Here is a 114,509-nt window from a genome sequence, read left to right as displayed (position 1 = left end):
GAGTAGGCAAGTTTGAAAAAATGGGCATTTAAGTGATCTTTTAAATGAGGAGAAAGTAGGAGCAAACCGAATAGGATGAGGAAGACCATTCCAGAGAGTTGGGGCAGCTCTAGAAAAGTCTTGGAGCCGTGCGTGTGATGAGGTTATGAGTAAGGAAGTCAGTAGTAGGTCATTGGAGGAGCGGAGAGAGCGGCTAGGGGAGAATTTTTTTACCTGGTCAGAAATGTAAGTGGGACAAGAACTGTGGAGGGATTTGAAGGCAAAGTACAGGAGCTTGAATTTGATTCTAAGGTGAAATGGAAGCCAATGAAGAGAACTGCAAAGAGATGCAGCAGAAGAGGAGCGGTGGGAAGGATGGATGAGTCTGGCTGCAGCATTATAATATCAGTAATATTGTTTTTGGGTAACAGGTTACAGCTAAGGAAAACAGAGTGTGTATTAAATGTGTATGTGAATTTTCTATAAAAAAGCAATTCACATTTCGTACAAAGGTTTTCTCCTGAAATGCTGTCTTTGGGTTGTTCTGAATATATCTACTGTTACTGTGGCCAGTCAATTCTACCTCTAATTCAATTTTCAATACAGTCTACATGTTGTTGAAGTTCAGATGGTCTTGACTTTGCTAAACTGTTGTCTTTTTCTTTTTGAACAGCAAAAGATTTTTTTTCCTGGCACATTTCTTTCTTATTGTAGATTTGACACCACTTTTTACCAGCAGATCTTGTAAAAAGAAATTTTATCATTAAACTGTCAGTTCTTCAACTAAATGTGTTGGACCAGCCAGTTCTGCATAAACTTGCTATGTTTTGAAATCTATATCACTATCTTTTTTCTTACAGTGTATTCCTTAATTTCAAATAATTTGTCAATCTATTTATGTCCCTTGCCAGACCTATAGCCATTCGTGATCTAGCTTGTCATGAGGTTACCGCACACATTAACAAAGAGATACTTGATCCTCAATATCTGAGGTTTATATATGACTATGAGGTTCTGGGTTTGTGATATGTACACCATAGAATTTATTGTACAGAGCTGCTTAATATGTTGGGCAACTTATAAAAAAGATAAAAAGGCGGTTCCTATTTTTGGCATTTATTTGTAAGTGATAGTAAATGTAGCGTGAACTTTTTTCACATCTGCATTTTCGTTGATGTAGATAAGGATAATGAATTCACCATGTCTATTTTATGTTTTGTGTGTTTAAGTATATCATCATTATCTGTAGGCACTATTTAGATGAATAATGATTAAGAATGATTGAGTAAAGAGTAATGTTTGCTTTTTCAAAAATACTTTATATTTATTTAGACCTATACTATCTATACTATACTATAGTATAGATACTATACTAACTATATGTTTATACCTGCCAGGAGAAAAAAAAGAAAAAAATTTGTAGGAGTGGTTTAAATAAAGGGTCTGCAAAAATTCCTCTGCTAACCAACCAATTGTTTAAACACTGCCAAAATGAAGCAATAGTGGGAATAAGCCCTGCCTAGTAGAATATATATATATATATATATATATATATATATATATATATATATAAATCCTGTTTATTAATAATAATAATAATAATAATAATAATATACATATATAGTGAGGGGTTACGCTCAGGATCGCCTTTGCTGGGGTCAAAGGACACTTGTCTGGTTCATCCAACTCAGATCACACACCAAGGTATCAGCCTTAAGGTTTATTGAAGGTTGCAGATAAAATAACAAAAACAGCAAAAGAAAACCCTGCCTGTCCAGCACTTACTATACTTCAGACGTCCCTGTCTATCAGCTGGAGGGCTTCACCCTGTCAGCTCAAAACCAAGCTTTCAGCAACCTTCTACTCACTTCTGAGCTCACTCACACAGACCAACTTGAGCTCACTCACACAGACCACCTGTCTGTGTCTCCAAGAAGAACTCCTCACACAGACCCCTGTCTGTGTCTCACCAAGCAGAACCCACACAGTCCACTTTCCTGTGTCTCCATATAGAGCTGAACTACTGACTGAGCTCCTGGCTCTATGTTATATCCCCACCCTCCCAGTGCTTCTCCATTAATTACCTCACAGGTGAGAGTCTTCCACCTGCTACTTCACACAGGAGAGGAATCTTGGGCAAATATATCTCCCTTCCACCTCCAATCCTGCCTTGGTGTCACAATATATATATATATATATATATATATATATATATATATATATAATAGAAAAACTGCATTGATTTAAAAAAAAAAAACATTGTTCAGTCAGTAGCTGCAGTTTTGGTAACCGATTATTGAATCAAAAGAAATATTTTATATCTTTAGCAGTTCTAAAGAATTTGTATTGTATATTGCTAACAGGAGCTAAATGTCTTGTCACATGTGTTTCTGAGAGCTGACTCCTGTTCTTTGCATAGTTTAAAAGAATGCAAATGAACTACAATTATAGCATGTATTCATTCAGTCATTAGCTATTGCTTTGTGCCATTGACTTTCCCTGGAGTTCTATATAAAGGTCACTTTTTATGGAGTTAATAGAGCAGAAAAATAGAAGAGAAGGAAAATATTTCTTCACACATGAGATGGTAAATTTGAGTATGAACATTCACTCAAAAAAAAAGGTTCAGACTAGTGAACTCTCCTCTGAACTTGTTCCCTTATCCTGCCAATAGTACTGGAATTCTGGCAGCTGATCCTCACATTAAAGGCCTTGATGTTGTATTTTCATGCTGGGGCACAGTTCTTTTGTTTTTTTTTTACTGGGCTCATGCTGTGCAGGTAGAGATTCCAGCTCATTAATGTAAGCACTCTTACTGCCAGCCTGATACTGCTCATTTGATTTGCTTAGAATGAGTGTGAAAACCTCAGAGTAAGAGCACTATCATAAACTGGGTAAAATATACTTCAGATACTGGCTTTGGTACGGACAGTATTACAAAAGAAATACCACTACTATGATGATCTGAACTGGAGTTGGCCTTAAAAAAATGTTTACCATAGGCTCCATTACCCACACAAATCCAGGCCTTTATGTTAAATGCATGCTAGACAAATGTGAAGGAAAATTATCTTTTCTGAAGATGCCTTCTTTGCTAAAAATTCCCTGCTAATTATTTCAAGACAGCATGCTGCTTTTCTGTATGTAGATCCTTTATTTGATTGGAACAGCCCCAATGCTTTAAAATTGTGAACAGCTGCAAAGAATAAATAGGAATTATTTATATGCAATCATAATAACTCATAGTTTTCATGTGGAACACAAATAAGAGATATTTGCAAAGAACTATACATTTCTTTAAACCCCCAAGTTTCCGCAATCTGTTAAAGTTCAAGTTTTAAGAATCCACAATTGGGCAGGTAATTATTGCAGAAAAAAGACAAGCAATATCACATCTTCAGTAATTCCTCCTTACTGCCTGATTCCCCAAGTGTCTATGCTTGGACTTGTCGGAGCGCTTACACCTTTTATTTGGGTAATTGATCATTCTTAATCTAAAAATAGCTTGTGCATAAGCGGTGTTTGTTTTTTTGTGATACTGTCAAATTTTGGACACATGCTAAGAGACTGTAACAACAGGCTAGTCATGGTGTAAATATGGCCCCAATTATATATTCAGACAGGACCACCATCAGAAAATTTTGAGCCCCATACTGGATAAAGTTCCTGGGTCCATCTCCCCATTTCTAAAAGTTTCAGCATTTCAAAAGTCAAGCTCTTTTAATCAGGACTGGTACAGAAGTACTCATTGTCCCTCCCTTGGTGGCGAGTCATGTACACAGAAATTGATATACCTATTTAATAAACCTTTTAAATTATTTGTATTATTTATTTAGAATTACTTAGAGGCAGTTGCTCACATTTATGTATATACAGCTAGGTTAAGGACATCTGACATACGGACGCCTCTTAGATACGAACGGGTCATACCTGCTAGCTATGTGCAGATTGGACTTGAAGGGGGCAGTTTGCATGACTTACAGAAGAAAACTTTTGCTAAACACAGCTGAGGTAAACTTTTTTCAGATACCGTTTTAAATTTCACATATCAAAGACAAAATTCCAAAATATGAACAGAAACACCAATAAATCAGTTCAGCGTAACAAAATTACTTTTGGCATATATGCAATACTAATTTCATTTCCAACTTATTGGCAGTTTTTTTCCTGGTAAAGTTATTCAGTCTTGACCTTCGGCAGGGGATTAAAAGAGCTGAATAGTAGCAGGATCATTTTTACCTTATAGAAAACTTGGTAATTTGTTCACATTGCACTTACCATATCATACATTCTAGGCAGTACACCATTTTAGAAGTAGTCATTGACCGATGTCTAAGTTCCATTACATACATCATTAAACATGCAATTTGCACAATATAAAAGTTAGTGCTGCAAACTGAAACAATTGTATTGACAACAACAAAGAACAAACATCATGGTAATATATTGTGATGTCTGTGTAATAAAAATGGATTTGGTATTGGGAAGATATTGAAACTATCATTGATTGTATTATATGGCAGATAACATGATTTTTGATCTTGATTAAATAATCCCAAAACGTAGTTATAGACATCGTCACAAATGTAAAATTCTTCCTGTTGCATATATGCCGATGAACCCAAGTGTATTCACTGCTCTTCTAAAATCCAAAATCACTTAGCAGCTATACAAAGTTTATTCACATCTAGACACTACTTTTTACTTTGCACCCACTTTTAGAAGAAAACCACACAAAAACCATTGTAAATAATTAGTAAGGAAAACATCAGATACATTTAACAATGCTATTGCTTTGCATGTTCTAAACAGGCACGGAAATCACTTTAAAACAATACCTTACTCTCCTCTGCACCTTTAAGCAGATGATTTTTTTTAGGTTTTCAACACAGGCAGTCATTTTTCAAGGACAGAACAGACTTTTGTCTGCCAGCTTTCTAATCAAAACAAACATTCAGTGTTTCTAATATCTTAGAAACTAACTAAAACCTGATTCTGATTTTTGTTATGATTTTTGTGAGTCTTTTAGGATAAATAACTTCAAACTGAAACTACCTAAACATTTCAAGGATGGCTTGTTTTAAAACACCTTCTCTGCATGGCACACTCCTTTTATGATTTTAAGTAACAATGAAATTGTATGCTTACTAATAGCAATAAGTGGATACTGTTATTAATGACTACTTTGTTCTTAGTTACACTTTGCACTTTGCCTAAAAAAGCTTACCGTAGTTACATTGCATATTTAGGATAAGAAAGGTTTATGTTAAGATATGTGCTATGTAATCCTAAAATGCTACTGTTATAGATATATTATGTCAGTATACCTTGATCTGCTGAGGCAGGGCATAACTAATATTTTGTCTTTATATACACAATTATTATTTCATAAGGCACAATTTTAATATAAAGGCTTGGTAGGATATCTACGTCTTTATCTAAGTCTTGATATTGTATGCTGTTGAATATCTGAATGGAATATTATTAGAGTGAGTTACACATTCTTTTCTACTAACCAGTTGAATGTGCCGAGTCAGCAGGGTAAACCAATCCGTTTCCTGTTGCTGGCACATTTCTGTACAGTAGACTATTGGCTGGGGATCAATCCACAAATAGACTTGATGTTTATCTGGGAATCATTTGAAGAAGTATCCCACTGAGTAATAGGGATCTGTGCCAAGTACCCTGGGACCTGTTAAAGGCTTGTTCACACCAATGAATTTTCCTTTATCACTCAGAAAAGTGAAGCTAAATACCCATGTTGGGAGATCAGGACATTTGTGTGTTAGCATAATTTCTGTGGTACAGCTTTTAATTTTCAAACTTCCACATGTAGCATAGGCTGCAGGTATCTTCTGTTGCTATTCTAAATCTGAATCATTTGGCCATTGCGTTTCAAGGGAAAAAGAATTCTACATTTTTATAATAAGGCTGGCAGTTTTACAAAGTTGTGTTTCATAATGTAAATTATTGTGTTTGTAAATCCTAACATAGAACTTTTCTTATTTGCTTTTAGTCTGTTAAGTAAACCATTGGACCTGTCTTTTCTGCCACAAATCAACAAAGTTTGTAACTTTCTGGACACTCATAACTTTCTGCGCATTTATAAACTAAAGAACAGCTCCTCCTTATGTACTAGATATTGGGAGGTCACATAATTTTAACAGGAGCGTACAAAACGCTTTTTCTTCAGGCATGTGACTATGCAAATTTCATTGGACTCCACTGACAAAAACTGCAATTTTATGGAGATAAAGATAGATACTTATCCATGTGTTCCTTGACTAGTTTCATTTACCCCAGCATCTTTTAGGGGGTGCAGTAAATAAATGTACATGAGCCTCCTGCTCTAAGCAGTAGTTTGTTTGGCAAGATTTTTTTTTCTACTTGGATCAGGTTTGGATATCTACTTAGGTTACCTAGGCCATTGACTAGGGAGCTAGGCCTGCCAAAGGAAGCCATGCTTAGACTGGATCACTGAAGAACCAGATGATCCTTCAAGGTGTGTTCAAGGTTGACTATGTCAGTAAGTTAATGTTCTGTTTAAATAAGGAACTATCATAGCTCTGTGCTTTGATCCACTGGGAAAATCTTGCCAGAATGTTAGTAGATGCTTATAGGGCCAGCAATTCTGTGCTGTACACCACTGCAGTATCTCTTCCTATTTGTCCTGTCCAGCTGTGACACTTGCAGCAGCAAGGAAATAGCAGCATCTTCTGCTACCCTTTAGCCGTGCAGCCTGAAATGTACTTTCCCTGCACCCCTAGCACACACTATAAGGCTGTGCACAGCCATTGGCTGCTGGGGCTTTATATTCTCTCCACCCCCAGTGATCTGTGCCTGTTAGTGATTTGTGTTATATACTGTTCCGGTCTATTACCTGTTCCTGAACTATTGATTGTACGCAGCATGTGACCCCAACTCTGCTTGTGTCTGCTCCCTCTGTACCTTCTTTGGTGAACTGATACATTTGCTAAGATCCTTTCTGTTTCTACTGAATAACCCAAACCACTGCTCAGGTAACGCTTTCTTGTGCTACTTGTTCACCCTGAAAGTACTATAATTCCTATGTCTTCTGCAACTTCCTCTTCTGTTCTGCTTTTACTTTTCTGTTGTACAAGTTAAACTCCAGGCAAGCCACTTCATATTCATGTGAAATGTATATATGGAAGCTGCATTATTCTCAAAAGATTTGCATTTCTGACCTCCCAGTCCAACAATTTACACAGCAGTGCCAGGCGACAGAATCAGATTGGTGACCGGAGATTTTTCTACTGCACATAAGCAAAATTATTAAGATACCTTCTTGCCCTTCAGCTGATGATCGGAAAATGAAGGAGCATTAGCAGACAGCTAAGGTCCACATCTTTGTTCTCTCCCCTTACCCTCATGCTCATAGTCAGCATATTTAAATGTAACACACAATGTTGGCCTCTAGTCCTTTTTCCTTTCTTAGTCTAAGTGCACAGGGGATAATAGTAGATAATACCAAATCAAATAAAGGTACAAACATCTCTACATTTACTCTATTCCATCTATTAAGCATTTATTAACTAACTAACTAATTAGAATTTTTGTTTGGCTGCTGGAGTTTATTATTACTATGTGTGTAAAAAAGTATATTTTTTCCCTACATTTTAAAATTTTCCCTTGGTCTTTATATCCTTTGTATTATTCTTTCAGCCATTTATTTACACCTGACTTAAGTCAGTGTCATTTATCTCTGTTCATCTGTTTTTTCATTTTAAATGGCTATGTAGGGATTCCTTCCCTATCAGGAAATGATGGTGCATTATTTGACCCAAGGCTAAGTAGTATTATTCTGGAGATAGGATTTCATAGCTCTGTGTGTCTGTCTTTCTATTTTTCTGTGTGACTAGCCTTTCTCATTTAGGTGTCAGGCTGGCTCTTTGTGTTCCTGTTCCAGGATCCCTGCGTCCAAATTATCTCAGCTTCATTATCTATTATTGTAGCATGTATCACTGCTAAATAGTTTTTTTCTTTTTTTTCTTTTTCACATTGCAACCAACCATCCATGTGTAAAACATCCAAAAAAGCAAATGATGAAAATGGTATTGTATTCTGTTTATCATTTGTTGCTCTAACTGGCTTACTGCTATTTAAAGAGTTCTGCACAGAGCTTGATATCAGAAGAGATGCTGGGCAGATGTTGTCAACGAAAAGTTGTTAAATGTGATTTTATTAGAAGCTAGCATAATTACTGGGTGAAGAAGTATTAAGGGTTCAATTGTTTTGGTCTTTGTGATTTCAAGTTCTTGATGTCGTATAAGTATGTGATGAAATTTTTAGTGCAGTTTTGATATTAGGTTAAAATTTGTAATCTAGTGTCTGCTATTTTAGTGGAAAGTAGGAACTTATTAGATATACAGTTTGTTGTTCTGTTTGTGCATAAATGTCAGCTAATTTACATTTAATGTACATGTTGATTGGAATTATGAATATATAATGCTTATTAATATTTTTAATGGCTTAGACTATGAACAAGACCTGTGAAAGTTAATTGGTAATTTTTGTCTCCCTCAGTGATGGGTCTATTCTGTTCATGAAACTGTTGCTTGCCAAATGTGCTTCGCCATCTGCCCATCTCTATTATAAAGAAGAAGGCAAAAACAAACAACTCAAGAAACCACAAAAATAGCATATTGTGAAATCAACTTCCTTCTGCTGTATCCCTTCCAGCACTTGTTTCCATTCTGTAGCCTAATGCATATAAATGCATCCTATTTCCTTTTATTTCTTTTTTTTAGGAGCTGAACTGTTTTATTTGTTAATATATATATATATATATATATATATATATATATATATTTTTTTATATTTATATTTTTTATGTATATATATAATGCAAATACATGCATTAAATTAAAGTAAAACATGATGAGACTGAAAGACTTTAAAAAAATAAAGCAAATAAAATATATTGGAAGTGGGTACAAGAACAACAGGTTATTCAACTCCTGAACAAACCCTTAAATTACATCAACATCTCAACTGCTCAACTACAGGTGTAATTCATTTATTCACATGCAAATGTGGAAGAGCATTTTGAAAGCATATATACTCTATTGAATCAGGTAGAATTACAACACCAATCAGCTACCGGTATCACATTGTAACAAAACACAATTTTGATAACTGTTGTATTTCATTTTTAGGCACCAAAAAGAATCCCTTCCAATTCCAGAGGAGGCGATATTGACAAAATCCTTCTCCAACAGCGAGATGGATCTTTGACCCTAACGGAACTATTCCTCCAGGTTTGATTTATGTATTTTCTTTTAAACCTTTTTTATATACATTATAATACCTCCAAATAGGCATTGTACATAATTTATTCTAGTAACGCTATATATACTTTCCTTGTCTCTAAATATCTCTTTCCCTTTTGCCCCTTTTTTGTTTGTTTTTTAGTATGTATTCTTACAATTTGATTCAATTTTCTACACTGTTGTAATTGGCTCTGTTTCCCTTTTATTACACTGAAGTTATCTATATACTGTGTGAGATATCACAGGGGGAATTGCTCGCGGTAAAAGGACGGCTTCAGGGCAGATAAGAGGCAGCTGACTTTAAATGTCCAAACCAACAGCAGGAGGGTTTATTTAACGTGGTGTTAACAAAAAAGTGTCCATAAATTCACAATAACAAACTATAGCCCGGCTGGGCATCTGGCTACCTCACTTGGTGCCCTGTCTCTCTATCACATATGCTCAATCTCAACACTGTTACCTCACAGTTTGGAGCGTGGGTTGGATGCTTGCTTTCTTGGAGCTCTGCTCCTGTCTCATGCTTGGAGCACACTGCCCTACCCCAGCCTCTGACTGAACACCTTTTTCACTGCACCTGAATCCAGGTGAACACATCAAAGCACAGGATTTGCCAAAGAACTCACCCTTTTCTCACTTGGCCACTCCAGAGCCCTAAAGAATCTGTTTTTTTTCCCAAAACCTACACCACAAATGACAACTTTCTTTTCCCTGGAGCCATTATCACAGGTAATACTTCATTAGAAGCGCAACGTACCTGCCATCAAACACTTTTCCTGCCATTTTAAGGGACACTCTGTCACAACTGGTAATTATGCTATTATGTTTAGGAACATGGTTTTCAACTTAAAGTATTCAGAAAAATTTTAAACAGTTTCTTACTAATAAACTCACTCAAACCATTAGATATGCTACAATCATCATGCATCACCTCCCCTATCTGCGCCCTACGAGGAATGGGAGGCGACCCTCTAATCTAGGAGGGTAACCTCTAAGTATGGCGGTGCACATTTTTTAAGTGCCTGCTGCTACCCACCCCTCATTTGGGCACCGGGCTATTCTGATGCTCAGGACCTGTCTTAAGGAGAGGTTTTCCTCCACCAATCAGCAGGTGAGGAGGCAGACTGGGAGGTAATAAAATCTTCATTGACGCCCACATGGAGGATCAGGACCATAGACCCGTCTCTGATAACCTCTCACCACCACACTGCACCTGCGCGGCCACACATGAGTACATCCTGGTCAGGGTGGAAGTTCTAACCCAATCCCTGACCTGTACATACTCAAAGTTCAATTTGGGCAGAAGTCCGCTTGCAGCCTGCATTCCTCTGCTGGCTGAATGTGAACGCTCTGCTTTTCATTTTTGAAAAATTGTTGCAAAGTGGGTAACTATTCCACTTGATTCAACACACCAACATTTTAATCTAATTTCTATGTCACTAAAAGGTTTAACTATCTCTGACAGCTCCCTCTCCTAAATATTCTCCTTCAACTCAAGCTCACTAAAACTAATTGGATTATATGTATGAGCATATTAACTCTTTATCTCCACCTACTAAAATATTTAATAAACACCATTATTTTGTAAATTCCACACTACAGTTCTTTTCATCTTAATTCTTAAATTGAAGTCACCCCTAACCACCATCTTTAACACTGAACTTTTTGAACACTATTGTAAATGTAATAAATAAAAAGAACTATGCTTTCCTAAGGAACATCAAGATAAAAAATAAAACACAATGATACATTCTTTTCCCTAGAATAAAACTTACCTAAACATAGAACAACCCTCAGTCTGTTCACTCCCTGGACGAGCTCTTGACTTCTTTCTTTCTTCCATGAATAATTTATTTTTTTTCTCCTTCCCCTCAATGTGAATGTAAGTAGTAATGGTATACCCTACCAACTTCATAGCCTAATTAATTGCAGTCAATATTACAACAAATTGCTAATATCAATGTCTTCATTTCATTTAGAATATAATAATTGTATTAAGTAAGGGAGTATTGTGAGTGAGAGAGAAGGAAAAAAGTAGGCTTATGTGGAGCAAGAGTATGTTTTTTTAAAGGAAATTTTAAATTTTTTTAAACATCCTAAGAAGCTAGACAATAGTCATCTATACTTAGCGCCCAAGGCTAACATTGATTCGCTAGTCTTATCATGACATCGTACTTATATGGTACTTTGAGTTTGGTTTACAGCAAAACACTTGGTTTCCTACCCGACGCGTTTCGCCCTGCAGGGCTTCTGAACCCTCTAAAAGGTCTCTTCCTTTAGTGAAACATACTCCTCACAATTGTATTAAGTACCTAACACAACACCAAAACCCCTTGGCATCCATATATTACTTTGGACCACAGGAAATTAAACTGTAAGTAGTCAATAAATTAGCTGATTCAACACATTATTCGTAAACAAAATGAAAACCATTTTCAAAAAAATCCTCTGTATTTCATTGTATTGTATTATATCCTCCCTTTTGTATTTTCTTTATTGAATCATATTACAGAAAATAATGGCACATATATACATGATACTTTAGTGATCTGTATCTTCTAGCAATCTGTAGATAAGCACAGAACACATTAATATGAATGTTTATCAAAGCACTGAGTGAAAAACTATTAATAATCTGCCTAGTTATGACAAGTATTTTACATTATAATGTCTGTCACAATGTATGACACTTTTTTATGCTTGTACATTTTGTTGACTATTTTGTTATTTTTCCTTGGTGAAATACCTATTTTCATTTTATGTTGGTATTTCTGATGGTTTGTTATCCAAGTCTCTACCTTACCCTGAGGAAGCCAATAAGGCAAAACACATCGGGAACAAGACATGTTACTTTTTTGAAACAAAGGATACCCCATATGAAAGTCTATGATGAACCTTTCATTATACTGTAATATTATAAAATCAATCAGTTTGTAATTTCTGGTATAGGTCACAATTAAACTGTATCTGATTATGCCAAAAAAGTCTTTTTTCCCTTTCCTTCTAATCATCATGTTTATAGGATTGACATAAATTGTTAAAAACATTACCCCCCTCTCTTCTCTCCTCTACAAGTAAATATCTGGAAATTTTTTTTTAAAATTTATATGGATAAAACACTTGCTGCAAGTAACACAGTAAAAATATGTAATTTTTTTTCCGTAGTTTTTCCTTTTTTTAAATTACCATGGAATATACCTGTATACAATACATCCTTCCAGTACAGAATAAAAGAACGTGAAGGTGACCAACGCCACTAACATTAAAAAGTCTATAGTAACAGTGGGAGAACAAAAGGACCCCATGGCATGGCATAAGGTCATAGTCCCTGGGACCATACGCAATTGACCGTCCTGGAAATTGGAACCATCAGCCAAGGTCCACGAAGGCCTATGAACAACCGAAACTAGTGATAAGAAGTGTGCAGCTGGCCAGGTTATTGTACAATTGAGTAGAATAAACTGCAGTCTGTGTAGATGTCCTGCACCAATCCCTGAAGAAAGTTTTGATATGTATTAATATTTATTAAAACAAAGACTGAGAATTTTCATTAATTTCTAATATTTAGATCCAAGATGTGAGTTTAAAGGCTTTGACAGCTATATTATCTGCCTTGTTGACAGTGCAGTTCTTAGCTACTGTTTGTAGCGCATGTGCAAGGCCTGCGTACAATTGCCAAAGCCAGCGGATTACACTGAGGACATGGTTGATACATTTAATAAAAAAGCAAAGGCATACTGTCTGGGAAGGACTTCCTTATCCATATAAATATAGAACTACTTTAGCAAATGTAGCAGAGTGAAGATCACAAAACTCTGCATGGGCTACCCACCCGGATGCCCACTCCTGGCCCCTATTGGTTATACCTCTCATCATTTCATCTAATACTGCCAGGCCTTGCCCAGGGACTACTGCCAGTTGTGGGACCACAGCTCAAGCACCATTTTGCCATGCTCCATGTATTTAAAAGTCTTCAAGTCTCTAAAAAATGCAGACACACTATGGTTCAATCCAGAGAGAAAATACTACATTTGAGCGCCCAGAACAGGTGTTTGCCAGGGGCAGCAGGAGTTCATCACAAATGCATGCTCACACAACCATACAATGACCACACCTCCTGTACTTTTACTTTTGGAATGAGCTGCCATATATAAACATAAGGTATACTTTTGCTGGAACCTGCCATTTTTTTCAATCCAGCAACGCCTCTCACACAGTACCTGTCTTCTGTTTCCATCCACCATGTTGTGGTGTAATCAGAGCCCACTATCTCACCTTTACTGTAACATATCTAAAGGTAAACTGTATTGTGGTTTGACTATTTAGGTAATGTTGCTTTAATAAATGTTCATTTTAGAAATTGATGTTTACACACTTCAATGTAAAATGTACACAAAGCTGAATGACTCACAGCAAGGATGCCTCTTTATCAGACCGATAAATGTGAATTTTGCATAATATGTTGGTGCTAAATAAATCCTGTTTACTAATAACAATAATATAACATTTTAAGTGTGATAAAGGGCTGCTGCTTCTATGTTGTATCTTTATATAACCATTGTGCTCTCGGAATCCTTTATCTTGTAGGAAATTATTATTATTTCTAAAATAATTGTAAACATTTGGAACATAAAATAAAAAATAAAATGAAAATGAGAATTTAAATATATACATTTAAGAAAATACCAAAACCAAAAATGAAGCGTCTATAATACCTTAGATTAGTCTATAAAACTATGTTATAGGATATGGGATCGACACATCTGCTAAATGAAAAAAGGGACAAAGGAGGGAAAAGAAGGAAAGGCATCTGCTACATAGGCAGTGAAATGTGTTTTTAATGTTTTTTAGAAAAGTTAATATGCTAGTGGGATACTATCTATTATTACTGCATGCTAGTTGAAAGAAGATAATGGTTTATTTTATTTTCAGGCAACATAAGCTGTTACCAAGAATGCATTTATATTCCTATAACCCATGTGAAGCATGTAGCATTGCTGGAATTCAGCTGGTAAACAAGTCACTCTGAACACTCAAACTCCACAGCTTGTGATTATACCTACTTAGATCCAGCAACCTTGAAAGACATTCAGCCTGAATTCTTCATGATCTGTAATTACATCCCCCAAGGTTTTCATGGGTTTTTCTATTTGTCACATATGGCAAAATGCAAATCAAACCCTGCAGATGTTGATTGCAAAAGTCAACAACATTGTTTTTCTTTGACCTTGTCAGAACTTTGTTTTTTTTGGCTATCAGAAAAAAAAATGCAGAATTTTGTCAAAGTGGAAGTTAGATTTTACATGAAAAAGTTACTGAAGCATAAACATATAAAAGCATGTCATTTAGCTGACAGTTAAGTGTCATGTATGAATTTAAAAATTGCTGAAATGTTACTTTAAACATTCTTAGAAGCGAATGTGTTGTTTAGGGCTAGCAATATACTGGTGAATAAAGCTGAAATATGGGCAGATAAAACACCCATTCTATTCCAAGTAAGTAAATTTAACTTGGTATCAGTCCATGGCAATTATTGTACAGCAGATCTCGGAATGGGATAGGGAGAATCAGTACGGGAGCTAATATGTATTACTATAGTGCCTATATAATAACAAGGAACATGGTGATAGAAGAGGAGAGCAGAGTTATGAGATTTAGGCACAGTAGACATAGTTGTAATGCTAAAAGTGGAACTATAGCATTCTGTGGAAAAAAAATGTGTTCTAGCTACATGCATCTGTGCCTGCCTCCACTACAATGAGATAGAGTGGTGGATGTAGCCAACCAATTGAAGTTGCAAAAATGTTGTGTGGGGTATGGCTGGCTTTTATGGTACAAGTCTAGACACTCATACAAGAGCCTTAAGTTGGACTTGCAGCAGAAAAAGCTGGCTGTGCTGTATAGTACTGATCATAGTAATTGCAAAATCATATTAATCCTTGAGATTCCACCCTAGTTCAGTTGGTGACTTGATCTTACAAAAATACTTAATGTATCAGTTTGCTCTTTCTTGTCATTAAATTTTATTGAATATGAATTCCATGCTAGTGCTTTACAGGATGTTTGTTTAACTAATCTTCTGCTGTAACTCAGCTTTCATTTTTTATGTCTCTAGCCTATTTTATTATCGCTTGGTATTATGTGTTTTCCTGTTGAATTTTCATTCTATTTCTCTGTGTTGTTTTGTATTTTTTTTTATAAAAATACAAAAAATGCTACTTTTTTAACAGATAAAATGATCCTCATTAATGTATTTTTTTTTTATATTTATCTATTCTCATGCTTGTTCAGCTATTTTTTATCTATTTACTAATTAGATATTTAATTACTCATTAGCAGTAATCGGATCATAATCATCACATTGATTTCAGTGTACTGTAAAACAGCTATTGAAGCTATCAGTGGCAAACAAGATCTGTAGGCTGCTGAAAGGTTTGCAAATCACTACATGCAAGTGTTAGGATATCTGGGTATTCTTATGGCAGTCACCGTACTATTGGAAACTGTACAATCCTCACACTAGAAAAATGAGAGGATTTGATGCATATGCACTGATGGGTTTATTCCATTCCTCTATTGAATATGGAAGAGTCTAACAAATATTCAAGCATGTCAAAAATGTCTGCAGATGATAATAAGAGCTCTGCTGCCAGAAACACGTGTCATTCTACAGATAAAGTCTATATGGTCTAATTGTTCCAAGAGATGCTGGAATCTGCAAAACTGCTTGCAATTATCAGGCCCAGGAACAAATATGTGATGGTGCATGCTTATGAAGAAGTAAAAGGCAAAAAAACTGCTAGAGCAATAGTTTTTGGCTTGCTAGAAAAATAAATGATGACATGATAAGTCTACATCAGGCAATTTTATATACATTTGACGTCATTATTTATTATTATTGCTAAGAATAAAGTATAAAGACAGATAAAAAAATATCATCCAATCAGTGTTGTGTTACTGAACTATTAATTATAGCTAATATAAGTACCTGAATATTTCTTTATATTAGTTATATTCATAATATTAGTTCCATACAGTATGCACAGTCATACTCAAACAAGGGTCATAGCATTCTGAGACAATGGCCCTGATTTATTAAAGTTCTCCAAGGCTGGAGAGAATACACTTTCATCAGTGAAGCTGGGTAACCCAGCAAACCTGTAATGGATTTCCTAAAAGTCAAGCTTTTGTTAGCAAATGTTTTCAATCCTGGACCAGATCCATTTCAGATTTGCTGGATCACCCAGCTTCACTGTTGAAAGTGTATTCTCTCCAGCCTTGGTGAACTTTAATAACTCAGGGCCAATAAGTGCTGTCAGTCTATCATAGTAGACATGCTCACAGGATGGGAGAAATCACATATGACCTACTTGTGTGCTACCACTCCGTACTGTTCAATCATAAAGACAGGGTGGGTCTTTAAAGAAACTATCCTTCCCAACAACACTGGAGAAAATTACTTTGCTATGTAGTCGGACAGGTTTTCCAGGATTGCAAGAGTGGCTTGAAAGAACCAAAAATGTTTGGTAGGCAATATATTACACATGGACATGTATTGACAGATATTTCTATGGGCAGGACATTGACAGTATGACAGATATTTTAAGTGTTTTCCCAGACATTTGCTTATAGTTTAGTATTGAATCTACATTTATATCTGTAAAAGCTGTTTATTGAATGTAAAGGGATTCCTAATATTTAGATCTTTTTCAAATAAAGAGCGTTTAAAGAGTTAACTCTATAAACTTTAAAATTGATCCCAAGTCAAATATAGAAGTGCCAGCTACAGGGGTCTGCTAGATCTAAATTCTGTTTCTGCAGCTATGAAGGTGCGAGGCTGATCCTGGAGTGGCCATACTCACCCATTGGAGATGGGCTTTGTTTTTTTCTCTGTTCCAGTTCCTCTGTCCCTATGGCTTGGAAGCAGTGATTTTTTTAACAGGGAGACAGATATTGCAGACGTTTAGGTAAGCACATGGCACAGCTTGCTTTTAGCCCACAGGTATGATAGACTTTTCATGAACTCCAGGAACCCTCTACACACCTCCCTTCCCATGACAGTTTGCACATGGAATCCTATATTAAAGCACTAGATGCAGGAGCTGAGCAGCAGAGCAACCTATTTGGTCATCCACCATCTCCACCCCCTTTCCTAGAGTTTATTTTTAACATACAGACATACCTTTGAGTAAAAAAGCCAATGAAAGTTTCCTTAACCCCATTTACCCAAAGTCAGACCAGATGCAGTATAGTCCACTTTGACAATGTATTGTTTTCTGCTGCATTGCACAGTGGTTACTTTTTAGGTTTAAGTTTCTTCCTAATGGCTAGTGATCAAAATGTTGTTTAGTCCTGACAACACGTACGTTCAAATAGTCCCCAAATGTGGAATTGATTTAAACAGATAAATACATTGTCAAAAGTTCTACAATATCTGAAAAAGGGGCCCTACTTTTTGTGCCCTCCCAGCCCTTTGACTCACCTTGGCCTTATATGAGCCAATGGTCCTTTTAGTCAGGAGGACAGGAGGCAGAAAATACCTAATTTATGGATCTGCTTTGTACGGCTTGGACCAGATTCACTGGGTACCAATACCAGCAATAGAGGCTGATAAAACATTTTATGTCTAATTAGGAAAAGGTTGTATTTATAAAGATATTAGTTATCCAATTTTGAGTTCTTAAAAGGAAAATACTTTATTGCCTAGGTGCCATCATCTTGCTAGGGTCACCTACTTCCTATTCCGGGTTATAGTATTTCTGACACCAAGAAGATGGATGATTCAACTTCCTGGATTAATTAACAACTGACAACCAATATCATGCAGCCATTTACAATGACTAACAATGTATTGGGAGCATGTACACTGAACTTAACAGTAACAGGGTACCACACTGACCGCCAATGAAAAATGGGGCATTTTTAATGATAACCACTTTCTGTGACAACTTCCAATGTACACATGAATTTTATTTAAGGGGCTGTCCACTGACTATTAAAGCGTACCTAAACTCAGAATTTTTACTTTACATAAAAGGGTAGACAACCATTTTATTAAAAGTAAATATTTTGTTTGTGTTTTTTAAAGTGCAACCTTTTTTTTTTTTAAAGGGTGCAGTACCGCCCCTTTAATTCTTGATCACCTAGGCAATCAAGAATGAATGGGAGCGCAGAGCCTCCTGGGATACCTACATCACACACCCCGGGAGGCTCTTGGCTGCTAATTCTGGGCAAAAAAAAAAATGCCAATCTCACACATGCACAGTGAGATCAGCAATTTTTCCCCAAAATACATCTGCTGATCTCACACCTGCGCAGTGCGAGATTGGGTGATGCAGGAAGAAAAACATGGAAGAAGAGAGATACAGGGACGACGCCTGACACGATTGAAGAAATCTCTGGGATACCAGTGCTAAAGGAGCTTGCTGTTAGGGGTGCAAAATGCAAGGAGCCACCATAGGGATCCACAAGTGGTAGAAAAGGGTCGAATAATAATTTTTTTTTATGGGGAGCCACGCAACAAAGTTGTGACCATGCTTTGTCTTACTATGTATTAGGCACCTCTCTCTGCAAATTTTTTGTGAGGTCTGGCAGATACAAGGGTAGGATGTTTGTATGATGTTTATAAAAGGATGGGCTGGCCTTGGGGCATAGAGAGTTCTCCAAAACACTAAAGCTCCAATAGACCAGTAGTGTGAAGCTGCTCGTATTGTGCACACCCAAGACATATTACTGGCAGCTGTAAACTAAGCCATATCCATTCATAATCCTAAAAAAATGTGTTTCAAAGTAGGTAACTTTATGTATATATTTTGTGTGCAAATGTGCTTATTATGTGGCAGTTAAACCTACTCCATATTTAAAGATTCCAAATCCAGCCCCTTCATATATTGGCTTTCTCTATCAGTTTGTGTGCAAAATTGCATTTCTAGTTATATATACAGGAGAGTACCAGTTCTTAGGTACAGTGGTTACATTTCATTTTGTTCTGGCTCTATTCTCATTAAAGTTTACTTTGGCAATGGTGTGAATACCAGTCATTTTGGTACATCTACAGTACAGTATACTCATTTATTCAATGCATTTGTATTAGAACCCCTGGTTATCACACAGACAGGTCTTCAAACATCTCTGTGTTTGTTACATTGGATTGGGATTGATAGGACTAAATAGTTTTCACATAAAAGATAATGTGGTTTCTGCTCAGCTCACAGAAGGCTATTAGAATACTAAAATTCAGGCATGATGAATGGGTCATTTCTGTACTTTTTTAAATAGCTCTTGACAAATAAAAATGAATGCAGCCACCACATATAAGGGCTGGTGAGCTTCAATATATTATATTTTTGTTTTTGAGTTTAGATACCTTTTACAATAAGAAATCAACAAACCAAAATTATTTTTTCCCTGGTTTACATGGAAATAAATTCCTTAAATCCGTTTTATCAGACTGTGAGGCCTGTTGTTTATTAATAAACATTATCTTTAAATTAGCTTAGATACATAGCACAGTATTTACATATTTTTGGTGATTTTATTTATCTAACATATAACTACACAATACTCCATCAAATTGGTCTACTTGGTGCAGATTTGTTAAATAATATAGGATTGTTAAATAATTTAGCCATCTGAAGCTCTTTCCACTTACAACTTGCTATATTTCTCCATCACCTGTTGTGGATTCTCCTCAATATTTAATCACTGATGTGTGATACAACATACGTGTTTCTTACAACAAGAGACCATGTCCTCTCTGTGACCCTACGTTTTACCACAGCGTGCTAAATCAAATGGATTAGCTGCCTGTAATCCAGATCCCTGATTATTTACAACTGCTTCTTTACATATTCTATTTCTGAATATTAAGGTTTGTTTTGTAACGTGAGGAAATTCTCCATGTGGCTAATGCACAAAATTACTAAAGCACAATAAAAATACATTGGTACACTCAATATAATATTAGACACATATACTAAAATAGATAAATGGTGTGTTTATACTTCACACGCAAAGTAAAATTTAAAGTAGACCTTGTAGTTCAAGGCAACTAACGCCTACATTTTAAACCACCCTACTACAGTGCTAAATAAAAAAGGAAAATACTTACCTTGAATCTGGTATTCCTGATGGTTTGATGCAACTCTCATGAGAGAATTCTCATGGAATGCTGGGAAAGTCAGGATCCCAAATATCATGAAAACTTTTTACACTGGGAAGCTGTGCCTTCTTGCTTATCGTGATATGAGATTCCCATCTTCTGGGGTACTAAAAGAATACTGGCTGATTTTGGGTTAAAGTGGAAGAAGCAAAAGGTTACTTATAAAAAATAAAACAAAGAAGTAAGAAAAAAGATACTTTTCCCTAAAGGGAACCACTTTTTCACAAGTTAATGTAAAATTATATGAAAACCACAGTCTAGTAATAGAATATAGATTTACTGTTCCATGTGGAGTTCCATAGCAAAATGACCAATGAAAACACTGGGTAACAACTTTGAACAAATTTTTTGTTGACTTTAATTTCTAAGCTTATTTACACTAAAATAGGTATGCTGATTGTGAAAGTGCAGTTAGTTTTCTTCTATCACGGCAGTTTCTTTCTCTACCGCTTATAATAATGTGATTACTATAGCGTGGATTTGTATAGGCTATTCATTTACACGCAAGACAGTGTGGTCAGAGGTTGTGCGCTGCTCTACGTAGTGAATAAGCAAAATTTTTTTTTCTACTTACACACGTATTTCCTTTTTTTACCTGATTCATTTTGTTATATCTGTGGCAGTTTCACCATTCCTAGTCAAGGGGCGAACATCAGCACATTTGTAGAGCAAGCCTATTTGGCATATTTCAAAGTTAAACTTGGTGATCAAGATAAGTCTTGGGCCCTTCATAAGGTATGCCAACAGTGTGTCGAGGGTTTACGGATGTGGACAAAGGGAACACGTTATATGCCATTTGGTATACCTATGGTTTGGCTAGAGCCAGGAGATCATTTCAGTGACTGTTACTTTTATATAGTGAAAACTTCAGGATATAACAAAAAAAAATAAATGTAACATCCTAGTCTACAAAGAATTCTGAAAAAGCTATAAGCATAAACTTTTACCTTAACTGCCTACCCAATTCATTTTCAAATGTTTTACTGTAAAAAAAACGTCATAAAGTAACAATAAATTTTTTGTACGAACAAATTAAATTTAAATAATCAGTACATTTGAGTTATCATTTCATTATTTTTTCATTGTATGTAAAATTTGTATGTTTTTTGACAAAAATGGGGGGTACCCTTTATCGTATAAACTGGATGTGATAGCAAAAAACTGTCATTTCTGAATTCACCACCAAAAAATTAGTAAAAAACAGTGAAATTTTTCAGAGTTACACTGACTTTCTTTATCAAGGTGTGGAAACAGAATACCTTGATAACCTTGTTTCTAAAACATCAAGTTGGTAGATTCTTCATGATATTCCAGTAAAACTATATTTTGATTGATACTAGCCTGCAGTGTACTGACAATTTTACATTTATATGTTACATTTGTACTGTAAGGCTCACAAGGTATCTAAATGCAGGGTGCAGTCAATGAGACTTGCTGTGGACGTCGGTTCCTAATAGTCACCAAACCTGACAGTCTATACCAAAATCATTGATATCAAATGTCATTCCTCCTATATTGGTTAGCAATATTTCCATAGGCATAAAAAACCAATATAACATTATGAAAAAAGTTTCTTCAATTTGCTATTACCAGTTATTTTGTTACATGCTGTCAATCTCTCTGTATATTACTTCGGTTTCTGTATGTGTTTTATGTATCTGACTTTGTTGTAAGATTTCAACAACATGTAATCTTAATTGTTAGTGCATAGTTTTTTAGTATTAAAAATATGATTTAATGTGTTATTTTGCCTTTTTAATACACTTCTATTTTCCTGTACTGGCATATTACAGAATTCTTTAGAAATCAACTGTGATAGCATTGTTTTTTAAATGCATTCAAAGGATTTCTAAAAATGAGACCAAATTATGTTTAATGAATTGCAAATACTCATCAATTAACTACTTCATTCCTTCAAAAATAGTAAACATACTTTCTAAACTTACACATGTGTACATGTAATAAAAATGAAAAAACATGCATGTTTATGTGAGAATCATCCAGATAGAACTATTTTATGTCCTTTGTCTTACATCCTATCAGTAAAACCACTTGGAAGTTTTTGTGACCAGCCCTAATTCGGCTATTCATTAGGGGCTATTCATATATACACAATGTTTTATTTAGCACGTATGTGCGCTTGTGTATTAACAACATGTGTTACTGTTTGGTACTTCTGGCCAGCCTATTAATCTGAATAAGCTTCCCAACACTCCATAGCAGTACAAAAATCAGTCCTGCGCTATTTTTGGGAGCATGTGTTGCCCGGAACTGCAGCACAATGTGTTCCAAAGGAGAGTTGAGAATTAGGAATAAATGACACTGCGCTGCACAATGTATGGAATGCCTTTGAGGTGACACAGATATTATCCAAGTCTCTTGGGATACATACGCCACGATCGAGGGCATGTGCGGATCCCACAGCGCATGTGTGCTGAATCTCCCAGGTTCACTGATAAAAGCGTATCTTCCCCAGCCTTTGAGAGCTTTATTAAATCAAGCCAAATGTGAAAAGAATTGGGATAAACGTTTTCTGATGACATTCACCTAAAATTTGGGCTTACACAGACAAAGCTTCCTGAAACATTTTAGCCTTGAAAAATGCCTACAATGTAATTTTTAGGTAGTATTTTACCCCAGAATGTATAACAAAAAATGAACTGTATAGGACTCCAGGGATGGGTCCTGGATAGCAGATATATTTCCCTCTGCTTTAGATAATTTTAAGTCCTTCTGAAAACAGGTTGCCTACTGCAGAAAGAGTCTGGGAAAGTTTGCTATTTGGGTAGCTTCTTACAGTGCCTGGAGGGAATGATCTGGGTGAGCCTTCTTATCCCACAGCAGTACAGGCCTGGTTTTGAGACAGACCTGACAAGTATGAGGGGGTGCTGAGAAGTTCCTGGCTTTGCCCTGAAAGAAGAGTGCCAGGGCTATGAAATAACACATTTATTCAACATATTCCCCCCTGAGACTGATGCACTTACAGCATAGTTGCAGCTTTTCTAGACTGTTCAAATAAAACTCCTTTGGTTGGGCCGCAAACCAGCTCTCTGCAGCATCTTTGATGTCAGAAATGTCCTCAAAATGTTGCCCCTTCAGGTGTTTCTTCAAATTCGGAAACAGATAATAGTCTGAAGGGGCCAGGTCAGGTGGGTAGAGGGGATGGTGGACCAATTGGAAACCCAGGGTGTTCAATTTGGCAGCCACAACATTGGACATGTGCGCAGGTGCATTGTCCTGCAAAAAAAGGATCCCTTTGGTCAACTTTCCACGGTGTTTCATCTTAATTGCCTTCTTCAGCTGGTCCAGAAGGTTAGCATAATACTGTACGGTGATACTAAAGCCCTGAGGTAGGTAGTCTACCAAAGTCTTTGGCTGAGAAAACGCCATGACTTTTTTGGCCGATTTCTGGGTTCAGAACTTCTTCGGCCGCATGGACTCACTGTGGCGCCATTCCTTTGACTATTTCTTGGTTTCAGGATCATAGATGTGGAGCCAGAGTTCATCCTCAGTCACTAATCCAGCCAAGAAGTCCTGTGCAGCATCAAAATGGGTCAAAATGGCTTTGGATGCTTGAACTCATTCCTTCTTCTGATCACTGTTCAAACGTTCCCTAAAAGCTTGCGCAAGTCTCGGATAGTGGTGATAACAAACCCAACACGCTCCCCTGAGATGTCAAGTATCTGGGCTATCTTTTTTGTGGATATTCGCCGGTCCTCATAGTCAGCTCATGAACAGCATCGCAGGTTTCCGGGTCAGTTGAGGTTGGGGGGCGCCCACTGTGGGGCTCATCTTTAATGGTGAAATGCCCAGTTTTGAAACGAGATATCCAGGTTTTGACAGTGCTGTAGGAAGGACACTTCTCCTCCAGTGTTTGTGACATCTCAGTGTTAGCACTGCAGGTCGTGCCGACGCCGCTGCTCCTAATTTGCAGGCACAGGCGCCGGGTCCTATCTTTCAGGTAACCCCACTACCTGTGTTCCATGCCTGAGTTTCCTTCATGCTGAGACTTGCTCTGGTGTTTGAGCTGGCGTGGGAGTGTTTCTCTTAATCTATGAGGTAACACATACACGCCCTCTGTTTTCTACAGCCTATGGCTGGTTTTCTGCAGGTATTTAAAGGCACCTCCTATTACAGGTAGTTGCCTGAGCAACTCTGTGTAACTCTCAGTGCTAAGGTGTTTTCTCTGTTTTGCTTTGCTGTGTACCGGACCTTGCTTACTTTTTAGGACTAAGCCTGTTTGCTGCCTAACCCTGACCTCAGATTACGTTTTTGGACTTTGCCTGATTCCCGCCTGACCCTGACCTTGGATCCTTGTTTCTGGACTTCTTGGCCACGCAAGCCCCTCGGTGCCTGCACAGGGTTTCCTGTGGTCAGCTGCCACTGGCCTGGGGATTGCTCTGGAGTGGCACCTGGCAGCTACCCTGCAGCCCAAGCCTATCCTCACCATCAGAGGCTCTAGTGAAGACCTGGTAGCGGCTTAGTTACGCCCCTCTGGAGCATACCCAGTCAGTGGCACAGTGGGTCCACACCCGCTTGCATAACACCTTTGCTGACTTTCTCTGGAGAAATAAAAACTTCATGACGTCCCGTAACTTCAACAACGTGAAACTTGCTTGTGCCTCTGCCATCACAGCTTCCCACTAAAAGAAAAAACAGTTTTAAGAATCGCAAAGACCTGATACTTGCACAGTTACACACTAAGATATTAGGCTGTCATATGCCCCCACACTCTCCTTTCTATTTCATCTGGGGGAAGAGGGGGCAAGGGGGCAAAGCCAGGAACTTCTCAGCACCCTCTCGTATGTCTTAGGCAATCAGGAGCAGGGGGTGTGAAAGTCTTTGGATGAACTATGGGACTTAAGTAGCAACACAATGCGGCTCCTGGTTTCTGGATTAAAGACTGATACCACCACTCTACCAGGTGCCCTGCTGTCATAGCCACTTTTTTGCTGAGGTAAAGCCATTTTTGAGTTGTCTGTGTCAAAATAACCTAGACTTAAGTTTTACAGTGTCCTGCATTTGGCTAGTACCCCTAAATTCAGAGTACCTAATTATTTCTTCCTGTTTTTGAGGTTGCCGAACAGAAAGGACTATGTTCTTGTAAGATCCTGGTCCAGCAACAGCACTCACCAGACACCAGTCCCCCAATTTAACTCCACACTCTCCACCTCCAGCAAGCCTCCGCTCAGCCTCAAGAGGCTAGTTGTGTTGTCCTAGCACACGGGTGCCCCCCAGGACTTCTGTGCCAAAGAGATGGTGTCTTGTGAAGGACTGACAGAGGACCAGGAGCCCACAGCTAATATTGTACCAAGATTCTAGCAGAGGCATGTTCAGAATACACAGCCAGAGGTCATTCACAGGTAATCAGTTCAGCAGACGAGGTATTCAAGAGCAAGACAAAAGAAGAGTCAGGGTCACAGGCAATAGGTCAGTCCAGGCAACATACACATGCAAAATCAGACGAAATGACACACCAGCAGCAAGTCAGCCTAGCTTAACACTAACTTAATAGGCACTGGACACTGTGAGCAGAAAGACGATAAAGCCATGGCAGCACTGGATAGCGTCAGGACCTAATCTGCTTATAAAATCCCTTTCAGATGTACACAGCCTCAGAGTGTGTGCTGAAATGCCGATAAAAAAAATCTCAGGCTTCACGGTTAAAAGGATGCCGAGGCTGCTGCTATTTCTTTGTTCTCCTTGCTGCTACAAGTGACATTGCTGGACAGAATAAATATGGTTTAATACTAATATGGCGCACAGCACATGGTCACCAGCCGGATAAGCATCTTCTAACAGTTCCATTCATGGTGGGATTGTCCACAAGTACAATGCCTTTAGACCTACATAGAAAAACAGTGGAGGCACTGTTAAAAAAACCTGTATGTGGTGTCTTTCGCAAACATACTGTATCTCCTATATCTTTGCTTCAACAAAACAGACTATTGCTAGGTTATGTTAATGGCATACTCATTATTTTATGGCTGTTTAAAGCCCTATGAACTGAACTGTGGAAAGTAAAAACCTAGCAGCTATAATCCTTTCCACAAAATCTGGACACCTTATTAGGCATACATCCAAACGAATCCATTAAGTATTCATTTGCTATATATCTCTCTAGTATAAACAAAAAAGTTGCAGTGTACTATACCTAGCTACCTTTTTTCTTCATCCTTGCTCCCCCTTCTCTCACCCCTCATATTTGTCTTGTCTTCTTACCCCCAAAGTCCCTACCTATCCACCTTGTACCCTATGAAACGGAACTTCACCATTCTCTCTCTTGGAATAAACATTTCAATCTATTCTGATGACTACAGAATCTGTGAGATCCATGCTTATGCTGAACAAGCTTTTATCAACCCTTTAACTTATTACTACTGTAGTGTTTCTATTCTGTAAACCCTACAAGGACCTTAGGTGTGAAACAATATTATTCAATTGTTTCTTGGAATGCTTGAAAGTTCTAAAAAAAATATTGAAACAGAAATTTGTGTGCAATACAAAAGGGCTTAGCAGCCATGACTGAAGCCCCCTAGGAGCTTGTCTAAGACAGTCAATGGGTCCTGTGGGAGGCTGAGTGTCTGCAGACAGAAAATCTGAATGCTGCAATGAACCTGAGTGAAAAATCAGAGACATACAGAACGGAGACAAGGGGGGGGAGGATTAAGTACCAGGGCAATTTCTCACTATCCACCAGTGGCTGAAACAAATGAGACAGAAAAGAAAGAATTTTTATTGCCATCTTTTAAATCACATTTAAAAAGAAAAAACATCTCCTGTCCAGGTGTCTTGACAGGGAAAGGTTGAAAGCTTGTTCCATCAATAAATGTATAAAGATTGATTGATTACCTGGTTATCCCCTTCTGCTGATATTATCACTGCTTCTCAACCAGTAGAAGGTGTCCACTTTACATAGATAGTGACATGGATAACCAAAAATACCCAGAGGAAGTAAACAGAGAAGGAGGGAAGACTGGGCAGTGGAGTGTCACATGGTTTAGGGAAAGTATTTTAGATAATTTTTTTTTTGTTTTACTACAGCAGTCAGTTGGAAGATAAGTGGGAGCAGTATATGTGCATAGGGGAGAGCATTATCATCCAGAGATCAGCTTAAACTTTTTTAAATGATACTTTGTTTTGAGTTTTAACTATGTATGTGGGACTGTCTTATACAGCAGAGTAATTTAACATACAGTATGTTTTTGGATATTACAACTGTGGCACATGCGTACAGTTCATAAGGTGAGGTGTAGGCTCAGGCTTTATTTCATCCTGCTCCTCGCCTATGGCTGTGGCTATGCACACTGTAAAGTATTACATATTAAGGGCACATAGCTTTTCTCTTTGTGCCAAAGGGTACCTGGGTTTGCATTTTAGTTGTCTATACTATGTGGCACACCTATATGAATTAATAAGGCTCAAGATTTGATTCAGTCTTTTGGGAAGCAATCTGTTATATATTCATTTTTAAGGAACCTTTTGATGTTTTCCAAATCATTAATTTTGTCCTTGAAAAGTAGCTAACAGTTGAAAATATTTATCATTTCTTCTAGCAAAATGAATTGGGAAAGTGTGGAAAGTTGATGATGAGGTCTCTTTGTGATATGAAACTAAAAAGAAGAGAATGCATTATGATGATTTACACATTTCCCAGGGGGGTCCTAAAACTGCTCCATTGTGCTTTACCCACCTGACAATTTTCAGTAAGGCTGTTTAGTAGTGACCCCATATCCTAAATAAAAATCCTTGACTCAGATTTACCCTTTGATGTGAACTGTTTTAAAACATTAAAATGTGTTTTTTTCTTTTCTGAAAAATAATTGGAACCTCTCTAGGATGTCACTGTCTTTTCTTGTAAAGAAATAAACTTAAGGGAAAAACTTAATTTTACATTTGTTGTATTAACACAAACCGAAATTATGACCTATCAACAAATATTCAATCATCTGCAAAAATTAATTAAAAAAAAGCTTTGTTTTGCTTTAACAGGATTTATTCACCTTATTTATTAGATTAAAATTAAGGTGAATCATCACAAAGTTTGAATTGGATTACCTGAATAAGGTGTAGCTGTGCTGACATACCATGTTTATGGCTAATTAACATAAAGTAAATATCATAAAAATTGCAGTTAGTAAAAAACTTTATATTTAGCATGTGACACATGCATACTAGGTTTAATTTGTTTTAGACCACATTGGGCTATAAAGAGAATAGAAACAGGCAATTAATTGTGATGCAATGTACCATAAATAACACCTAATAGAAATAAATTAAACTAGGAGCATGTTTATTATTTTTTTTAAATATTGACACAGCTATCTTTACAGCTATCATCTATTATGAATTTAGAGTTGGATTGAAACTGGGTACAAATGCTCAATAATTGTCTCTGAACATGCTCTTTAGTGAATGTTTCCAGCAAAAGCTATTCTATTTCATGAAGAGGAGGGAGGACAAGCAGAAAGCACACCACTGCTCCCTTCCTGATAGAAAAAAATGGGAGTCAGTAGCTGTTGGGCGTCATCGGTCAAGCACAGCGGATTACTAAATTACACCGTGGGACAGCTGTACTTATGCTAGATTTTTACCTGAGATGTTTACTCATGATCCTCTTGGGTGACTAAAATCAAATGTCTGTACAAGACATCTGCAAGTAAAAACTAAAAATGTCAAACCATTTCCATTTCTCTAAGTGTTCTTATCTTGTATTATGAACCTCCAGTGCAATAAAGCTGGAGGAATAATAAATACCACTGAGAAAACAGTGACATTGCTGTAGTTGGGGTTCGGATTAATTTGTTTTCCTTTTACATGAGATGCTCTGTAATTTAGGGTTAATGGTTTTCATGGTGTAACATGTTATTAATTCTAAGCAGATTCCTATATTGTGGATGATGAACTCTGTAACCCTGGCTTCTCCCTAGACATTAGTGATTTTTTTTTTACGCGTTCTCCTTCCATTTTTAAATGCCTTACTATTTGCAAAATTACACAGACTGTTTGTACATCAGCTGGCATTGACTCTAAAAATTGCTTAATTAAGTAGAAGAGATCTGAAGATTTTACACGCAGTGGGAGAGTCTGGATCAAATCAGGTAAAAACATAAGAAATTCCATTTTAAGGACTTTTATTACTACAGAAACTGCTGAGCAGTAATTACATTGTAATTAGATGTAGGATGTATAGCAAATGAAGCAGACATGCTATATGAGGCCGAGTATACAAACAAGTGAATATGGTAGCCAAGCTATTACAAAGCTAATTGTCAGTATAATGGGCAAAATACAAACTAAAACTGAGTAATGCTGCATCCTCATCCAGAAAAGTTCAGACTGTGACATTTCTGGAATGTATACATATTTGCAATAATGGCCAGTGATCTGTACAGATCAAACAATATTGTAGAAAGCTTGTCATTGAACCCCATTTCCCCTTTTTGTTTGTTTCTAACACTGTAAAATACACAAGGAAGGTAACAATACTGTTAGTCAATAGTCACTCCCTACTTCTCTGCTTTATCAGTTCAATGCTCCTACTTCTTGGAACATGGATGCTGCATATGTGTGATATTGGCTATGGCCAGAGGTTTAGTTACAATTTTCTTTATTTTATAGTCTTCCCTTCATAGGTGAGCTGGATATACCACCAAATTCCAGCTGTGTCTCTGGAAGGAAGTAAAATTCAATTTCTCCTTTGGTACAAAAACGGGGGGTTTAATCTTTCCTTATTCTATCGAAAAATAGAATTTTAGGGCGATATATACACCTTAATATAATGCTGCTTATTTCACTGTGCTACTTACTATGCTACTTACAATAAAGCTGACACATATTAATGCAGCTTTGCAATGATTAATACATTAATATGGGCCCATTCACACTTTTTATGCACCAAACTCATGATGAAGTCTGCTTGTGACGATTTGTATGGGAAAGGTGTATAGGAGAAGGTGTGAGAAGTGTATAGGGAAAGGTAAAAATGTATGAGCCTATTTACATGTGTGGATTTCTATGCACTTTGCAGTGCAAAAAAACACCTTAAATATTGGATGTATTTTTAATAGATACATACATTCAATCCACACCTCCTTCTCCTTGTCATATATGGTTTTCATCATGTTTTTTACATGTGGGCCTGGTGTACACTTTTAATTTACATTTCCTGTCATTTGTATGTAATTTTGTCATTTTGTAGTAACAAATTCCAAACTTTTTCTAAAAACAGTTACTCACATTGCCTTGGCAGAACATTTACAGGCTTTCTTCCACACTTATTTATTACATGATACACTGCAACCAAAGCAGTAAATAGCACCACCTGCTGTCACATATTTACAGTATATGAATGCAAAATCAACAGAGACCTTATAATAGTGTTACCAAAAATGTGTGAAAAGGATATCAGATGGTAATTAAATATATCTGATGTTAATAATATCTGATGGTAAATAATATATGATGGTCATTAGTAGTTTTTTTGTGAGTTTACTTTACCTATATTTTATCACTGTATAAACATGATTCTACCAAAGGTTGCTAGGGGTTCTCTGAACAATGAAAACAATTTCTGATCAATTTAAGTGATACCAATGCTCCTTTTGGCTATCTGTAAGGGAAACACTCTTCCCTCTGGCCACTAATAGAAGAGACATTCTTACTATTGACCTTCACATTAAAGTGCTGAGAGTTTTGAAAGTATCATAGTAAGGGTTCCTCATAGACCTTAATGGTACTTCAATGGTTCCCTCATGTAAAAAAGGTCAAGAAACTCTGTTTTAGAATATAGGAGTCCACTCCTAAAGACTTTCATCAAATAACATAAACAACCAATAACATTTTTGAATTTTATTTAAAATATTTCAGTTTTAAAACTTTAAAACAAGTGTAATATAGACAAAGTTAAGCAATAAAGGGTAGAAAAGCTAATGATGAATATTACTATGCACATATGTAAAAGATCAAGTTGGATATTTGCTTTCTAAAAATAATTTTTATATATTATCTTTATATTATACAATGTAATATTTAGAAATATATTTTATAATAATAGACATGATATTCCAATCCCATATAACTATAAAATGCTTAAACCTAGAATCCAGAACAATACCATTGATTGGAGTATAAAGTATAAGCTGTTATACAAGCCCCTTCAGGTCCAGATGAGCAGTTAACAACCACACTTAACAGCTCCATGGAAAAAAAAACATTGCTATGGGAAGTATTTGTTGGCAAAAAAGACATGCACAATTTCTTGTTCCATAAAGTGCTGCCTCCTTTCTGGTACTTTAGTAAAACTGAAAAAGTCGGTGTATCCTTTATAATATACATCAGTACTGACTAATCACTAATCAGTGACATTTGATCACTATTGATCTGCACATTATGGATATTATGCACAAAAGCTTCAGAATTTGTGCTCCAATTGGCCTAATAATGTACACTTAATTACATGTAATGTACAAACACTATTGTTTAACATCAGCTCTTAAATAACTAGTACAATTTTATGTCATCACATTTAGTCTAGCAGGCTAGCAGGGACTATTATGGCCAGTGTTTGAATTGTAAGAGCACAGCAATGTAAGAATGTGTGTATATATATACATATATATATATATATATATATATATATATATATATTTATTTATTTATTTATTTATGCCAAGCGTTATCAATTATGGATTAACATCATGTTCTCCTCTATGGTCACCATGTCATACACTCTCCCAATGGAAACCAGATGTGGCCCTGCTGATGCCCTTTCATCATCCATAGTTCTTACCCTCAGGACTCCCACCCCTACCCCACCTTTCCAGGGAAATGCCACACTACCATTATTGCAGTGGGTAGGGGAAGAGGTTAGCATTATTGCCTTACAGCACTATGATTACAGGCTGAATCCCCAACAAGTTTGTATGCACTTCCCATTTTTTTACTCCCAAATACTAGTAGGTTAGATGCATCCACCCCCTATAATAAAGAACATTTTTCTGTGGCTGTATGTTGCGCACGTACTTCATGGCCGAATAAATTGTTGTAAAGACTTTGCTGCTGAAATAGTCACAGATAACAGTATGCATTTTAATCCCAGCTAAAGAAAAGTATTTTACAAATGTTTATTAATTTATATATGATGAGAGAAAGAGGTTGAATGGGAACAGCAGCACTGAAGTGAGGAGAGGCAGATTTTTTTTGTATTGAGTTATGTCATTAAGTCACACTAATGTACTTAGTTTAAAATTCACCAGCCACAGGATCGCTATGGTGTTCAGAGGAAATACTTACTGTGTATGTGTCACTCCCTCGGGGGCTGGAATATCTGCTTCTTACCTGACAAAACCTCCAAAGAATGTGAGTTGGCAAAGAGAAGGCAATGGCTTACTTATACACATGGGGAGAGAGCAACACATACAAGCAGATAAGGATTCCTATGTCTGCTGTGTCCCCCTTAGTAATCCTGTTGCTGACAAGTTAAGATTGCTAGTGTAAAATTGGCCTTGAGTTATCATGTACTTCAATATATTAAAATAGCTCTGAAGTTTGAATATATGAAATTATGTGCGGTATAATAAGTAGCCACTAAATGTTGTGACTGGAGGATATTGTGCAGGGATGGAGCCTGAGGCTAACCTAAGCCAGACTTGTTGTCCATAGTTTAGTTCTAGCAATGCATCCCCTGTCACCATCCTGTCACTGTACATGCTGTTATTAATGTTTTCAGACTGAAATGCAATTTTATCAATTCCATCAACCACCAAATAGCCAGATATTCGAGGGCTATATGACTCAATAGTAAATTTGAACACATATACCCCAAGATAGGGCACATTAAATTTTCCTGTGTTAGGTGTATATGAGGAGCCATAATTCACATATAGATTGTTAAATCGGATTGGTCCTGGAGATGTCATCCCATATGTGTGAGAGACATAAAAGGCCACCATCGGGGCATAACGATAAGATCCTTTGGAGAAATCTGCATAAAGACAGAAGAAAAAAAGATGAGTCTTAAAAATCTTGTACTTATAGATAGCAGATATATATTTTTTTGGTTTCTGGCAAAAGAATGTATTTTGTAGTGAAGAATGGTGAAGGGGTCTACAAGGTAAGTTCATACAGATTGGGGCTAAATTACCAAGGGAATAGAGGCTGTTCACATAGCAAAGCCAATGCCCTTCCAAGAGATTTTCCAACTAGCTTAGTAAATTAGATGAAGCTCTGTTGACTTCAGTTGATTAATCATGTACAATCATGTTTTTTCATTTCCTTGGTTCTTATTTTTTTTTTTAAAGTGAATAATCTCCACCTTGATAAAGTGAACAGCCTAAATTCCTTTAATAAATCATATCCATTGTCCAAAATAAGTCTTTCCTAACCTCTTTTGAAAAGAACCGGCTTCCTAACCTTAGCAGTTCAAGTAGTAATGCTGCCACTTACTGTGTTTTAGGGGAAGTGTGTGCTTTTTTTACATGTAAGGAAGTAAAAGAATAAAAATATGCATGCATTTCGTGTCACATCTTTATATCACATCTGCACCCTGGAAAATCCCTTTTCTGGATGTTGTTGCTTCGTTATGAACAATAAATAGTCATATCAAACATAGTTACAGAAACATATTTTGAAGAAGTTCATTATTCCATTATTTTGCTCTGCTGCTGTATAACTTCTAGCTATGTAATATATATGTAACAACTGTGAACTACAAGCAATTCCTTAAAGCAATCTGAAATACAACATTTCTGCACTAAAAATATACTGTACATGTGAAGATTTTGCACTGAAATTGAGAATAACTGCAATGATGTCCAGGTACTCTATCCACAGCTCAATGGATGTTCTTTAATAACCTTATGTGTGACCTTGAGTAAGCAGCTACCTAATCCTCCTGTTTTACAGACACCTCATATTTGATTATAAGTTCCAAATCCTGTGAAAAGTGCTGACCAGAACTGTCTATGCTATAAAAGAATAGATGGTATCATAATTAAATCTATGGCTGCCAGTCTTCACACAGGGCACATTGTCCACAAAGCATAATACTCTAGAAACTGTCCTCCGATTGGAATTTGCTGTCACAGCATAGAAGGGCATGTGGAAGAAATGTACTACGTAGTTCTGTTTGACAACAAAGATATTAGCAGAATTCTGCTATTCTTCATTGATAGCTCAAATGGAGTCTTTTTTGTGTTAAATGTAAAACACCACTACTTGGTAGTGGGATGATTATAAAAACAAACTGAAAACAAAAATCATGTTTAATTCATATAAGCCAGAGATCTTTTTAACCCATATCCTTCTTACAAGTCAACTAAAGTCTTGAACCTAAGCTATGTACACAAACTAGATGATTGTTGCTCAAAATAAACGTTTGTGATCCCCTCTATTGGAAATCTAGCATATGTACAGTGGTCCATCCAAGCTGTTAACAACTATATGGTGGTGACTGCTGTACTTTCCTATGCTGCTCCCTCATCCTTTCCTTCCCCTCTATAGAACAGAACAGGTCTGTATGTACTGTAGGCCTGGAACTAGAATATAGCAAGGGGGCTTATGACTGGGTGGGGTGGGAAGAAAAAAAAAGTGCGGGAAGAGGTTTAGTAATGTGATAGGTCAATATTTGATGGTGGGTGGGGAAAGGTATAACAAAGGGGGGCTGGGGATGAGGGGTCAGCAGTTACCTGATAACGAACATCTCCCACCCTCACCTCCCTGCTTTTAGAATTGATAAGTTAGGGCCATTTTTTGTCAAAGTACCAGTGTGGTGTTTCTTTCATAGGTCCATGAAAGGGTAATGTTTTGGGGAAGCTAGAAAACAAGGGGGTGAGACCTGTCAGGGTATGGGTCTTGTGGTTGATAGTTACCCTGCACGACACTTGGTTCTCGTAGGGGCTAGGTGTGCGAGGTGGTATCCGTTAATTGTCCCCAAGGCGGTGTACTAGGGGCTGGGGGCCTGATTAAAAAGCGGACGTGGTAAGTTTTGCTTAAAAAAGGGAGTAGGTGGGTTTCATGGACCTGTAAGAAAGAAAATAATTTTCTGCGGTTTAAGTGTGGTTAAGGTTATATATATATATATATATATATAAATGTGGTTATTATGTATGGTATACAAAAGGTTATGTATATTTGTAAATTTGTAAATAAAATGAGCTGCTATGGCCAATTCAATCCAACCCAGGTTTTGTGTCTTGATTGGGGAATCAGGGGGGAGTGGGGTTGGGGTGGTATTGGTTGGTGGTGCAATTCATTACTTCCTCAGCTGTACCCTAGTCAAGTGCTGATTTATTTTCCTGTTACTGGAAACAATCTTTCCTGATAGTTTACAGAACTATGTGACAGTAATCTGACTTCCATTTATTGTCTGTACATGGCTGTGCAAGTTACCATTGAGTTTACTAACAGCACCATCTGCCTTTGTTCAAAAAAATCAAATACTGTGTGAATGCTTCAGATTAGAGTCCTATATTGGGTCAGGTACCTGCAGGTGAGCTTGGGTAAATATTGTTTCATTAGATTTTAGGTCAGCTGTTGGTTGTAGGTATTGTGGGTGTGTGTCATGCTTCCTGCCTAACAGTTGACTGGATATACCAATCAACTGGTAGTTGACTGGTATTCATAAAATACCATGTTTCCTGTTAAATATAGTTAATTGAACAAGCAAAAAGGCTCTTCCAGTGGTGTGCGACCTGGGTTCCTTTTGTCCGTTTAAAAAGGGAGATCCCAGGTGCCAGTCTGAATCATAGATGAGCAAGCACCCAATGTATCATACCTGAAGTAATATTGATCTAGGTGGATATGGTAAGTTTGCAGACATGCAGACGAGGCGAGATCAGTTCAGCCTCAAGAAAGAATGTGTGTAATAGTTTGAGTCAAGTTGCTATTTATTTAATGACTGGCCCCATTATGTATTCAAACTTCTACTGTTCTGTGATGAAGCAGCCTAAAATCTACATTATGGACCAGTTCTTTATTTATTAAAAATAATACAAGTATTCAATTCAAATGGACCAAATGGAAATATATATGAACATCAGAAGCTCCAGTTTTACTGAACTAAGGCACACAGTTAACAGAAACACAAATATTGACTTGCCTAGAGACTGAGTATTCTCATCTGTCATCTTTAGACTGCAGTTCAGTCCCCCAAAAGGATGACGACAAGCACACACAAAACCCTTGAGGTCATTGATGCAAGTACCGCCATTATAGCAAGGAGAGCTGCTGCAGCTGGAGTAGTCGTCTGCCAAGAAAAACACATTTGTAATTAGTTTTTGACCACATCATTAAATGTAAACAAAACTTTTTGGATACAGTAAGGTAAAATTAAAGAAGTGGTGTGGGTAAAAGCAATGTCCCCACCCCCACAGTGTTATTGTACATTAGACAAAAATTGCTAAATAATAAAGGGAAACAATGGCACGTCTTCGACAGCGTCACCTATAGAGAGGTGTTTGCCATGCCAGATCTAAGCCCCAGGAACCAACAGTACAGTCAGTTTTACTCTCTTTGGTCAGTAGAGAGTACATGTGTGACCTCCCCATATGGCTGATAGAACAGTAAAAACTGATACAGTTTGGTCACCTCTAAAGAAGTATGTTTGCACTGGTTTCCGTTTACAGTTTTTAAAATAAAATCTATGCACCTAAGAAAAAAACTTCCGGACATTAGCAGATTATTGTTACTCGAAAAAATGTTGACCTCTCGGTTAGAGCTACAGAAATGGTTTCTTCTTTTATAAAGTAAGACTCACCTTGATCTGTAATATCAGAATTTCGTTGGCTACGCCCAATTACAGAAGCTGTGGGATTGACGAAGGGCTTTTTTGGAACAGGTGCTTTCTTCACTGGAGCCTTTATCTGTTTTTGAAGTTTGGCCACATTGGTTGTGATATCAGATAGGGATTTATCTACATAAACTGTTAAGTTTGACAAGGCAGTCACCATTTTTATGTCGATTAAAGAACTTATCAACTCCTCAAAGCCTTTCTGTAAACTTGTTATATTTGGCTGAGATGCTTTAACTAATTTCGGCACACTTTCGTTGACTTTTTTAACAGTGACAAATACAGTTTGACATAAGACTTTTGCATCATTTGCAGTTTTATTTAGTTGTGGTATGCTTGTTGAAAGCCTGATGGATTTAATCTCAAGAGCTTTGATTCTGGAATAAACTTCCTGCTGGACATTTTTTTGGCTGGCAAAAACATCATAAGTTTTTGTTTTTGGTAATGTAGTGGGGTTAGCTATGATCATATTTACTTGGGATTCTATTGTTTGCACACGAGATTGAAAGTTCTGCACATTAGTAACAGAAATTTCCACCTTTTCTTCAATTTTAGTAATGTTTACTTGACACTGAAGCAATTTCTCCTGTAATATGTTTATCTTCTGTGACAACTCAATTATAGAAGTGGACGTGCTGGTTTCATCCCGACTTGACTCAACAGCATTAATTGCAGATGTGATGTCATTTTCGTTATTTCTATTTGAAGTGGTCAGGTTTTGCAGAGTTTCGTGCAGTGCTGGGATGGCCAACAAAGCACTTTCTACCTTCTCAATATTAGCATTTGTGTAAAGTTCAGCTTTGTTTTGCATATCAGAAATGGCCGACTTTGTCACAAATTCATCACGAATAGAGTCAACGGCATTATTCAATATATCCATGGTGTTATTAAGGCCATCTTCAACTTCCATGAGGCATTCATTAAAGCGCCTGTCAAGGAGTTCTTCATTTTTTTCCTGACTTTTTATAAGATCACGCACCATAGAATTTAGGCTACTGAGAAATTCTGTGATGTTTTTAATCTGCTTATTAACTTCACTCATATCATGTTGGTGTTCATATTCTGTTGTCATGCTAAATGGAGCCCCCTTTTCAATAAAAGGTTGCAATATTTCCATGTCATAACATAAATCGTTAATCTGTTCATTCATTTTATCAATCTTTCCATCCAAGGGAACAACAACATCAGAGACAGTTTTGTTTAGGACATGCATATTCTCTTCAGTGCCTTTTAACTGTTTCTGAAAGTCATTTTTACAGGTTGAAAATTTGTCTTCACATGCTTTTACGATTGATTGTTTCTGAAGATCCAAAGTAATGGTAAGATTATTGATTTTGCTGTCTTGTGCATAAATATCATCATAGAGTTGAAGCATCATAATATTCTGTTTTTTTATCTTCTCTTGTAGAGTCAAAAGATACTCAGTTACATTGGAATTATCTGGTGGCAATACTGTTTGTTCCTCAGAATGTTCCTCTTTCAACATTTGATTATGAATCTCCTTCATTTTGCTCAAAGTACTGTTCAGGGTTTCAAAATAATCTTTGCTCCTTGATTTTTCATGATTTAACTCCTCTTCCAAAGCAGTATGTTTTTCTTCCATCTCTTTAAAGGAAGATGTACATACAAAAGCAGTATTTTTCAAATGCTCTATTCGGTTCTTTAGCTCTAAGACATCTTCTTGGCTTGCCCTGTTTTCTTCTTCTTCAGCACACTTTTGATGGGCCGAAATTATTGTGGTATTTAAAATTTTCACAGATTCTTTGATCTTTTCAATTTCAAGAGATGTTTCAGACATACTTTTGTAGATCTGGGCAATGGATTCTCTCAAGTCTATTTGAAGAATGGTAAACTGATCTTTGACAATATTTTTGATGAGCTCTGTAAGGCTTTTAGCCATTGGATCTAAAATAAAATATAATGGGAAATGTATTACATTTTTGTAGGACATATACTGTGTAGAGACTTAATAGATAGGATTACTGTAAATCCCGGTTTGTTGCTGTAGAAACATAGATAAATTTTGCCCTCCTGACATATTTATTTATGTTTCACTTGGAGCATAATCTGCTGGCCTAATCTGTTATTGTGTGACTTTAAAATACAATAAATTTCCATAGGATACCCTTTATATAAATATACAGTTGACATTCAAAAATCTGGCAACCTCTGGACCTGAGGAATGCTGTATTTTCGAAAATTCAGGATTTTTGAAGGTTATACTCACCTTCACACACGGGCCAGCCTTCCTCTCTCAGCACCCACGGACATCTGGCACAGTTCCAGAGAGCGGGCAGCAGGGACGTCTCAACGTGTATTTGGTAAAGCAAGCAAGACCTAACAGCTGTTTCTGCAGAACAGCGCCATCAAAACATAAGTGGTCAAATAGTGTACTACAGTCCCTGTACTGAAAATGCGCCCTGAAATTAATGCCGGAAAACTGAAGGAACAGGATTATTGATGGCCGGATTTTAGATTGTCAACTGTACATGTGTATGGAAGGACTCCAGTCCTTCATGTAAGTTACTGAGTAATTTACAATAGTCGTGTACAAAATTGGGACCCCTCGAGTCAAGTTAGGAGTTTTGTTTCTTTTTGAATTCCTAATTTCTGTTTATTTCTGGTCCTACTAAATAGGGTCAAAGAGAATGCAGATTATGCTCCACTTTTTGATAGAACTTCATAAAGGCCTTGACCATTCTCAAGTTTTGAACATTGGAGAAGCTTTGGCTTTTATCTATATCTGGTTGGATTTAGAATTCCTTATAGGCATATAGTGACCCATAGATTGTTGGGGTGACACTTACAGGGGCTAGTGGAATGTACAGATCATTAGCTATGGAAGTATTTTGGACTAGAAATAAAAAAGTGTCTGATGAGTTGTGGGTCTGATTCTTATTTACACAATAAAACAAAAACTGCTTCTAACTTTTCAGTGGAACACAATAGAATTCAAGACAGCAAACTTTTTATATGTTGACCATTTCTTATCAAAGGAATTATCTGACAGTCTCTGAAACTAAAAAAAGTGGCCAATTTCTGTTCAATTGAATGCTTTTTGGACCTGTTGAACCAGCCTAAAGGCAAGTGCAGTGTGCAAGTGCAAATAAAAAATCCTACTAGAACACATGGGTCAGCAACTTGCTTTGCATTTATTACCTTTAAGAATTGATTGCAGATTTGTTCCTGTATTAGCATTGTTAAACTTTTCCTCCAGAGAAAACAGTGTTCTGTGCATGCTGTTCAGACTCAAAGAGATGTTCTCCACATTCCGGTGAAGAAGAGTCAGCTTCATTTCTTGGCTGTAAATCTGATCCACCATTTTTTGCTGTAGTCCTTCATATTGGTGTTGTATTGCAATAAAGATAAAATGCTTTAGTCAGGGTGTCACAGCTTAAGGCAGATAGATTAGTCAAGAGTGATGGATCAAGGTACTCCCACAGAATCATTGATAGTAAAGATTTGTCTGTCTCTTAGTTTATCTATCAGCGAGAAAGACACTATTCTGTGGTTGCACTGTACACACTTCCAATTTTTATCGTTCCAATCAAACGACGAACGATCGATTGGGCAAAAAATCGTTCGTAAAAAAGTAACCAACGACGCCGACGAACGAGGAAAGTTGCTGGAAACCAACGACCGGACCGACGGATCGGATTGGACGACGATCGTTGAACATCGTTCGTGTGTACGGTCGTTCGTTGATCGTCCTTGTTCAGAGCATGCGTAATGAACGAACGTCCGTTCACTTTCCTGTCATGCACATAGTTCCTCTATCGCTTAAACGATCGTATCTATTGTGTGTACAATATCTACGAACGATCGTGTCGTTACCTCTATGTGCAGGATCGGTGCTATACGATCGTTCATATATATCGTGCATGAACGTTCGTCGTTCGTTTTCCAACGATAATAATTGGAAGTGTGTACGTAGCTTAACAGTTGAGAAATTACAATATTTTAAAAGTGTTGATAGAAGCACTAAAAGCGATGGTATAAATGTTTTTAGGAGTGTATTGCTTTGACATATAGGTAATTTTATGTATGTGTTATTTTTACTTATAACTTGAAAGTTTATCCACAGTACCAAGGTTAGGTTTTTGACAATATGCCACTACTGTTAAACTGTTGGAAACGTGACTTCTGTTTATTTCTCCTTCTCTCATCACACTTACAGACTCAGAGTATAGCTTTTCATAGATGAGAAACCCCTTCAGAAGTCTTTGGGGCCAGCTTATATGATAAGCATGCTGCAGAGCAGTGATGAAGTATGGTTTAGTGGCACCAAGAGTACGGTAAGGGCTAAATTCTAAAAGCACCAACACTCGTATGCAGCCTGGGAGATAAATTACAATTTACACCTACCTCCCACAAATTCCTAAAACACATTGTCCTTTAAATGAGAATAATCTGAAAGTTATTTTACTTTACACATTTACTTTTTTTGGCAGGCAGTTTGAAACAAAGCTGAGAAAATAACGATTTCTGCCTCCAGATTTTGCTGGTATGTCTCATACCCACTTGTACCAATTAACAATAAATAAACACTTAGTTGTAAGAACCCCTAGGTTAAACAATATTTTAGCTTGTTTTCCAGAAAAATGAAAATTAAAGTGCACATATTATGAGGTTACTCTAGGATTGTTGTCTTTACTGTTTTTCTACCTAAATAACAATAAGAGATGACTAACCTTGATCATAAGTTGCTGTTTTTCTGTCTCCGGAATCTACAGTATTAGCTGAAAGGCTGCTTTCTGCCTGGCTTCCGTGTATTTGTCGCTGAACTTGTTGAGCTGAAAAGCAAAACACCATTACATTAACCTTGATTCAAGTGCAAACATTTATGAAATAGCTTTTCATTTCAAAATATTAATCTGCTTAGCAATCTGAAATAAATATCCACTGAAACCTGAAAAGATGTCCTTGGGGTATTTTAATGCAAAATTCCAGAAAATGTACAAGAAGTATGCTTGAAAGTTCCCCTATGATTCAAGTCACTGATAATTTAAATTGAAGGTGGATGGAGAAAGTTATTGGTGTTAATAAATTATGCTTTAAAGATGAAATTCTACTTTGTATTGAATGTCAAGAACATGTGTAAAGGAAAACAAGATCCAGGGTGGTGGTTTCTCATATGAATCACAACTTTACCATTGAATGTTTTGGATTCACCATAGAATGTTTAAAAATTATTTATGGGATCAAATCTAGCAATTATCACATATAAATATACTATAAGAATACATGGGTCAATGTGGTCAATGCTGTAAGAAAACAACAAGTGAGGGAATGGCATGTGAAGAATTGGTCATTGCCATATAATATGGTCATCGTTTTATGAATACAAGTAGTCCCTGAGTTAAGGACTTTCGACATACGGACAGCTCCTAGATACAAACGGAGCTCCCCTGCTTGCTCCAGAACAGAGGCTTGATGGGGGGCGTTCGCATGACTTGCAGAAGAAATCTTTTGCTAAACACAGCTGAGTAACATCTTGTAACTCTGCAGTTGTTTCCTTTTGCAAAGCACAGCTTGATCCAAAAGTTAATGAATGTCTAGGCTCCATAAAGTTTTTTTTTTTTTGCTTTGTTTGTGATTAACTCAAAGTGAGGCTTTTATACAGTAACTGACATCATGCTGCCCAATAATATGTTGAGACAAACATCTGTCCTAATTATATTTATTAAAATAATGTACCTGTTTGGACATACAAAATCAACTTAAGAACAAAGTTACAGTCCCTATCTCATATGTAACCCTGGGACTACCTGTATGTAGTTTGTCCTATTAGTTTGATTTTCAGATATGTGGTTCTGCCACACCAGTGCTACCATTCAAGTGAAAATGGGAACCATTTTTTTCATGGTAGCAGCTTTGGCAGATTGCAGAGTGGACTCCAAAAGTCATTTTTCTGTCCGCAAGTTGCTTGCTTGCTTCAAGATTTGCACAACAGCTGTGTGCAAATCTGGTTACCCGCAATACGGTTTGCCTCTTCTGGGTGCACAGCAGCAGTTTGCTCTGTGGCCAGGGAGCAGCCAACCAGATGGTTTCACACTGCTGGTGGGAAAAAGCCTTTGGGCATCACTTGTGATAATCCTGTGCTGGTGTGATAACAAAAAATGAAAACTGGACAATATCTGGACAATATAGTGACTCTAAATAGCCAGAGGATTCTTGTAGGACATTATGTAGGGAAACATTGCCAATCTTGTTGTTTCCTGTGTGACCAGACAGGAAAAAAATGGATCAACATTATACAGATATTTTCCAACAAGCTGAAACAAGTGAGAACAAAATATTGAGACACTAGAAGAATGTATTTTTTTCTCATGAGACAGTATGACGTTTTGCCGCCTCAATCATACTGGCCAGACAAACTGGATATTAAAAGGCCCCCAATAGAAGAGTCGAAAGAGAAAATGTTGCTATGACAAATTAGAAAGGGAATTTTGATTAGCAAGGGACAATACAAACAGTTTTGAGTTTGGGTTCAAATAGTAATCTCAGTCACAAAAAAAGAATGGATACATAAATCATTTATGTTAAGAACTGATCCTGTTTCTTTTGTAAGTCTTGGGCAATATTTAAACAAAGGTGCCCTTTGTAGGACATCTGCAAATTTCCAGCCAAAAGATAGTGTAGCACTAAAATTGATTTTAAAACCTCAAATGGAAGCTGAGAGTTCTGTGACTACAAGAGTACATTACTGAATCAATTTAGGGTTCAATGCAAGCGTCATTAGTATACCAAGAATTTAGGAATTACATTTTTGGATATTTTGCTAACCATTTTATACATAGAGCTGTTATATTTGTTAACATATTATCCTATTTAATGTACAACGCTGTGTAATATGTTGGCTTTATATAAATTCTGTTTAATATTATTAATAATATGGACTACTATTTAAATGAAAAGCTTGTACAGCTGACAATATTAGGATAATGATCTCAGACACAATACCTTGTGAGTTTTCTTCTAGAGTCTAGACTGTATTACTGTGGTTGGCATCGTTTGACAATCTAGAGACATCTGGTGGTTAAATAAGGTAATGGTAATACAATATTCCACTGCTCTGCCTTTTCAAGCAAGGTAATATACTTTTGATACATATAGATACATCTAAATGTTCTAACAAATTAACTGAGATTACTAATTCCTGATCCTAATGGATTGCTTCCATTAGCTGTTCAGCTTTACATGATATGACAGTTTTAATGACTTAATAACTTTCTTTTAAACACTTGGCAGGCTGTGGCAACACTGATATTTTTAGATTTTAATTTATACTAAACACTCCTCCATGTCCAAATTAACCAGTCAAAGCCCCATGAAATATGCAATACTTCCTATCGGGAGAAACACGTGACTATCCCCATTCTTTACAGGGTACAGTGTTTGGTCAGTATAAGAAAAAAATACTGGAGCAGAAGCATGAACCATTAAGTACCAGGTATGTACTCTGTTTTCTTGCAGTAACTATGTGCATTACATGAAAATGATAATTATTATAGATGGGTAAACTTTATAAAAAAGACAGGGTTGGAGAAAATGGAAAAAAAAGGATCAAGAACACCTCACTACTTCATCAAACTAATTTACAGCATACATGCCAACATCTTTTAGTGGCATAAAGGGAAAATATAGAGGCAGGAGTCAAAAAGCATGCCGTAGCAATCAGTGGTCATGGCAAAGTAGGATTTGGCTAAAGCACAATAACATGTAAATTATCTATTAGAATATCTTTTCCAGGGGTGATCAGTAATAAAAGCCAAAGAAATGACCACCAACATTGTCTAGCAAGGAAAAGTTAGGAATGAGGAATAGTTCAGATTTTTTTATCAGTTAGGATCTGGACTTCAAGAAATCCAAGAATTAAACATCCAAAAATTAAACATCCCCATATCAAGTCTCACTCATTTAATAACGCAGACCATAGTATTTCTGAAAAAGTTTCTTGGCAACTACCCATTATTACCTATATATTATTCAATAGTACTACTCCAAAGTTAATGGGAGCTGGCAGAAATAAAGGTACATCAGTAGTCAATAATGCTTGAATTTTGCTCCAGGAGCGTTTTCCAGCTGGTACCACAAATCAGATTGGAGAAGAACCCAACACAGTTTATTCTTTACAAGATACTAACCAGATGAGAATAATGCCACATGCTGGAAGTAGAATTTTGCTCTGTTTACCAGATCCAGCAGAAAACTCAGATATTGTTTAATTAAGCATAGTTTTTTGTGGACGTATAATGGTCAAGCATACTCTAATATCCATTATTGTGTCCTGTATGCCCAATTTTAAAACTCATTAGGCATTAAAAACATAATACCTTTCATTGTTCTAACATTAATAAGGTCACATTAGGAGATCAACTGTCCAACTGTTTCTAAGGCTTCACTTTGCTTACCCTGATTCCACAGGGTACAAGGATAACTTAGTATCTCCTGGTTGTTGTCTGGTTTGGACTTTTATTGAACTCCTGGTACACTGGGTTGATCCCATCTCATGCTGGGCAGGGAATAAAATCCACATCCTTGCAGGATTTTCAGTGCAGGAAGAGAGGTATAAGGCACCAAACAGGTAGGAATGCACTGCATATTGACACAAATGTTTTTTATTCCTGGACCAGATCTATTCCAGGTTTGCTGGATCACCCAGCTTCACTGGTGAAAGTATATCTTCTCCAGCCTTGGAGAGCTTTAATAAATCAGAACCAGTCTCTTAACCTCCTTGGTTGTTCATTTCTGTAATTATGTCCAATATTTAATAAATTTAATATTAAACTTTAAAAAAAACACAAATATCTGTTAAAAGAAGGGTGCCAAAAAATACTGAAACCTGTAATATAACTGTACAGTAGCATGTATAATATATATATTTGTATATAATATATTTATATAATATATATTTATATAATATATATATTTTTAGCTATTACATTTTTTTATTTTAGTTGTTTGTATAACAAATTATTTTGAGGACATTTCTAGCATCAGCAGCAGTATTTTAGTAGACAAGAAAGCAGATGGTAAAAAAGAAAACAATCTATTTTTCCTCAGGATTTTGTTTTTGTGTACAGGCTAGGCTATCTTTTGATTTTTTTCCCAGGAATTTGTTTGTGTGAACAGCGGAAGCTGCACAAGCATCTAGTAGGCTGAGGGAGCCAACAATATTAATGACAAAAAAATTTGTCTTTTATATTTGCAGTAGGAGAAGCAGTTGTATCATTAGACAGGTAAACTGATGATGATGAAGAAGTGGGAATAGAACTGACCTTTTGAGGACTGAAAATGTGAATACCAATGTATTTGGACACTGTCGGTATGAGTCTTGTGAACCAGTTGTTCAGGGGCAGAAATATAGTAAACTATGAGAGTGAATTGATGTGAGTGACTGCCCTGACAATGACAGATATCTAAGAATGCCCGGAGACAGACTACATTGAAACACCTCAGAGTCAGCAGACATTTAGAGATGTGTGGAGCATAACAATAAACACTGCTAGCATATGATGAGTCTGGGAATTTTCAAAAAAGCAAATGGGACTTTTAAGGAACATGTTTTGGATAAATGTATCATTTAGTTTACAAAAAATAGAAAAAATATATACTTTATTACATAATGTACAATACATTAAAACTATACATAAATTTGATTAATTAAAACAAAATTGCCCATAGCAAAAAAATGTGACATACAAAGTTTATACTCAATGAACATAGTTTTGTGGAAGCATAGTTATAGGTCTGCTTCTTCGGGATACAGGTAGTAGTCTTTGCCTGCTGTGATGTTAAAGCTTTACTGGTTCTAGAATCCCCTTGAACTATTTTTTTTTAGATATATGGTGGCCGATCCTACCATGATCTCTATTGTCATTATGTAATTTATTATTTAATCCAATTCAATAATGTGGTGAGAATGGGTAGATTTCCAGTGTCAGAAGATAACACTTCTGTCTGCTAGAAGGATGTGGCTTAAAAAGCCTTTCTAAATAATAAAGTGGCAATTAACATTGATTACACTGGTCAACAAACATTTTTTTTTTTTTGCCAAACATAATAAAGTCATTTTAGATTATGTCTGATGCACAGATTCCATACATGGTAACGGTTTTGCTAGATTGGTTCTAGTTTTTGAAATAATGACCTCAATATTAACCTCAAAGAAAACTAATGAAACATGAAAATTAAGCAAAATTAAACTAGATATGTCTACATATACAAAATTAAATTTTTTAAATACCTAATATCAATATGTTCCATATTTAGTATATTTACAGAACTAATCACAAAGAAGTAATTGTAAAAATCATTTTGTATGATTTCCTTTTATGCTGATGATCAGGACAATCACATTGAAGGCTCCAGCAGTAGTCTGCCATCACGTATCTATCCCATCTGCCCTGATATCTTTCCTCCATCACCTTTATATCTTGATGGAACCTCTCCCCTTGTTCCTCACTGATATGATCAGGGTTTTCCTGCAATTTTTGCAAATGGCTATGGAGATAGTGTATCTTTATGATCATAGTAGCACCCAAATTTTTAAAGTTTAAGAGCAAGTTTTATACCAGTTCTTCATAGTTTTGTGCTTTATGGTTACTCAAGAAGTTCTTGACAATCATGACATAGCTGTGCCAGGCAGAAGCTTCAGTATCAGTCACGCAACTTGTGAAATTTGAATCTTTTATCAGTTTCCAAATCTGGGGTCCATCAAAAATTCCTGCTTTTAATTTTTCAGTACCTAATCCAGGGAAGAATCTATAAATGTATTTGAAGCAATCACCGTCCTTGTTCAGAGCTCTAACAAATTGCTTCATTAATCCAAACTTTATGTGTAATGGAGGGAGAATGATTTTTTCTTCATCAACTATTGGCTTGTTAATGATGATTGCTGCACCTTTTTTTCATGTTTTCCCTTGGAGGCCATGTCACTTTTTTCCAGTGATCCTGCTTTGCTCTACTATTCCACATGCAGATGAAACATGGGTATTTTGTGTATCCATTTTGCTATCCAAGTAGGAAGTTCACCATTTTTAAATCAACACATATGGACCATTGGTGTTCATGATAGCAAAGCTTTTGTAAGACCATTTGGATATTTTCATATTCTGCTTTAGGTTTTGTTGAGTGACCAATTGGAATTGATGTCCAATTTGGAATTGATAGCAGATGCCATTATGCAGTAAAACAGATTTAAAAATTTCGAGTGGAACGGTCTATGAAAGCCGCCAGTCTTCTGCTCGGTATTCTGGTATTCCCATATGGCCTAGTAGTCCAGGGATGTTACAACAGTACACAAAGTCTCCATCTTCACTGAAATATGGTAGGAGTGTCACCTCTCTTGTCCTATAAACCGTTATTTTAACTTCCAGTCTCAGACAGTTCTTTTCTTTCAGCCTGGATGCTAAAAGTTCAGATGCTTGTTTTGACAGACTTAGGTCACATATTAAATCACTGAGCTCTTCTTAGGAGAACTGCTGCTTTGATGAAATGCTTCCTTCATATTCACTTCCACTGCTAACTCCTGGATTACACTCCAAACCCTGTATATCCTCCATGTTGGATACAGGAATATCAGGGAGTCTACTGAACACTGGTATGGGAAAATCAGCACCATGCGGCACAGGTTGTCTTGCTGATTCCAAATCAGGGTACTCCCACTTGTTTTTCTTGTAATGATTGAAACCTTTTACAGTTACAGCACAAAAATAATGATTATGATGATTGTTGGAATCTTGTCATACCATAGGTACACCAAATTTCAAACGTTTGTAGACGCTTTATGCAAGTTTTGCATACCATATGGGGAGCCCAATACTTTGCTAGGTTCCCCAGTTTAAAACCAAAATATGCATATTATGCTTGTTTTACAAATTATGTAATGTTTCTCCTCTGTTTTTGCTTAGAATATTCACCACAAATGTAGCAAAATACATTTGGGTCATTTAAACAACTTCTTCTTCAAGGACTGTAAAAAAAGAAAATGTATGAATAAAAAGAAGGCAAATGAAAGTTTTTTCAGGACTTAGTTTTTTTTTTGAACAATACATAATGTATTTGAGACCACCATTCCTTTGAGAAGTCCATGATGACTGGTGCTCCAACTTGATAGCCAAAGACTGGATTGTTGAACAATAGGGTCAGAGGGCCTGGCCTGTCCAACAGCAGCTAAACTACAACCAGAGTGCAGGAGGACATGATGCTAAGAAAGAGCGGAGTGATGGGAATGACATCATGTTCTAACTCATTTAACTCAAGCTCCTTGTTTGTCAGAGTGATGATGTGACAAGGGCAGTGGACAGTTCTAAATATCATCGGGGTGTATGAGGTGGTGTTGCATTTGGTTTGTGCCCCAAACTAAAGAGAGGATAGTCACCTGCAGGGCTGCCCTGCCTTACTTCTAGAAGAGGGTGCTGTGGTAGAAGGTGATGTAACTAGCCCCATAAACCCTGTGTAATGGGAAGCCTCTTCCTTCTGATGTATCCTCTGAACCTTTTATTAAAGAATCCCCAACAAAAATATCTTGGTGTATGCTTAGGTAATAGGAGGGCTGCTGTAGGTGTTGGGACTGAGGCTGTGGAAGTGTTCATTGCTGATTGCATTATATTGGTGTACTTCTTTCCTGTTTTTGAAGTACAAGGAGTTTGTGTAAGGTGTAATGAAAAATGGACAGGAGCTGGACCTGAAGTAACATTTGATATTGGTACTCCAGTCAGGAGCTGACAAGAGTATACATGCTACTATCCCTCCTGCTGGAAGCAGATGCACACTGAGATTGAAATTTCAAACCCTCTAATAAACTATTTAAATACTAAAGTTGATTGAAAGCCATAACTTGCAATGTACATATACATAAATACACAAATTCTACACTCACCAGCTACATTTACCACTTTTGTTAAACTTTTAATAAATACATTAATGTCATCATAAATCAAAGTTTAGAAGTAGGTTATATGAAGCTTTTCAGTGAGCATCCTTAAGGGGATCCAGCTGTTTTATTATGGGTAATTAACTTGAATACGCTGCTGATATATTACATTGAAAGCCCTCTGCTTACCTTCAACTAATTTTTGGTAACCCGTAACTGTCTGTGATAGATGCAAATCTAAATTTATTGAACTGTAATACCATTTTCTTCTGATAAATTACAGCATTTTGTAACCAAACAATTGTTTTTAATTATAATATTCAAAATGAAAAAGATGAAATGCTGGTTAGCAGATTAATTTACAGCTGACTCTGGGGAGCGGACATAATTCAGTGTTGAATGTTTGGCTTTATATTACCAAAAAAGCAACTGCAACTTGTTTTTAAAGTTTATAGTATTTAAAATACAATAGTTTTGCTGGTATTGCTGGTTTTATTTAACCTGTAAATGTCATGAAATACTGTATATACTAAGATCTGTTTTACATCTGTATATTCTGATGCATTCATTGTCTTTAACTTTCATAATGATTCCTAAAGTGTATGTGTAGCTATACATTTTTTTAGTTTTAGATAGTTTAGGCAAACAATAAAACCCATGCCAATTTACTTATTCGTGCTGGTGTTCCACTTTTTAATTTCCCTTTATTTCCTGTTTTAAAAACACAAAAGGAAGCAAGAAGAAATCTATTAGACGGGAATTTCCTTCTTAGACATTTCTTTAAAAAAAACAAGTCTCTCCATTAGAAAAATTTCACCTTACTAAAAGGTTGGATTTTCTTACTTGGGGGTCATCAGTACAAATAGACCAGAGGTATTAATTTCATTAATGGAAACACAGACAGCAAATAAAGTGTGACTAACCATTCCCTACTCTACCCAAAATTGAATGGTTTTGTCCAAAAGTAGACTTCAATAAAATCGGTTGTTTCTCAACCTTTTTAACATGGTAGGCCCTTGGAATAACTTTCAGGTCTTTAGGGAACACCTGCTATAATTACTATATTCACAGCTCACAGTACATTAGTGTGGAGGTCATTGAGAAGAACCCTGATTGAGAAATACTGCCCTAAACTAATAAATGTGTTTGTGTATGTCAAGCTAAGTAGAACTACAGACAAATCTGAATAATGGATGCTAAAAGTCCAAAATCCATAGTACAAACCAACCTGATGCAACGCACTGTTCTCCGCTGTACCCTGGGCAGCACTTCCATTCCAAAGATGTCACTATTTTATGCTTCATTCTGTAAACTGGTTGTGAGACGATGCGACTCCTGAGGATGTCAAACACAAATGGTAACCATAATGAATTATATTTATGTCTTCTAGATTTAGAGCAAACGTGTATTAGATAGCAGCTAGCATGCCACATAACATTAGTCTGGTCATACATACATGTCTCATATGTATTATATTTACAAGCAGTTTCTGATGATATCACACAGCTTAGAACAAAAGCGTACGCGTTTTACTATTCTCATGCACAGATTCTTTAACATCATTTACAATGACTGCAACAAATCTTCTTTCTTTGCTTACATATCGAAGGGTTCACAATCAAAAACTAGGATTTTGGTTATCAACATATTCAATAAATTTTTAAGGGTTAATATTTACATTTTAAAAGACAAAATTTGCAATGATCAAATTTTGTGTTTCTCTATGGAAAAGTCAAAAGGTGAGATGATTCAAAGTAAATAAAAATGTTAACTTTTATTAGTAAGAATGTTTTTAGAGTGTAATACACAGTGCTCAGGTAATGCAAGTGTCAAATAAAGTAACATTTAAAATAGGCAGCAATAAGAAATAGATCTATCAGACTGCTTCATCTAAGAAATGTGGATCAACTTTACATTAGTTTAGTTTGCTGCATATTAAACAGCTGACAAAGTGCATTTTATTTATTATTAATCATTAAAAATCTGACAGTGAATTATTTGATTGTGACTCTGTGTACTATTTAAACAAAAAAAATAAGCTTTGAGGGCTAAGATGTGTTCATTAATTTAGTTCTGTACAGTGTGCTACTTGAGAAAGTGTCACCTTAGACTGTGGTTCTTTTTAAATGAACTCAGGACATGCAGTTTAATGGTCCATGACTTTTCCTGTCTAGAGCAATTATTCATTGTAGATTAAAGTATTTTTTCTGTTCAGCATACAGATTATAGTTGTCATTGCTTTGTATACAGTATGTAGGCAAAGCACACTAAACATATAGTAAGCTCAAAATGCTGAATATAATACAAAAGGGCATTAACTTATCAAAGGATCAGTACAGACCTCATTGAACAAGCTCCAACATTCCATGCACAGGGATTTGTTCCTCCAGACACATATGTTTCCACATTATCCATTGCAACTGTTGGCATGAGTCTCGTATGGACATACGCACACCAATTTCTGTAAAAAAAAAAAATATATGGGCTTAAATATTTTTTTTTTAATTCACATCTATATTGAGTTATCTATATTGTATAACATAGAGTTTATTGTACTCACAGTCATCCTCTGACCCTGTCATTTACACAATCTAATGCCTCTACATAGACAGTGTTCTGATAAAGAAAGACCAATATCTATTTGAAGATTTACCTGTGGTGTGGTTCAAATGTTATAATATGCTGGTCTTGTATACCTGGACATACAGTAGACACTATAATAAAGCCACATATGTGTTGAAAAAGCAATGACCTCATTTGACATATTTGTACATTCAGTTGACAGCTTTAATCTCAAGTGAATTATAACATATTAAATATTCCAATAATGATAGTTTTTTTCTAAAATTTTAAGGGGACTATATACATCTATTTTATTCAGTCTAATGTGTTTTTTTATTTATTATTTAATATTTCAATTGTGCTTGAGTATAAATTGTATATGTTTAATTCCATTTGCATATGAATGGGTACAGATTCACTTTATTTACCAAACTAAGTGAATAGTCTTTACAAAGTTAATATTGAAAATATGTTGTTTAAAATAAATGCACTAAAATAAAATAAGATTGTTGGTTTTTTTACCAAGCAATGGGCCAAGGGTGGCCATAAACAGAATAATCCCTCTCCCAACCAATAATAAATACATAGTTTCAGAAAGGATCAACATGTTTAGGGCTACGAACAGAGACAATCTGCCTATTGGTTGTCAGAAGAGTCCATCACAGGTTCTGAGCTGAGTTCTGAAATCTTCTAGTGTGATAGCTCTATGTGAGGGATAGGAACAAAACCACTTGTGTAATTACCTGTCCCTACTACTGGGACAAAAAAATGTTTTGCTGATTTTAAGGCCAATAAAAGGAAAGAAGACAATAATAAATGTAAAGGCAGGAGATGGGTTGTACTTTTTATGATGTACAGGACACATCATCTAATATTCATGCAGTTTATTATAAAGGAAGTGTATGTGTAGTGAATACATTATTATACAATATAATACATTGTATTACCATGAATACTGAAAATAAATATGTCAGTGCACTGTTTAATTCACAAACCTTTATTTACCGCATACATTAAATCCACAAACATGTTGTAGCTTTCGTTTTCTCAGCCAAATATTTAACTTTTTCAAAGTCATGATGAATTAAAACAAGTGGAAATCTGCATTGACTGGCAGTTGTTTACCCTCATAAATCACAGTGTTTATTATGCATATGTCAATACAACTGCCTAATGTCTGTTATCAGAGCTTCTCAGTTCCTTTATCTCTAGACAAAAATGCTTTGCTGGACAGAATTTTAAAGTGGATGTAATCCTCATTAAAGAAATGCTATGCAAAATGCATGACATGCACCTACAAAATAATAGAAGCAATACCGTTATGTACCTTATGTACCCTTAGTCCTGAAAAAATCTTACTAACTAACTTTTATACAAATGTTTGACTTTTTTTTTTATTTACACATACGAGGGATTGGAAAGTCAGGGTATAAAGATATCAGAAATTTTGCAACCACATAGAAAGTGCAAGATGAACAGGTTAGTAGGTTTTGTAAATTGAACATTGCATGAGAGAGAATAAATCAGGGCAAAGAGAAAGAGGGTAATAAAACTAATGCAATTGCAAGACTGCCATCAGTGCACTGCTGCAGTCTTTCATGACTTTCACAGACACCAAGTACTTGGTTCAGGAACACAAAGGCTGTATGGTGTTACCAGAACACTGAATGATTAAGGAAAGTTTTTGAAGCTGGGTGGCCTGTAACACTACGGAAATGTCTAGATAAAATGCAGAAGCCCTAGTAAGCTTAAAAGTAGGGATATGCAAATCTGCCTGGTTTGATTGATAGGTCAAGGGTTTAGTGAATCTTTTTTGAAGTGTGAAACTAAATTTAGTAGCAAATTCCAATAAAGTCTACAGGGCGCACATATCAGATCTGGCCATTTGTAGGATTAATAGGCAAACCGCTGTTTAAAAGAATCATGGGGAGATCAACCACTGGGACATGTACCAAGATAAAAAAATACCATAGAAAGGGAAGAAGGACATTTCAAGAGGCATCTGGGGGCTCCCTTATTAAAGAGAACATTCCCAGAGACCCCCAAAACACTTGGGTTGCGTTGTGGGGGTGAGGCCCTCTTTCCCAATGATAGCCCTTTGCACGAATGGGCACAAGTGGGAGCCTGGTTTTCCAAAAGGAAAGGTGATACACACTGCTTTTTTAGCAATACAGGTTCCACAGAGCCATTTATGACTAGGATGATCTAAGAAGGTCCGGTCCCAAGCCTGAAACATCTAGTTTTAATATTGGGGGCCACCCACACTATTATTTAAACAATCATTTGACTCAAGACAAAAACCTATTGTATATAAAAACATTGGGGTGCTAATGTGTGAAATTCTGATGCTAATTAAGCCTTGATTTCTATATAACTATATAAGAATTGTATCCTATACCTAAATTTATTTTTCACTTTGGGGATGCTAGTAAAGATCCCCAAAATCCCAACAGTTTTTTGTAAAAATATTATGTTCAGGGGTTTTGCAATCAAGTTGAAATCTCCTACATTCAGATTTTTTACTCTGACATTTGCATTTTTAAATTTCAACCTTGAAAGTGTAAATTTTATTTTAAAACCAAGGTGGTTGGATTTTTTGCACTTGCTGGTGTAAGGAACTTACCCGTCCTGCGAGCCCGCGGTGTCCCTGGGGTTCCCACCCACAGAGGGAGACGCCGCTGTAACAGGCAGCATGGCCGAGGCTGCTGCTCTGCTCGCAGCTTGTCTGTCTCTGCAGGCGGAGGGATCCGTCCTGGCCAAACTACTGTTCAGCCAGGCAGCAGCCCTTGCATCCCTTAAGATGTGGTTAATGATATTCCTGCTCTCAGCACTCCTTTGCAAGTGCAAAGTAGTGCACGTCCTAGGGGTGCTGTGGGAAGAGGTGCGCGTGTCACCATGCGTCTCTCTTGTACCCCCCGAGGGCGTGGCACTCGGCTGCCTCGCCCCGGGGCGGGACATAGTTAGTTTGAATTCCCTGCGGCCAATCAGCCGCAGGGGATTTACCTAATCTCCTATCAGACGGTGCCAGGTGGCGCAAGGTCATTGGTCATCCTGGCCATTTAAGGAGAGCCTGTCCTGTACACCATTGCCCGATATAGCCTCTGTTACACAGTGTGCTTGGGTGCGTCCTTGTGTTGGTTTAAAGTTTATCTGTTTGTCATTACCTTAGTGACCTGGTCTGGAACTCACCTTGCTTGAACTCTGCCAGCCCTGACCTCGGATTGTTACTGACCATTCTGCTTGCTGCCTGCCCTGACCTCGGATTGTTCTTGACCTGCATTTGCCTTATCCTCCTGTACTTCGCTTTATTGGACTTAACCCTTGCTGTGCTGTATGATTTTGAATAAAGCCTGATTTAAGGGTATCTGGAGTTGGTTGTGGTTTGTGTGCCCAGGCGCATTACAGCTGGCCATTAGCAGAACAGTTGAAACAAGGAAAATATGCCTAACTGATGTATTCTTAACATTTTCATTTTGAAGATAGGGGGTGAGGTACACAGTGTTGTTGACCTTGGTACATTGGTTTTTTAAATTTTAAGTGGCTTGGTGCAAACTAAAGACAACTTAGAAAAAAAGTAAAGTACGTTTACTTAACTGACTCTAATCTCTCCCTATACAGTCTTTTTCCCTACAGCAGCTTCCAATTTACCGACACTTTGGCTATTGTGTCCCACATTTTATTTTTCCACGCTGGTTGAGTTTTCTGAAGCACGAGGATTCATAAATAGTCATTACTTTTTCATCCTTATTAATTGTTTTTATCCATGTCCCCAAGATCACATCAGAATCCTCCCTTCACATCAGAAACTTACATTTACATCAGGAACCTCACCCATGAGTGTAACTTCACTGGCCAGTCACTATTGTGAATACAACCTCCAGCCTTCTACTTCTGGCTCCAGGCAGAGCTAGGAAAAGGAAGCTAGTGGTGGAAGATTTCCTCCTCCAGATTTATGTAAAACACAGATTGGCCCAGTGGTCATAGGATGGGCTCTCTGGACCTCAGCAACCCCTTTTCATGGGCCACTGTCTTTTTCTTTTATTTTTTTATCACATTGATATTGGTGTTATCTAACCTGCTTGTAGTGATTTAGTACAATGTCGGACAGCATTTAGAGGACAGGGATCTTGTTGACTTAGGGTAAGATTGTATTATTTAGGGTAAGATATAGATTTAAAAAGGTTGAAATTACATTACAATGTTTAAAATGTTATTAGATGCAGAGCTGAACTGAAGTATATTGGTAAGATGTGTTCGGGGGTTCTATTTAAATAAACCCAGAGCACCAAATCAGAAATGTAAAAAATGCGTGCTATTGTAACACATTAGTGGAAACTAGCCCTTATTGCCTGCCAGACTCCGTATCTTTGATACAGATAAGCATACCGCACAGCACAAACAAACTGAAAGGTGGGAAAATAATAGATTAGAAGCCAGAAGGAACAGAGAAACCAATCAATATAAAAAGGAGGTTAAGTGGGGAGCTGCTGTGCGAGACAAGCAAATGATACACAAGCAAAATTGTATAGGAAGAAAGGCTGAGAAACCATGAATTAAACATAAAGCATATAAAAACTCATAGGCCTGGGAGAACAGACAAATAGCTAGCAACCAAGACAGTAAATAAGAACACCGATTACCAGGGGTGCTAAACAAAAAACAGGACAGGAAGAGGTACAAAAAGAAACAAAGACAGACAACAGGATAACCACAGAAAGAACCTAATAGACTTGTGTCTTCTTTAAACTGACCAATTTAACAAAAAAGTAGCAGGAGCAACCAGATTCTAAAAGCTAGGTTTCAATATTATCAATAACGGGCACAGAGGCAGAGACTAACCAGAATGTAGGAGCTAGTTTAGAACATTGACAGAACAAGGTTGAAAATCACAAACACATGGATAGGGGCCTGGACTGAAAGCAAAGTAAATGACACTTACATTAAATGTATCAGCAGTACCCTATTTGACTGCACATAAATGTATAGTCCAAGGTATTGCTAGAACAAGATATTGGAAAATACCAGAAAAAGCTAAAATGGGGAAGGGCAAGGACTGGCACTAAAAACAGACATAATCAATAAGTAGTGGAAAGCCAGGGGAAGAAATAAATAGTTAAGGATGCATGCATCAAACCAGATCCTTATGGGGAAGACATAGAATATTTTAATTGTTTTGAAGGTTGAATACAAAGTAAGGCTTTTTAAGTTTTTTTTTATTACACTGACCACTGTTAGTAAAACTTTTTAGTTTCGGTCCGCTTTAAAATACAGCACAGTGCAGTAAGTTTTTACTTTATATTGTATATGGTATAGGGTAGACAACAAGTAAAAATATTATTCTTTTTTTTGTTACTGCAACACCCATCCCATCCTGTCTTGATTGCTGTGGAGCGCATCCCGGAAGGCTGCTGGGCAATTTTTCTTAATTCCTACATTGAAGGGAAAGAGATGCTGATCTCACACCTGCGCAATGCGAGATTGGGTGATGTAGCCAGAAGAAGACAAAGGGAAATGGCGGCGCTTGGCAATTCCTCAGTGCCGAAACGAAGAAGTCCAGGACGGCGCAGGACCCGATTGAGGACTTCTCCTCAAGGTAAGTGTGATTTTTTTTTCTCAGTTTAGTTCCACTTCAATTATTGTATTTTGTATACTGAGCTGTAAGTTATATACTCATGATTACTCCACTCTGTAAGTTGTACTGTTTATCATTTATTTCTGACTCCTTACCCCTTCACCTTATGCCATGCTAAAAGATAATTACACCTCACCACTGCATGACACACAGTGTGCTTTGCTACTTACTTCAGCACTCTCTGTACATACATACTTGTGAACACTTCACTCTTTACATTTTAGTGTAGATACTACATATCCCTAAACTTTACATGTCATGTTACCAAATACATTCTCCTGGCCATGTATTATATAGAGTGTTCTCTACATCACATTTTTTATGCCAGTGCCCATTAGAGAGAACACCCATCCTTTGCCCTGCACCATACATTATGCCTGAAAAGTTTTTTTCTTGTCATTTGAGTTGGGCAGGGCACTGTCAATTTCATCTATAAAATTTCATGCCTCACAATTTTCCACTAAATGAGATGGTTAATGCTTTGCCGACTGCTTACTTGGCCACTAATGGCAATTTATAAACAAAAGTCTTCCCCAGGTACAGCATTTGGCATTGCTAAAGAAAACAAGGTAGTGAAAGCCAGACCATTGAAAATGGTGGTACCTAGAAGATGGAGTAATAAAAACACTTGACAAGGATAAAAGCCAGTGATGGCCTGAATAGAGGAATATCTGTGTATTTATTAAATATAATGCATAACAAACTGTACCCTTGTCTTTTTCAGTTGTATTAATGTATTTGGAGGTTCCTGTTTAACAACTACATTTTTTTAAATTAATTATTTAAATGTCATTTGATATTATTCAAAACCTCTCTTTTGTTTACTATTTAGAAATGTATTTATATGTAAAATGCCAATAAAGTTGCTAAAAGATGTTTAGAATGTATGCAACTTCTCTAGAATAACTCAAGAACCCTCAGTTTAGTTTTGCAATAATATTTCTTTTGGGTTAGTGTGATATCTCCAAAGCTATACACATATACATGGCATTTAGACATCTTGCGGAGGGTGACATGTGGAAATAGAATAAAACTGTAACCCTTTATCGTGACACTGAAAAATGAAATAACAATTTTCATTGGAATAAAACCTAGATTCAAGTATGAAAGTCATTTTCACTTGTGAATGATCTCTATGACAAGGATACCCCAAGGCTTCGTAAAATTAATTCCATTAAATCTGTTAAATTATGCAGGAGGGCATCATCAAATCCCCTGCTATAATGATTTCACTCTAATTTGGCATACTGTCTTATCACTTGGTAGACTGTATCACATTCATTATTAACAAATCATGTTCTTGGTACATCCTGTATCATTGGGAATCTAGAGAATTCTTTGTCTTTACCAACCTGTCACTTGTCACACTAGTTGAAAACTTACTTTCAAAGGGAAGAATAAATAATCATGTTACCTTTCTTCATACCTGCCAGAGCTGAGTCAAATCGACTAAACTTACTACTCACATACATATTATTGGGCAATTGGCACCTGTTCAGCTTCACTGAATATGACATGTCTACTCAAAAACTAATTTAAGGCCTTGATAATGGTCACTTTCACAAGAATTGCGTCTCAATCAGGTAAGAAGAGACATAAAAGTCCTTTAAACATCATCTGCATCTGACCTAACAAATGTAATATACTGCATTGTTCTTAACCCCAGCTGTGGTGTTTGCATTAACCATTGTTGTTTAGCTTTTTTGTTTTAAATTTCACTTGGTGATCCTACCCATACCCACTTCCTGTCTTACTACTACTACTATCTTTGTTCAGGGACAACTGTTACCAGTACAAGGAACTAAAGGTCATTTTTTGACAGTGTGAACATATACAGTTGTAAAAACTTTATGGACTTTCTACCCTACTTCACTGTACCATCATAATATAGCAAACTGTATTAAATGTATTGTGAAATCAATTCAATTTCCTTTGAATGAAAATTTTGTCATTAGGTATATGTTTGGTAGAATGAAGACTAATTTAATGTCAACCTTCCACTAAAACTATTTTCTTGGTTCCGGCACCCCGTGCAGTAAACAGTAGTGAACAGCAGCTCCGGTTCTATCGCCGCATAGTGCCAGCCTTGACATCACCCCGCGCCTCCGTGACTCGCTCAATGGGTAGAAGAGCCGATGCAGTGCGAATGGATCGGTTTGTTTCTGCTCCCCAGCAGTCAAAACAGACTCAGCAGAAGCAGTCAGCCAGGAAGGCTGCTGCTTCTAAGATGGCAGACGGACCAGCAGACCTCATGGCAGCAGACAACAGCCCAGGTAGGGCTGATGATTCAACACATCATTGCCCAGCAATTGATTATAAGCAGATAGCCATAGAGGTCTCCCAGCACCTGGAGCCCAGCCTATTAGAGAACATAAACGAGGCCCTAGGAGTTCAGTTACAGCACATCACAGAAAAAGTTAACAAGCATGGGAAACATATTCATGAGCTGCACCAGCTTGTCAGTGACCTAGAGGATGAGCTTCTCACTACCCGCACGCAGCAACAGCAAATGCATGAGCAGTATCAGCTTATGCATGCCAAACTGGTGGATATGGAGAACAGGTCTAGAAATGGTTGGAGTACCTAAGACATAACGCAGCTGACCTCCATAAACTCTGCTCTAGTATGAAACCTAAAGCCCCAGGGATCAAATCCCCCATGAAAATGGAGGAGTCCATAGGTTGGGTCCAATACAGCGCAAAAAAATCGACTTCCCGCATGACAGAAAAGATGGTGAGTTCTATCATCCTGTTGGTTACCTCATTGATTTTCTTCTCACCTCTCCCATTGGGAAAAAAGGGAGTCCATTGGAAGTACCACGATGTTTGACTTTGCTTTTCCTCATTGTTTTAGTTTGGTTCATTTTGGTTTGGGTTGGGGAATGGTTTACAGCACTATGACACTACATATGCTTTCGACTTACCGTACAGTTGCTCATGGATGATTTTGTTTACTTAGCTCCATAACTGCGCATAGTTACATGGATTGTTAAGGACCTCCGATCCCCTGCCAAACGTACAAAAGGTCTTGGTCACCTGAAAAAGCTGCAACTGGATGTGGCCATACTGCAAGAAATGCATTTATCATCTGCTTTCTTCCACCTTCCTCGAAAGAGCTGGGTGGGTGAAGTGTGGGGTGCATCATCTCAAGGCAGGCAGGGCTGGTGTGCTCATATTAATCAATAGGAAACTGCAATTTACAGAAATTTTAAAGTCATGTGATCCATCTCAGGCTGGGGATGGGCCTCTATCACACTACAATTCATGACTGGTTCTGTTACGGTACTGGCCATTTATGGCCCCAATCAGGATAACAAGATATTCTATGACTCATTGCTAACTACCCTACATACCTTACCATGCACACCTCTGATAATAGCAGGAGACTTTAATGCGGTGCCTAACACCAAAGAGGACAGACAGCCGCCTCCCCAGAGGCAAGGTACCACCCTGTCAAATGATAACGCTTTCCATTCTTTTATCTCAGTGGCCGGCCTGATTGATATTTGGAGGCACCTACTCCATTAGAGTGAGAATTCACACGTGTCCACCTGTACACTCTACAATGTCACAAATCGATAATATACTTATCTCAGAAGACATGCTACTGAAGGTGTACGCAGCAGAAATACACTCGTTGGTGATTATGGACCATGCCCCGGTGACAATTGACATCACAGAGATTCCTCCACAAAACAGATTTTGTATGGAGATTTCCAGCGTTCCTGGCCAAGGATGAAAAATTTCAGCATCATCTGCAGCACTGGTGGCAGAACTATGAGTTTCATAATGGTCAGCACAAGTCCAACCCACAACTTGACTGGGACACGGCGAAGGCGGTCCTCAGAGGCAATATTATCGCATATGTAACCTCCACAAAGAAGGCAACTCTACACAAGTATATTGAGGCCTGTACTCAGGCCAGACAGGCATATGTGCAATTTAAAACTCACCTTTTGCCGGCAGATAAGGAAATATGGTTACAAGCCAAACGAGCATTTGATCTCTGGATTAGCCAGTATGACTCCACTATCAGATTTTACCAATCAGCCGAATTCTTACGATACGGTAGCAAATCTAGCAGATTACTGGCTAATTTGGCAAAGGGGTTTAGGATGCCTCCCCGAGTAGTAGCCATCAGAGATTCTAAAAATGTTTTATGTAACTCTCCAAGGACATTGCATCTGTGTTTGCGAAGTTTTATGAAAACCTTTATACCTCTGGGGCAGTGATGTGTCTTTGGGCAGAGGTTTCTTGGGATTAACCCTCCCCAAACTCACATCAGAAGGGGTAAACTTCCCCAACTCGGCAATAACTGAGGAGGGGGTATTTGCTGTGATCAAGGGCTCTGTCAAATGTAAAGCACCAGGACCAGATGGTTTACCTTTTTAAAATCTTAGTGGACAAGGTGGCACTCTCCCTCAAGGCACTGTACAATACCCTGTTCTCTTCCTTCACTTATCTAGACTCAAGTAATTTGGCTTTCATTAAGATCTTTCTTAAAGGACATAGAGATCCGCACGACCCAGGCTCATACCGCCCAATCTCCCTCCTAAACCAAGATGTCAGGATATTGTCTAAAATCCTGGCAGTTTGCCTGGCAAGGATTATGCCACAACTGGTGAGCCCAGCGCAGGTGGGTTTCATAGTGGGAAAATCCACCACTTACAATATCAGGAAACTATTGTTGGTATTAGAGCAATCGCGTTTAAATAGTCCCTCCTCTGCTTCGACGGCTCTTTTGTCGCTTGACGCGGAGAAGGCCTTCGACAGTGTTGGGTGGCCATGGCTACATCTAGTGCTTCGGAATTTTGGATTTCAAGGAAATAAAGCCACTTTTTTGGCGGCCATGTACTCCCAATGGCCCAGGTTCAAGTAGCAGGAGTGCTTTCTTCATCCTTTCCTCTGAGCAGAGGTACTGGACAAGGCTGTCCTCTCTTACCGTTATTAGTTAACTTAGCAATTGAGCTGCTGGCCAGGTCATTTTGCGACTGCAAAGTTTTTGAAGGTATTAATGTTCACAATAGACAAATTAGATTGGCTATGTTTGCAGATGATGTGATGGTATTTCTTCAGAACCCAACTAAGGATTTGTCTAATATTATCAAACATATTAGGAGTTTTGGGATATTCTTGGGTTTCCGCATTAACTATGACAAAAGTGAGCTGCTCAGTCTCAAACCCCATCTCCGGCCGGGGATAGCAGCAGAAATTACAGCTCTAGGCCTAAAGTTAGGAAAATCCCATCTAACTTTTTTAGGAATAAAAATATTTTGTAACACCCATGATATGTACACTCATACATACTCTCCCCTAATAGCCAAAATATTAGCTGAATTGAATATCTGGAAAAACATACCCCTATCTCTGATGGGCTACTGACATCTAATATAGATGATCAGCTTTGCCAGGCTCCTTTACTCGTTACAGAATTAACCCTTTCTTCTGAGACACTCAGATGTACAAAAACTCCACTCTGCCATCACAGCTTTTCTGTGGCAGGGGAAGAATCCACGAATAGCAAGGGCAAAATTGATCTGTTCTAAAGAAAACAGGCAATAACTTACCTGATGTAGGAATGTATAACATAGCCTGCCTACTAAGACACGTTAAGGACTGGTGGCATGGGACATCACACTATACTACCAGTAAACTTGAATCCGCCCCTGGTCTCTACTAGGTTTATTGAATACCTCCTACTCAGACGTGCCTCATACTATTGGGAACAACCTAATATTTAGAGACACTTTACTAGCATGGAGGGAGTTCAAAAAGTCATATAGCTGTTGTCTCGGAGCTACTATGGCAACCCCTATCTGCTCCACTCCGGGTTTTCCCCAGGGGCAAATGCACCAAGCCTATAAGTTATGGGCACAGAGAGGTGTTAGGACTTTAGCACAATTGGTGGATGAAGATGGTGAGCTTCTGCCCTTTAAAATTTTTAGAATCAAGTATGCTATACCTATGCATCATTTCTTATATTATCTTCAAGTGAAATCCACCTTTTTTGAGGGACAGGTTGGACGCTCAGATCTAAGGCTTCCCCCTCTGGTGTCCAGGATCTTGGGAACCCCACAGTTAAAACATTCTATATCACAAATCTACCCGCTGCTGATGGAACGGGTAACGAGTAAAGAGTGTTCCCACTCGTATGTTAAACACTGGGCAACTTATCTAGGTTGTAGTTACTCAGAAACTTTGGGTCTGCTAGAGGCTAGTTGGAGTAGTGTACGGAAACATATGGTGAGTGAACAGTGGAGGGAACTACAGTTTAAAATCAAACACAGAGCTTACTAAGCCTTCAATAAGAAAATCAGACCACAGGGGGTATCAGACCACCTGACAGCCTGCCCTAAATGTCAACTGCCTTTAGCTCCTTTAGAACATGCCCTTTGGGACTGCCCCAAGGTACTGGCTTTTTGGAGACTAGTATTTGAGTTCATTTTTACTTTAAAAACTTAATACCCAGTTATATTCTGTGTTACTAGAAAAGTATCCAGCTTTTTCTTAAAGCAATCTATAGTAGTTACTGAAACTACTTCCTGAGGGAGCTGATTCCACATTTTCACAGACCTTACAGTGAAGAATCCCTTCCTTATCCAGAGCCTAATATTTTTTTCCTCCAGATGCAAAGAGTGCCCCCTTGTTCTTTGTAATGATCTCAAAGTGAATAATGGGGAAGAGAGTTCTCTATATGGACCGTTTATATATTTATACAGGGTGATCATATCCCCCCCCTTAAACGTCTCAAGGGAGAATAGATTCAGTTCTATCTGAGCTCCTCAATTCCTTTAATTAATTAAGTTATCCTTCTCTGCACTCTCTCCAATTCCACAATGTTCTTTTTGTGAACTGGTGACCAAAACTGGACTGCATATTCCAGATGTGGTCTGGCCAAAGCTTTGTACAGGGGCAGGATAAAGTCTCCATCTCTGCAGTCTGTTCCTCTTTTATCACAAGAAAGTACTTTGCTAGCTTTAGATATTGCAGCTTGGCATTGCATGCTGTTATTAAGTCTATGATCTACCAGAACCCCCAGATCCTTTTTTATTTCTGACTCCCCAAAATGTATTCCCTCTAGACAGTATGAAGCATACATGTTGTTAGCTCCCAAGCGCATAATTTTTACAATTATCTCTATTAAATGTAATTTGCCACTTGGCTGCCCAATTAAACAGTACATCCAGGTCTGCTTGTAGATTATAGACATCCTGTATGGACTTATTTCCATTACATAGTTTGGTGTCATCTGCAAACACAGAAATGGTACTTTTAATCCCAAACTCTATATCATTTATAAAGATGTTAAACAGTAAAGGTCCCAACACTGAACCCTGGGGTACACCACTAATAACCTTAGACTATTCAGAGTATGAATCATTAATTACAACTCTCTGGATGGGATCTTTAAGCCAGTTCTGACCATTTACAGATTGACTTTTCTAAACCTATCGACCCTAACTTGCATATTACCCGTCTGTGGGGTACAGTGTCAAATGCTTTCGCATAGTCCAGTAAATTTGAGCATTTATATCTCCTGGCAGCGAAGAAATGTATACTCAAACAATGGTTGGACCCTAAAGCCCCTTCGCTTTCACAGCTTATACAATATATTGAAACAATTATGGTAATAGACAAAACCGAGGGGGTGGAGCATTTAAACACACACCCTCAAAGATTTTTGAAGACTTGGATGCATTATTTACAGCACACTCTTTCACCCATGCAGCTACAGGAGATTATCAGCCTTTTCAAACATACAGCATGGTATGATCAGAGAATACTAGCCTCTCATTAGGTTTACCTGATTGGCAATCTAGATAATATACTCTTCATAGGTACTGGCCTGTATTAACTGACAGTACATATCTACCTTGACAATATTTCAACATTATTACTTATCTTTTTATCCATAAGTAATAAGTGAGTTGTCTTACTAAAATTGTTCTGGGATTGTGAACCCCCCCATGTATGGTTAGTTTAGTTGTTCTATTTATTGTTAAAATGTGGTTGTTTGTTTCAATATAGAAATGTGAGGATTATGATGTTTATGCTCAAAACAATAAACCTCGTCAAGAAATAATCCAATTTATCCATAAGAGAAAAAAGAGGCAAGAAAAGTCTGGACATGTGCAATCGTTTTATTTTTGAACCACTTGTTTATTATCACTATATAACTGATACTGTTTATAATTAGGATTGCATTCTGTATAGTGATTGTATATTTCTGTTTCACCTACTATAAATAGGTTTACAATCCACATGAAAAAAAGCTAGAAATTGTACAGGAAAGTTCTGTCCTGGATGGCAGAAATATTCCCACCTGCTTCGGGTTGTGGTCCCTCTTAAAAAAAAAAAAAAATTATGTGATTTGGGGGGGTTGTATTAGTGTAAATACTTTTTATATCATGTACCCCCTTGTTACATGTACGAACAAAGTGCCCTCCTGGTCCAGTCGTACAGGTGGAGAGAGTGTCGTTAACCCCAGACCAATGGGACTTAATGCTAAAATAAGCAGTTTTGCTTAGTTTTCATTTGGTCTGGTGAAATTAAACTGTTTCTCTTTGAGACCAAATAAATGGACTATAGTCTGAATTTAAGGTGGGTATACACACTGACTTTCCAACCGTATTAGAGATGGTTGCACCTACTGGCTTGGGTGCAGAGTTGAAGTTTGTGTGCCCACTGGTTCTTCAACCGATTTTGTGATGGGTGCACTTACTAGCTCGCTAACAGAGTTTGAAGTGGAGTAAGTTGGGTGGAAGGTCAAAGTCACATATTGAAAACCTAAATGATTAATGTCCTGCCACAAGCCACTGCAGTTTGAGGACTAGAGGCTGGTGTGAAGCTCTACAGACAGCCCAAATAGATTACCTGACCTCAACTGACCTTCCATGCTTTCATCAACCACATATTTATCTACAGCCTTTTAAAAAAAAAAATCTTTATGCAGGTCAATATTGATCATCCTGTTCTAACTCTTCCCTATTCTTTCAAATGCAAAATAAAAATGTGGCATCACTTTAAACACGATTTAAGTTAGCAAGTACATTTCAATAGTTATACAAATTCTCTCAAAAATAAAATTGTCACTTGAAATATATTGCTGTACTAACAACAAAATCAATACAGTTAAATAAAAGTAAAATTATATATTTAAAGTGTGAAGTTTAATCTTCATTAGACTAATTTACATTTTTAAAGAATATTCTGGTTTATACCATACAGCAGTTTCATAAAGCCTTTGGGGAAAACATGTAGTTCACGCTATTATTAAATACATACTTTTACCACTCAATATTTTTGAACCAGCCAATGTTTCATTGTTTTCATTTCTCCCCAATTGCTTATTCCAGTATTTCTGAAGTCACCCATTTTTCCTTAAAGCTCAGTTGTATCCTGATATTAAGTCATCTTCCCTTGGCTTTTGTTATAATATTATATTTGTTTTCTATTTACCTTAAATGATTTACATTAAAATTAAAAATGAATCTTGGGTAAAAATTGTGTAAATTATTATTGATAAACAGAGTATGTTGGGAGAATTGTTTATTGTTGGAATCGTGATCCAAATCATATAATTATAATTTAAAGCTCCTTATAACCATTTAAATAAAAAAGTGAACATATTACAAAGCCAATTGAAATTAAAAGAGGTTAGGAAAACCAAACTCACCAAAAAAGTATATAACTGTATTGTGAATCTATATATTAATACAGAAGCACAGCAGATCCATTCATACATGATAACAATCATGGGCATTTGTCTCTTCAGTCCTACACAACTTTATCACTTTGCTGTTACTATCTCCCATCACTGTCTATCAATTGTAAGCCAATTCTCTATCTTTATTTGTCATTATCTACAAGATCTTGAAACATGTCTGTCATTCTCCACAAGTCTTCATGTTGTATTAACTTACTTTCGTTGGTATGGTATTTAAACATTGTTATTAGAAGCTTTTCATTATAGTTCTAATATTTGGATTATGATTGGTCTTAGAAGCTAACATGTATATATATATATATTTTAGTAGGAACACTTAGGGTATATTTAGAAAGCAGGCAATGTGACATTCACTGGAACATTCTCTGGTGGAGAATTTTCTGGGCCAATGTATTTTAATGTCAGTAACTGATTCTCCACCAAGGAATGTTCCTGTGAATGTCAAATTCCCAGCTTTAATAATAGACTCCTTATATGATGCCTTTTAAATAATTTTTTTTTTAATTTACATATTACTGCACCAGTTGACATTTTTTGTACATATATTGCCCCTGATTCATCAAGCAGAATCGGATGATCGCTCGCGCATTCGTATTCGCGATCCGAAATCGTACGCCGTCGCGCTATTCAGCAACTGAAAAAGCTTGCGGCCGGAGCCGCGCATCTTAGGCAGCTTTACACTGGGGAGGTTGCATTAAAAGTCACTGTTCCCCTAAAAAATCATTCTTTCTAATGGCACACACATTACCCATAGCCCTAAAAAAAAATGTTTGCCTCACCAGTGACAGCTTAACAGATCCTCCTTAATCGCGCAGCTGAAATCTAATGAAGCATTAAAGATTCTAATTGACCTGTAAAGGACTGCAAATAAGCACAGAACAGAGAGCAGGTGTTCGCTAATTATTTGCTATGATCTCACCATTGAGCTTAACAGATCCTCCTTAATCGCGCAGCTGAAATCTATTCGCCTTAATTGGCAGATTCGCGCCCCCTATTGCTCATTATTATGAAGGCAGGAATCCGGCTGGCAGTGAGGAGGCGAGTGTACGAGCACACTCGAGTCCGGACCGCGGTAAACCGCGCTCGCTGGCCACGCGTACTTTCGCGCTTCCAGCGAGCGCGGATTTTATTGCTGAATCAGGGGCATTGTATTCAGTCCTGAAAAAGGTGACTAATTAGCCCATAAAATATGTTGGCTAATTCCTTTTCCCATGGCAAATAAAATAGATCTTTGAATATCCACTGTGGTGCTTTAATTCTGTCTCTGGTTTAATTTACTCTTGACAGAGATAAATTATGCAATGTTTAGTATTAAATAGCAAATAATATTGTACCCCTTTCCCTATTTGAACAAAAGCTTGTTATTGTTCCTTAGCTAAGCTCTTTAGTACAGACAAGGGACATTATGTACTTTATAATATTTTAAATACAAATCATACATCTATTATAACCATACTACCAAGTGGATTCACACAGAGTTATTATTTATTAAACAAAGCACATTTTGTATTTTAAATGTATGTAACATTACATTTTTATTACCAAATGACTACACTTCTTTAAAACCAATAATTATGTTGAAACATCACTTCCAAGTAAATCACTGTATATACTGTACTTTATATGTATATAGAATGACAGTTATTTCCTGCATGTATGTCTGGCCTACATATTTTGCACTTTTAGATGTATGAACAGTGTGTAAAAAAAAGTGTATAGTCAATTTACAGGAATCCACTTACTGTATATTGGAATGCATTTAATGATTTATCACTATTAAGCTAAACAATCCTTTGCATACCAGAGGAAGCACCTCTCAAAACGCTACTGACCACGAATGGATACTACACATAGCAAACCCCACTAAAATTTTCACAATGCATTCTATAAAGCAGTGGTCGTCAACTTACCTGATATAGGGGCCGTTAGGTGCAGACCCTGATACCACTAATGAGTATGATATTCAGTGAATGTAAGGCTACATGAATATGTCAGAGACTACAAATATGCAACAGAAAATAGTCAGAGACCTACAAAAATTCTATAGCTCTTGTTGGAGACTAGAGACACGTTGCCTGAAAATTCCGGAGATTAAAGTTGTCACAACCCTTTTACAAGTCAATGCATTTACAATTGTGATACATTTGATCATATGTGCACACATTGCACAATGCACGATTGCATTATCTGTGGAAAATGCTTAAAAAAAAACAAGTGAAAAGAAATAGAAACACAAAAAGTGAAATAGTGTAAAAGAAATAAACCAAATCCTTAACTGCTAGAATTCAGTAAAAAGAACATTTTTTTTTCAATTGCATGAGCCAGCACCAAATCAACACTGTTTGCAGGACTACCAGAGATGCACAGTAAGTGCCAAAGGCCACATGCAGCCTCCGGACTACAGCATAGGTACCTGGGCTCCAAAGACTACATCCATATCTCTTTTCTTGATTTTTTAAAATTTCTCCTGTATGTCCCTTGAGGCTCTACTAGTCTAATAAATGCTAGACTGTAACTTGGTTTTATAAACACTTCAACAACAATCCAACAGGACAAAGAGTTTTAATGTTTGGTTTATTGAGGAACAAGGTAATAGTGTAAGTTAATGTATTAAAATAAAGCTGCAAGTGGATATGGAACACTCTTTCATGAGTTTATGACTTTATTCTAAACATTATAAAATGTATTTTTTATTCCAGCTAGTGTAAATAACTGTCTGTCCTAACCATCTGCTACCTTCTGAAACTCAACACAAGGAGAGAGTAGGGTTTGTAATGCAAGGATATCACTATTGGTGAGAAGGGCTGGCAAGGTGCTTTACAAAGCTCCCGGATAACAGGAACCTGTGGTAACACATATAATTAGAGCACGCTTTCTGAGAAGGCCTCCAAGGCCATGGCCTAGGGCAGCATGACCGCTGGAGGGCACACTTAGACCTTCAAATTGCACTGTTTTGGCAGGTAATGACTGCATGATCCCTATCAGCTGGGATCTGCAGTACCTGCCAGAACTGTACAGCTTCTGATATGATGTCACCAGACGATCACAGGTAAGTCTTTCGCTTCACTTTTCTCTCTATCTTTTCCTTCTTTACTCTCTCTCTTTCTCCCTTTACCATTCTCTTTATCTCCCTCTCCCTCATTCCCTCTTTCTCTGTTCCCTTTCTCCCATTTCCTATCTCTCCCTCTTTCTCTCACTTTCCCTCTCCCTCTTTATTTATCACTTTTTTTACTGCCCTTCCTCTCTCTCTTTTCTTCTGTATCTCCCCCTTTCCCTATCTCTTCCCCGTCTCTTTTTCTAGCTCTCTTTAGACCAGGGATCACCTTGGCTATCTTCACCTTTGCACTGGAAACCACATTTCACCTTGCCAGCTACTTGGTCACCTGCATTTTAAAATTTATTTTTTTATTGCAGCTAGTGTAAATAACTGTCTGTCCTAACTAACTGCTGCCTTCTGAAACCCATCACCAGGAGAGAGAAGTGTTTTTTCTCCCTCTCTTTAGAGCAGCATCCCTGCACAGCTCCCAGCTTGGTCACTCGCTCCACAGCACTGGTTCTTATAGAGCCTTATATTCATTCTCTATGTATCTGCCACCAGGTGAAGCGACATGTAGCACCTCCAACATAGCAGCGGTTCCCTGGCATAAAAAAAGCGGTAACCACACCACCACTTTACCATCAGTCTAAACATATCGGGAGGAGGGAGGGGGCAGCACAAGGTAGCTGAAGGGGAGAAAAGAGTACAAACTTATCCCTACATGTGATGCTGACTCTCCATGTTTGAAAGAACTGTAATACACACTGTAAAAAATCAACTCCAGGCCTTTTATCTGCTTAATTGATAATGTCATATTGAAGGAATTGCCCACACCAGCCCATGAAATAGCCTTTGAGTCAATTGTCCAATTATTTTTGAGTCCCTGAAATGAAGTGGTTGTGTTAAAAAGGCTTTAGTTCCTCACATTTTTATGCAATATTTTTGTTCAACCCTACTGAATAAAAGGTGAAAGTCTGCAGTTCAACTGCAATTGAGTTGTTTCATTTAAAATTAATTGTGTTAATGTACAGTACCAAAATTAGAAAAAAATTGTCTCTGTCCAAATATTTATGAACCTAACTATATATTGATGTCTATTTTAAGTTGACTCTGTTCAAACAAAATTAACTTTGTCTGAAGTTTTCTTACTCTCCACAAGATGGCAATATATCACTGCAATACAAATCCTCAAACTGTCATGTAGGACTGATGGCACTTTTCCTCAAATGAAAATCCAATTTCAATCTAATCACCAAGTTATTGAGTGCTAAGAACTTAATTGCATTGTATAAGGCATACAATTATGACCAATTCATATAGATGCCAGCAATTTTACTTCAATTTCAATTCTATTAAAGTAAAAGCAACAGACTCGTATTAATTCTGAATTCTGAACTGAAACATTGCCATAAATATAAATGCGATGTTATATGAAAAGCAGGTAGAGACATAGGGGAATACATCATATGTCAGGTCATGTCATATATGCAAAGCAAAGCATGTGCACAATCCTTTTTATTGGTAATTCAATTCAACTAAAAAAAAGGAGTATTCATTTATTGCAAATTTTATAATGATAAAAGATTGACACTATTAAAATATGTACAATAAGTGTTCACAATCTCTCATGGCCTGTATATTTCAAATAATAACCAATTATGCAAATTTGATGACTACATGAGACAAGATAAGGGTTGCATACAATATTACTCAGGAAAATCATAACTGTACTCTGTATGAAACATACTGTCTTCCTACTGCAAACAATGGTGAACTAACTCTCTGAAACTGCTAAATTGAATACAGCAAAACTGCACTGAGCTTCAGGAGGTCTTGTAATGAGGCAGTGCTAAGCAGTAAAAACTGCTTTGAAACTATTTACCAAAGTTAGTTTCTGCTTGTCTGAGAATTTCTAGAATTTAATGCTGACAGTAATATTTTGCTCTCTTTCTTTTTTTTTTCAAGGCAAAGTCCCCATGGCTATTTGTACAGTAATGGCTACTGCATTAGAAAGAAAAACTCTTGTGCACAGATAATATCCTCTAAAAAATAACATATTTATCTGAGATTAACTGTTCTGTTCAACACTGTTTTGAAAACTAAAAATAAGGGGACAGATTGTAAAAAAAACCAAAGGAACGATAAATAATAATGGAGACATTTTAAATGATATACAAGAAACTAATGAATAGAAATAGTGCAAATGGGCTTTATAGAGGAGCCCTGTTCCAAATCAGTAAAGGCTTCACATCCAGATCTTCTGTCCCTGTAACTTCTGCAGGAAATTTAGATCTCCACTGGAACCACTAATAGAAATTCTAACCTTTTTATCCTTTTTAAAAATTGTGTTTATCCATTTGCCTGCATCCTTTTTCTTACCAACCCAGAACAGGTTCTGTTCTGGGTTGGTAGTAGTAGTTAGTCACATTCAACAGGACAGTACTGTATTGTCAAATTAATCATATTACCTTTTCAAGTGACATTCTCAGTTCTACAGAGTGCCAGATAAATACTCCACCATTTATAGTTAGACCTTAATACAATCACCATGGAATGTGTCAAGATGTTGATTGTTGAAGAACTTAATGGGCAATGTGACATTTGTGAAACCATCCTGTACTATCCACATAAACCAAATCCATGGTGCCATGAACATTTTCAAATTGTTACTTGGCTGAAGGGTTGCATCTTCATATTACCTGGAGGAATATTTGAAATCAGCATTTTATGTAAGTAGGCAGATTAAAGATCCCACCAGTTTAGTGATGGCTATTTTAGTTTGACATAAATGGCTTTCTTCATTTATCAAATATTTTCCATGTAGGAATCCTGGCCAGCAAGGTTTTGTCTTCCCAGCAGTCACTTCTTTGCATTCCACACCACACTGGACAAACTATAACAAGTTACCTCAAGTGTGTTTGGATGATGGGTTTTAGAAGTTTAATCGTCTGCCTTAGTTTATTGTTAAGCTTGCAAAACACAGGGATGCGATGTTTGGTAAAAATGTAATACCACAGCCACATACTGCATGGGATATCAATAATATCGTCCCCATAAAACAACTTAAAAAGGCCCCAACCCCAACATACAAACACACATATACTGTATGAATGTAACCAACATTTTGACGCTGGACATATTTGGTATGTATTCATTCAACCCAACCTGATCTTAAATAATTTATAAAAGTGGTGATAGAATTGTGTTTGGGTGCACTAAAATCATTTTGGGTATTTTTTACTAAAAATGTAGTTATTCTATAAATTAGCACAAATAGTACGTACAACTACTACTATTTTATTTTTGAGAGTCTCTGCTTTCAGAATATATCACACATTTGGGAGGTTTTAATTCATTTTCAGACCTAAAATGTGCATTTTACTTGTGTTAAAAAAGGCTCCTACAGTAAAAAGCTCAATAGGATAAAATACGGGGTGCATGTATTCCAGATATGTACTGCAGATAGTTTTTTTCCTTAACATATGCTATAAATCACATGTTTATTTTGGCTGTGGTTAGTTTATTGCAGCACATCTAACATTTTACCACTGTAAAAAATATTTTCTCTAGCTTTCAGCATCTAAAAATATAATCTGCAGCATGATCCAATGAGGATGACAGTGATTGATTCCAAACAAGTTATCTAAGCAGATGGCACATTCACCATACATGTTGAAATACTATAAATATGTTATTAAACACTGTTGTCTCACCTTTCAAAATTGGCACTGCTTTACTATTTACAAATAACCTTTTAGTGACAAAAGTACTATAGTAGAATTTCAATGCTTCCTAATGCTTTTTGTTCCTGTTTGCCATCATTTTTTCTCAGCATGTAGCAGATGAGTTTTTCATCAGGATTAAAAAAAAAACATCTCAGCTTTCAAAATGCAAAGAGTGCTACCCTTCAGCAATGAGCAGTTTGGAACTCTAAGGTAATTTTACACCCTTCTATAAGGGTGACAGTCTTCCAGCAATGTAGGAGATTTTCTTACTGACCACACCACACTAATATACTGTGAGCTATGGTTATAGTAATAATCACAGGGGTTCTCTAAGACCTTAAAGTTATTTCAAGGGGTCTCCCATGTTAAAAAGGTCAGAAACACTGCTATAGAGTCAGAACATACAAAAGGGTTTCTGAGGGTGCTGGGTACCAGGTTTTATATTATTATTAAGTTAATTTATCCCAAATTCAAAAAGTGAAGATTTTCTATATTATATGGCTAAGATGTATCCTGAAATGTATACCTTTTGTCTGCAATTCCTCCAGGAAAATAGAAGTGTTATCTCTTGTGTGCGTCTATGCACCCCTGTAGCAATACCTCATATATGTATATCTGCAGTGTATGAGCAAAGGAACTGCTTCTTCTGGCTGCTGGTCTCTATTGATTTAGTATTATCCCTACTGTGTGGTTTAGTGTTCTCTTTGCTGGAGGTTCTGATATAAAGGAAGCAAAGCCCTGCCTCTACTAAGATGGCCACCTCCACTCAGGTGGTGCAAGTAATGGGAATACAAATACTAGTGGCTAGTCCTTTATCTTTTGTATAGATTTTTGGGGTACAGCGACTAGAATTCTGTTCTTCTATGAAGTATTAAGTGATCATATTGCTGATTTTTAGCAAGTTGTATTTTAAACTTAGCTTTCCGATAGCCACAAATAATTCTGACTAGCATGTAATTTAAGGTTAGAAATGTAGTTGGTAAATTAGGAGGATTTTTCATGTGGTTTTCACATTGTAACATCCAATGCAACATTCAGACCTATAGGTTAGAGGTGCTGCTGCTGACATTCTACAACCTGGCCTCCTGGTTGCTTCATGCATGCATGTCGGGAGTTCAATGCATATCACTTATGGCCGGGCAAATATTAAATCATCTGCACGTGTAGTGAAGATCCGTGTTAGCAGGAGGCTGACAGTATGAACTTTATTGCACAAAAAAGGGTGAGAACTGAACAAGTTACATTCCCAACAGAGTACATTTATAATCTAAATGACTGTCAGCAGCAAACCTCTGCTTTGTGTCTTCTTAGAGCTTAGTCGCCATGGAAACTGCATTAACTATCATCGTAGTATAACAATAACATTCACATAGTAACATTGAGCTGCAGCATATCATCAGATACCCAGCAAATAATAACCAGCCTCTGCTAATACATTCTGTGATATGAATGTAAACAAGAAATCATTTTGTTACAGTTCATACAATATTAGATTGTTTGATAGTGGCCTCTCCAGCCAGCTACAGAAATCACAATGTCCTCTGGGGAAACAATCTTAAAGTCATTGTTCCTTTTTTTCCCCTTGAACACATATAAAAGTTATGCACAAAGAACAGCATAATACCTTACAGGAAACAGGATTCATTGTAATGTTATACAGTTGGTTTACAGTTGGTTGTCACAGCCTAAATTTGAGGATAGATATGTGGATTTGAGGATAGATAGGACAGATATAGATAATTGGTTGTCTTTCTTTAGAACTTCATATTAACCACATCTGGTCCTGAAGATGTCTCGGAGTGATTAAAGGGCAGCAAAAACATGACTTAAAAATTATATGTTATATTAATGATCAGTCAAGTTTACCACAACAGTTGTTTGATATGAAATACCAAATATAATGTCTAGAACATTCCAAAAAACATGCAGTTAGGTTAATTTGCTTCTCAAATAGACTTTATTCTGTAATAATGACATATGACTGATGTAGGGACATTGGATTGTGACCCCCTTCGAGGGACAGCTAGTGGCATGACTATGGACTTTGTAAAATGCTGCCTAATTTGTTGACGCTATATAAATACTGTATAATAATATTAATATTAATAATAAGAATCCAGCATTGTATTGGGCATTTTGTCATTGTTACTGATTACTATTGTAATACATTGATACAAGACCTTAAAAACTTAAATACATAAATATATTATTTTAAAAATAAAATAAAGAATAAAAAATACAATAAGAAGTAAGTTGGACTTCCGGTTCCGGCGCCCCGCGAGCTACCGGCATGTGTTAGTGGCTCCTGCACGCCTCCGGGCTAATCTAATTAAAGACCGGCACTACGCCCACGCACCCGCCTCCTCCCGCTCCTCCAGCGCTGGGAACCCGGATGGAACGGTTCCTGGAGCGCTCCACCGCTGCAGCTTCACAAAATCAGATGGGGAAAAAAGATAGGCAGAAGGCTACCCCCTCCAAGATGGCCGCCGCATCAGCAGCTCCACGTGTCCCCAGCACATCATCCTCACAGGTACTTCATGCTGTTTTGCCAGAAGTAGATCAGCCTAATCAGATTGCAGATGCAGTGGCAGCCATTCTTAAACCTGCGTTACAGGAGACAATTGATTCTGCAGTGCAAAAAGGTATTGCATCCTTAAGAAATGATTTGAGAGAACATTCCCAAAGAATAGATGACAATGAGCAACGCATTACACAGGTGGAAGATGATGTTACTTCCTCTAAAGTTACTATATCTATGCTGGAAGCAAAAGCGCAGGCCTTGCAGGATAAAATAGATGACCTGGAAAATAGGTCCCGACGCAATAATTTGCGCATTATTGGTCTGCCGGAAAGTATTAAGCCTGCGCGGCTGATAGATCTCTGCTCTAATGTAATACCACAACTGTTAAATCTCCCAACTACCTGCAAAGTGGAACGTGCACATAGACTGGGCCCTATTCGTTCAGAGAAAGCCAAACCGCGCCCGGTGATAGTGGCCTATTCACATTACACCGACAGAACACGTATTCTTCAGGCTTACCGCAATCGCCGAGATCTACAAGTGGAGGGTGCATCATTGCTGATATTTGCAGATTACTCAGCTGAGGTCTCCCGCAAAAGACGCAGTTTTCAGCAGGTGTGCTCTACTTTACACCAGCATAAAATGCGTTTTACATTAGCATATCCGGCGACCCTTCACTTTTCAGATGATCAAGGCCGAAAGTATTCCTTTACATCGGTGGAAGAAGCTGAGCGAATTCTGCACGCTTTGGTATCGGACTCTGCATCTGTCCCCTCGTCTGGATCTGAGGAGTATCGGTCATCACCACCACGTACAGCTGCTAAATCCTCCATCCCAGTGTACTCTCCGAAACAACCCAGAAAATCAGGAATCTCGACTAAGAAAAATCGGGACAGGATGTGACTTATGTTATCACTTCAGGCGGGATCATAAGGAGCTTTTTTTGGTTCTATTTTTTATTATTGTCCTTTATAATAGTAGTTCCTACTCTAGCATTTTGTTGCAATCTTGTTTTCAAATTGCCCACTTTGTGAGGTGTGAGCCAGACCCTGACGACATGGTAATTTATTTACGCATGTTTCTGATTTGGTCACTTCTTTTTTGCTCAGCGAGGAAAAAAGGAAAGTCACCTTTTCAACTTGTTCGTTTTTTGTTTCACGTCTTTTTGCTGCTACCTCTATGTTTTTTATTGTTTCTTTTTTGTGATTTTTGTTACCGGAAACACCCCCTATTTTTGGTCATTTACATGATGTGTCACAAAATCTCCGAGATGCTCTATTGTTCAAGAGTCGCCTTTAATTATGGGTCCTTTTCTACTCACCTGAATCGGCATACCCTGTTAATTGTCTTGCATGCATTTTCTATACTGGCTGTATTTTGTCTCCAGGTTGACAGATATACCTTGTTTTTGTGTAAACCAAGTGTTAGCATTGTATGCGTGTAATTTCCTGGAATGTCAAGGGACTACGCTCCCCTAACAAGCGTATGTCTGTGCTACGCCATTTAAAAAGACTTGGCCCAGATATTGCCTTGTTACAGGAAACCCATTTGGGGATCACCGATTATTGCAGAATGAAGAAGCTTTGGGTGGGTGAGGTGTATGGTACCCCCTCCAATGACCGGAAAGCCGGCGCATTAATTCTCATCCACAAATCTTTTCAGGGTAAGGTCAAAACAGTGCAGAGTGACTCGGAAGGCAGAATAATTAAAATCCTCATACAGCTTCATGACCAGGAGTTCTCAATTTATAATGTATATGCCCCAAATTCTCCTCCGCCCGCCTTTTTTCAGGAATTGACCAAGTGGTTGGCCCAAGACCCCACACCTTCCAAAATAGTGGGAGGAGATTTTAACTCAGTTATGGTGGCAACAGAAGATAGATGCTCTGGTTCCATGGCAGGCACTGAGAGACATATGTCGCGCTCTCAATTATCAGACTTCGTTTCAACTATGTCCCTAAACGATGTCTGGAGACAGTTTAACCCCTTAGAGAAACAATATACTTTTATCTCCCAGGCACATATATCGCAAGCCCGCTTAGATTATCTGTTATGTACTGATGATGTCTTGTATAAAGCCGAGTCACCGGAAATTCATCCCATGGTGATCTCGGACCACTCCCCTATCTCCATTGTAATTCGTGACCAATACCCTAGAGGTGATTATGTGCCCTGGCGGTTTCCATCTTATCTGGCCAAGGATCCGGAATTTCAGGGGGAAACGCGGGTGGCATGGCTTGAATATGTTCAACATAATGCTGTGCATAGGGACAATCCCATTCTTTTCTGGGAAGCCGGAAAAGCCTATTTAAGAGGCAGGATAATATCTTTTCTGGCAAAAAGAAAGAAAGTTACGCTGTCTCATTTTTTACAGTCGCAACGGGAACTCAGATTGGCACAGGAAGCTCTGACAGAGAATCCTACCCAAATTAATAAACAACAGTGGTATACGGCAAAACGTAAATTTGATTCCTGGCTTTTCCAGTATGAGCAGCTAAAATCCAAGTACAAGTCCTTAGATTATCATAAATATGGCAATAAATCAGGGAAAATGCTGGCGAATCTGGTGCGCTCGGGTTACAAACCTACCTTTATCCCCAAATTACATACAACAGACGGAGCTGTGGTTACCTCTCCTAAAGAGGTGAGTCATTATTTGGCTCAATTCTACCAACGTCTTTACTCCTCTCCCTCAATGGATTTGCAAGCTGGACAGACTTTTTTGTCCGATATTTCCTTGCCTACATTGTCATTAAGTGATATTGAAACTTTAAATGCCCCCATAACTAGTGAGCAAATACTTGCCACCATAGCCTCTCTGAAAAATGGAAAAGCTCCAGGCCCTGATGGGTTTACCACTGAATTTTTTAAAATGCTCCGAGAGGAAGTGGCAGAGGACCTTTGTGCACTTTACTCCAAACTATGGGAGACGGGCACATATTTTCGCTCTGGCCAAGAAGCTTATATAAAATTGCTTTTAAAAAAGGATAAAAACCCGTGTGACCCAGACTCCTACCGTCCGATTTCTTTAATAAATATTGATGCAAAAATTTTCTCAAAGATTATGGCGGATAGGCTGGCCAGATTGATGCCGTCTTTGATTTCTCCCTCGCAGGTGGGATTTGTACAGGGCAGGGCGGCGGTGATCAACATTAGGAAAGTACTGGTAGCGCTGGAGGTCGCTAAGAGGCGGCCGGAGTCGGATTTAGCCATAATTGCCATAGATGCCCACAAGGCTTTTGACACGGTCAACATACCATGGTTATTCATGGTTCTGAAACAAGTGGGCATCAGAGGCCCTTTTCTCAAGTTACTTGAGGCTATGTACACCTCTCCTATTGCACGTATTCACACCCCAGGGTTCCTGTCAGACCCTATTCCTTTATATAGAGGTACTAGACAGGGATGCCCATTGTCACCATTATTGTTTAACCTTGCCTTAGAGCCACTGGTGAGGTACTTGGATTCTACCCCTTTGTTACATGGCATCCCAGTGTATAAGGGTGAATTACGTACTGCCTTTTTTGCGGACGATATACTACTCTTCACCTCCGAACCCTGTTCTGACTGTACTAATATTCAGATGACATTCAGGATTTTTGAGAGCTTTGCAGGCCTAAAGATTAATTTTGACAAAAGTGAAATTCTGTCCTTGGCACAGAACGGGACTCCAGCAAACAATTGGAGGACAAAGGTGCCCTTTAAAGTGGCATCACACTCCATTACTTACCTAGGTTTACATATAGGTCGTGTGCCTTCTTCTCTATATGCCCTAAATTACCCACCACTGTTTGCAAAAATACAGAAGGAATTGAAGATGTGGGAGCGTCTGCCCTTGTCATTTTTAGGCAGATGTCATCTTATTAAGATGATGTCCTTTTCAAAATTGCTCTACCCGATGCAAACTCTGCCTTTGTTGTTGACTCACGCTGATATTAATAATCTTAATAAGGCATTTACAGCATTCTTGTGGAATGGGAAGCGCCCGAGAATTTCTCTGGCAAAGTTATATTTACCCAAAACGGAGGGCGGAGTGGGTTTCCCGAATATAAGGGTCTATAATTTAGCTGCCCTGGCTAGACATGTTATTGATTGGCTGGGTAATACATCTTATTACTCCAATGTACAATTGGAAAGTGCAATGTCTCACCCCTGGAACCCCTGTGCATTACTGCATTGTGCCTTTTCCTCTCTACCTACTTTTTTGAGACACAATATTCTCGTTAGAGACACAGTAGTTGCCTGGAAAGTACTCAGGCAACGGTTTAAAGTACCAATACGTGTATCACGGTATTTACCTATCTGTGGCAATCCCATGTTCCTTCAGGCACAAGAGCAAGCAGCGTTTAGGATATGGAAGCAAAAAGGATTGTGGAGCTTTGGAGGACTCTTCAATTTGGAGAACTCAACAAAGCTTTCTCTGGCTAATATACGAGAGATATATAATGTTCCACGTTGGGCCCTCCACCCACTGTATTATAGCCAAGCTATGTCTTTCCTCCAATCCTTAGCTTCCAATTCGGCTGAGACGTTTAGATTAAATAATTTTGATAAACTTTTGAAATTATCCCCACCCAATATCTAATATTTATGTTAGCCTCCGGCCTCTCTTTACCAAACCACTATCCTCCTCAAATGTAAGGCTGTGGCAGAGGGATTTTCGGGATCCTGATTTGGTGGACTATATAATACAAGGTTATCAGACGGTGAGACAGAGCATGGTTAATGAAGTCTGGAGGGAATCTCAGTTTATGTTACTCCACAGAGCTTATAAAGTTTTCAGAGCCTCCACCTCGGCTTCACAACCACGGACGTGGCACTTTCAGTGCCCTAAATGCAGTTGTTTGAATGCCTCTCTGTCCCACCGGCTGTGGTTTTGCCCTGAGGTTTCTCTGTTCTGGTCCCAAATTCTCAAATTTATACACTCTGTAACAGGGAATACTATACCGTTCAATCCTGTTTTACTGGTGTTCGGTTCCTGGGAAGGTGTGGAGGCAGATGATATGCCTCGTTCTCTACGCACATGGACAAATATTTGTCTTTTGGCAGCCAGGCGCACAATCATGCAAAATTGGATACAAACAAAACCTCCCGGACTGGAACAAGTTATCTCCTCTTTGAAATCTTTATTTCACACGGAAATGCTGGATGCGAAAATACAAGGTGATGATGTCATCACCCGGTTCTGGTCGCAATGGTACAAATTTTTGGTTTATGCTTTTACTGACTCAGACTGTACAGCTATATTGGAGATGTTCAAATATTCCACGTGGTACATGACAAATATTTCAGGATGACGATAGGATCATCCACTTACCCATGTGACGATGTTGGCTATTACGGGACTATGGAGTGTTTCCTTCTGTTTCCTTGTCTGTTTGTTTGTTTGCTATCTGTTCTGGTTCTTAATTCATTGTTTTATTGATCTCAATCATCCCCTTGTAATTTGTTTATTTTTTCTTTTGTATTATATGTGAAAAATTTTTGAATAAACACAGTTTGAAAAAAAAAAAAAAAAGTAAGTTGAATGTAATACTAAAGTTCCTTATCATGGTAAATTTTATATATATATATATATATATATATATATATATATATAAAGTTTGTCTTTCTATCTCAGTGATGTGAGTGGTGGTTCTATTAATTCTTTATCTTTTTCACTCCTGACCTTCTTTCTGTTACCTTTACATTTCTATTAAATCATGGTTGGGTATTGTCATCTTTCATTTGATTTATAGTCCGTTTGCATGCCTAGGTTGTGCTATAATATAAGTGTACTGCCTTTTCCTGATGCGTTGATAATATACATTGTGGGTTCTCCTTAGTGTGTTTTTACAGTTCCCAATATTGATTAGGAAATTTCAGTAGGGATATTAAAGAAAGGTTTCTCCATTACAGATGGACTGATGTAAACACTCTCTACTATTTTGTACTACAAATACAGTCAGTGATATAGAAATAAATCTGACAAATTACAAAGGTAAGTCACAGAACACAAATAGAAGTTTTATTAGGTTGAATTGAGAGAATGTATAAATGTTTCTTTCCTGGCGTGAAAGATTTCTACAATTTAAAATGAAAACTTTGAAGTGCCCTTTAACAAGCACTAGCTCTTTGGATGCTGCTGAATTCCTTTTTTTACCAGTATGAGAAACTGATATATTATGCTTAAAATAGAACTTTAAATGAATAGTAGCTGTACAAGAGAGGCTGAAGAGATGATATGACATCTCCTCTTGGATAAAGGAAGCTAAAACTCTGAAGGTAGACACATTTATGGACTTGGTTATTTCATGTAACATTAAATATGTCACATAGGATACAAACCAGATTAGAAGAATAGGATATACAGTAATTAAAACTGTCTATCACAAATTGTACACATTTTAAAGAACTATTGAACCTTTACATTTTAATTCTTTCAGGCTGTATACACAAAAAATGTATCGTAATCTTTCTGTTTGCTGCATAGCGGATGAAAACACCCTGTGCTGGCAGAATATTTGAGAGCCAGATTCTGGCTAAAAACAGAGCCCAGCATTTAGGGTCTTCAGAGATCCTGACGTATGTGTCGTGATGTGTCAGTGAATGGCCAAGCAATAAGGGGGAAGTAAAAATGAAAGAATTTGACAGCTGTGCCTCACTAAATGAGAGTGGCTCTTATATTTGAAGTGCCAAAAGTACAATGGGAGTTGTGTGTAATTTTTAAAGTAGTTTACAGAGAAGGAAACATTGGCTTAAACAAACATCTTTACTGAGGAAATTTCCCCTTTAAACTATGGAAGAAATCTCAAATTGTTATTGAAAAATCTTCCATACTGGTTTGTGAGACAACTATTTTTCATATTTCAGATGAAACTTTACTAGCACTAGAACCTAAAAACCACATATTCAACAAATACTGCAACAAACAACAAAAAAATCTAAACTTCATTACAAATATAAAAAAAACAAAACAAAACATTATTATCACATATAACTTACAATGCAAGCCACACATTGACCACACTTTTAATGAATTTCCGAAATGAAGTTCCATGGTAAATATGAAAATAATTTTTACCATCACTATACACTAATATTGACTGAAAGGAATTACTTTGATTTCAAAATCCCCACAACATTTCAATGGGATGCAAATCAGGTTTTTGACTGAACCAGTCAATAACGCTCCATTTCCCCTTTTTGAGCCATTTCTTGATGTATTTGGTGTTGTACATACTATGTGTAGAAAGATCCATTTCTGGTTCAACTGCAACATTTGGGCAGATGGTCAAACTTTGATATAATGTATGTGTGTATTAACTTTTACCCATGACTTATGCATATAATTTATTATAGAAAATGTGTAAATTTATATACAGGTAGTCCCTGGACATCCGACATATGGACATCTCCTAGATACGAACAGGGCTTCCCTGTTCGCGCTGTGCAGAATGGAGGCCTGAAGGGGGGGAGGGGGTGGCTTGCATGACTTGCAGAAGAAATCTTTTGCTAAACACAGCTTAGGGTGTTGGTGACTTTATGGCGGTGAGTTCTTTCTGCAGCATCTTGTACCTCTTTAATAACCAAGACAAACTCTGCAGTTCTTTCTTTTTGCATAACAAAGCACAGCTTGCTCCAGATGGTAATGATTGTCTAGGCTCCATAAAGATTTTTTGTTTTTGTTTTTTTTGTGATTAACTCACACCCAAGCTGCCTAACAATATGTTGAGACAAACATGTGTCCTAATTGCATTTATTAAAATAATGTATCTGTTCCGACTTACATACAAATTCAACTTAAGAACAAACCTACAGTCCCCATTTTGTATGTAACCTGGGGACTACCTGTATTTGCTATTCCTAAAATAGTCTGCCAGATTATAGATATCATACCTGTGCATGTAGCCTACTTAGTGTACTCATCATTATAATATCCCTTTTTAGCTTTTGTTTTTTTTTTGTTTAACATAAACCTTGAATTATTGTAAAATTTCTTGGAATTCTTCAAAATCTGCTATAAATGTATTTACATTTTCCTTGTTCCAGTTACGCAGGTAAATTTCAATGCTCATTTGCACCTATTGTTAAATACCGCGTGTAAGCGGGTGTAGGAAAAGTCACATCTCAAAGAGCAATTTCATGGTCTGTTTGTAAAAAGCTTTTTACAGTTTGCAAGAAGTCAAAAGTCATATATTTGCTATTCCCTAGTTACATCAATATTGATTATATCATTCTTGGATAAAGACTTGACTGGTTTCAAATACAATGCACTTTTAAATCTACAATCTTACACAACATGACCAGATATATCCTACTGCCAAAAAGGCTCAATATGGTTGCTTTATAATGGAAAAAAAATCACGAGCTCTTAGATGATCAAATTTACATGTACACAGATGATTCATAGTAAAAGTTTCATACAAATCTCAAGGGCAAATAAATACCGTAGTTCTTTGAAACTCTACTAGAGATTGGCCATTTTTTCTAATTTTGTTATTAATCTAATAATTTGGTGCTATGTATGGACTTTACTATTGTAGGCTTTTTCAATGGATTTTAAAGCTCATGTTAATTTAGAATAAATATCCTTTATTGAGTTTCAGATATCAATATATCATGGCAGAAGAAAATAGAATAAAAAATGAAATAAAGCAGGGTGAAAGGGAATACATGCCTGAATGACTGTAAAATAGTTGCATTTCTATTGAATAATTAGACAAATCTGACCCAGCACAAAGATACATTTTTATCCACGTTTAAGGATTTGTTGTAGCTGATTTCAGAGATCCTTCCTTACATACATACACAAAAAAAATCATAACCTATCAAAAAAAGTGTTCAAAAGCATCAAAGGAACATACATTGCATGTTATATGAAGATGCCCTCATCATTCATGCATATATACAGATGATCAGCCTACTGCTTCATGATTTTCCAATCTAGCAAATCATTGTACCTACAGTATATGTGCCCACTACTGTACTATCACTATAATCTCCAAAATATAAAGTGAACCACCTCTTAGCATAGATTAGTGTCTTTCTGTCATATATGGTTATATTGACAGGAGTTTCAGAATTGAGGAATATTCAGTAGAACCTCCTGGGTATACCCAAGTTGTTTCCAGAGTAAATGGATCTGATTTTTTAAAGCTTTTCAAGGCTGGAGAGGATACATTTTCATCAGTGAACCTGGGTGATCCAGCAAACCAGGCATGGATCTGGTCCAAGATTCAAAACATTTGCTAGCAAATAGCTAATTACTTTGAGGAAATCCACTCCAAGTTTGCTGGATCACCCAGCTTCACTAATAAAAGTGTATGCGCTTCCGCCTTGGAGAGCTTTATTAATTCAGGTCCAATGTCTTTACAAAACATTTGTTGGCTCTGTCATTCTCAAAAAAGAAAGAAAAATTATCAGTTACTGGACTGTGCAAAGCTTTACAAGTTTCAGGCTTAATTACAATGGCTTGGTCTTTTTATCTTACTGGTATATTAATGTCATTTCATTGCTTATATGTTTTTATCCCTGTTAATGTTTAAGAACTTATTAAAAATGAAACTACATTGTGAGCACAATAAAACTGTAGTGGGGGGTTTTCTGTAATGTGCTGACCAGTTTGAATGGTTTATTTTATGCTTATAGTAAATGAAAATCTTTGAATGTTAGATAACACAAATCATACCTAGCTTTCTATCCTCTGTATTCCCAGAAGTCTCAAAAAGTGTTAACTGTGTGCCATATTCTTGGCATGAGTGCTGGTTCTGTTTTCTTTCTTTTTACCTGAGTGGCTATTTCTGGACATAGTCAAAGCTCACAGCCTTGAACAGTTGAAGTTGAGATATAAAGATAAAAAGTACTGTACCTTTCCATAAAAAAATATTTTCAACTGAGTTGAGCTAGAGGGCATAGCTCTAAAGTGTTTCTAAATGTAGAAATGATAGCTCAAACAAATGAAAAAAAGAATGTCCACTTCAAATTTCTTTTGAATTTCTGTCTTTTTTAGTAAGGTTGTAGAAAAAGCCATGATGGCAATGTGCCACAGCTTAGAAGCAACAATTGAGTTCAATTTCCTACAGCCAGATCGGTGGAATGTATGATAAATAAAATATTTGCAATCGTTGGCCTTTGTTATTTTAATAAGGTTCTATTCCCCCTTAAATGTCACTTAGGTGCACTTATTTTCCCATCTACAAATAAAGGTATACAGCCAACCATGATTTAGAGGGTAACATACAAGTACCTTATACTTTTGTGACAAGGTCATTGTGCAACAACAATAATATGAGCTAATATATGCTCCACACTATTGCAGCATGGCCCTAAATACTTTCATCTGGTTTATTACCCTTTACCTACAGCCCTGAAGAAGGGAGACTTTTCCACCCCATGACACATGTTGTTTGTGTGTCAAACCAAAATCCTTCTTCTGGACCCTGGGAAGAGAGCTTTTATGGTTTACCTTTCACAAAAATATTGCATACCTGTGCTGTGATGTTAAAATGATTTATAAAAATAAGTGAAAAAAGCTATTTTTTTGCAACAGGTATTGTATTATTGATAATTTCTCAACATACAATAAAATACATCTCAAACAATATAGATTATTCATCTCACATAGTATATTTACATGAGGAACTTTGCCCAATCAGGTTGGCCTTAGACAATGTACAACTGACCATGCCTAATTGGGCGAAACGCGTTGTTAAACTCGGTTGTACGGTCTGCAAGTTTCTGATTTTCTCTAGCGGATACTGTACTTTTGGGACTCTTTTGTTTACACAAATATTGCCTGTTACGGTTAGTTGTACATTGTCTAGCGCCAACCTGATTGGCCAAAGTTCCTCATATTATTATACTATGTGAGATGAATAATCCTATATATTGTTTGAGATGTATTGTATGTTGAGAAATGATCAATAATACAATATCTGTTGCCAAAAAACCCTCTGCCTGTTCTATTTTTCCTATTTTGATACTACTCCGACTTGGCACCTACACGGTTAAGAGAACATTGCATACATTGCATATACTACTATTATTAAGGGACACAACCACCACACCCCCTTTTTTACTTTGTAAGTGAAATGATGATCCAGACCTGCTATCTCTTAACTGGATCAGCCATTTCAGGATGTCTCTACTTCTACTACTTCTTGTTAATTGTACTTGAACTTGACCCACATACACAATCTATTGGAACAATTAATATTTATGAAAGAATAATTCAACACTTTTTATAGAACTAGTGAAAGTACCTAAACCAGCAGTATTTGAACAGGGAGAGGGAGGGGCAGTACTAGTGTACATATTCAGATAAGACCCCGCTGAATACAAATGGACAGGATCAGGAAGCAGAGTGAGAATTATTATACTAAAGTTTGCTGTTCCATCTACAATGTATAGTCAAAAGGTGGGTGGGTTTCTTTTAACATGACTTTTCTGCCTCTCTAGTATTAGAGGCAGAATTACAAATACCATGTCAGGCAAAATAGATTGCATACATATGTTTTAACGGTTGACTTAACTGCTTGGCAAGTATTCAGTTAAAAGTTAAACACTACTGCATCCCAATCTAAGGAATTGACCATTTTACACCAGGGATGTATCATTTTTTGTACTTCTTTGCAAAGTACAATGGACCGGAATGGAAAAAAATCTGAAATGTTAAAATCTTAAAAAGAGAAAGATTAGGATTCACACCCGAATAGAAAGTTCAATTCAATTTTCTATTCCTGATATCAGTGACTAAATCAGAAGATTTACCAATTTTCATAGTGTGTACACTTGCATTCAGGTTACCTGGTTTGTAAACAATCTTTAAATGCAGGAGTCAATGTACATTCATGGATTGTAAAACTCTGCAAATTGGGCCAATTTGCTTGCATGAGTTTAAATGACCCAAAATTTACCATTATTACAGTTAACCTGATTTTTTATTGATTTGCTCATAAATTTAGGGATAGCGTAAGCTAGGTTTGAGTGGATGGTTGCTCTATTCTTCCACCATTGAGGAATTTTAGGCTACATACACATGCTAGATTACATGTTATTACTGCAATTGTAATAAACTGCAATTTTCTATAGGGGAGGAGACAGCTGAGTGCCTCCTGCTCATCCTCCCCATTTCCTTTCCATAGAACTGAACAGCACTGTTTGTTCTACTGTTACTGGAACAATCAGAAAAGATCATTTTCATTGTCAGAAAATCAGAGACCTATAGTGATGTCTGAGCACGGTCATACATCCAGACTAAACGGGATCAGCATAAGCAACTTCCAGCCATTTTTTCATCATACCTTGCTATTTCAAGGTATGGCTGCAGCTTATATTATAGTTTAGATGCATTCTTCTTTGTTAGTTAACACACAAGGAACGAGTACAGGAAGATAACAAGCATGGATGCCCTTTCACTGTCGGAAGTTTTCTCAGATGTAAGTTGTGACAGTAGATCTGACACCTTTTTTGACAGCTCAGACCTTGAGTTCAAATTCTGACTCATATAAATGTTGTTTTCTTTTTCTTTTTGTGAAAGGATTATAAAAAGCTTTATGAACATATGAACATATTTAAAACTCTCTAATGCAACATCAAGGACCACAAATGGCCACTTGGCATTTCTCATTTATTATGTGATGTGATATTTGAAAATAACTAGAAGTGCAAACCTCCCAACTTTTAGACATTTAAAAGAGGGACATTCTGTAGCACAAAACATGTAGGCAAATGTCACATCCCTGAGACACCCCTATTTTGCAGACCAAATACAAATAAGTTAGTAAAAATTGATTACTAAAATATCAAGAGCTTTTTTTAAACAACTATGTTATAAGGAAGGATATGTAAAAATTTAAAGATAACATGAAAGGTTTAATAAATAACATTAAAAATAACACTTTATATAGGTGTATATATGCACCCAAAAAGAGAGACAAAACAGGAGGAAGAAGGGCTTGATGGACTTTAATTTGAAAGTGGGACAGTCCCTCCAAGTCAGTGAAAGTTTGAAGGTATAGTATTGCTCAGATACAGGGCCACCGTCAGGGGTACTTTTGAACTAGGCCTCAATCAGAAGAGTTTGACTTTTGCAATGATGTAACTTTCAGACATGGGGGCCCAAGAAATTTACATAGTATGGGGCTCAGACATGTCTCATAGCAGTCCTGCTCACAAGGACGCAAGACTAGTGGTTATTTGAATTTTAACCTTAACTTGGGAGGAGCCAGTAATGCTGGAGTTCAGGATTAATTTAACAAACTACCTCTAGCATTATCTAATATGCATAGCATTTATGTCATTTATGTATGTACATGCATATAACTTAACATCTGCTTTTTCCCTAGGACTTCTCAGCAGCTGCTTAAATAATTGCTGAATAAAATATTTTTTTTAGAGAAATGCTATCTTTAATCATTAAAAAGTCAATTAACTTTGATTTGGTTGAGGTGATGTCATCAATCCACTGCAGCCAGAAGAAGGCATTTGTCCTGAACCCAAAATTGTAATGTTGCAGCAAGCCATAAGGTCATAGCAGCAGGGAGCAAATCTACATCAAACATTTCTAAACAAAGCCAAGAACTGCAAAGCACCACAATTTACATGATTGTGCTATCTCAGAGCCCACATTTTAGTCCAAAAAAATGCTGACTCTGGGTGATGACAAAGCTAAAAATTACTGTCCTTTTTAAGAGAGTAGCAGACAAAAAACATGGTCGGGGGAGTAATATGATGTCCATGAGAAGTATTAAAGAACTGAATGTGTTACTCATATTCATAACATATACATATACATAACATACACATATACATAACGCAAGTGCACATCATGATACAAAAGGAGGGGGGGGGTCTGCCTAAATAATCTTACAATCTAAGAGGTGGGGGAGACTAGTTTACAATAGGAAGGGGGGGGGGGGGGTAGAACAGTAGCAAATTAGAGAATAAGAGAGAAAGGATGATGGGTAGTCAGTTTGATGAGGTCGGTTTTAAGTTGCACAGGTGGAGGTGGCAGGGCCTAGAGAAAGTCTGGATGTGGGGAGTGTGGTGTGGGGCAAATGAGTTATTTACGGTTCTTCTTTATTTATTGTACAGAGGAGGGTTGTAAGAGAGGTGGGGGGAGGGGTAATTAGTTTAGTTTTTTTCTAAGCTGAGTGTCAGAAACCTGTTAGTCATCCACAATGGGATGGCTGACAAACAGCATGGATCTTTATCGAGGACTGAGGAAGACGGGAAGTCAGGGCAAATTAGAGTGTCACCAGCATACAAATGGTATTGTAAGCTGAAAGAGGAGGTAGGTCCACTTCAAAAAGCCAGACAGTGGCAAAACCTGTCATAAAAGTCATAAAAATGCTATTTACCTGGTTGCCTTCCTTTTACCATCTAAACTTAAAAAACTCATACAAGCCCAGAGAAAAGGGGATACTTTTTCTGAATTCACTAGCTTCGTACGCACTTGCTACAAACTGTGGATCTGTTTTTTGATGAAGAAAAGATCCTGTATGCATTAATATAGTATATTTTATATTGGTATAAAAATTGCCAATTTGATAGGTAATCAAACTCAAATTAATAGTAAATTAACTATTTTTTTAAAAAGTGCGATAGAGTTAAGATGATTTACTTACCAATTTTCACGCAATAGCCACATCACTAAAATGACATGTTATATCACATGGTTATCATTCTGTTTGTCCCTGATGGGATGAATAAACCTCACTTTCTGTCTTGGTGGCATGGAGAAACCATTACGTATTTTTCAGATGAAGTGTATACTTCTTGTAGTCCCATAAAATGATTAGATGTAGGTAGAATATTAAACAACAATAAACAGAGGGCAACCACTGAATAGGTATAGGACCAAATATTTGCTGCATAAACATTCACTACCCTTTTCTGTTTTTTTTATAAATCAAATCAATAAATATGTTTAAAATAAAAATTCATCCCTTTCACAGCTGCAGTCCTAAATAAATATATAGTCAAGCCTTTTATCTCAAAGTCTAATCCTGTTATATTGTAGAGGATCTAAAATTTTGAAAAGCAATTGAATTTAAACAGTTTAAATTGCATAAAGCTGACTCTTGAAAAAGGCAAAGCAGTTTCTCAGAATATGAAATACTGAGTGAAATACATAGTTATACTTTCCTGTCTTATAGAGTTAGGTCTCAATAATATTGTATGACCAAAAGATATTTTTCAAAGTATTAAGAAAAACAATCTGATCTTACTTTCCTCTTGTTGTTTCAAAGCTGGGTTTCTGGCTGTTACTTTTGTAGTAGTTCTGCCTTGGTGAACGGTTAGATCCTGGTTGGACATTCTCTATTTTTGGTGGTGCTTTCTTTGTAGTCACCAGCTGTTCATCATTGGCCTTGGTGGTTTCTTCTTTTGTAGCTTCTGTGGGTGGAGGTGCTCTAACCGGCATTCGTATAATCGTTTCAAAAAGTTTGTACTCTTTCCTTTTGGGTTTTGGTGAAACAGCAGATGTAGTAGTTAAAGATTGTGTTGTGGTTTCCTCTTGAAATTGTGTGGGTTTTATTGTGCCAGGGCTTTGGGTTCTAAGAGTGGATATTTCAGGATTAATCTCAGAAAGTAACCTCCTTACATTAGCATCATCTGGTTCTGTCCAAGGGTCCTCAGTAACATCTATGAAATCTTGGAACTCCCCTGTTTTGCATCCATCAATATGCAGAAAAATACCCAACAGCAATATTATTATCATCCTGAAGATTAGGCAGCTAGAGATTCTACTTCACCTCTGGTACTCTTCATGTATGTTTATGTTCTGATTGCTTTTGTTCTCTCTGTCTCATCCTGCTTCAGATTTGCATGCCAGTTAACATTCATGATGAAAAGGAAACAGGTTGCATCATGTCAATTATAGAGTTGAGGAAGCTTAATTTCCTGTTACTGTGAAATCCCCTGGACCCTTCACCTCTGTGACTACATCTACATGGAACCATGAGGAAAGATGACTGGGAACAGGAAATAATGACAGAAGAGAAAGTGGAACATTACTGACCTGCGTATGAGAAGCTATCAAAACAAAACCTGCAAATCGCATTTACTTCCACACGCATCTAAGGCAAATAATGAACAGTTAGCCAAGGGGCATGTACACCAATGCCCAAGAAATAGTACAGCTTTCCTATTATTATACTATAACAAAAAGAAATTGTGAACTTGTTCAGTAACCTAGACACCTTTATGTTGTAACAATGTAGAGACGGTTTTTCAGCTCAGTGCTTTTACACAGTACATACAATGGTTATTTAAAAAATAACGAGAATCACTTTGAAGCTATCTAACATTTTCCAGCATTACTGCCTTTAACACCATTCAGTTGTTCAAATCAAGAAGATACTTTTTTGAATCCTGCCCAACAATTTCAGAGAGTTAAAAGCCTCCCATTGAGTGAGCACTTATAATGAGCTCTTCTAATTTCAGAAGCTCTACTTACTGCTTTAATGTTGGCATTGGATGTCAGCATTATTTGCTCTCTTTGTGTATGCATTACCTATTGCTCATCTAACTCTAACCCTTCTTTTAACCCAAATATTACCACCCTTCTGTAAACTTAACCCATTTTTTCAAATGAATGTTAACAGGATGCAGAGCAAGGATAATTTTTGGCGGATGGAACATGTAGCCAAAATATTTAGTTCAATATTAAAGAAAACCTTCTAAAACTGCCTACACAATCAATATTAAATGCTTATTGGGCATATATGATATATTGTATATTTTAAAGTAGTGATTGTAACATTCATTGTAAAAATAATAGTTAAAACTACCTATAAGATTTACCTGCTGTGAATATTTGTTAAATTCCACATGTAATGTTTTAAAAATTTGATATTGAAATGACTTAAATGGAATTAAAGACTTGGATTGAATGGAAATAAAGAATAAACACTTTATTTCAATCTATTTTTCTGTTAGGGCAAATTGTTTCCCTTTTAAAAAAAAATATCTTTTATTAATCATACGGATTATTTAGTGCAATTTTCATTGGTTAAAAAAAACGTATAAGCAGTATATGGAAAATTATATTAGTATTAAGCCATTGAATTACAAAGACCTGGAAGATTGTTGGGAGCAAACCTTTATTTTAATTGTTGGTAATCTTAATGTAATAAATGCAATATATGTATGTTAAGCCTGTTTTATCAAAAACATGAACAATGTGTAAGCTATTGCTTAGAAGTGAACCCCTATCAACATAAAAACATAAGTACTTAGGGTGCCTGGTGCACTATGAACATACTGTACATTTGTTCATGGTGGTCTGTGTCCTTGGGTGGTCTCAAACTTTTTCATGTAGCAATTCTATTTCTGTCCACGATTACTTAGAAGACTGAGTCATGTCTTGAGGAACTCACCAACCCAGCAAACCAAAATAGCTACAATCCCGTCTTTTATGGGATTATTTCTCTCTGTTCTTATGTCTCTATGTTCTACCGTGTTTCCCCGAAAGTAAGACCTACCCCGAAAATAAGACCTAGCACTTTTCCCCCAACCTGCCCTAATATAAGACCTACCCTGAAAATAAGACCTAGTAGAAAAATAAAAAAAAAAATAAAAAAATAAAAGCAAACATAAATTAAAACAGTACTCACCGAGCGGGAGACAGCGGGCGTACACACAGCGGGCTAACACACAGCCGCACAAGCCGATGCTTTCCTTGTAGTTCCGGCTCCTGTCACAGGCGGAGTGATATTACATGCACTTCGCCTGTCAGAAGCTGAAGTGCATGTAACTAGGCTAGTTCTAGTGAGCCCTTAAAAATGTGTTAAAAAAAAAAATTAAAATAATATACTCACCTGATACGCGATCCTGCGTGTGTCTCTGGCTGCAGCATGTCTCTCTTCTCTCCTCTGCCAGCATCGTGTTTTCTCCTGTCTGTAAAGCAAAGCGAAAGAAGCCGGCACAGCGCCACCTGCTGTTCCCTGTCCTAACTGCCGAACAGTGGAAAAAAAGCACAGAGTGATCAGAAGGGGAATTTGTAAGGGGAATTTGGGAATATGGTGTTTTTTTTCATTAAAAAAAGTATATAAGACCTACCCTGAAAATAAGACCTAGTGTGTTTTTGGAAGCCCAAAAAAATATAAGACAGTGTCTTATTTTCGGGGAAACACGGTATTTCCCCTAAATGTTTTTTTCTGTCTCCTCTGCTCCACCATGTTTTATGTGGGCATTTTCCATCTGCTCATGCATGCCAAGCATTAAATATAGGGGTTTAGTTTGTTGTTGTAGTAGCCAGAATGTAGTGATGACTACAGGTTGGAGAAAGGGTTTGTTCACTCACTGTGGTAACCCAAGATATTTCATTTTCACTCACTTTCGTTGCATCAGCACTTAAACCAGAGGAAGATGAGCTAAAGAAAAAAAATAGCATTTTCACAGGTGGGAATAGTGTTTTGGGATACTTTGACAGTCAAAACTCTGATAAGCAGGATGTTTACTTTAAATAATTGGGAACTAGTACAAAAAAAGTACAATTCCGATAGTAAAACCTATTGCCAGTACATGGCATGGCTATGAAGGCATCAGGATGAAATGCGCATGCGCAGGTTTCCATGCATGCGCAGTAGAAGAAATTGTCGATTTCCGGCAATCCCAACATTCCATTTCTGGTGGCGCCATAATCGAATGTTTAAATCATCAAAATCAATATCAGCTTTATGAATCCCATGTCTGGTGAGTACTATTATTTTTTTTATCTTTTTGCTCCTTTTTGGAACTCAGATTGTTGTGATATAAGGTCAATGAAGGTATATTTTATTTTACATAAAGCAGCTAGTTCCTACTCAAGCAATGGTGTAACTTGGTGTAATGATCTATAAGGATATTTTGAAAGTTTTTCTACCTCAGCGGAAGATAGAGCAGTTGAGAAACTAGGCTTTTCTGTTTTCCAGAACTCCCAGGGTAGTTGCATGTGAGTACATGAAGATATTGAGTCTGATGGCGTCCTGCATACCAGTGGTTCCCTGAGCCAGATGGTGCATGAGGGGACTACAGGTTTGTTTCCTCAGTCGATGAGACCGAGTTACCCTGAAACAAGATATCGAACTTCCATTATCAGTTTGGAGGGAACTGTTATGGTGCATAAGATGTTGGTCCAAAATCTATACTAGTTTATACCTATACGTCCCCTATTTTTCCATCGCCTTCCCGTATAACTTTTAAATATACTTAATAGGATAAATATTAAGTTGAATCTGCAACATATGCAACAAATTATTTGTGTATGTGTTTGTTTCTCCTGCAGTTTCTGTTTGGCTGTTAGGCTAGCCCATTGGCATATACCACTGTTGTCAAAGATCTTTTTGTTTATCTGGAATGGTGACATTCTTACCACTGGCCAGCAATGTAAGAGGCATTCTTCCTACTGACCACCACAATATTATACTGTGAGCTGTGGATATAGTAAATATAGTGGGGTTTCATGAAGACTTGAAAGAAATATTCAAGGGTTGTCGTGTTAAAAATGTCAAGAAACACTGGGCTAGATCCTCTGGAACTGAGGGGAAACCTACCTCCAGTAAAATCTATTCAACTATTGGCTTAGTCATCACTTTGGAATCAGTGGAAGCCATTTTTGTCTATGCTTACTCCTCACTAAGTTATGCTGAGGAAAAAAAAGACCTATAAAAATCTATAGGCTCTTTATATATAAAAACATTCCTTAGTGGGAATCTTCCAGGTCCGTGTCTTTCAGTGCCTTTCATTGATTCCTACCCAGGAATGTGTTAGGGAATGTCAGTGTTAGAAATGGAGCCCTTTTATAATTAAACATTTCCATATTTTTTGAAAGAAGCAGAAAAAATAGACTACAATATTATTTTCCAAATGTAACTTAAACTAACTTGTATTTAAAACAATCTTGTAACTTGTATTTAAATCAAGAGATAGATTATAGAAAATGTATGATGTGTTTGGATATAAAGAAATGGAACCTCAGACAAATTTAAAAATGTAAGCATTTTAATAAAAAATGTGAAAAAGCTCCATGCTTCTTAATACCTGCTTCGGTTATTTGATGACTGCTTTTAACAGAAATGTGAACTGATGGATACACATGTCCTTCCACTTGTACAGCATCTGCATCATACACACATTCCTGTACCCAGCGACGATCAACATTCTTGTACACTCTCTTATAATCAACATTCTGTTATGTGGACTAGACTCTAGTCTCTAAAATACATTATAAATACTGCAGCTAGACTTATCTGCTGCCTCTCCACAATCTTCAAAACAGAGACAGGTAGGTTTTTTCTCAATAACAGCCATATTGTACATTCAATGTTTATGACTACCACACACCCAAGTCAGAGACAAATGTGTTTTCCCTACCTCAGTCTAACAAGTCAATGTTTGATGGTTGAGCTTGTGAGGGCTTAGTGTCTTTTTAGTTTTAGTTACATACCAAGAAGTACAATCTGATACTTAATCTGTGCCTGCCACGTGACTGTGGGCCATTCTGCTTTCCTTGTTTTAGATGCCCTGCATTTCATTTGGCCGGTATTAAGCCATAATAATGATTTTTTGGATGCAGAAAAGGTTTCAATGCAGTTTACAGGCAGTGTTCTGCTGATGAATCACCCTTATCGGGGAAAAGTTTTTTGAAGCAATAAGCAACAATTATGCAAACTCTATATATAATATTTAGGATGTCATGCTTTAACCCAGGCTACTGTTGTTTCAAACTGAGCTGGTTGGTTCAGAACACGCATTTAGATTTGCACTTGGGGGATAGCTTCATATGGATCAGGACTGCCTGCCAAGCTTTGCCGAAATTATAAGCAGCCTCTAGGGAGTAAAAATAATTTTAGAATACTTAAAATCTAGTTTGTGAGTTCCACCTGTATGCAGTTGATTTGGAGAATTACCAGACTCCTGAGCCGCTGGTAACCTATAAAAAGATTTTGAATTATGCAGCAAATTAAGACAGGAGCATTGGCATTTCACTACTGAATAGCAGTCTCACTAAAAATAAATGTAATATCTAAGGCCATACAAACATTTTTAAATTTACCCTATTAATTGGGAAATGTAATACAAACGGTTATTCATGATTAAGGCATAGTTTGAAAATGAAATGCTTGTAATATATTACTGAAGTAAAAAGAAAAAAGTGATGATCAGAAAATTAGTTACAGGCTAAAATAATAAAGCAAAACTGTCTAGCTTTACTTATGCAGAGCCCTCCACCCCTCCACAGTTGGCCTTGATTTGGCCCTATGCCGTCCTGAATTCTTACTTCTTCTTCTGGCTTGAGTAGGCCTGAGATTGGGTGATGTATCATCTTGTAAATGAAAAAAAGGAGTGCCAATCTCACTGCACATCCATTCATTGCAGGAAAAAGTAGCAGCTCAAAGCCTCCTATGATACATGACATAGGTATCCCAGATGGCTCTGGGCTCCCATTCAGTCTTTACTGCCGCAGCAGTAAAGACAGAAGAGGAGAGAAAAATGGAAAGGGTATCTACTTATTTCTACCTATTTATTATTATTTCTACCTATTAAAATATTTATATAAGTAAAAATTGTGGTAAGAGGTCTCCCTGATGAATGTGCTGTTCGTACTGTAACTTTTTTAGGTGTCCAGAAACAAAAAGCAAAAATAAAACAAAAAGACAAAACAGACCAAACAAATATTTAATGTATAAAAATAAATAAAAAGCCAAAGGAGTATATTTGCTTTTGTGCTTACTGGCTAATGACAGATTAAACTCTGAATAATCAAATGCATACAAAAAGGCTTGCAATCATGCTCTTTCAAAGTAGTTGCCTCCTTTTTAGATATGACCTTATAAATATTCATAAAATGGCTAAAACATCAGTCATACATATGAAACAATTTGCTTAAGGGTCCATTTAGATTTATCCATTATGTGTCATTCATATTGAAAAGCACCTCAATGTACTAAAGCCATCATAGTACGTTGCATTGATGTGCTGTTTTTTTGCACAAAATGGTGCATTGGCAGCCCACACATTTTGAATGGACTGCCCTGATGAAAGCATGTCATTGTGTAACAAAACCCTTTATTGCGTCGCACAGATATAGCCTTTAATGATGGGGACAACTTTCCAACTCTACAATTTGTAAAAGATAATGGCAAAAATCTGTTTAAAAGATCACATACCAACTCACTATTGTAATATTGAAAAATCTAAAATATATCTGGTGGGTATGCACACCTTCAGAAATGGTTCACACAATTTTCCCACCAGTTGAAAGTAAGAATTTAACTGCATTAAAAATGTATTTTCAGTGGAAAGCCTATTGATTTCACAGAATAAATATGAGGGATGAAACCGGATTGCTAGGTGTCTGACTGTGCTTTAAATCAGTGACCTGGTTGTAGTTTTATAAATCAGAGTAAAGTCAGAAGTACCGTATATCAGAATCTCTTCTCTTTACTTTTTCCAGGTAAGGCAATAAAGATAACTGATCAACTGAATTAAAATGATCAAAAAGAGAGGTCAGCAGTAGCAGGCACTAATTTTCAAATAACAGGTGTACATAAAAACACGTCATTTAATCAAGCACATTAAAATTAATGATACATATACAAAAACTTGCCCTTTTTTGCATTTTTTACACATCTGCACAGAAATTCTTATTCTGAATGCTTACTTCTTGATTTGCATAATGCATGAGCAAAATGTTGGCATAATAAATTCAGAAAATGTGCATAAATATGTGCATTAATGGTTGCTGTAATGCATATAGTAATACCTTCACCTCCTAACCCCCCCCCCCCCCCCCCCCCCCCCCCCCCCCCCCACAGAATCTACAAGCTCGGGTCCCATACCAGTATTTGTCAAGTCTTATAATGCCAACAAGATATAAGCTCTTAGGGGCAGGGTTCTCTCCTCCTGTGTCACTGTCTGCATGTGTCTGGTATTTGCAACCCTGTTTAATGTACAGCGCTGCGTAATATGTTGGCGCTAAATAAATCCTATTTATAACAATAATAATAAGAAGAAAACATGCACTTTAATCGTATGTAAAATATTCTGAAGCAGTTGGCTTGGATCAAAAAGCAAGGCTTGGTATTTTAACAGTAAGACATAAAATAATTGTGTTAGTAATCTAAGCAATTGGAGGGGTGCAAGCTGGATGGAGCTGCTAGAGAGGAATAACTGCATGTACAAATGTCTATATATGTCATTAGATTTTCTGCCTATCAAATTCAGTGTAATACAAAACAATTTAAAGCATTTGTAAATTTTAATGGTTCTCACATGTAGTAAACAGAAGACTATCGTGGGTGAACCTGGGTGATCCAGTCAACCTGGAATGGATCTAATCCTGGATTAAAAACCTTTTCCAAATAAAAGCATTTTGGCATTCTGGGTTTGCTTGATCACCCAGATTCTCGACTAAGCTGTCTAATTCAATTGTCTTAATTTTTTGAGTGCTTTAATAAATCAGGCCCAAACAGAGTTTTGTCTTTCAGTGTAGATGCTATGGGAATTGTCTATACTGCAAGTTACTGATACCCACTTTTGCTACTTTTCCTCTTCCCTGTGCACCTGTAATGCCCTTTAGAAGCATTTCTGTGCATTTTACATACCTAAATTACTTAAATACAGCAAGCAAGGTGCTACCATTTGGTTCAACCACCATACACGGAGGTCCTAAAAGGTTTGGCCACCGCATTTACAACACATGCATGTTTAAAGCAGAACTAAACATACAAGCAAAAATATTGTAAGCAGATGGGTTATTCATTGCAGAAAGAACAGGTAGTATCTCTTCTGAAAAACCTACCTCTAGATTGTTGGAGTCTGTATATAGTATGGTCCTGATATATAAATATTGAAAAAAAATATGATAGAGTTATTCATAATCATACATTCTAGGTGGGATATTATGGGATAATATTTATTTTTAGGTTTCATGGAGGTCTATGATAAATATTTTTTCATTTTGTTTGTAGGAATTTAGATGCATTTGAAGATTAGTATAAAATAAATAAACTTTCATGTATACAATATTATTTTGGATTTTAAGCTATTATATACAGTATTATGCTGCATTATATGGATAAATAACATTGAAATGAGCATGGATGTATGAAACTGTAGATTAAGCACATCAGTTTTATTGTTATGTTAGCCCAAAAGGGTATTTGTTGTGATATCTGAAGTTTTTATAAAGATGGCCTTTATGGATGGCACTTTCCTTCTGCAAGAGCTGTGAACCCCCTTTTGTGGGAGCTGTGAACCCCTGTCTGTGGGAGATGTGAACCCCCTTTTGTGAGAGCTGTGACTCCCCTACTGAAAAGTGTCTGTATGATAAAACTGAGCACTGTAGAACTGCTATGCTGTTGCTAAACACTAATGCTTTTACACATTATGTTTGCACAACAGCCAACATCAGGGATTTTGAATAATATGCTCCCTGTACTGTATTGCAGAAACAAATAAACAATATGGTGTAGATAATTATAATGCAGTGCACACACACAACTTGAATCTGTCCCTGAACTGTTTTTATAATTATGTTACTTTCTGTAATTCTAACCCTGTCTTTCTACTGCTTGGCTGTGTGGGCATATGATGATTATTGTGCATTGCCCTTACTGCGAGAATTGTTACATGTGACATATAGCATGACAGCATTAGGCAAAACAGGGGATGTAAACCAATACAAAAAAAAAATATATATATACACTATATATATATATATATATATATATATAGTAAAAAAAATATAACCACTGGATGGTTAGACTTAGACTTGAACTTTACAATAAGTGTCACATTCTACAGATGCTGATTTAATTCTCCTTTTCTTTTTCCTATTCTGAAATGAAAGGATCATTGTAATAACATGATGCAGTCTTTATTAGATGATGTCAGGGGCCCTAGTGTAAGAGCTTAGCTTTACATACTTGCCTTAAACGTTGTAATAAAAAAGTCATTTCATGTTAAACTACTAGATAAGTGTTGACCAATGGGATGTGTAAACATATAAAATAGGGGTTTGTGGGGGCGTGGTCTGATGGCGGCGGAGTAGGACGCGGCTATCCTAAGCTCCATGTCCCACCGGAGGATCCCACTGGTGTCAGCGCTATAGCGCCTTCTTAACCGGCCTAATGGGCCCTAAAACGAAGGGGGTACAGAGGGAACGCCCCGGAGGGGGCAATCCCTCCACCGGAGGACTCACCGGCTTCTTCCCTGCAGGAGCCCGCGGGGACCGTGACCAGGCCCCAAAGCCGGGGGCTCGATTTTTAACTCCATCCGACGGGCAGGCACCGCCGGCGCGGTGCACACCACAGAAGGCCGAAATACAGCAGGATCTCTCAGCACCGGGTCCAGATGCCTCCACACCTTCTTCTTCAGAGGTACACCCTGATTCCCCCATTCTTAGTCCCTGACTGATGCCTACTTCTGATGCTTCCTTAGGCCTTAGTCCAGATAACACAGATGCCGAGGAGGAGTGGGACTGGAAGGCCCACCTACTTGCGTTACCCACTAAGCAAGATCTGGAACACAGTATAGGGCGCCTGGAAGCGAGCTGCAAGGCAGAGTTTCACGCCATACGCGAGTCTGTTAAACAAGTTACTAATGCCACCACAGCGTTACAAACCGAATGTGCTGAACTTTCTTCTCAAGTAGTATCCCATGCGGCTATTTTGGAATGCCATGAGGCGCAACTCAATATGTTGTATCTGTTGCATGATGACGCTGAAAACCGTAACCGGCAGAATAACATTCGTATACGGGGTCTTCCTGAAACCATACCAAATTCAGAATTACCCGCAGCTGCCTACTCTATATTTGCTAAGCTTTTTGCTGTCCCATCTGATGTTGATATAGAGATAGATCGGATACATAGAACCCTGGGCCCGCGCAGCACAAATCTGCAACGCCCTAGAGATGTTATCTGTCACATTCATTTTTACAGAACCAGGGAAGATATTATGAAAAAAGCCAGAGAATCTCCAAATATTGAGTACGCCGGGGCTCAGATACAACTGCTGCCTGACCTCTCTAAACATACATTGGATCTCCGCAGGGCTCTTAAACTGCTTTTGACAGTTCTTCGTGATCGGAACATCCCATACAGATGGGAATTTCCCTTCCATCTCATCATCAGATCTGGAGGTAGAAACCTTGTTCTTTGCGAGCCATCCGACCTGCCTCATATTGTACGTGATCTGCATCTTCCTGATATCTTGTTACCTGAATGGCCCACGGCGACTTCGCTCCTCAACAGCAAACCAGCACCATCGCAAGCTCCTCCACGACTTCCGCCTGATAGTCCTCCAAGCACCTTCGTGGGTCGCCTTTCTTCCCCCCCTCCTTCCACAACCTAGCCGACGGATCTGGCATCGCCAACAATTTTTATTGGTTCTCAGGATACTGTCATCATTGCTCTTGGAACTCCTACATTTCATCCTAACCTTTTTGTGTTTCTTAGGCTACTAAATGCTACTGGATCACCTCTGTCCTCAACTTGTTTTATCATCTACAGTGCATGGCCGAGAGAACTGTCCGCCTTTGAATGGGACTTAAGCTCCTGTGCTGCCAAGCATCATCGACCTACATTTGATCCTGTGCAAGATGTTTCTCCTCTACGGTGGGACTTTCCATGGACTGGTAGCTATGCTGAGCATTAGTATCTAGGACTTATTTCAGTTGTTAGTTGTATTGTTATTTTTGAATGCACTCCAGATCTGGTGGTTAATTATGTATAGGGTTCACTGGGGACGCGTGAGCTTTATTGCTCTCGCCTTCCCTGTCGGCCATATTCTGGGACCTGGTATGTTGTATCCCTGTTTCCTTAGCCTGTTTCGCTCATTCTTTATGTTGTTCTTGGTGCTGTGGGTTCCCCCAGGCGGGACCAGGAGGTATATATGTTGCTTGTTTGTTTGCCTCCCCTCGCTGCACACAGGCACTTCCCCCACATAGGCCCACTGCCTTACCAGGCGGTGATTTGGGATCTTTGGGATCCCGCTTTAGTTTTCACCCCACGGTCTAGGTTTAGCCCGCCTAGCCCGTCTGGTGCCCTTTCTCTGACCCGCTTCCCTTGATGTCCCCAATAAAAGAAACACCACAAGTTCTGAGAATCCGCACCCTCAATGTTAAGGGTTTAAATAGCCCGAACAAGCGCTCTCAAGTGCTATATGCTCAACATAAAGCGAGAGTGAACATTTTACTTTTGCAGGAGACTCATTTTCAATCCACTAGAATTCCCCCTCTCCGCAATCGTTATTATACTGTTTGGCGTCACAGTTCCAATCCTGAGTCTAGAACTAAGGGGGTCTCTATAGCTTTTCATAAAACGTTGCCTGTCCAGATACTTGACTTCTGCTCAGATTCACAGGGCAGATTTCTGATCCTTAAAATTCTTCTTTGGGATAAGAAATTTACACTGGCCTCTTTTTATGGCCCTAATCATCAACCTACTGTGGCTCTTACGCAGTACTTGGAGACTCTGAAGGGGTTCGCTGAGGGACCTATCATAGTGGGAGGCAACCTGAATTGTGCTCTGGATCCCCGGATTGACACTTCCACCAGGAAAACTCCTATATCCTATTCCAAATTGAACTCCCTTCGTTCTGGACTACACGATCTTAGACTAGCAGATATGTGGCGTACTCTGCATCCCACCACCAAAGACTACACCTTTTATTCCAACCCACACTCTGTGTACTCCCGTATAGATTATATTTTAGCAAGTCACTCTGTACTTGATTGGAACCCCGTTACTTCTATAGAATCTTGTCCCTGGTCTGACCATTCCTCTGTATCCCTCTCGCTCCAGATTCCTCTAATGGGCCCTAGAGCATGGACATGGAGGTGTAATGATTCCCTGTTTAAGGACTCTATTTGTGCGAAGGTGGTTTTAGAAGCAATTACCAATTTTATAGGGGACCATGTTTCGGACCCCACTCCTCTACCCTTACAATGGGAGGCTTTGAAGGCGGTGGTTTGGGGGGTCATTTGCCTAATTCAGCAAGGAACTCGGCTTAAAAAGATCAGATTGCAGGATATTACACTTACTAGTGATAAAATTCATACCTTGGAACGCTTACATAAACAAAACATGTCTCCAGCTGTATTTTTAGAACTGACTGCTGCTAGGACCCATCTTTTGAAGCTGTACGATCTAGCATACCAACGCCACCGGGATCGTTGCCACAAATTAATTTACCAGTATGGGGATAAATGTGGCCGATTGTTAGCACGGGGCTTACACCCTCGCACTTCCACTACTTATATCCCGTCTATCCGGACTGCTAATGGTGGCCTGACATCCATCCCTAAGGAGATCTTGCAAATTTTTAGGAATTATTATGCCGATCTCTATCAAATCCGTCCTACCCATGCAAGTCCATCCTCTCTACAAGATTATATAACCAAAACGGCCCTTCCCACGTTAGATTCTGAGGTGATATCGCAACTGGAGACCCCGTTTTCTGAGGAGGAGGTCTCTGCCGCTTTATGTGCTACACCGACAGGGAAAAGCCCTGGCCCTGATGGCTTTACTCTGCGGTTTTATAAACTTAATGCCCTTAATCTTGTTCGCTTCATGACTAGGGTGTTTTCTTCCATATCCGTCAACACGCCGTTTCCGCCACAGAGTTTGGAAGCTCATATTACGGTCCTTCCTAAGCCTGGCAAAGACCATACGGTTTGCTCTAACTACAGACCCATATCATTGATTAATGTTGATGAAAAACTCTTTTCTAAATTGATTGCCAATAGGTTATCCCCTTATCTGCCCTCATTGATTCATCTGGATCAAACTGGGTTTTTCTATGGAAGGGAAGCCAGGGACAATACTATTAAGACTATACTGCTGACCCAGCTTGCTAAGTCTACAGGTACTCCTATGTGCCTGCTGTCCATTGACGCTGAAAAGGCCTTCGATAGGGTTTGTTGGGAGTTTATGTACTCAGCATTACGCCAGGTAAGCCTGGGCTCCAATATGGTCTCCAGAATTGCCGCATTGTATTCCTCACCCAGGGCCCGGGTGCGGGTTAACGGCAATCTCTCTGACTCTTTTCAAATCAAGAATGGTACGAGACAGGGGTGTCCTCTCTCCCCATTGCTTTACGCCCTAGTTATGGAACATTTGGCTGTAACCTTGTGTAACAATCCTGATGTTAAAGGGATCAAGCTAGGCGATACCCATTATAAACTCTCCTTATATGCAGATGATCTTTTACTATATATAACACCCCCTCATGTTACGATACCTTCAGTACTGAAGGGATTTGACGAATTCGGATCGCTTAGCAATTTCAAGGTAAACTACTCCAAATCCGAACTTCTAAATGTTACCTCAAACCCGACTCAAATATCCACTATACACAATAATATGTCCTTTCGGATCTGTCCTACTGCCATTAAGTATTTGGGTATAATGATACCTTCGGACACTTCTGCTTTGTTCTCATTTAATTATTCCACTGTATATGGTAAAATTCAATCCGACCTTCAGAAATATGCCTCCCTGCCTCTTTCCTGGTTCGCTCGCATAAACACTCTAAAAATGGACATTGTCCCCAGATTGTTATATGTATTCCAAACGGTTCCGATATTTTTACCAACTGCATATCTGCGTAAAATACATAGGTTGTTCTTAAAATTCCTATGGAATAAGAAGCGCCCCAGATTGGCATTCAGTGTACTGGTTAAACCTAAATGTAGAGGAGGTGTGGGGGCCCCTGATATTGTTTCCTATTATAGAGCATCAGCCTTAGTTCGCCTGACAGACTGGTTTCATAGTCGGGAGCTGAAAGAATGGGTGCTGCTGGGAGAATTTATGTCCCCAGTGAGTCTCCGATCTCTGCCTTGGGTGAACCGGTCATTATTACGGCTGTCTTCCTCCATACCTCTGCTTTCTATGGACTTATTATGTATATGGGATATTCTCCTTAGATCGGGCAAATTGTCTACGAGACCAGGGCCCATGACACCATTGTTCGATAACCCAGCATTTCCACCGGCATTGGGGGCTACCAATTTTTTATCCTGGTCCGCCTCCGAACACCGACACCTAAAGGATATAGTTCATGATGGGCGGGTTCCCCCTTTATCCTCCCTAGATATTCCATACAGAAGTAAGCTACTATCCTGGCTTTCATACAAGCAATTAATGTCTTTTGTGGCTTCTTTTACTGATCCATCCTTACTACACAGAAATTTGATGGAATTCGAGCAATTAGTTAGCTCACCTTCTCGCCCTCCCCATATTGTCTCAAGGCTATATGAGCTACTCACACAAAATCCTGAGTCTATAGCCCCTATATACACCAGATATTGGGAGAGGGATTTGACTGGTCTCAAAACTGGAGACGACTGGGAAACTTCATTTACCCTTACACACAAGATGGCACTGACTTGTAAGGCCCAGGAGGTTAACTATAAAATCTTGTCTAGGTGGTATTGTTGTCCAGTGGATATGCATAGAATTACTACCACAAACTCGGACCGCTGTTGGCGCTGTTTGTCGCATAGGGGGACAATGCTTCATATTTGGTGGGAATGCTCAAAGATTTATCGTTTCTGGGACCTGATTATTCAGATATTTAATCAATGCTCCGGTTCTACAGTGCCCACCACCCCTAATGTGGCTCTTTTATCCATGATACCGGGCTCGCTTAAAAGTATTAAAAGAGGTGTCCTACGGCATTTTCTTGCCATGGCTAGGGTCCTTATCCCGAGATTATGGAGGCAGCTCCTTATATAACTGACTGGGTATCCGAACTAGAAAAAATCCGTTATATGGAAATGCTTGTGGCAGAAGATGAGGATAGGATGGTTTGGTCTACGTGGGATTGGTTTAAAGAATCTCCCCGATTCCAAACTATTTATATCTTAATGCTCTCGTATATTTGTTCAATCGCTATCTCTGTATTTTTGTATTCAGGGCTTTCTCATATTTTCTCCAACCTTGGGTGGTGCACATCCTCTTTCCCCCTTCCCTTCCCAACACCCTTCCTTGGGCTGTAAGGTTCTTTTTTATTATTGTTTATTTTTTCTTTGTTAAAAGATGTTTACACAAGTGTATAGAGATATATGCGGCTTAAGGTTGTCAGAGTATTACTTATGTTATATACCTCTATGAGTGTTTTTTTTAACTTCTGTATGATTGTGTTGCTCTGTTTTATTCTGGTTCATGAAGGTTTTGACAGATTATTGCTACGTATCAGAGTATATGCTCTATTTAAGATGTGTAATTTATGCTCATACGAAGCCAAGGCCGTTATGGGTTAATAAGATTCCTGTGTTTTATGTTTTAATGTTTTTTATGTATGTTTGTTATCTTTCTTTGAAAACTTAATAAAACTGATTGACACAAAATAGGGGTTTGTTTTATGTTCTATGTCTCACACTTCCACACTTGCCTCAAGAATTCCCACTGAAGCTTTTCTCTGTAAGAATACAAATCTAAGGGCCCTACTACTAAGTAACTGACCTTTCTAGAATATATTATTAAACAAATAGACAAAGTTCTATGATATTATAAGAGTATGCTTTATTCTTGTTGTTCAAAAAAAAGAAGGACTAATGCACATTTCCACTGTAAAAAGAACAGGTGATTGTTCTATTATGAACAAAGCATTACCAGAGTGCTTAATCATAGCTGTATAATTTGGCTTTAAGAGTAAAAAAGCAAGCCAGTTATCTGTGTAGAGTAAGTGCTTGAGACAATTACTTGGAACAATTTTAACTTACCACTTTACAGCTTAATGATCATCTTTAGACCTTGTATATTGTGGTAGAGTAATGCAATTTCTATATTTCTGCTACTGAAATTGTGTAACATTTGACAAAAGGTTTATTAGGAATAAACCTAAGTAAATTAATGTAGAGCATTCTTTAAATTATTCTTGTGACAAATGTAATGTAAATTGCAGATATGCCTATGTGCTTTGCCTACGCAGGGAAAATTGCCAGGTGAATTTTTACTTCTTGCTTTTCCCTTTGTTTTCCTATCCTCCCATTCAGGAAGTATAAGAAAAGTCCCATGTAAGCCATGGGTCAACTAAGTTATAGCTTACCCAGCATTGTAAATTTCCCTATGACAGCACTGAATAGCCCACTGTGGTAAATGTAGTGAATCACGTTCTCTTCCATACCCGGTTGTATCAGGTATCTATCCCAGCTCCTTGTATGGACTGGAACAGTGGGGAGAATTAGAATGTGTATACTGGGGAAGGGGGATTAAAGTAAACCCATTGTACACATTTGCATTTTGTGGTTTGCTTTTATATTACATAGTTTTAGAGAAACGGTTATGACCTTTTTGAGGCCTTTATAGCTGTCCATGCTGTCTCTTGTGGAGGTTCAGGCTTACTTACTGTTCCAGTGAGAAAATGAAAAAGCATTCACTGACAACTGTCACTAGGACACGGGTGTAGGGAAATCTATATAAAACATTTGTCTCAGTGACAGCTCTAAAATGTTTTTGAGGTGTATTATTGAGGTTTTTTCACACTCCTTGTTGTGCCTTTGGAAGTGGAAGAGGTGGGATATCTCTTTTCACATTTCACATTTCTCCCCTTCTTCCAAAACCTAGCTAGCTGATTACAGTACTTACACCAAATAAATAGTTATATTTGGATTAGGGATGCTTCTGTCTGACAGAAGGTCCCTTCATCATCAATTACCACTTACAATTAACCTTAAAATTACTTTTTTCTACTACTACAGCTACTACTAAATTTATTAATGACATTACTAATGAAAATTTAACAATTCTAGAAAATTATTGCATGTCTGATGTACAAAGTAACACAAGTTTTCCCAAAACAACAGCGAGCATAACATCTGCTCCCTCTTTTCATCCTTCTTGTCACTTCCTTAATCCTCAAAGCATTTGGTCTTCTTTGATCATAGATACATTTATTACTGCTAGAGTCTTTTATCAGAATCTTTTTAAAAGCTGTATTCAAAAAGTCACTGTGAAGTGCAGTGTGAATGTATGAACTTCAACCTATAGAAACTAGGTTTCATAACTTATATGTTGATGGGTATTTCTTGGTTTATTATTGTGGCACCTTCATATAAAAAAATTGACCTTCCTGCACTATTATAACAATAGTATCACTCTTTAATGGCTGGCTAACCTGTTCTTTTTTGTTCTACATTATTTAAACCCCTAGTTAGTAACACAGGACTATCCTGGATGCAAAATACAATGGTGGCATTGCTCCTGGTCATTAGGTGGTCAGACGTAGAGAGCAAGGTATAGTAGATGTTTTCTATGTATATCAATGTTTATGGCCACTGTGCAGTATTATTCCACTGCACATCTCACTGGGCACTATTGTTTCCCCCACATCCTAAAGAAATTTTTATTATTTTCACTTACCATTGGGCACTGTTGTCTATCCCATCAGCTGGGTACAATTGGGGTACCAGGACTGTGTACAATATATATAATATATGGTGTAAGACTACAGACTATAAGAGATTATGTTTGTTTATGCCATGCCTATTACGCTGTGAAGCACACTGCATGTAACACATGTCTTTTTAGTCCTAAGGTGTCTCTCTTTCCTAAATTCTAAATTTGGGAGATATGATTGTTTAGAATCCATCAGTAAATGCTAACATTATCATTTAGCCCTATAATGGTCACCGCTGTATTTAAGTGAGTAGAATTGGAAACGAGAATATTGCTAAAAAGATTTAGATACAGTTTTTGTACCTGCAGTTCAGCTTTCAGTTTAACAAACTTTGTTTATATCACATTGGAGCTCTGTAGATTATGCCAAAAAAGTTAATACTGCTGGCACTATTTATTCTAATAATACCTAAACAACTTAATGTTTTCTCTCCTGGATGTGATTTGTGAAGATTTATTTACAAATGTGCTTCCTAAAACAGGAATCAAACATAGGTAGTGGGTAGATTTGCATATTTCCACTGATGTTTGTGTTCTGTTCTGTGTTCATCAATAGAGGTATATAACGATTGTTGATGATTTCACAAGAATATCACAGAAAAAAGTCAGAATTACCTGTCTGAGCACCTGTCCCAGGTCAAAGCTTTAACATCAATCCAAATCATTGGCATGACAGCAAAAAAAAACTGTCCATTTCAATAGAAGAGGTCTGAAATGGGAGCTTACATAATTCTATAGTATTTATTACATAGTTGAATAGTATTTATTATCCATCAAGTAAAATGAATTTTATCAAATCAAAGCTTGGCCTTACAAGATGGCAATTGGTGCTTTAAGGGTTACTTAAAGGTCTGAGACAGGGTGACTGCATGTTATCTGTAGCGAAAGATATTCGTATTTGAGATAGATCCCAAGTATTAACTTAGAGTTTCTAAAAATAGAACATTGGGATTGCTGACCTTTTAAAAATGATGCACGCTATTCCGGATATACTGTAGGTTCTTCCAGGCACATTGTTTCACTAGTCTAGGATTTTACCTGAGTGCTCAACCTGATTTTGCAGTGAAAGCATTAAAGCATGATACTAAAAGTGGCAATGATGTTGCAAGATCAAATAAAAATATAGAGAAAATATATGTTTGAAATTCAAATACCTTTCGAAATTTTACTGAGAGAATCTCAGCAGGTTTGCTTGTGTATCCAGCTCTGAAACAGCAACAATGTAATTCTACTTTTAATATATTGTGATAACAAATGAGAAGATAGATGTGTGAGCTGAAAACTAAGCAAAGCTGTCAGCCTTCTTCTTTTGAAGATCTTTATACTGAGAAGAGAATACAATGTAACAGTCTTAAAACAATAATGATTGGGGATGGTATAGTGCAGGGGTCGGCAAACATTTATCGCCACTAGGCCATTTCAGGGGTGGGCGGGAGCACTCTAGGCTGGACTCTGAGTCCCGCCTTAATGGCCCCGCCAACCACAGGGACCACCCCCTGAAGTGATTTCCCTTCAGGGAGCGTTCCCTATTTACCGTGGCAGTGAAAGTATCAACGTCGGCCGCGGTAAATAGGGGAGCAACAGCAAGAAGGCAGCACCGGAGCTCCAGTGGCTCCGGTAGTTTCAAACGCCCTCTGGCAGATCCGGCCAGCAACCCGCGGCTCCAGGGCCGCGGGTGGCTGACCGGAATTGGGCCAGATCAGCCAGGGGGCGTTAGGCCGTATCTGGGCTAGGGCCAGGGTTTGCCAACCCCTGGTATAGTGAGATGTACCAAGTGAACAAACCTAGCCAACTGGACTAATACCCAGACATGAAACCAAAGGTTACAGAGGATCAGCTCATACTTTACATGGATCAAAACTGTCCATATCAGCATAATCATTTAACATTATATTAATGAGTATTAATTAGTATTGTATCTCACTGTTAAAATAATACAATACTCCTAAGCTTCCTAGTATAACCTAATGCCTAGGCAGCTAACATCATATGGTTACTGGATATTCAAATACAGAGTGAAGAGAATCTGTAGTTTTTTTCAGACTAACCCTGTCTGGCAGACTTTCTGTTAGATAAGAGGAGAAGCAAGGCCCAAACAAAGCAGAATCTAAAAATATAGTTGGTAAATGCTGCTGCCTCCTTGAACTTAAATAATTACTAAATATAGATATTTACACAGTACCTAACCACTTAACCCACAATGTTTCATAAGACTGGTTAAAGTAAAGTAGACTGGTCCAGGATTCAAAACATTTGCTGGCAAATTACTTTAAAGAAATCTATTCCAGGTTTGCTGGATCATCCAGCTTTACTGAAGAAAGTGTATCCTCTCCAGTCTTGGGGAGCTTTAATAAATCAGGCCCATTATGTGCATCTCTTTCTTTTCTGATGCTTCCCTAAAGCAGAACTAAACCTCACTATACTCACCTGTCCCTGTTCTGTTGCAGAGTGCTGCTATATTCTTCACTTCCTCCTTCAGCCTTGATTGGCTGGGATACGCATTGACATTATCATTTATGGTCAACGCTATTCATGAAGTCTTCTATGTACAACAACAGGCTTACTGCTACTTAAAAAATGTAAATATCATTCAAATCTTAGTCAGGACACTATCTACAAGTAGTTTATACATTCCCCCTGTGTTTACATGGGTTTTCTGGTTTCCTTTCACATTCCAAAAACATGCAGTTAGGTTTATTGGCTTCCCCTAAAATTAACCTTAGACTGCATTAAAAACAAATGACTATGGTAAGGACATTAGATTGAAGGACAGATAGTGACAGAGATTATTAAAAAGAACTACTGGGTCTACAAAATTTGTAAACGTGGGTAAGGGGGTACACAAAATATGTAGTGCACCATACTGCAATTCAAACACAGGAAGCACTGTAAAGTACTGAAGCACTAAATAGTATAGCACTGTTTGTCTCTTTTTTTAATCAACTGTCATCTCCCCCTAACACAAACCAGTCCAATGGCAAAAGGCTTGCAGGAACATCCATTTTTATAGTGTGGGTGTTGCCACATACCACAGCCTACATTACTGCCCATTGTAGTAAAGTCTAAAGGTCAGACCGCAAATTCTGAGATGGAAAAATTCCTCCGAGCAAACTGGCACAGTAAACTACAGTCCATCTTTTATAGTCACAAATAATAAAGCACCACAAACCACAAATAGAGTTCACAAATGGAACAGAGCACAAGTAAGCTGTAAGCACAGCAGTAAAATAGCTTGACCCATTTAGCATTATAGTACTTAGAAATAAGGCTTGAGTCCCATTATGGCACCATGATGTGAAATGCATCATGCCATTTTTGCTGCTCAAGGTACTTATTTCAACTCTACTTGTGGTCTCTATCTCTATCTGTCTGTATCAATGTCTACAGCTGGACAAAGTTAGAAAAAGGAAATAATATGGCTGTAAGCCATACCTAGTAACGGAGGTACTCATTTACGTATGCAACTAAAACAGAATAAAAAAATAAATTTAGTTAAAAATAAAGTTATTAGAAATAATTAGAGATTGTATTTTTGTAGGTTAGTTGGTTAGTTTGTTTAATGAAACAGACCATAACCAATACTACAGTGTCTGTTATATAAACACAATGAAGATACATTTAAAACATGTCAAACTTCAAGAAAGAGTATGTGAAAGCTTTTTATAAGTATTGATTTGCCAATGATATGGTATTTACAGTAATACATGTACCCTGTTTCCCCTATAATAAGGCACTGTCTTTTATTTTTTGAAATGCCAAAATATGCCCTAGGTCTTATTTTCAGGGGGATGTCTTATTTTTCCATGAAGAAAACTACAGTACACATTTATTGTTGAAA

General features: G+C 37.5%; 1 protein-coding gene across 1 annotated transcript; it reads right to left on the bottom strand.

Annotated features, from left to right (window-relative positions):
* Positions 1 to 31,263: 31,263 nt before the first annotated feature.
* MMRN1 (multimerin 1) lies at positions 31,264 to 93,069 on the bottom strand. Its single transcript, XM_072405566.1, has 8 exons — positions 92,511 to 93,069; positions 52,438 to 52,557; positions 51,325 to 51,431; positions 41,908 to 42,009; positions 40,376 to 40,552; positions 37,184 to 39,121; positions 36,527 to 36,673; positions 31,264 to 33,412 (listed from the first exon to the last, which is right to left on the bottom strand). Exons 1-8 carry the CDS (start codon positions 92,999 to 93,001, stop codon positions 32,991 to 32,993), a joined length of 3,504 nt encoding a protein of 1,167 aa, XP_072261667.1. The 5' UTR covers positions 93,002 to 93,069; the 3' UTR covers positions 31,264 to 32,990.
* Positions 93,070 to 114,509: the final 21,440 nt, after the last annotated feature.

Source organism: Pyxicephalus adspersus, chromosome 3 (assembly GCF_032062135.1).
Source record: "Pyxicephalus adspersus chromosome 3, UCB_Pads_2.0, whole genome shotgun sequence".
NCBI classification, from domain to species: Eukaryota; Metazoa; Chordata; class Amphibia; order Anura; family Pyxicephalidae; genus Pyxicephalus; species Pyxicephalus adspersus.
Note: the sequence above shows the minus strand (reverse complement) of the source record. Positions and strands in the feature narration are given on the sequence as shown.

Excerpts from the sequence above, each read along its gene's own strand:
- MMRN1 (XM_072405566.1), bottom strand. The coding sequence starts at position 93,001 with ATGATAATAATATTGCTGTTGGGTATTTTTCTGCATATTGATGGATGC. Across the intron at positions 51,432-52,437 it reads GTTGGAGCTTGTTCAATGAG|GAGTCGCATCGTCTCACAAC; the intron begins GTCTGTACTGAT and ends TGACATCCTCAG. Across the intron at positions 42,010-51,324 it reads AGAACAGTGCGTTGCATCAG|CTCAACAAGTTCAGCGACAA; the intron begins GTTGGTTTGTAC and ends TTTGCTTTTCAG.